This window comes from Mytilus edulis, chromosome 4 (genome assembly GCF_963676685.1).
Source record: "Mytilus edulis chromosome 4, xbMytEdul2.2, whole genome shotgun sequence".
In the NCBI taxonomy this organism is placed as follows: Eukaryota; Metazoa; Mollusca; class Bivalvia; order Mytilida; family Mytilidae; genus Mytilus; species Mytilus edulis.
The window spans coordinates 48,415,657-48,552,106 of record NC_092347.1 but is presented as its reverse complement, the minus strand read 5'-3'; the positions used below and the strand labels follow the sequence as shown (position 1 = coordinate 48,552,106).

The following is a 136,450-nucleotide window of genomic DNA, read 5'->3' as shown; positions in this document are numbered from 1 at the left end:
AATTAGTAACAATATGTGCATCATTTAAGAGTTTGGAAGTGTTTTAAGTTAATGAAATATATTTAATGCATGCCAATTTGATAAAATTCATTATTCTGCAGTAGTCAATGTCCGCACATGCAAACAAAAAATATTGGATTTAGAGCTTGGGTTTATGCATACAGCGAAAGAAGCACGTCACATAAGAATGTAATATAACCTCATTATAAAAACATGTGGTATGACCAAAATTTAACAAACTATGGTTTACTGAACAGCCTTAAACAATGAGTAAAATCCAAACCACCTGCACAACTCAAATTATTTCTGTTACATCTGAATTTTTTTTCAGGACAAACACATCATAGAAACCAAGATTGAAATTTTATATTTGCTCTAGAAGCGTGTTTCGCCTATACAAAAGTCTCATCAGTGACGCTCGAATCAAATGTTAAAAAGGGCAAATATGGTTTTGAATTGAAAAGCATTGAGGACCAAAAATTCCTTAAAGTTTTTCCAAATACAGCTAAGGTAATCTATTCCTGAGATAGAAAAGCCTTAGTATATTAGAAATTCAAAGTTTTGTAAACGGTTAATTTATAATTATGACCATATTGATGATAACTCATGTCAACACAGAAGTGCTCACTTCTTAGCTGGTGATACACTCGTGGAGTAAAAACTCCACCAGCAGTGGCATTGACCCATGCATGCCAGTGGTTGTAAATAAACACATCATAAATACTAGGATTGAAATTTAATAATTGTGCCAGACACGGGATTCTTTATTAAAGACTCATTATTGACGCTCGAAGCAAATGTTTAAAGGCCAAATAAGGTACGAAGCATTGAGCACCAAAAATTCCAAAAACCTTTGCCAAATACAGCTAAGGTAATCTTTTCCTGAGGTAGAAAAGCCGTAGTATTTCCAATTATTCAAAGTTTTGTAAACAGTTAATTTTTTATTATGACCATACCCATGATAAGTCATGTCAACACGGAAGTTCTGACTACTGGGCTGGTGATACCCTCGTGGAATAAAAAATCCATCAGCAGTGGCATCGACCCAGTGGTTATAAATAAACTCATCATAGATACCAGGATTGACATTTTGAATTTGCGCTAGACGCACCTTTCGTTTACAAAAGACTCATCAGTGATGCTCGAAAAAAAGAGAGTAAAGAAGGCAAAATAAAGTACAAAGTTAAAGAGCAAACTAAAATCAACTAAAACACGTCCTATGGATTTTGTATTTTAACGTGACTTGTGTAATGCCAAACATAAAGTATCAACAGGCAGTAGGATAGTTAGGAGTTAACCTCTAGATAGAAACATGAACGTGGTTGTGTATTTATACATCCCGTTTGAAAGAATACAAATTCAATTTTGTTTTAATTTTCCGATTTCAAAATCGATATTTGTGACAATGTTAATTATGTTGAAAGATCTAATTGTTAACATTGGTAAGATAACGTTTATATACTAATAAGTTTGCTTAAAGGTTCGATTAGTTTATACGGATCACAAAGTGATTTTCGCGCTTTTATAACAATATTACCATAACATTTATGATGTGAAATACCGTTTTTTAATCAGTTTTCTACAGGTCGCCTATATCAAAATTTCTAACCAAATCAGTATCTATGAAAGAATTTAGTAAAAGTTTGCAATAATTTATGATAACGAAATTCCTGACTTAATAATTTACCAATGATGCATTGATTATATACGTTCGTTTAAATCTATTTCATCATTACACACACGGACATAACGAACGAGTTGAATATATACACACCGTATGATGGAGCCAAGGAACATCGCCGTCTTTTTACACTGTTTTGTAGTTGAAATCACTTGTTCGTTATTTGGATGATTTATTATTTGGGGCCCTGAGGATACACCCGTATGCCAGATGTTGCTAGACACTTTTTCAGATATTGTTGAAGAATTAGGAGTTCCTATTGCTTCGGAAAAAGCAGTTTTACCTATAACAGCTCTAGAATTATAAGGGTCGGACATAAACACTGTTGAAATGGTTGTTGGAATACCAAAAGACAAACTATAAAAGCACAAGTCATTACTTGAACCAATTTTTTTAATAAAAAGATAAAACACAAGGACTTAAAATCAGTGGTGGGTTTGATGGCTTTCTGTTCAAATGCGATTCCTTCGGCTAGGGGTTTCCTTCGCATGTTTTATGACGGAAAAGGGTAAAAAAAACTCTTTTTATTCAATTGGAATAAATAAAGATCTCAGAGAAGATGCTAAAGTTTGGCTGATTTTTTCTGGAAAATTTTAACGAAGATTGATTCTGATCTATCAGAAACCGCACGGATAACAAATGAAACGTTACTTTTATACACTGACAGCTGTGATAACTCTGCTTTAGGTTGTCTTGCACATTAAAAAAAAAATTGATGGTAAATGGGCACAACATTGATGGCCGTAAGCATGGTCAAATATGCCAATCGTGAAGGACATTACTGTTTAAGCTATGTTGATATGGGCATCAAATTTCAAAAATCGACATTTTATTTCGAATTGACAACATGGCATTATGTAAATAAAGAGTTGGCCCTCACTCTATTGTAGATCTACTAGTCATGTGACAATAGTTATCAAAGGTACCAGGATTATAAACTAATACGTCAGACGCGCGTTTCGTCTAAATAAGACTAAGCCCGTCACTCATCAGTGATGCTAAGATCAAAATAGTTATAAAACCAAACAAATACAAACTTGAAGAGCATTGAGGACCCATAATTCCCAAAAGTTGTGCCAAATACGACTAATGTTATCTATTCCTGGGGTAAGAAATCCTTAGTTTTTTCGAAAAATTGAAAGTTTTGTAACAGGAAATTTATAAAAAATGACCATATAATTGATATTCATGTCAACACCGAAGTGCTGACTACTGGGCTGGTGAGACCCTCGGGGACGAAACGTCCATCAGCAGTGGCATCGACCAAGTGGTGTAAATAGTTATCAAAGGTACCAGGATTATAATTTAATACGTCAGACAAAATATATCTTTTACGTTCCAATTTTACTCAGTGCACACATTTCGACAATACATGTGACTTCATATTAAGCGAAACACCGCGAATCAATAGATCAGCAACCTAACACATTTTTGACTTTGATGACAACGATCTTGGACTAAACTAATCATTATAATAGTCGCAGCTATGATGTATCAATATAAGAGTTAAGCGTTATCAGTTATGCAACCCATGATTAATAAAGGGTCAGTAGATTTAATTAAAACATGCTCAAAACATACACAAAATTGTTTAAGTCATTTCAATTGTATTTTTTGGTATATTCTTGTGATATATTTATGCAATTGTGCAAGCCCTTCATTATCTTTAAACTAGTCGTGAAAAGTCGCATATCTGTTGCATACAAATTATAACTTCACATTTTCGGAAAATTATTACTATACTTTATGCTATCAAAGCGGGATTTTACGAAAAATAAAAAAAATATTTCTCAAACTCTATAGCTATCAATACAATAGTTGGGATTCTAGTTTACATCCCTGGCTTAATATTGCGAAAATGTATGTACCAGGCCTTTGTGCATTCATCGTTCGTGCAAAGTCCATTACTCGTCGTATTCATTACCAGTGTACCACTTATCACTTAAAGATCGACCACCAATCGATCATTCTCCGTATAGTGATGAATTATCATCGTGCGTGCATCGTTTTCAATGCATTCATCGTCCATTATCCGTGCATGTATCGTCCCTATGTGTATTGTGCGTATGGTGATTGTGAATTATAGTTTGTATCGAAATGCTAGCTTCTGTTTTTATACGACCGCAAAAATTGAAAAAATTTTGGTCGTATATTGATTGGTATCACGTTGGCGTCGTTGTCGTCGTCGTCGTTGTCGTCGTCGTGGTCGTGGTCGTCGTCGTCGTCCGAATACTTTTAGTTTTCGCACTTTAACTTTAGTAAAAGTGAATAGAAATCTATGAAATTTTAACACAAGGTTTATGACCACAAAAAGAAGGTTGGGATTGATTTTGGGAGTTTTGGTCCCAACATTTTAGGAATTAGGGGCCAAAAAGGACCCAAATAAGCATTTTCTTGGTTTTCGCACTATAACTTTAGTTTAAGTAAATAGAAATCTATGAAATTTTGACACAAGGTTTATGACCACAAACAGAAGCTTGGGATTGATTTTGGGAGTTTTGGTTCCAACAGTTTAGAAATAAGGGGCCAAAAAAGGGCCCAAATAAGCATTATTCTTGGTTTTCGCACAATAACTTTAGTATAAGTAAATAGAAACCAATAAAATTTAAACACAAGGTATATGACCATAAAAGGAAGGTTGGGATTGATTTTGGGAGTTTTGGTCCAAACAGCAAAATTAAACTTTGTTTGATTTCATCAAAAATTAAATAATTGGGGTTCTTTGATATGCCAAATCTAACTGTGTATGTAGATTCTTAATTTTTGGTCCCGTTTTCAAATTGGTCTACATTAAAGTCCAAAGGGTCCAAAATTAAACTAAGTTTGATTTTAACAAAAATTGAATTCTTGGGCTTTTTTGATATGCTGAATCTAAACATGTACTTAGATTTTTTTATTATGGGACCAGTTTTCAAGTTGGTTCAAATCAGGATCCAAAATTATTATATTAAGTATTGTGCAATAGCAAGAAATTTTCAATTGCACAGTATTCAGCAATAGCAAGAAATCTTCAATTGCACAGTAAAGGCAATAGCAAGAAATTTTCAGTTGCACAGTATTCAGCAATAGCAAGAAATCTTCAATTGCACAGTATTGTGCAATAGCAAGAAATTTTCAATTGCACAGTATTGCGCAATAGCAAGAAATCTTCAATTGCACAGTATTGTGCAATAGCAAATATTTTCAATTGCACAGTATTGCGCAATAGGAAGAAATATCTAATTGCACAATATTGTGCAATGGCAAGAAATTTTCAATTGGAGTTATCTTTCTTTGTCCAGAATAGTAGTTGAATCAACTTAAATCATTGTTTTATACAATATACAATGTATATTCACTTTTACTTCCCACTGAGAAATTAAAACAATCTTTACCATTCAGTGTTTTTTTCCAACTTTTTTGAGAGGATTAATATTCAACAGCATAGTGAATTGTTCAAAGGCAAAAAAAATATTTTAAGTTCATTAGATGCGGAGCATCTGGTTGTGACATATATATCATCTAGAATAGCATCTTATTCCTGCATATCAATTTCATACTAAATATATATATATGTCTAGCGGGACGGCTGAAGTGCAGGCGATTTGGTGTCACGATATCACAGTAGCATGGGTTCGAATCCCGGCTAGGGAAAAACCAAAAATTTGCGAAAGCAAATTTACAGATCTAACATTGTTGGGTTGATGTTTAGACGAGTTGTATATACATTATGTACACAGCCATGTATCACCATCATTGATGGCGATCCGATGGATACATCTGTTGTAGGGTTGTCACTGACTGAGACGTACTTATAAATATAATTATTTTCTGTGACTGTATCTTACATTAATTTGTAGGATCCTTTACTATAGATAATTTAGCTGATCTGTAACAATAACATCTTCATGCCTTATATATCATGTACTGCAGTACGCCGCTAGATTAAAACTGACGTGGAAAGGTAACACACGGCCAGCGAAAGCTCTTTTTTTGAGAGCCCAGGTGGTCGTGTGGTCTAGCGGGACGGCTGCAGTGCAGGCGATTTGGTGTCACGATATCACAGTAGCATGGGTTCGAATCCCGGCGAGGGAAGAACCAAAAATTTGCGAAAGCAAATTTACAGATCTAACATTGTTGGGTTGATGTTTAGACGAGTTGTATATATATATATATATATATAAAATGACTGAATAAATAGCCAACGATAAATCTTATGGGCTGATGGATCATATAAATATGATACAGTACACTATATATATAATATATATATACAATTCAATACAAAACACAATATTAACATAGAATTCAATACAAAACACAAATGAATATATAGTTGAATACAAAACACAAAATTAATGTGTAATTCAAAACAAAACACACAATGAATGCAGAATACACAATTACTGTACTACAGAATGCAGACAAAATTAGTTGTTTTTGTACTGGATTGAATTATTGATTCGTTGATTGTTTCTTGCTTTTAAATATGAGAATAAATTAATATTTGATACAGTAGATAGGTTCTAAAAGTTTGAAGGACATGAAATTAAGATTGCCACTTGGAAAATAATTTTGTTGTTCATAGTACGCAAACAGAAGTGAAAAAATAATAGTCCTATCAAATACTAAGCTGGTATGTATTATAACCAGTGTTCCATTGGGATTTTGTTTGTATGGGCACTGACATTAGATTAGTGGGGATTTTTATTTTAAACTAGGCTATTACTATATAATAAATATAAAATAAGAAGATGTGAAATGCTTACCAATTAGACAACTAAACATTACAATCAAATTTGATGTAGATGTTAAAAATTACAGGTCACCGTAGGGCTTTCAACAATGAACAAAACCCAAACCACATATAGCAAGCTATGATTTAGTTTTCAGAAGGCTAAACCAAAAAGGAACAGTTAAGAATTAATGTCTTACTTTGATAATTTAAATTATATTTTGTGTTTACATATTTTCCTTTAACTATTTTTCTAATCAATAAAGTACATAGAATACATACATTTATGAATCAATAAAAAAAAAAAAAAAAAAAACACCAAAAAACACCATAAATTATATTTTAAGCACACAGAATTTAACACAAAACACAAATAACACTACAAAACATAAAAGCTTACATATTTGTAATTAAATACAAATAATCTAAAAATTCAAAACAAAATACAGAACATACTTCTGGTCTCTTGATAATATCTGTCTGACATCATCTTTGCAAATTTTGGGTGGAAAGTGGAAATAATGGTTCTCTTTGTATTGCATGTAAACTACAACTAGAACACACCCGCGAAATCGCGGCATATACAGCTTGTGAACTGTTGTGGGAGATTTTTTGTAAAAGATATTATGTTTGGAGAATTTCATAAAAGGTATCAAAAGCCCTCTCCTTTTTTCCAAAGTCCGATATTTGTTTCCTTTCTGTTACATTCAATAATTTTCGTGTTTCTGGCTTCAGACCACAATTACTCTTCTCCTTTGTTACAATGCATATTTTGGTAAAATCAAATTAAATTTAAAATTTGCACCGCTTCAAACATGAAATAAATGTAACTACTTATATGAAGACCATAATTAGTCTAATAAAATATGCTTCTAGGACAATCCATTTTCTTTTAAGAGCATTATTAACATGCCAATGGTAGGATATCAATCTATTATAAAAGACCGACTAAGGCTAATTTGAGGGGTGGTCGGAGGGGTCCTGATCCCGAAATCTCGGGCTTAAAAACATGAAACCCGAGATGCAGAATTTAAAAAAAATCATATCCCGAAATCCCGTAAGGATCAATCCCCAAATCCCGAGCTTAAAAACAATCGATCCCGACTTCCCGAAAAGGTCCTGCCTCCCTCTAATCTCTACCCTACTTTCATTTTTGCCAAATCACTAAATTCACTTTCAACAACAAATTTGTATGCCCCATTTATGGGCATTATGTTTTCTAGTCTGTTCATCCGTGCGTTCGTTCGTTCGTTTGTCCATCCGTCTGTCCGGTTCCAGGTGAAAGTTTTTGGTCGAGGCAGTTTTTGATGAAATTGAAGTCAAATCAACTCGAAACTCAGTAAATATAGTGCCGATGTGGCATCCATGTACTTCGGACACATTCTTGTTTCCACATGTTTTACTTATTTCAATTATATGCAACTGGTATGACCCCTTTTAAATAGTAAACATTTCAAAGAAAACAGTAGACAGAATACAGAGAGTCTCTATTTATTAAAGTAGTATAATCGTAGTTTACGTGTAGATAAGGGCGATCTAAGGAGATATATATATATAATAGTTGTGGTTCTTGCGATCTAAACACCATGATATGGAGAACGCTCTGCCGGACTCCTTTTTTGTCGTTTTTCTCCAAATATATCTCAATCTGAATAATCATAAGAATGGATGACAAATGATACTATGTATGTTACCTATAGAACACAGAGGCATGATGATTAATTTATCGTGGAAGGAAGAGAAGCGACACACAAAATGAGGTTTTCTCGTTTAATAGTATAGATATGTCTCCGTTATGTATGTATGATGTTAATGATAAGACTTGTCAGTCCGTTAGTCATTGTAATATGACCTTGACCTCTTTTTCATTTGAATGATTATTTATAAAAATAATACTCAAAAATAACATAAAAATGAAACTTGTGCATTTTTTAAGTCATATTCAGGTTGAAAAAAATAAAAATCATATGGAGCATTAATAATTGTGTCATTACAGTATCAGTAGTAGATATATGGAACATTATTGAAGCTTTTAAAGAGAATGGACCGGGTAGAGTCTGTGTTAAACAGTATATATGTCCACCCTAAACAAGCGATTGCCGTTATCACAACAGGTTGACTCCAATCAATGTGTACAGATGTTATTAAACTGGCTGGTGGGAGCTTTTGACAGGTATGATTATAGAAAGAAGTCTGCTCATTCATATGTATGTTGACAGTCAGATATACAGTGGAAGGGATCACAGAGCCTATGCTGTAAGCAATTGGTTTTAAATTATATTTGGTGTATGGAATTACCTGATTTTCTACCGGATATACTGTTTAGAATTGTGATTTATTTGAGTTGTTTCTAGTAGAATTCATTATTAGATAAAAAATATTCTGCCTAAACCATGGTTTAATGAACTGTAGACTAACTGTGCACTACATGAAAAGTATCATGTATATGTTGTTCATATTCTATTTATAAGATAATTTGAATTTTGCCAAATATGTGCCAGTGTCATCACAAATAAAACCTGCAGACTCATTATGTTTAAAACAAATACACATAGGATCCTTCAGTCCATCCTCTTCACCAATCAGTACTTTACTATTCTGTCCATCTTTTGATATTACTATTATACTATCAGATTGATAGTCTGCTACTATAATGTTACCATAAGTATCTATACAAAGTCCTCTCGGTCCTTCTAAATCCTGTGTATATTGCCAGATCTGTTTACCTGATCCATCATAACATTTTACGGCTTTACCTCTACAGTCACTATAGAGTACTCTGTCATTACAGTAAACAAGGTTCTCCAGGAACGATTTACTCTGAACTGGTATAGACTTCAGTGTATTTCCTTCCAAGTCTATTACATGGATTTCATCATCACTCAAACCAACAGCCAGAGAATTATTGGAGAATGATAATCCCCCGCATGCTTTGTCTAATGCAATAACTTTGGAAACTGTTTCATTCTCCATGTTGATAATCTTAATGGCTTTCTCCTCAGGATAAGTTATGGCTATAGTGTTCTGATTGATCTGTGTTACACTCCAGGCTCCATCAGGTATAGGTAACTGTTTCTGTAGTTTGCCATCAGAAGTAAGTAGGTTAACTTCAACCAACCATTCCACTACTATAACTCTTCCATCCATCAGACAAATCATGTCACTAATCCTCTTCTTCATGTTTATCTCTATCTTTGTCTCTATATTCATTGTCATGTTGTTTATGTTGGATTGGTTTCGAGATTGTACTTGTGCTTTCCTCCTCACGCTGGTTTTTCTATTCAAGTCTAATTTTTGTTTAACAACCATTACTTCTCCCAGGGATTCTAATGATTCTAACTTGCTTAGTATCTTTTCTATTTCATCATTTTGTTTCATTTTGATATCAAATTCTTTAGCCCTGTCATCCTTTTCCAGATTATCAACATATTGTTTACATTGATGTACTTGTTGTTCAATCTGATGTACACCAAGAAATGATTGTAGTTTAGAAGTATTTGGTATGACTGCATGCAAATATTCTTTCATTTTCTTTAACTTTGTTTTCTTCCCATTAACTTCAGAAATGTAATCTCTTGCTGTTGATGTTTCCTTATCCCAGAGATTGTCAGTTTCTTTGCATAACTTTTCCTCCAGACAGTCCAAATATTTATTTATTTCCTTCCTTATTTTAACAATTGATTTTTTTATGCCTTCACATTGTTGTTCTCCAGTTTGAAGGTTGGTCGATTTATTATTTACCATTTTATTCAAGAGATGTAAGATGGAGTTGATATCTTTCTCTACAGATTCTTTAGATTTTTGTATCTTAGTTTTCTCCACAACATTTGCTAAACTTTTTATTCCTGTACATTTCGAATGACTTGTGGAAATACATTCATCACAGCACGGCATTAAATGACTGGGGCAGTACAAGTTGATTTGTTGACCGTGTTTGTCACATTCTGTACTGATAGCTTGGACAGAGGGTTTATAACTTTTGATATCAATAGTTTTATGATCACGTGATGATTTAGATCTTTTGTGATGACCAGAGCATGTTGAACATAATCCTTCATCACAGTTATAACACCAGATGTCAGCTTTAGTGTTTACTTTTCCTTCTTGACAAGGTCCACATGGTAAAGGCTTACTGGATGCCATGACCCTAAACATATACAAGATATAAGTTATTTATCCTTATGGGCTGGTACACATGATATAGGTTTACTGGACGCCATAACCTACACATATATAAAAAATGTAAGTTATTTAGCCTTATGGTTAGGATCGACATGGTTCTTCCTGGTGTTATTGGCTCTTGACCTTGTAATAAAAAATTATATGGTTTGGTCGTCAGGATTAGAATGTTAAATGTTTAATTGATCTATACTATAACCTAAGAATATCTAAATTTATGTGTAAAATGAAACTGATGTGAAAGCACATGAATGTTTGTGCCCCCGCCGTAGGATTCAAGATTTACCCTCATCTGTCTGTACGTTTGTACTTTAGTCAGTCTGTCCCAAAAACAGATCAAGTTTGAATTTTGGTAGTATCACTTGTACTGGTCTAGAGTTACTCCCCTTTACAAATGGAAAAATGGCTAATTTTTTCGAGTCTGTTCTGTAACATTAGTTAGCCTCGACCAAATGTTATGAAACTAATACATAATGCTTATTACATTAAAACTCAGATCAAATTAGAATGTTAGTGGTGTCAGTAATTTGAGGGATATTTGCGAATGTTATCTCAATTTAAATTTCAATGGTTTGAACTAATAAAAAGATAAGAATGACAATATTTATACAATGATATTATACCTTAGTATTGCACGTAGACACTTATTTTTGAGGAATTTTAAAAAGAAAAGTTGACCAGGTTATATTTAGCTCAGATTAAAACCAACGAAAAAAATGTGAAAGTGAATCTCGTGGGGGCACTTCATGCAAGCAAAGTTATAGGAAATGCACCTGGAATAAGTCACCTTTTCAAGCTTGAAAATAGTTGAAAATGTCAGGAAATCTATCAGAATTATATGATTAGGTCAATAGATCATAACTTCTTTGTCTGTCATCTTTCTTGGTGTTCCTGGCTGATTTCATCAACCAATTTTCACTCTTTTGGCACTTGGTACATGTATTCCAATTTTACATTACACCACACCACATGAAACCAAAACAATAGGGTAAAAGATGAAGTCCAATCAACTTGAAACTTAGTACACATGTTCCTTATGATATGATTTTTCTAATTTTAATGCCAAATAGGAGATTTTACACCATTTTCACGGTCCACTGAACATAGAAAATGATAGTGTGGATGGGGTATCCATATACTTTGAACACAATCTTGTTTAAATCTAAATTTATGAAAAAGTGGGTGGGGTAACAGAACCTCAGTGCACCCCCTATTAATTAAGTATTGAAGTGCCGATTCTCAAAATAACTTTGTATATATATAATATGATAAGTATTTTGAATGACATCAAAGTAATATAGCCTCCAACACATTGTAAAAAGTAGAAAGATTAAGTATTTTTCAACCACATACCTTAAAGTAGAGTTAACATATATCTTTTGATTTTGCTTACAGTTACTACATCTGAGAATGTATGTCTTTCATTTCCTAATTATATACCAGAATGTTAATAAGGACATGTTTATACCTGACCAAGATATTCGGTTAATATTTGAATAATACCACTTAAGGTATCATAAGTAAACATGTAAATTACACCAATAAACATTTAGATGACTATATAATAAAAAAAGGATATATAATAAATTGATTTCTTGATATTTTTTTTTATCTAATTGGGACTATTTTAACCATTTCAGTAAAAGTTGAATGTTTTTGAAATTAAACTTTCAATTTTTTGTCTATAAAAATAGGTATAATAATCCTAGGGTTGTGACAGAATTAACTATTTGTGAAAAGCTAGATTTTTCAGAAGGTTAAAGACTTAGATGCTTTACATCTTGTATGCAGACCTAATGTTAGAAATTTTATGTTTGTCATATGTCCTTGACCTCATTTTCATGGTTCAGTGCCTGCTTAAAAAAATACTGATTTTTTGTTGAGCCTGCAACATAGGGATAATGATGCGGCAGTGGCGCTAGTTCACTTCTTCAAAGCTTTGTATTATAGTAGTTGGGAGTCCTGGATGCTTCAGACTTTGTATATAGATGCCTGATGGTACAAAGTTTCCGTCTGTCAGATGTCCATTGTCCTTGACCTCATTTTTATAGCATTACAACTTTTTTCAAGAAGTCACCAACCTATAAAAATGAGGTCAAGGACAACAGCAGAAGGTCACCAACAGGTCTTCAATGTAGTGAGAAATTCCCGCACCCGGAGGCGCCCTTCAGCTGTCTCCTAAACAAATATTTACTAGTAAAGTGATAATGAACGCCATACTTACTTTTTTAAAAGCTTCCAGGAAGTAATTCCCCAGACATATTTTCCGTATGCAAAGTGACCTTACATTGACCCTCCTCATAAACATACAGTGATCGCAATACGCATGGATCTGTCACTGAAATAAGCTATTATCTGATTGTTATGTTTAACACATTCTCAATATCCATGCTTGTTTGTTGATTGTTGACAGATGGTTAACAATCGTTAAACTTCAGCTTCAAACACGAACTTTATTTTTAACTTTAAATTTTAAGATATTTTACACAAACCCTGCCCCATTTAGTATGTTTTTACCAAGTCAAGAACCTAATCAGAAGTTTTCATATGCAATATTTGAACGTTAATCCATCAATTTGAGAACTGAGTTTAAATGGCACGACCTATTGAAAACAAAATTGACGATAATACTTAATTTATACGAAAAAAATCGTGCACAAAAGATTAAGTTAACAATGTATGTATACATTGGTTCAAGAATTAGAATAACATTATTTTTCACCTGTCACTCGTTTCATATAACTAAGTTTTTATACGACCTCAAAAATTGAAAACTTTTTGGTCGTATATTGGTATCACGTTGGCGTCGTCGTCGTCGTCCGGCATCGTCGTCGTCGTCCGAGGACATTTGGTTTTCGCACTCTTAACTTAAGTAAAAGAAATAGAAATCTATGAAATTTAAACACAAGGCTTATGACCATAAAAGGAAGGTTTGGATTGATTTTGGGTGTTTTGGTTCCACCATTTTAGGAATTGGGGGCCAAAAAGGGCCCAAATAAGCATTTTCATTGTTTTTTTCGCACAATAACTTTAGTATGAGTAAACAGAAATATATGAAATTTTAACATAAGGTCTATGACCACAAAAGGAAGGTTGGAATTGATTTTGGGAGTTTAAGTCCCAACAGTTTAGGAATAAGGGGTCAAAAAAGGTCCAAAATAAGCATTTTTCTTGGTTTTTGCACAATAACTTTAGTATAAGTTAATAGAAATCTATGAAATTTGAATACAAGTTTTATGACCACAAAAGGAAGGTTTTGATTGATTTTAAAGTTTTGGTCCCAAAGAATTAGGGGCCAAAAGGGTCCAAAATTAAACTTTGTTTTATTTAATCAAAAAAAGATTTTTTGGGGTTCTTTGATATTACAAATCTAACTATGTACATGTATTCAGATTCTTAATTTTTGTCCTGTTTTCAAATTGGTCTCCCAAAGGGTCCAAAATTAAACTTTTAACAGAAATTAAATTTTTGGGGTTCTTTGATCTGCTGAATCTAAACATGTACTTAGATTTTTGATTATGGGCCCAGTTTTCACGTTGGTTCAAATCGGGGTCCAAAATTATTATATTAAGTATTGTGCAATAGCAAGAAATTTTCAATTGCACAGTATTCAGCAATAGCAAGAAATCTTCAATTGCACAGTATTGTGCAATAGCAAGAAATTTTCGATTGCTCAGTATTGCGCAATAGCAAGAAATCTTCAATTGCACAGTATTGTGCAATAGCAAGAAATCTTCATTTGCACAATTTTGCGCAATAGCAAGAAATATCTAATTGCACAATATTGCGCAATAGCTAGAAGTTTTCAATTTCACAGTTTTGCGCAATAGCAAGAAATATTCAATTGCACAGTATTGTCCTCTTTTCAAATATGTCTACAATAAGGTCCAAAGGGTCAAAAATAAAACTTTGTTTGATTTCAACAAAAAATGAATATAAAGGGTTCTTCAATATGCTGAATCTAACCATATATTTAGATTTTTTATATTCGGGCCCGGTTATCAAATTGGTTCACATTGAGGTCTAAAGGGTCTAAAATAGAACATTTATTTGATGTCATCAAAAATTGAATTCGTGGGGTTCTATGATATGCAAAATCTAACCATGTATTTAGATTTTTGATATTGGACCATAATCGGTAAATGTCCAATTTAAATTTTTTAAGTTTTTATACGACCGCAAAAATTGAAAATTTTTTGGTCTTATATTGGTATCACGTTGGCCTCGTCGTCTGCGTCGTCGTCATCGTCGTTGTCGTAGTCGTCGTTGTCGTAGTCGTCGTCGTCCGAATACTTTTAGTTTTCGCACTCTAACTTTAGTAAAAATGAATAGAAATCTATGAAATTTTAACACAAGGTTTATGACCACAAATGGAAGGTTGGGATTGGTTTTGGGAGTTTTGTGTAACATTTTAGGAATTGGGGGCAAAAAAAGGGTCCAAATAAGCATTGTTCTTGGTTTTCGCACTATGACTTTAGTATAAGTAAATAGAAATCTATGAACTTTTGACACAAGGTTTATGACCACAAAAGGAAGGTTGGGATTGATTTTGGGAGTTTTGGTTCTACCAGTTTAAGAATCAGGGGCCAAAAAAGGGTCCAAATAAGCATTATTCTTGGTTTTCGCACACTAACTGTAGAATAAGTAAATAGAAATCAATGAAATTTAAACACAAGGTTTATGACCACAAAAGGAAGGTTGGGATTGATTTTGGGAGTTTAGGTCCAAATAGTTAAGGAATAAGGGGCCAAAAAGGAGCCCAATTAAGCATTTTTCTTGGTTTTCGCACCATAAATTTAGTTAAAGTTAATAGAAACCTATGAAATTTAAACACAAGGTTTATGACCATAAAAGGAAGGATGGGATTGATTTTGGCAGTTTTTGTCTCAACAGTTTAGGAATGAGGGGCCCAAAGGGTCCAAAATTAAACTTTGTTTGATTTCATCAAAAATTGAATAATTAGGGTTCTTTGATATGCCGAATCTGACTGTGTATGTAGATTCTTAATTTTTTGTCCCGTTTTCAAATTGGTCTACATTAAGGTCCAAAGGGTCCAAAATTAAACTTTGTTTGATTTCATCAAAAATTGAATAATTAGGGTTCTTTGATATGCCGAATCTGACTGTGTATGTAGATTCTTAATTTTTTGTCCCGTTTTCAAATTGGTCTACATTAAGGTCCAAAGGGTCCAAAATTAAACTTTGTTTGATTTCATCAAAAATTGAATAATTGGAGTTCTTTGATATGCCAAATCTAACTGTGTATGTATATTAATAAGTTTTGGTCTCGTTTTCAAATTGGTCTGCATTAAAGTCCAAAGGGTCCAAAATTAAACTAAGTTTGATTTTGACAAAAATTGATTTCTTAGGCTTCTTTGCTATGCTGAATCGAAACATGTACTTAGATTTTTGATTATGGGCCCAGTTTTCAAGTTGGTCCAAATCAGAATCCAAAATTATTATATTAAGTATTGTGCAATAGTAAGAAATTTTCAATTGCACAGTATTCAGCAATAGCAAGAAATCTTCAATTGCACAGTATTGTGCAATAGCAAGAAATATCTAATTGCACAATATAATAAATCTTCAATTGGAGTTATCTTTCTTTGTCCAGAATAGTTGTTGAATCAACTTAAATCATTGTTTATACAATATACAATGTATATTCACTTTTACTACCAACTGATAAATTAAAACAATCTTTACCATTCAGTGATAACAAGCACTTTTTTTTACATTTTAATATTTTATGATGTATCTAAATGAGTAGTTATTGCTAGGGGCCATTAGAAATTTGAATTGAGATCAGTTTTGGAATAAGGGAAAGGGGGATGTGAAAAAATAATTGGGGGGGGGGGGGGGGTTAATTTTTCTCATTTAAGATTTCCTAAATAAAGAAAATTTCAATTGCTCAAAGGCAAAACAAAAATTTTAAGTTCATTAGACCACATTCATTCTTTGTCAGAAACCTATGCTGTGTCAACTATTTAATCACAATCCAAATTTAGAACTGAATCCAGCTTGAATGTTGTGTCCATACTTGCCCCAACCGTTCAGGGTTCAACCTCTGAAGTCGTATAAAGCTGCGCCCTGTGGAGCATCTGGTTTATTATGCAAAATCATGACGTCAACTTTTATATCCTGACTGTGAACTATAACTTTTTCATTATGATGCTACCAATATTCCATATAAGAAGGCAGGCTTAATCGAGGAAGAGCTTGATTAGTCCTAGAGAAATTGTGTTATGATGCATATAATAGGTCATCTAAAACGTTTTAATAAACGTAAACCGGTTAAGGGGGTTGATAGGAAAACTTAAAAACTAAACGCCGTAATAGGAAAATTTGAATGCGTGTGGATCAAAACAGATTCGTAAAAAATATACTTGGAAAAAAATGGGCGCTAAAGTCGGATGTCTGGTTATGGTAATAAATCACACTGATCTCCTGTCATAAAAATATACTCATGTCTATACTTTCTCAAAACATTAGATTATATTTTACTAATTCAAAAGTGTGAAAAAGAAATGAGTAATGTTATTTTTCATATGACGTTATAAATAATGAACGTGAAGAGAGAGCACAGAAAGAAAACTAGATGGAAGAGCAATTAAAAAGGTTACCAGGAGAAAACTGTCATGTATACATAAAAAAGAGAACACAACTATACTTAAATAATAATTGTTTTCATGTTCTCTGTACAAACCAAATATATAGAGACAAAATAAGACCATTTTCTTCAGTGTTCCTCGCACAATTGTTTGTTCTTTCTTAAAAGACTTTCAGAAATTCATCTTATTTCAAATAAATAAGATTTTTTGGGTTTTATCAAAAAAAGAAAAAAAAAATTGCCTTCCGTCGAGATTTCTATATATTCCATTCAGATATGAACATAGTATTGATACAAAAGTATTTACACATTTGACTTTCCTACACTTTACATAAGTATTCTCCATTTCAAACTTAACGTCAAATTGAAAGAGTTGGTATTGCTTTGATAAAAAAAAATGGCCGACGTAGATACAAATATCTTGTCTTCGGGAGGGATAACCCCTGCTTTGTAAAAAATCACTCCGATTCAAACCAAAAAAATAATCTCTGAAACTGACATTATTGTTGAAGGCCGTACGGTGACCTATAGTTGTTAATGTCAGTGTCATTTTGGTCTTTTGTGGAAAGTTGACTCATTGGCAATCATACCACATCTTCTTTTTTATATAATCAAGATGCTTGATTTCTTAACAGAAAACATAATTCGCATGTGTGAATGATGTGTTTTTCAACAAACTATCGGTATTCTAATGGGAACCAACTGTGACCTTTTTGTCGACTTGTTTCTTATTTAATTATTCTTATGAGGCTGACTTCATACAGAAACTTCTTAAGAAGAAAGAAAAGTTTGCAGTATCCTTTAACTTTACTTTCCAATATATAGATGATGTTCTCTCACTAAATAATTAACCACAACAGATAAAATTAAGTTTGTCTCATATCTTGACTTACATCTAGAAACTGACAATGAGGGTCGGTTGAAAACAAAACTTTACGACAAAAAAGATGATTTCAGCTTCTCAGTAGTGAACCTTCCATTTCTATGTAGCAGCATTCCAGCATACGGAGTATATATCTCCCAATTGATACGATACTCCCGGGCATGTATTTCCTATCATGCTTTCCTTGATAGAGGGTTGCTGCTCATAAGTAAGCTATTAAACCAAGAGTTCCAAATGGTAAAGTTGAAAACATTCATTCGTAAATTTTACGGACGCAATCACGAGAGGTTTGACCGTTATGAAATATCTGTTTCACAGATGATAGCGGATATGTTCCTTATGTTTTATTACCAATGTTACTTCAACTGGCCGGGCGGAGCTTATGTTTTAATTTGCATAAGGACAGTCTACTTGAAGATGTTTGTGATAAGGATGATTTCCGTCATAATTATTATTGAATTCTAATCACCAATCAGTATCACCAAACGCATATACAAACAGAGTGTATGATACGGGAAGAATAACTGGACACTTCATTGATGAGTTTATCCCAAAACTCCTGTCTATAGATGGACTGGTCTTAAATAAGAGAACATCTTAAAACCCGCCCTGTCAAGTGAAATAAATATAGTAATAACTACCATCTCGTTTCCTTTTCATAAAAAGAGCCTGTCCCAAGTCAGGAGCCTCTGTCCTTTGTTAGTCTTGTATTATTTTAATTTTAGTTTCTTGTGTACAATTTGGAAATTAGTATGGCGTTCATTATCACTGGACTAGTATATATTTGTTTAGGGGCCAGCTGAGGGACGCCTCCGGGTGCGGGAATTTCTCGCTACATTGAAGACCTGTTGGTGACCCTCTGCTGTTGTTTTTTTATTTGGTCGGGTTGTTGTCTCTTTGACACATTCCCCATTTCCATTCTCAATTTTATTCCATGACTAAAAATAGTGCTTTTGATGTCATCGTTTACTTAGATAGAAATATTTTTGTTTGCTCATATAATGGTTTTTAATTGGTGGTCTGATACCTGGTTGACTGATTTGTTTACCATATATTAGAATATAGTTGGTATTTTGCTCATTATCATAAATAAACAATCAGTTTATAAAAACAATAGTTTTTTCAATGGTTACTGAACCTAAATACCAGAAATAGAGGATTATCCAGTCACATTCTTGGTATAATATGAAGCCTTAATGAAATGCTTCGTCGTCGCCTCTGCATCAAACGGATGAGCATCCTTATGTGTCTCAATTTGTGACTTTCGTCGCAAGACACGTGAAACAAAAAAGTATGGAAATCAAAGTAACAACATATTGACAATGATACTGTAGTATTATAACATAACTACTTGATATTTTTTTCATTTAATTCTATGCATACATTATAACAGTTAAATATGTAAGACTAAGGGTTAATAATAATATTTCTGGCGTAAACGTTAAATTCAAATATATGTATGACAAGTACGGTCGCCACTTCTATAGAAGAAAAGGTTATGTATTCCAATAAATGTTAAGTCAAGATCAACTGAACAAAAATAAATAGTAAGCATACACATCCCCAATGTCATATTTTTATTCATTAGGCAAAGTTCATGAGTGCAGTAGTAGATAAAAAAATCCCTTACATTAAAATAAATTACTAGTATATATATAATGACCATACGACAGAATTTTGTTTTGAAAATGAAATCTTTTAGTTACAAATAAAAAATGCCAACTGCCATGAGTAAAAAAGACGAATACAAAAAAAAAAAATACTGCCATGTGTAAAAATTGCAAAGTCCAGTCTCTTCAACATACGTTTGGTAAAATATTTACATGGACTTAGATTTGAGAACAGGGGATCGATCTGAGACTTGACTGTGGCGGACATAGAAGTGAGTTCATACAATTTCTTGTTGCGCTAATTACTGAAAATATTTTTTTTTCTAAAACCCATTTAATTCATATATATATATATATAGTCCTCCTGCAGTATCAGAATATGAAAATTAAAAAATATATCCATCAGTATTAGACACTTTCCTGGTTAACTAAGTTTTCACAGCCTATCACTAACATAGGCAAGATTTTCTTTTCCAGGCTTGTCATACATCTGAAATAGACGATAGACATAAAATAACTATATACATGACTCATTTATGTTTATTTTTATTCGTTCAGTACTTGACAGTTTAAATTCAAAGATAGCTTATAACAAGTTGTTTTATTTTGTGAGAGATTCACCCTTTAAGCGAAACCGTTTTTAATTTTACAAATGAACTCTATCACAAAGCAACTTAATGGTTTAACGAAACGATCATGTCTTTGAAACGACTCATGCGGAAATCGGAAAGACTCTGGCGTAAACACCGAAAACCGTGTGATTACGAAATTCATAAATCATCCATGAACAAATACCAACATGAACTTAGAAATGAGAAACGTTCCATTCTTAGTCAAAAAGTACTTTCTTTTAAAGGTGATTCTAAAAAGCTATATAAATTCGTAAAAGACTTAACAGGCAGTAAGGCGGAAAATCCGATGCCAGCCGTTGAAAACGAAAACGAACTTCCCGATAAATTTGCGGACTTCTTCATGAACAAAATAAAAACAATTCGTGATTCTCTGAGAGACTTTGACGATTACAAACCATTGTTCAAAGACGTTCCGTTATTTACATCATTTAAAAATCTTTCAGAAGACGAAGTTAAGACCATCATAAATAAATTGCAATGTAAATCATGCGAACTTGACATTTTGCCTACTATACGAAAGTACTTAAATCGTTCCTTAGTGAATTGTTGCCTGTTATCACAAAGTTAGTTAATTTGTCTCTTAGTCAAGGCGTCTTCATATTAAGATGGAAGCAAGCGGTAGTCAGGCCTCTGCTGAAAAAGGCTGGTCTTGAACTAATTAACTCAAATTATAGACCAGTAAGCAACTTGTCTTTCCTGTCTAAATTAATTGAAAAATGTGCGCTATATAGACTGAATGAACACGTGAAAGATCATGATCTCCTTCCTACAAACCAATCTGCGTATCGTCAATTCCATTCGTGCGAATCGGCCCTTCTACGACTCGTTAATGACATACTCGATGGGATGGAACATCAAGAAGTCACCGCTATGATCGCCGTTGATTTAAGTGCAGCATTCGATACTGTAGATAATAGTATTTAGATAAAAGTACTCGAATATCAGTACGATGTAAATGGAACCGCACTTAAATGGATCGATTCCTATTTGAGACCTCGAAGCTGTCGTGTAAATGTCAGCTCTACAACATCATCAGAGTGACAACTTGAGTGTAGCGTACCACAGGGAATTTGCTTAGGTCCCTGGCTTTATTTAGTCTACGCCGGAACTCTATTCGACATTATTCCACCATCTATTACTGTGTACGGATTTGCCGACGACCATACTGCTAATAAACGTTTCGTGCCAACATTAACAAATGAGATGGATGCAATTCGTGACTTACAGGACTGCGCTGTTCATATAAACACCTGGATGAACAATAACAAACTAAAAATGAACAATGCGAAAACAGAATTTATTCTCTTTGGCAGTCGACACCAACTCTCTAAATGTCAGACAAAAGAAATAATCATTTGTGGAGATGTTATAAAATCAAAAACATGTATACGGTACTTAGGAGCTTTTCTGGATGAGACTCTAAACTTCAAAGACCATATTACTAAAAAATGTAAAACAGCAATGATGAACTACTACAAAATAAAGTGCATAATATCCTATCTATCGAAAGAAGCAAATGAAACTTTGGTCTTATCTTTGGTTATATCACATTTAGATTATTGCAATGTTATACTTTTTGGAATTTCACAAACTGATTTATATAAATTGCAACTTATACAGAATATGTGTGCCAAACTTGTGTTAAACCGTTCTAAGTATGATAGTGCCAAGCAGGCATTGTTTGTCTTACACTTGCTTCCGATCAAAGCCAGAATTACATTCAAAATCTTAACATATATGTACAACTGTCATGTAGGTAATGCACCGTCATATTTGATCAATTTGTTAAATCCTCAAGTGTCGAAAAGTTCATTAAGGTCGTCAGAGTCATCTATTGGGTGTTATGCAGTCCCATATAACAAAAAGAAAACTTTTTCAGATAGAAGCTTTAGTACTATTGGGCCAAAATTGTGGAATGAAATAGGTACAAATGTAAGAAACTCTGAATCTTTGGATACTTTTAAATGTCGGTTGAAAACATTGTATTTCGAAAATCATTTTGAACTTTTCTGACTTTTTTCTTGTGTATCACAGTGTATATTTTCAAATTTTCAATTTTTGGTATAGTACATACATATTGTATTTTTGTATAGTATTTTTGTATTTTATATGTCATTTATGTACAACGCCATTGAATACATATTGTATATGTAGAAATAGGCGTTTAATTAAGTTTTCATGTTTCATGTTTCAACTTAATTCATCGGGTGCGTGTTTCCAGTTTTTTTGGTGATGATAACATTATAACAGTGAGAGGCGAAACATAACACAGGTACTTTCAATCTTCTAAGTCGGAAACTCCATGGTAAAAAATGAAAGTCAAAATAGACAACCAACAGTACGCAAAATACAATATAGGAAACTGAACATCAAGCAACAAGAAGGGTAAGCAGATCCCGCTCCACATTTGGCATCCGTCTCGAGTTATTAAAAAAAAAAATGTAACGTGTTACTGTGTATGTTTCAGTTTCAATAGTTATTCTAAATTTTGATTTTACTATCCACAAATTAGAAAACACCTGCCGTGTAAATATTTATATGTATAAATATTCTAGTCTATCGTTTTTGAGAGCGGACTCTTATGGTTCTTTTTGTCGTCAATACTCCTCAATTTGTTAATAATTTTACCTGTTTCTAGTATAATCCTACTTTTCATACAAAAATAAAATACATGCTCAAACTTTCGATTGCATTCATATACCTAACATTTGAATAAAGTTGGTACCAATCACAGCAGAGCTATCACAGGTTTTTGGTGTATTGGGTTACATTTTTTGCTGCGAAGCGTTTTCGTTTTTTATGATTTAATAAAATACAAGTTTTATTTTGAAGCCTCTGTTGTGTGTCTTAAATGTTAACAGAAGTGAAACTAACAATAGGAAATTCAGATTTCTAGTTGGATATAGTTATCAAAGGTACCAGGATCATAATTTAGTACGCCAGACGCGCGTTTCGTCTACACAATACTCATCAGTGACGGTCATATCAAAATATTTATGGAGTCATTCTGATCATTTCTTCAAATCTTTGAGAAATCGCGTGAGGCATGATTGCTCACAAATAAACGACAGGAAGTCTTTTCTCGATTGTATGCCTATTCTTTCTTTCTTGAAGTAAGGAAGATAGCTTGCGTAAGCATTGTAAGGTTATGGAACTCAATTTTTTGAGATACTTGATTTTTTAAAAATGGCCGTAAAAGACTCGGGCTATTACCTTTTATTTAGCATTGGCATTACGTGAGTCCCAAATCGTAATATAAAAATCTAGAATCTGCCTAATGATTTATTTGTGAGTCTTCTATGAAAATAAACGTTGATGATATGGGGTAAAATATATTACCTTTATCTTAGAACAAATCCTTAACCTGACCTGAGTACATACTTAATATCATGAGACATTGAGACACTGTTTTGTAATCAAAAGTAACTGTATGTAATCATTATATCAACTGTGCGTGCGTTGTCAAATTTCAAAACAAAAATAAAAACGTGCGCCAGGTACAATCAGAAAAAGTAAACTGTTGGAGCTTTTTTCCATTTATAAATGCATAAAACACTATATTTTTACCACACATAGCGTTCGGAAAGAACGATATCACTATTCTTACCTCTACGTTTATATCGTTTGGTGATACTTCGTTTTCCAAAGCTTCTTTTCCATGCGGGTCTACTTCAAAGGATGTGTCCCACTTGTCAACGTATTTCTTTGCCTCTCTCCTGTGTTTAACAAGTGCAGGGCCCCACTCATTTGTAGGGGTCGTTAAGTACTTCATACGCTTAAATGAGTAAAAAGCAAGTAGTATATAACATCAAAAACAATAAAAAGAAAACTATTATGAAGTCAATGCTATAGTTTAATTCTCTTAAACATCCAGGTTTCCCGGAGAAAAACATGGGAAACTTTCCACGATTGGTATACATGTTAAGATATTCAAGGTAGATAATTATATATATCGTTGTTTACAAGATAATGTAAGCATTTATGGCATACGTTTTTCGATTGAAATGTGTTTTATTTCTTCAAAATCTTTCAGCATTAATGTAATATAGTTTTTGGTTGTAAATTGTTTTGTTTCTCAAAATTAAACATTCCAATATTAATTATCATTCTCTCATCAGGTCTTTCTTAGAAAAATGTTATTTTATTGAAAACAGTGATTTTGACAATGACAATAACAATAGACCATGTGTTGGAAAAATCCATCAAAACAGTATTTATGAATATATCCCTATAATTAAAAAAGAATAACTAAATATATCGTAAACCTTGAAAAGTTTGATTAGTAAATTGTGTTGTCAAACATGATAATATTTAATGATCAAAAAGTTGCCGATGTCATTTATTCTTTCAAAGTGTTGGAGGAATCCATATGCTTCTAAAGGTGAAACTTACTATTTTATAAAACCACAACTTGGCAACTTTATTATGTAACACAAGTACCGGTTGAAACTTAAGAAAGCATTAGTAATTAGGAAATTAATGGGGGAAATATTCTGTGGTGACAGTTCCAATTAGAACGTTTGTGATGTAAGACAGGTTCTTTGGAACAGATAATATGAACGAACTTGTCACGCCTACAACAAAACCGTTTATGGTTTCAGTCAAGATCATTTTTAGGATCCAGTATTGCTCATCATTCTTATTTTGCTGTTAAAGTCATGTGGATCGAGTTAATTGAAATAAAACTGTTAAAGAAATTATTGAACCATGCACGAACATATTCTAAAGTGAATTTGTACAGTTTCAGTGATTTTGAAATAACCCTTGAAAATATCAGGAATTTTATACAATCACTGAAAATATTTCTAGAAATTTTGTTAAATACCTGATGACAAATTCAAACTTAAAGAACTTATATTAAAAATGTATTTACATTATTTCAAATAAACAAATGATTTTAAAATATATTTTTCAATGAATAATACTTGTTAAAACTATCGTACAATGATTATAAATAATCGGCATATGAACTGATATCAATACTAAAATTTACTTATTTTACATGATTAATTTAGGTGACATCTGGTACACAATTGACCTAGACAGGCACACATATTTTTTTCACATCTATACTTTCCATAACATCCACATTTAAAAAAGACCTTGTCCATCACAAATATAAAACAATTTAACTGAGGCTTTAGATCGTCAAAATATACAGCTGACAAAAATCAGTAATGCAAGTATGGTTCTAGTGTATGACCCTAAAAATGTCATGTTTGGAAACAAGACTATGTTGTACATGTCTCTCATATAGACATAATATTTGATATCTTCATTTTTACCTATACTTAGCTATTGTCGTTTTCTTTACTATTATTTTTTTGTGGATATTAATGTCTTTTAAAGACTGCAAGTTAATAATACAGCATGTATTCACTTTTGATTGATGAATTTTCATGTCACAATAAGATACCCTCGTTCTGATAGGCATGTTATTTGCCACTGGATCACATAGCGTAAACCAATCAGTGTCTTACTCTTACTATATTTGTTTTTCTTCTCTCTCGATAATTGTGATAAATCCCAAATGTGACGCTTAAAAGTCGCATAAATCACCAACAATCAATCAATCACTTCATATTCATATGAATAATGTTGTTGACGCCCTCAAAATTTTGCAATTTTATGCACCTAACTAAATGATATGTCACGTGTTCCTTCAACTAAAACTTGCTTTGACATACCTCTCCAAAACTTCCTGGTGTTCTTATGAAGACACATAATGATGCAACAAATATTGTAACCAGAACAAACATCGTCATCATCCATCCTAACGCATCTGCCCATTCTGGATATTTATCACGTTTATCTGAATACCCTTCATATGTTGCCCAGGAAAATATCAATACAAACTGAAAATTAATAATACAGAAAATATTGCAAGGTTAATTTTCATATATTTTTTTCACCACTAAATAATGTCCAGCGAAAAACAAAAACGGAGGAGGGAAATGACCTATCCAAGAAAAGTAACGCTAGAAAAATTTAAAATATCAAATTGAATAACAGTACAATGAGAGTTATGGCGAGTGGAAGTCATCATATGATCTAATAAATAATGAAGACGCTATCCCATCGATAAGAATTATTTAGGTAGATTCACTGTTTATCGCCATCTTTGATTGTAATATAACAATACACAATCGGCTGGTTGATCAAATTTGCCAATTTACAGATTGTTTATAAATGTATTAGATAATAATTTAAACTAATCATAGATACCAGGACCACAATTTTATATTTACACAAGACGCGCGTTTCGTCTAAAAAGACCCATCAGTGACGCTCGAATCAAAAAATGTATTACTATAAACAAGGAAAAATCAATTCATGGTTGTCGTCGGTTCATGTCTGTCATATATGTTTTTCGTAAACTGTTATAAATGAGGCCGATGGTGTTCTCAATTGAATTGTTTAATATTTTTCATGTCGGGACCTTTTATAGCTGACCACAGGTTATGGGGTTTTCATTGTTGGAAGCCGTTCTTTACATCCACTTCATTTAAATTTTAATGGATAGTTGTTTCATTGGAATTTATACCACATCTTTTTATTTTTATTTTATAATGGTATTATTTTTATACCATTGTATATTATTGTATTATTCAAACTGTTTTAAGATTGTCCGATTGATATCGTAATTTTATCAACATAATCTCTACTCACAGTGACAGCCAAAGGAGTGAGCAAGCACCAGCAAATTGCCCACCACCATTTAGCAACAAACCACGGGAAACCGACTGGTCCACAAAAGCTTTTTCCGATCATTGTCTCAATATCATCCAAAAATCGTCTTACTCCTAAAAACCAGCAAAAATGATCATAATAATAGAAAAAACTTTCCATCATTTACACTATATGTCGAAGTTCATTATGTCATTTTGAAATGTAAAAAACATTTCCCTACTCCTGACAACACAATTTTTATATTCAAATAATAAAAATAAAATTTATAAAATTTGTTCATACTGTGCCAACACGTAGTTTATGTTGTGATAGTTTCAAAAATATAATAAAATTGATAGATCATCGAGCATTTTCTCAAGCTCCTGGTTTTTACAACATCAGTATGTGATTAGAAGCTAAAGTAAATGATGAAATAATAAAATAAATGACGAAAAGATAGCTTTTAGAAATGATTCGAGGATATCAAAAGAAAAGATAGGGTGACCGTACGGTTTTTTCCGACTAATATACAAAATAGCAAAAAATCATGTAGGTTCCTTCAGAAATTGCACCATTTCAGAGTTACATCCCCTTTAATGCAAATTTAAAAGGATTAAAAATCAAGAAGAAAAACTGCACTAGTAAAAATAGAGAGCATTTACACATGATAACTGATTAAGGGTCGAAACCGTAACAGCGTGGATGATCGTAAATCGAATTTTGTTAATAATACCAAATCATTTACTAGTACTTTTAACATGTTTGTCATCGGCTAACTAAAAGAATTTGTTTAAACTATTCTAATCCTCATACCCAACAGTTCTTTTTTAAAGCATAATAAGTGTTCAGAGCTAATACCATTGCATAATTGAAAAATGTACAAACACATAGCAATTTGCCTTGTCAAATATTTATAACATGTGTGTAGTAGATCAACACGTCTCCCTCAACCCGTGCTTGAATGATTTAGTTACAACCCAATCCAATTTCTATCACCATTACTGGAATCCTAAAATGCAATTAAACACCTTTTGCTCTTGAAGACGAATTTAAAAAAAAAGCTTGAGACAAACTGAATGATATCAGATACTTTAACGGTGTTTTGTGTTGAAAGTATTTAAGTCCGGTTTTATTACAGATATTACATAAACTTATTATTATCAATGATTCACGAAAATGAGATCATAGAACTTATAGATTTGTTCACCTTAAATATATTTCTATCCACCAAATATTGCTCATAGTATGTAGGAAACAGATACACTCACAAATATAAACGTTGACCAATAAAGAATGAACGATCCAGGTCAGATCAGCAACACTTGAAAAGTAAACCAAATACGGACAAAAAATCAAAATCTCCTTTCGACAATGGTATAATGAAGTTTTCCTATGATTGGTTCATGGAAAAAATTTGGTTTCAGACAGTAACTTGTGAATACTTATATGGATCTCTATGCAATTGAAGCACAAGTTTCCATACCATAAAGGGAAGGTTGGGATTGATGTTAGGGGTTATTACCCTAACTGTTTAGGAGATATTTGTCAAACTATTACTTTTTGTTTGATTTCTTTAAAAAAAATATCTTTGGGTGGATTGATATGCTGAATCTAACCATGTATTAAGATTTGGAATTTGCCCAATTTCAAATTTTTAATTTCTTAGACATCATTCATTTTTGTGTCCGAGACATAAACTATGCGAAATATTTAATCATAATCCAAATTCAATGCAGTATTGCCCAATTTATAGATATGGCAAGTATATATGCAGCATCAAGTTAGAAAGTATCTCTATATATAGTTTGAATCTAGTGTTCATTCATTATATAATTTAGATATGGTTAAAAATAGTTAAAGGTGAGTTTTATTGTTTTTTTAAAGACATTGTATTAAGGATATTTTGATAAAAAAAAAATCTCATTTTATTTGTTACTTTTTACTTAAAACTTTGTGGTAAGTTTGTTAGTTATTAATAATAATGTTAATTAATTAATTCTAAAGACTTAGATAATAGTGTCCATTTATGCATACATAAATTAGATTATAGGTGAATTTGGATATGCACAATATTACCGTGTATTTAGAATTTGGTTTTTGGACCATAATAAGTCCAATTTAGAATTTTTTCAGTTCTTTGACACCATTTATTCTGCGGCAAAACCTAATTTTATCACACATTTAATCACAATTCAAATTCAGAGATGTACATAACTTGGTTAAAGTGTCCATACTTGCCCAAACAATTCATGTTTGACCACTGTGGTCGTAATTCACACAGTATTTTATTAGGCAATTGTGTACATAAAACCTAGCATAGTGAGCGCTTTTTGAGTTCTTAAGATTAAGTTTTTCGGTACCTTGCTCCCAAATTTTTCTTTATGGATGGTTGTTTCAATCATACTACAAATCATTATTATACTGATATTTTAACTTGAAAAATTAGTATTCGAAATTATTAGCAAGTTATTAAACATGTAAATGTAACCTGTATACAGTCTTCCTTAAGGTATACACATACTAATTTATAGTCCCATTGCTTAAGTTCTGAAATTTCAAGCATTCATGGCTAATTTATCTTCATTTCAAATAAAGTGACATTTATTTCACGTCAAACCAATAACTTATCCTGATTTCTGCTGAAAAATTCAACATACCTTTAATTGAATAAGATAATAATTTAAGATAAGATAAGACATTTATTAATCTTATCAAGAATCCATAAAGGGCATCATTTTACAACACAATATGATTGGAAAAAGCAAAACAGAAAATTAATACCATACTATAACGTTATGGACAGGATCAGAGCCTAACACAACATGTGTCTTATATAACTATTATATTAAATCTTATAACAATAAAATATTATATTATTTCATATATTTTGTATACGTCTGGATCTTATTTCTAATCCTTTAATAATGTAATTTCCTAGGCACATGAGAGTTGGTAAATGCTCATACAACAGCCAGAAATATTTCTTATCATTAGGTAGTTCTTTAAAATTAGTACAAAAAGTGATAACTTTTTCCAAAAACTAACTTCCTCTGTTCATTATATAATGGACAATTTACTGTAAAATGGGTCTCATCTTCAATAGAATTTGAACCATGTGATAAGCAGTGATGACATAGACGTTAAGTTCTCTCTATTTATTTTTTTACTATATCTATCTTTCTCAATTCTAAGATCACGAGCACTTATTCTCATTTTACATATAGCTCTTCTTATACTAAAATCTTTAATTGATAAATAAGCCTCCTTTACAAAGTCAGTCTTGAGGTTGAAATAATTTTCTAATTTTCTATTACCTTGTGATAAGGTTTCAGATCTTTTGACCAACCAAAATGTTTTAAAACGATTACAAAGTTTCCATTTTACAAATTTAATTGATTTATTGAGCTTTGTATCTAAATTTTGTATATCAAGTGATTGAAGTACATATCTCATAGATGAATACCAAAAATTAATTTTTCCTGCATCTAAAATTTAATTACAAACATAAGCATCATAAAGTAACCCTTCGTCCAACTTGGTTAGCCTGTGTACATCTTTTACCATAGATATAATGACAGAGAAATAAAGAGGAAATCTTGCAACCTCTGATAACACTGCTAAATTTGAGGCTTTCTCATTTACACCAAGAATATACTTTAAATATCTGAAATGTGATTTTTCCAAATAATCATTTGTGTAGAATAATTCAAATAGATAATCACTTTTTTTCTTGCAAGCAGCAGAGTTAATTATAAATGAACCCCAAATTTCACTACAATATAATAAAATTGGTTTTATTGTGTGATCATATAAATGAATTGCAGTATCAATACTTGGATTACAAGCTGACATGGATTTTTGTAATTTTAATTTTGCCTTTAAGGATTTTTTGAATAGCTCTCTTTTCCCCTGTTGAAAAAGACCACTAGAAGTAAAGACTATCCCTAAATATTTACATTTATTATCACATTATATAGCCTCTTTATCTAAATAAAGTGATTCCTTCAAAAATTAGAAAAATTAGAAAAATTAATTGCATATTAGAGCATACTGGTTCCCGGAAGTTTGATAACACAAAGATCAGATCAGAACAACATGGAATATGTGCCCTCCAAAATTTCATATACCTCTTTTCTATTCAAAGAAAACTTTCGAAATGGTCCTATAGGGATCTCACGTCCCCAAGCCTTCATTTGATACAAAAACTACCCAAATATTTCACCTATTGACAAAGATACAGCTATGCGGATGAACTATGTTGTTTAAAATAAATTATGTACTTCTTTCTTGTATGTTCTTTCTGACCGGGTCTGAATTAGTGGTTCTATACTTTAAACTAAATTTGTTGAAGCGAGCTTAATTTTTTAGCAATAATACATACCATAAACGTAACCAACCGAAATGCATTCCAACAATGCAATAACTAACACGTTCCAGCCTCCAGAATAATCGTCCATTACTGTCAGCATGTAGTTACCTCCCTATAACGATCAACATACATGAGAGGCAAATTTAATACATTTAAAGCTTTATCAATTTATTTATAATTAATCAAAATAAATGTAAACATGCTAGGTGCTACAGTGATCCATAGTCCTTATTCGTTTAGTTGATATCAAAATATTCGAAATATATATAAAAAAAAACACAAAAAAACAGCCATTCGATGGAACTTTTTGATATAAATATAGGTCCTATTTTCTACAAAATATCTCACAGCCTTAGTGCTTTTCGGCTTCGTACTTAAGTTTTCTTTTTTCAACTTTTTGATTCAAGCGTCACTGGTGAGTCTGTTGTAGACGAAACGCGCGTATGGCGTACACAATTTCAATCCGAGTATATATGATAAGATTGTTTAAGGAGATTGTTAAAAACAAATTACGTACATATCTGCAATAAACAGCAAAGAAAAAAAACACTTCTAAATGGTTTGTATCGAGTGTGTGTTTTATTGACGAAAATGGCAATAAAAGTTAGAACTTACATTAGTTGTCAATGTCAAACCAAGCAGGAAGAACGTAAAACAAATTGTAACAACGGTCACAAATTTGTACTTTCTCAAAGTTGGAAATCTGTCCAAGGCTGAAGTTGTCACGGTCTCTACCAACACAAACTAAAATAATACAGAAAAAACATCTATTGATATCAATTAATAAAGCGAACAACAATTACAAGTGCTTTTGGGAATTTACACAATTATTTTTTGGAAGTGATATAATTATATTATTCCATACAATGATGGGGCTCATCTTCCCTAAGTTTTTTTAGAAGATCAAAATCCGAAAGTTGTTTTATGATAATAGCTAAATGTCAGATTCGAGTTATGATAAACATATTTTTAGAAAACTAAAGATCAGCATTCAACATTTATGTTAAAGGCACAGGTTTTCATTCAGTATAGCAAACTTTACATGCTTTTGTAATATGTTGTATTGGGGAGCATCCTTTTCCAACATGAATTAGTTTTTATTTCAAATACAAAGCATCATTTGCTTTCGATGCATTTTATCTTTCAAATAAGGATACCTTTTTGTATTCCAAACTTACCACAATCTATCATAATGAATGTTTTGAGCAATCTTTAGACATTCGATGAGCACTCTTTAGACATTCGAAAAATGGATACATGTACAGACATACAACGTTATGTTGTCAGAATCTTACATATATGTTTCAATAATTTGTACACAAAAAAAACGCAAAAATTGTTATAATGGATTAGTTGTGGTTTTACTTAATGGGACTATTACGAAATGTGAAATGCTTGCGGCTCCACTAGTTTAATCTGAGCTTTAGGGGATTTTTTGTCTTGCAATCAAGATGTATTGAAATTTGACTGCTAAACGCACAACATTATATATTTAAGTTCGGTCATTAGCTATTATCCAAGCCGTGATATATAAATATATTAAAACCTTCCAATAATCATGCATCTCAAATTGAATTTGAAATCACTTTGTTCTGAATCTATGATTGTCCTAGAGAAGAGGTTATATCTTTCCTTTGAAATTGAAAAAGAAGTAAATTCGGCAACCCTTTCCCATTTATGTTAATTATATTAATGTACTATGATAAAATGACCACGTGCAGAAATGTCAATTGTTATTACACTTTGATGCCGTACACATGTAGAAAGTGACATTTTTGACTTAGACTTAACATTTTAAACATAGTTCTTTGGCACAATTAAATATAAGTTACAGCCTTATTCAAAAAGATATTTAAACAAACATAAACATCTTGTAACAATTAAATAATCGGTTTGGATGGGGTGATCGAACATTTCTAATATCAAATAATAATGACAAGAATTGAGGATACGGCTATAGTTACGTTTTATTAGTTTTTTCGTCATAGGATGCAGGTAAAATACAAAATAAATATTTAAGTCAACACTGCTGTCTGACAGACTAGTGGTGTCTATTCAACAACTAAAGTATGTTATTGGATTGATTTTTAATAGTTACTGATTTTTTTTAATTTTAAAGGCAAAAAACAGTGGATGCATCGTACCTTATCCGTTCATTTTCGTTATCATATTTTTGTAAACAGTTCTGATAAAAATAGGCATACATATACATACCTCACTGTCAACTCCCAGTGTAATCAGCATTAAGAAAAAAATGATGGCCCAGAATGGAGATGGTGGAATTTTTGTTACAGCATAAGGATATACAACAAAAGCTAGTGACGGTCCACTGTCTGCTACCTCACCTACTGGAACATCTAAAGTGGTAGCTAAGTTTCCAAGATAAGAAAAGATTACAAATCCAGCAAAAAAACTCGTCAGACAATTACCAAAGGCAACTGTTATTGCATCCCTGAAAATACGAAGTGATTAATAAAATTAAATCTCTGTCAGGAAAATGATTTGACATTATCATATTATTCTAAACAACTAAAAGAACAGTAAAGAGACTATTAAATCTACTTGCTAGTCTTAAATACATCGATCGATAAGATTGCCAAAGAGAAAACTACCTGACGGACTAAATGATGTAGATATAATAGCTATATGTCCTTCAACAATATGCAAGCAAATACTGAATATTGTAGTAGAATGTTATTTTTTCAGTTTGATCTTGAAGTGGGTTAACTTCTGTTATTTTAGCAGATAGTGTTACAGCACGTTTTTTTATTCATTTATGCCACTGTCCTATCGGTTTATTTCCTATTTCTCACGTTGTTCTACCAATTTAAGGGTTTATATAAAAGATTCTGATTGTCCAGCATTATTTTCTTCTGTTATATGTTATAAAATAACAACACAATAATTTTGTATTTTGTGATATCAAAACTAAATTATTACTAAATGAAATTTCTACGTTAGCGTACAACCAGTCTGGAGTCAAAAGTGTTTCCCTTACCGGATTTCCCTATAATTTTATAAAAAAAACATATTTTTAAATAAAAAGGACTGCAGATATTTCTTCTTCAAGTTGAATGATTTTTCCAAATAAATAGAGAAATGTATTATTGCAAAAATTACGAAATATATTTATAAATATTATTTAAGACAAATTTAAATTTTTGTACGAAAAACGTGTATGGGTATACAGGCAAAAATGACACTTTATTTAAAATTGCTATGCTAATAATGATTTCTTAGTACTAACATGTCACAAATATATTTCATAATAACCATAACAACTGTGCTTATATCTAAAATAAATTCAATATATCATCAAACCAGACCTCAAATTAATTGTAAACAAAGGTTTAAAGAATTGTGTTGAAATAATAGAAGAATTTGGGATAAGTGACACACTTTACCTAATGCTAGTTTGACATATATCTATAACGTTTATACATATAACAAACACTGTACTTTGGTTAATTATTCTACTTTGCATTTTTTAATCAAATGTATACGACTATGTTGTTCTTATACTAGTTTCTATGTGCAATCAGACTGAAAGATTTGGAGAGTGATTTGAAAAATAAGAGTGCATCCGCTGAAATGTCTCACCTGCTTACAAACCATGATTAGTTCTATTTTGATATTGCTTCAAATAAAGCTTTACTACAAGTTTCAAATAAACTTGACATTATAAATGGTTCATGAAAATGAGGTTACGACCAGTTAAACCAAGAGAGACATGTTCACCCTACTATCATAACATAAACCAAATACAGTTGACATATGGCTTATAGATTACACGACACAGAACAAGCCAAGAAAACTTAATATTGATTAATGAATCACGATAATGAGGTAAAGGTGAATTGGCAGACATACACACCTTACAATCATTCCATACATCAAATTTTGTTGACCGTATTGCTTATAGTACCACAGGAACAGACTTAACCAGGAAACAACTTAACATTGATCAATGAAACAATGACAATAAGGTGAAAAAAGACAGATATGTAAACCTTCCCATCATTCCATACATCAAATGTAGTTAACCTATTAATTTTGGTATCTAAGGAAAATGACATTATTACTGAAACTTAACATTGACTAATGAACCATGAAGAATAGGTGAAGGACATATGGAACCAGCCGGAATGACATGTAAACCTAACAACCATTCCATACACCAGACATTTTTTACCTTCTACTTACACGATGAGTTGTAACTTTAACCTTTATCACTGAGGTAAGATGAGAAATTCACATGAATTTGTTTTCAAGCAGTCACCTCGTAACATGAGGCATATGCATATATACGAAGTGCATGTCGTGTGGTAACAGACGATGTCTGACTTGCCAAAACATACTGAAAGCTCATACAATTCCTTACCAGAGGTTTAGCGCTATTAAACCAGGTTCAATCCACCATTTTCTACATTTGAAAATGCCTCTACCAAGTCAGGAATGTGACAGTTGGTGTCCATGCGTTTGATGTGTTTTATCATTTGATTTTGCCATTTGATAAGGGACTTTCCGTTTTGAATTTTCCTCGGAGTGTAATTTTACTATTTGCCACTCCACTGGTTTCGTATACACTATATATTGCAATGTAACTTGCAAAACCCAGAATGTAGTATAGCTTCTTTATTTTTAATTTTGCAGGCAGTTTGTTGGCAAAACAGAACAGCCAAACAAACGCATGAAGTGACTACACCTGCAAGCCCGACCTACCCGTATGTCGGCATTTGAGATCAGCTGGACACGCCAAAACTGATATCTAAAACCTTATCTTACCATCACTATCATAGACCACAAAGAGGGTTGGTCAAGGACCGTCATACTTGCTCGGGAAAGCTGGACAGTTTTTCATGTTTTCCAAGAGGGCATTAAAACATAGAATAAATCCATACCATCACTTATTTCAAGTAACTCCTGCTTCAGCACAGGACTCATACAGTTTTAAGAAATTCATACCTCCTGACAAACAACAATATTGAAACAATTTACCAGCGTATTGATTCGTGATAATTTGCACAACGATCAAGATTGCTATAACAGTGTGGCAACCACATGTCAAGATAAGAATCATTTGACATCTTACAAAAATGTACTCATGAAGACGGATATAATTGTCTCATTGGCACTCATACCACATCTTCCTATATCTACTTATGAATGATATTAGTTATTCAAAGTATTTAACATTTTGTTTATGGGTTTCCTTTTCTGGTGATGTTGTACTCTATTAGACTAAAGGTTAAATGCATATTCAGGATGCGAACATATGAATATTAGATGATTATGAAACCTATATGATTTGAAATACAGACACACTGTACCGGCTTTTTGTGTGCTAGTTCACAAGATACATGTACACATGAAGACATGTCTCGGAATATTTGCGTTTTAAATTGTTATGTTAGACAAGAAATAATTGACGACAATAAGAATACCCGTAACCTGTCCATAAACTTTATTTACGAAACGTACAAAGATGTTGTTTAGGGGAAAATAGGTTTAGCTTGACAGTGTACTTACGCTAAACAGTCATTATGGAAACGATTATAACTTGACAGAGCAATAAGTCCTCCCCACGAAGCAGACAATGAGAAAAATATCTGGACCGCTGCATCCTTCCATACCTATAAATACAAAAGTATGCGTGTTATTATTAAACAGCAATCAGTATCAATCTTATCAGACATATAACTTGGGCTTTACAAACTGTTAGTCCTTGAGGGTATCACATGCCCAGTAGCCAGTAATAGCATGAAATACGGTAATAATGTTAGGGAAATTTGCTAATACAAAAGTTCTTAAATTTTATTGAATTCAGGAAATTATCTCCCTCGTGCAAAGCCATGGTTCCTTGCAGGTTTTTGCTAATACTTTTGAGGTTTCTGGCTTATAAACATTTTTTATCAAGTTTTGGATTTTTTAAAAATACATTGGACAGGAGCATCACAAAAGAGACATTCATTTCCAAAATGCGCAATAAAATTGGTACCGTTATTGATATTTGATATGACTGCTATTACCATTATTGCTTGGGTCTTCAATATCGATTAAAACTGCATCTTTTGAAAAACGACCAAAATATCATCCATAATTGGAAATACATTTGAAATATTATCAGGTTAATAAGGCAAACTTCCCTATCATTTTTCATTTCCTTGAATTTTTTTTTTTTACTTTTAGATCAGATCACTTGACAATTTTTCACAAACATTAAGATTGTTGATGAGATTAAAACAAAAAGACATTGATTCAGTTGATGTGTAAGTTGTGACGATTGAAAAAACATATAACTCATATATATGACAATATTATTTTGATCATAACATTTTGATGACAGCCGTATAAAAGAGGACAAAATATGCTTGTCTCGTCCGTAGATTTACTGAATTGTTGCTGTCACGTGACTCTATTGCTGTTGACAGACGATGAGTTTCGACTTAAAGGTTTAAATGAAGATGTTGTTTGAAAAACAAAGCAACTGAACGTCTGTGACGTCAGAATGCCTTACAAAGGACGGTACACAAAGTAGCGCCCTCGTGACTGACATTACTTATAATCTGTGGTATTTTATATGAAAATGATACATTAATGGACAATTGCTTGCATTTATAAAAAATAAGGACATATGTACCCCTCCAGAAAGGTCGGTGTTGGCAATCTGTCCTACGGTACAAGGGTATTAAATGAGCTAAACAGATTTGGAAAGATCAATTGAGAAAACAAGCGTGAGAATAATTAGAAATTCGCGAATTACATCGATAAGTGTCCAGCAACTCTAGATCTAAAAAAATCCGCAAATTTTGTCGATATAAAAATATGGTTCGCTGAAAAGTCTTGTAGACGAAACGCGCACCTGTCGCAAATACTTAATTTTAATCGTGGTATATATGTGTTCGGTGTGAGCCAAGGCTTCGTGTTGAAGGCCGTACCTTGACCTTGACTTCGATGGAGAGTTGTCTCATTGGCACTCATACCACATCTTGATATATATAATATACATTTTGTGCATATATATATATGATGATATACAAAAAGATGTGGTATGATTGCCAAAAAGGCAACTCTCCACAAGACACCAAATGACAATGTAAATCAATTCAAACGAGAAAACTAATGGCCTAATTTATGAACAAATGAACGAAAAACAAATATTTAACACATGAACAAACGACAACCACTGAAGTACAGGCTCCTGACTTGGGACAGGCACATACATACAGAATGTGGCGGGGTTCGTGAGTTTATGTCTATATGGACAACGGTCAATATTTCAAACAGATCTGCCTGTGAGTTGAGTGTGTTGACGGACAATTATTTACCTGAGAATCACTGAGTTTGCTTAAGTCTGGTGTTATGTAGAATTCAATTCCAGCTGAAGAACCTTCTAGGGTCAGTCCTCTCACAAATAGGATAATCAATACAACATATGGAAAAGTAGCTGTAAAATACACCACCTAAAATATACAGTAGCTTGAGTTATATAATTTGTGCATTTGACCCTTTTTGTACATTATGAATCTGTATACATCACATGACAAAGTGAAATCAACAAGTCGGTGTCGAGGTGTCAAATAAAATAACGCAGTAAAGGATATTGAATACGTTTTGCAACATGCAATTCAGGATCGCACATTGGTGTGAGGTTCCAAATATTTATTACAGACCAGTTATCTTATACTCAAATAAAGCACATATTAGAATGAATCCCACTAAAATATTAGAATTGTGATATTCTTCATACATAAGAGACAGCAGCAGTCCTGCCGACCCGTAAATAGTCTAATTCGGTAGGTTACACTCGTAAAAAGGAGAACTGGATTGTAGTAACGACATAAGGAACATGTTCGATGTCATCTGTGAAACGGATATTCAATAATGGTCAACCAACTCGTGATGGCGACCGTAAAAATCTACGAAGGGATCATTTCAACTTCACCATTTGGAACTCTTGGTTTAATAGCGTCCTTGTGATCAGCAACCCTCTATCAATTAAATTATGGTAGGAAATACAAGCCCGGGAATATCGTATCAATTCGGAGATACACACTCTGTATGCAGGCGCTGCTGGGATGTTGCTGCATAGAAATGGGAGGTTCATAATTTGGAAGCTGAAATCATCTTTTTTGTCGTAAATTTTTCAATTTTCAACCGACCCACATTGACAATGTCAAGATGAAAGTCAAGATATGAGACAGGCTTAACTGTATCTGTTGTATCCTTTAGCTCTAGTGCGATGGGTAGATGCGTTTAACATAGCCATCAAATTTTGAATTATTTAGTGAGAGAAAATCATCTATATAGCGGAAAGTAAAATTAAAGGATATACTAGTAGCTAACCTCTTTCTTTCTTCTTTAGAATTTCTTGTATGAAGTCAGCCTCATAAGGATAAAGGAAAAAGTCGGCAAGAAGAGAGGCGCAATTAGTTTCCATGGGAATGCCGATAGTTTGTTGGAATGGGTAAAAAGGGTTTCCAAAAGTTACTTGAAAATATATCATTTTCATTACTGAGGGCAAGTGTGGATTTTTTTCGAATAAAAAAAAGACTTTTTGTATTGTGTACCTTTTTTAAGAATACATTTGATACTTGGAATTTTAAATCTGCGATACGCAGATGCTGGTGCTGATTATTTCTTGACCGTCTCATTAGTTTTAAGACTGTTTTGATATTAAAATATAACGAGCTTCAACTGCGTAATAATAAATAATCTTCATTTTGTATTCTTAGTCAAATGTTAAGAATGAAAACAAAACAAAAAGAGAAGGGCAACATTCAGCACACGACACCCAGATTTGTTTTATATTCTAATGATTATCAATGGGGTCCAGTGATATAGTTTTTTTTAATTACAAGCAATTCGTGGTGTGAACATTTTCACAAAATTGAAGTTTTGTCATTGTATGAGATCCAAGTGGAAGAAATAAACTGTAATATTATTTGCACTGGAACAATAAAGGAACGAAAGGGTCAAGAATAGAATGAAATTCATAACAGTGTGGCTGAGGCAATTGATTGACACATTAAATTATCCATTGACTGGGACAGATTAGGTGAACGTTTGTCTGTAACGACCACTGCCCACGACGGACTCACGATAGACATTTAAACTGTGAGGATCACCAAAGGTTCTCCACACCTAAATAGAATAATTCGAACAACTAATCAGGAATAACCTTTACGTTTAGATTTATAATATTGAAAACTTTAAAAAAAAATCTTTACTAGTGTTTTTGTTATGTTTTGATAATTAATATTTATGATAGTGCACGTACTTTCAAGAAAAAATGATTTAACTAGCTTTCAAAGTTACAATTCTGGTGTTGATAATTATCTTTTTTCGGACGTGAAAGGGATTTATCAACTGTGTCATCTTTTTAACTGTTATCTGGTCTGAATTTTATTTTAGAACGAATACATGATCAACTTTCAAAAGTTGTGCACAATCAAAACATATAGACAAAATAATAGAAACTATATATATACTTCTGTCAGGACTGGTTTTTTTCGTCCTTGCAAGTTATTGGACAGTAAAAATTCTATTAGGATCAAGTCTTGTGAAATTCGCATTTACGTAATTTTATACATACGCAAAATGTATAATTTGGTGTATACTTGAACAAGTAATTATTTAAATCCCCACTGGAAGGCCTCTGATAGACTGAGTGAGCATAAAATCATCGCCAATGACAAAAAAGTTATAGGTAATTTTTTCACTTCAATTAAAAAGAAACGTTTTACTGTCGACCACACTGTTATGAATTTGATTCTATGTGTTCCAACAGAAGCAGACATTTCTGCAAAATGTCCTTATGCAAAAACAAGAATATTTGTTAAGTTTCTGTATATCTAAGTAAATATAGATCCAAAAATGAATTTTGTTCGCGATCATATTCATTTATAAAACTAAACATAATATCTATTCAGTTAAATCCGAAAATATTTACAGACGACAACAATGGTATATTACCTTTCCTGATGTCTTAATACTTTTACTGAGGGTCAAAACAACAAATATGAATGCTGCCAAATAACATAATACTAGTTTCCAATTCACTGGACCCAAGTCATCAATTCCACCACTGTTTCCTTGACCGATAGCAACATAACTGAATATATAAAGAACGATAATGAGGCAAAATTCCGAAACTACATGTACATTTTGTGTTATACGTCTATACGTGAATTTTGCTTGCTATCACAAATATGTGTCTTACATTATGGTGAACACTAATTATTCCACGATTTTTAGCAGGTTCATATATCTCGGTACAGCACATAATGATAAGGGAGTGCTTTGTGTCAAATATCAGTTACGGTTAAAATACTATTTGTACATCAGAGAGTGTCAGACAATCAGAAATATATAAAAAAAACAGGACAATTTAAAAAGGTTAACGATTTAAATAGAACGAAAATACAAACCATAGTTTCAAACATACTACACAGAAAAATAAAGAAATAAAAGCAAGATGAACCCTACAAACACTGGAAGTAAGTCGAGGTGCTCTGGTTGGGCAGAAAGACACTGCTCCACCAGTTGGACCCGTCAAGATGCTCATGGCAATTACACATTCAGTGATACTTTTTGTAATGTCACAATCTTAAAAAAGAGGACGAAATTGTGGATTCGACAATGGGGACATATTTGTAGTCTATTTTGATATTCCATACGTCAACCGGTTCATATCTTTCGAATTTAAGAGACAATTTCACCTTTATCAATGGGAATATTTGATTTAATTGCGTTTTAAGACAAGTGTTCTTTGTTAGAAGGACACATTAGACCTTAATACTTTTCATCCAAAAAATAATCATTCATTGAAAAATATTATTCATATAAGAATCTAAAATACAAACAAAAAAGTTAACTTTGACAGATTGGGTTATCTACTGAAATGTCACTAGTGTTAAGTGAAATTTTTCATTACGAAAGCATCAATGAAAAATGAACTAATTGAGACATACTGGCGCTATATGTACATGTTAGGGAGCCGTGAATGTAGAGGATGAAACTATTTAAAGCTTTCTCCTATCATTATTTTAAGTGTTCACACTGAACAAGTAGATTCGATTTTGCAATATTTAAAACACAAATCGCGATTATTTTTGATCCGAAGGAAAATTGACAGTAAGTCTAAAAGATGACACGATGTTTAAGTGGAGCGCCATTTCCCATGATGGTTGTAAAAATGTTATAGCTTAGAAAAATTGATGTGATGTCTTTTGCAACGTATCATACTCAATCAGAATGATTTTTCACTTCATGTTAACAGGATTTAGGTGTTCGTATGCTATAATTATTTGAAATGCTGACCTCGGAATGGGTTCCATTTAGTATTATCATAAGGAAGGAGCCGATGGTAAAATACTAAGACTGGGAAACTTAATCATTTTTACTAAATATTGTTTATAACTTAGTTATACGCTAGGATGCTTAAAAATTTGATCACTGCGTAAAGCCGGTTTCCCATGTTAATTGTAAACGGTTAACAACATTCAAGATTCGCTTGGTTTCTTTGTTTTGTTGATTATACAAGGAAATATCATTCTATGGAAGTGACTGTCGAGAAATTTCGATTCGATCAGTTCCTCTTTATCGAGACAGCTACTAAATTTAAACATGTAGAGTCACTCCGGAAGCAAAAGAGGGGCGAAAAATACAAGATTGGCATTCAAGTTCATAGATCGAAAATATACTGACAACTTCATTGCTAAAAAAAAAAAAGACAAACAGACAAATAATAGTACATAATACACAACATAGAATACTTAAGACTCAGCAACACGAACCCCACCAAACACTGGGGAGGGGGTGGTGATCTAAGGTGCTCGAGAAGGGTAAGCAGATCTTTCTCCACGTGGGGCATCCGTCGTGTTGCTCATGTCAGCATAAACTCGTGTACCTTAATTAAGCAAGACTAACACCAATTCATATAATATAATGACAAATGTCAAACAAACATATCAGCCTCGCAAAAAATCTACATACTCTGGATTCATCAATTTTCGTGGATTGAGAGAAAACTTGAATTTTAGTGAATTTTCGATTCTGCCAATCTCTTTATGCAAAGACCACGGGAAATTTGTAACTCGTTGAACATTTGAATTCATGGTTCACCTCCGCACATGAAACCAACAAATAATAATGAATATACAGTATAAATAATTTGTTTACTTGTTATGCATAATGAATTAGCAACAAGATAAACAGAGCTCATATTAATAACTATTCTAATATGACGTTCTTCTTTAGCTTTGGGAACAAAGCCATGTTCTAATTCGAATAGAACATGGGCTGCACGTGATTGACGTCACAATTGAAATTTCAACGTCAGATGAATTTTGAACAACGCCAGAGATCAAAATGGACATTTTTGTTGGTGTTGCTCGCTACGAAATTAAATAAAAACATTCTAAAAGTAAGTTTAAATGTTTCTGTTCTTTTTTTATTGATAAACTGTTGATTTTCTATAACGTTTCTGAATGGCGACATTTCGAGCGTCTACTATAGGTCCGCTTCGAAGTACAAAAGTTCAAAATATTCCTATTAGAATCGAAATAATTCTATCATGCCATGCTCTATGCTCATTTTAACATGGGTAGGCATTATATTTGTAAACATTTAATACCTCGCTAACGCTCGGTATTAAGATATTAACAAATATAATGCCTACCCATGTTAAAATGAGCATAGAGCATTATATTTGTAAACATTTAATACCTCGCTAACGCTCGGTATTAAGATATTAACAAATATAATGCCTACCCATGTTAAAATGAGCATAGAGCATGGCATGAAAGAATTATTTCTTAATCAAAGGTACCAGGCTTATATTGCTAACCTGTTTAGCGTTATGTTGAAATCAAACCAATTCACATACAACATATTGTTGATTTACCAGTAATATTTTTTTTATGTCTATGAAGAAATAACATCAAAAATGCAGTGCACACTGAATAACCCGCATAGTGGTGTTATTTTAAAGTGTCCACCACATTGTTAATGTTATTTCGAATAGGCAGAAAATTTATTACAGTCATTGGAATTTTGGGTCCTCAATGCTCTTCAACTTTGTATTTGTTTGGCTTTTTAACTATTTTGATCTGAGCGTCACTGATGAGTCTTATGTAGACGAAACGCGCGTCTGGCGTATAAAATTATAATCCTGGTACTTTTGATACTATTTACACCACTGGGTCGATGCCACTGCTGGTGGACGTTTCGACCCCGAGGGTATCACCAGCCCAGTAGTCAGCACTTCGGTGTTGACATGAATATCAATTATATGGTCATTTTTATAAATTTTCTGTTTACAAAACTTTGAATTATTCAAAAAACTAAGGATTTTCTTACCCCAGGAGTAGATTACCTTAGCCGTATTTGGCACAACTTTTTGGAATTTTGGGTCCTCAATGCTCTTCAACTTTGTATTTGTTTGGCTTTTTAACTATTTTGATCTGAGCGTCACTGATGAGTCTTATGTAGACGAAACGCGCGTCTGGCGTATAAAATTATAATCCTGGTACTTTTGATACTATTGCTTATAATTTAATTCTTAATTCCATTTCAAACTGTAGAAAATCATGAAAAAAACGTTGATGATGTCACAGTCATATGACAAAAGTATGTCTATAAGCTGATAAACAAAACGACGTCAGCCAATCAGAAGACGCGTTACATCCAAAATTAAATTATTAATGCATAACATTGCCACTGGATGTAAAACACACAGCTATCAATCAATAGTAATGCAATGAACAATGACATATTTCAAACATATACTCCTGACAAACAATCCACATTTAAACATTTTGTACCCTTAATTAAGGAATGACTGTAATATTTTTTCTGTCTATGAAGAAATGACACAAGGATTGTGGTGCACACTGAATAACGCGCGTAGCGGGTTATTTAACAGTGGGTACCACATTTTTTATGTTATTTCGAATAAACTGATAAAATATTACAGTTATTTCTTATAATTTAATTCTAAATTCCATTTTAAACCGGCGAAAATCATGAAAAAACGTTGATGACGTCATGATCACATGACAAAATTGTGTCTATGATATGATAAACAAAACGACGTCAGCCAATCAGAAGACGTGTTACATCTACAATTAAATATTTTTTTAAATAAACAAGCAACGAATACCATGAAAAGTAGACGTTTCAACTAGAGTGTTTTGTTTTTTTATGTTCTTGCACTTTCACATGTTACAATGTAGCAGGTGTATAATCCCCCCTTCCAATCCGTATTCCCAAAAAATACGTTTATCATGAGTCAAAAACGAACCCTGGAAACAACATACATTCATTTCTTAATTTGGCGTATAAACATTCGATTTTCATAATATATATCTAGATTTCGCGCCTTTTCTCTTGTCGAGAAAATTCACTGATCAGATCGACACGTCTTTTTGACTCATGATTTTGAATATCGCATTGGTATCTTTTGCGTGTCCTTTACTAACAGTTAGATTATTAACACATTTATTTGAAAAATATAATAAACGTATTTTTTTGAAATACGGATTGGTTGGTATATTTTGCATTCATGATTTGTTATTGATTAGAGTTATCTCTTTTTCTGATTGAAATTTTTTTATATTTGTAGATTTCCTACCATTATTCGGAGATTCGGAGACCATGATTGACATGACCAGAATTGTCACAATTTATTTATATTAAACTGATCAGTACAATTTCTCATCCCACATGTCTTTTTGTTTCATTTGCGTATTATTAAGACAATCTTTATGTTCGGATGAGTATAGCGAAGAAGAGCATAAGTGTAGAAACTGACTAAAAACACCTGGCGGTACCAAAACCACAGATTCAGTCTAAATACGGGCCTATTGCTACTAAAATGATACCATTTGGAACATGTATCTAGCTGTGCGTAAGTGTATAATTGACGTAATATTCCTTTTAGAATTTTAATCGTTAAATATGACCATCACAAAGAACATTCTTCGTCAAAGCTTATTGATCACATATGCTTCATCCAAACCGCAAATAACCATAGATGACACTATAAATGACAAATATAGAATTCTCTAAATGTATCCTGAAATGCGCCTGCAACTATCATATTTTTTTTCATTACACAATGCCCAGATTATTATTGTAAAACAGAAAAGAAGAATGTGTCTGACCAGGACAGGAATGCCCCCACTCGCGCTGGCTGATAATACATGAAAATACTTTTTGAGAGCTTTCGATGTCGCTACAAGGTTTAAAGAGTTCTATTGTTTTAGTCTAAGATGGTTTAATATGTTGTTTTTTTTTATATTTTTACTGTTGTTGTTTCTTATGTAGTACGTTTTCTGATTGAGTCATGGTAATTTCTCAGTTCCTGAATAATGCTGTGATGCTTTTACTTCAGACCACTTTTTAATTACTTGTGTATTTTATAAAGTATTCATTTATGATCTTAATAGAAGATAATCAAATTATTGTAAAGATCACACTTTTTGTCCTTTTTAATACAATATGACATCATAAAGGTTGTTATTTACCTAATACGTAAAAGCTATATCACTGAAAGGGGCTTGAAACAAAATATTCATCAAATGATCGCCGTATTAAAATACAGCAGTGAACTGTGGTTGTAGTGATACATAGACAATAACTGTTTAGTGTCTTTAAATATCAGCTGTATTTGTACGAGGCTGAGAAACAGGTGTAATGCGAGCTTTAGCGATATATAACTCCTGTTTCGATCCGAGTACAAATACAGTTGATATCTAAAGACACTAAACAGTTATTGTCCTCATCCTGCAATTAATTTTGTTTATTGCTTTTGTTTTAAAAGGCAGAAATCTCACATTTATTGTATTTATTTTTGATTTATTATCCTTTGAGGTCCGTGTAGTAATAAATAAAATCACACATTCAGAACACATTGTCCAATTTCAAACAAAAGTATACGATTTGTCCTACGCTTCGAAATGTTGAACTGAACATGCATGCTGAAATTGACATTCGTTTTAATTTTGTGTTAAACATGCACACACTCAATTGTTCACTCCATGATTTTGCGCTGTAGAAAATGGATTAATTCTGCTGTTCACGTTTATCAATTAGCAGAAAATGTGTATAATTCAAATTGCTTTATTGAAATGTTTGAAACAAACATATCGCAATTTAAGCTATAGTTCACCTAAGGTTAAGCTAAACGTCATTAGAATGCGACTGCAATTCACATTCTGAGGTAACGCAGGTTCATACAAAACTAGTCCGGCAGTGAATGGAGCTTTAAAACGATATCTGTATAGTATACAGATACAGCCTAGCGATATCTGTTTGACTGTATCTGCATAATAAGACATCCAATTGCAGGATAATTCAAGATTTATCATTGTTCCTGATATAGGTGTTGGTTTTTAAATCAACTGTTTATATTTGTAAACACTAAAATTTTGTCACAACTGATAAATGTGTTTTGTTATCTTGATCAATGCGCAAATTACCAGAGACATCTTGCTTTCTGACTGCTGATTGCATAATATTATGAATATTTACTAGGAAGGTTCTCACATTATTTAAAAATGATGTCAATTTTTCATGTAAGATTTTAATAAAAAATATCAAATCTTTAAGTAAGATCTTTATAAAAATGTTGAATCTCTAAAAATAAAGCTGTTCAAATATTTAGCGTCAAGTATCAATGAAGATACATTAATTGTCGACGTGTGCATCTAACACTATAACATGGGTATCTTTTCTACCATTCAGTGAATGCCGATGTAATCACCAAAAGCCCAGTAGGCAGTACTTTGGTACTGGCATGAAAACACGAATATAACTTTATTGAAATTGGCTGTTATAAAATTTATAAAATTATTTTGATTGAAGGAGTCTATCTTCTTCATGCATAGCTCGGATACCTTGTTCTGATTTTGGTTTACTGCCTTTAATAGGCCCATGTTTTTTTCTTTAAACTTTGTATTAGTGTTTTGGTTTTCAAATGTAATGGCCTCGAGCATCACTGAAGAGACATTAACTGTCGAATGCGCATCTGGTGCAATCGAATAAATACCATTTATGTTAACAAATTCCTCAACAGAATAAATATTGTTATTGATAAATCAAATGTGCAATATATTCTTAAATCTGTGTTTGCTAACTTGTTATTTTTCTATCGTAGGTTAGTTACTCTGAGTAGTTTTTAAAAAATATCTTAAACAAAATACTTACTCAAAATATTCTTGAGATGGGAGAATTCTTTTAATATCATTTTCTTTTGCAAGTGTTTCATTGAACATTCCCCGGAGGACATCATTGTCATCATAACAAGTTCCAAGTGTTGTATTTAGACGCCAATTCATACTTTGGCATCCTGCTTCATCTGTCATATTCACATTATCCAAACATACTGTAAAAAGGTACTATGGTAAACAGTACTTAAAAGAGGTGAGTACGAAAAAAAAATCAAACAATAATGTTTATTCTTTCATACAAAATTAACTAAACTTAATTGACATTTTTTGGAAAATTCGTCTACAAAATGTTTGTTCAAAATAATATGTAATTACTCTTAATTCTTCCATTTAAAAGATGTTCAATATTTAGAAGTCATCGGATTCATTTTTGTTGTTTAAAACAATTAACAATTCAGTATGAAGGATGTATGAAACAAAAAAAAAGAAGCTCTAAGGAGCTGGTGTCGCTCACGTAGTTACATGTCCATCTTCCACAATGAATTATCTCCAACATTGTGGACAAGAAAAGAATTCTTTGCAAACCTTTCCTCCGATTTCACTCAAATTCTCATATTTTATTTAAAACATACTAAAAAATGTATCCAAAGTATTCGTGTGTATTTTAGTCTGGATACCATCTAATTAACTATCAAGTTGAACTCCGAACACTGCCGGCGGTAATCTAAGCAATATAATCATAGATAATATACACATAAATACATAGCGAACTGCAACTGATTCCTCTAGGTCTATTTAATTCAATATTATAGGCTTAATATATGTGATTATCCTCATTTTTACCTGTATAAGAATGATAACTGCACACGCATAATTCATGCGTAATACATCTCTAGCTAAAGGGTTAAATTGAAGTGCACATGAATACGGATTCAATGAGTTGGAATTATTCCCTTGCAAAAATAAAAAAATTGACCATTTCGGCCATTAATCTTAATTGTAGGTCTTGTCTGTTTTGCTAATAGTAGTTTTTACCTTTCTATTATAATCATTATATGTTTTCCTATATAAGCCAAAACCAATAGAATTGGGAAAATCGTTTTAAAAGGTCTATAACTCTGATAAAGGCTCGTTAGACGATTTCAACAATGTTTGCCATATTTGTAGATCTTGTCATGATGATTTTTGCGGTTTTCAATTTACCATATCTAGTATAGTATGTTTTATATTGGGCAAACAAAAGAAGTTAGTAAAACTTGTTATTAAAGGGCAATAACTCTAATAAGGAGTTGGTCTGACAATGTCAACAACTTGACATATTTGTAGGAATTATCTTGCTGATCAAGTTTGATATTTAAAATTTCTCTGTGTCTATTGTTTTCAAGATTATTGGAAAAAATGTTAAAAAAAATGATAGAAATTGCCATTCTAGGACAATAGCTCCTTTCAGAAGTCTTTTGACAGTTTTGTTGCAAATAGAAAATAGGTTGATCTGATCTTTCAGAATATTTCTGCCCCTGTTAGATTTTGTCTATTCTTAGCGGTTTTCAAGATAAAAGACACAATTTGCATTGTGCTCCTATGTTCTTACATTATGGTAGCCATGTCGGCCCTCTTGGTTGGATTGCAGGGTTATCAGATACGTTCTATAAACCAAATAACTAGGGATTATTGTGTTCATGTTTCATACTTCATTCAGAGACTTGTTGGTGTTTATTTATTAATTTAAAGCATACATCAACATGTGTTCATTTGTGATACTACGTCTTTTGATTGAGTTAATCAATCCAATTGATATTTTATAGTGCGTATTTCTATGATTTTACACTATTGTTTCAGATAACGGTGAAGGTTTTGTACCATTTAAACGTTTACACCCGCTGCAATTGTTTGCATCTGTCCTAAGTCAGGAATCTGATGTTCAGTAGTTGTCATTTGTTGATGTGTTTCACGTTTCTCGTTTTTGTTATATAAATTATACCGTTGGTTTTCCCGTTTGAATGGTTTTACACTAATAACTTTTTGGGGCCCTATATTTATAGCTGCTGTTTGATGTGAGCCAAGGCTCCGCGTTGAAGACCATACCTTGACCTATAATGTTTAACTTTTATAAATTGTGACGTGGATGGAGAGTTGTCTCATTGGTACTCATACCACATCTTCCTATATCTATGTAAAACACAATTTGACAAGAATCATGTCATCTTTAAATAAAATATACACGGTAACACCCCAACTAGCAAACAAACAATGAAACGCTTAAACAAAATTCAATGTGAAAGCGAACTACATTTTATGTTTCATAACATTGCGTTACAATATAAGAATAGATATAGAATTTGACTTTGATTCCCTCGAGACAAAAAATTAGAGTTTTTAACTCTTGGACGTTAAAGTAAAGAAATAATCGAAATCGAACCTTTAATTTATGTTAATGGAACCTTTGTCATATATTTTATGTAAATTAGAGTTTGATAAGACAGTCTTTACAGAAATTTGATTTGTATTTAATGTTTTAAATTGTAGACGTTTCTATATACTAGTACTAACATGCTGTTGACCAGCTTTTTCCAATACAAGTTTCCCATGGTAACTCTGAGGTGAAAGAGGCAAACAAGTAGTAAATGGCCCATGCTATAATCATGTTGTAATAAATTGCTACCAACGCAGATACAGCAACCATGCCATAACCAATACCTGAAATCAAAACAGTCTTTTTTCAAAAATAATGATAAGGTTGTAAGCAAACATATCATTGCCAAATCTAAAAAATAAATATACTACATAAATTGAATTTCAACATGTATTAATCTAACCCGAATCTGATAAATTAAAACTGTTCGAACACTTTACTACACTTAAACTAAACCCTCTGCCTGCTGTAAACCATTTTCTTTCCCATCTTTCCAATGTTCGCTGTCTGCTGTCTTCGGTACAAATGACAACTTTAACTAACTCATTGAAGTGTTTAACGGCCTTGACTGGTTTTATAGTCCTCGCAGGGTAGGCTTGTTTGGATAGCGTATATATATATGTTCATGCGTGATGATGGAAAGTTGGAAAGGACGGCCATTTTGGTTTTGGTAAGATCTTTTTGGTATGTTGACTACTAGTAATTTGGTGTTGTTTACTGCCTTCAAAACGGCTGCTTTCAGAGCCAGGTTAGTCAGCTTGGCAGCCCGCTAACCAGGTTAATAAAGTACTGGTCGATGAGTCCTGGGTATAGTCATAACGATGACAGGAAGCATTATCAGGACCAAAGTTGTAAGACAGTGAAAATGCGGTCCATAATATAACACCTAGGATATATACCCTCGGACGTCAGTTGGCAACACCCCCCGTCCCCCCAAAAAAAAATCCATAAAGGATTGTTGAGTGTATGCTGACGCGGGTATTTACGTAGAAATTTTAAAAACGTTTGCTGTACAGCGTTGGATTGGTTTCTGTCATCGAAAGAAGTAAGTCGTTGATCCATCTAGATAGTAGGCAAAGAGCAGCTGACCCAGCACGTCCTTTCAGTTGTAATGACCGAGACGTGACTGTTGGAATGACAAAATTAACTAGTACTGAAAATTCATAAAGATATCAGAAAAAACATGTAAGTATAGAAATATCATAACATTCTCAAGCTGTAAATTCGTAACAGTGTTAAGAAGTAATTTGACATAACTATTCTATCTAATAAATTCTTTGGTTTGCAGTAACCGATACTTTTAAGGTTTTTTTTTATGAATAACGTATACATATGTACAAGATTTAATCGCCAAACGATACATTAATTCTACGTTTCAAAGGAAAGACGTCATAGATACCAGTACTAAATTTTGTATATATATACAGCCCGTAACAGAGAAGTGATCGAATTGATGTTTCTTTACCGTCAAAATTAGCTACGTTATCGACAAACTTGATTGAGTAGTGACCGAACTATTAGTACTTTAACGTTAAAATGATTGACAATGCTGACAAACTTTCTTGTGTTGATAATCAAGTTTAATGCCGATAATATTGAAAATAATTCTAATAATATGAAACAAAATATGTCCATGCACCATTTCGATTGGGCGAAAAGTAGTCATTTCTTCAAAGTCAGAACAGAATAAAAAGATTTATGGAAGGACGTCTTGATAGTATTATTTCCTTTACATTTTTACCCAAAACTGAAAGAAATATACTGGTAAACAATTAAAAAGGTGTTTGATAGGAATGAAGTCCTTTATTTTTTCGGACTGCAATGTGTACCGTATGTGTGATGGATTTGAATTCAATCAATAACTTTGAAATGTTTTCTCCGATATGTATACACAAAAGGGAGGACTGATATTTGTACTTCTGTTAGAATATGTCTTCGTCCGTTTCACATGCCAAATTTTTTTTCTAGTACAGTTTAAACGGGAAAATTTTGTTGAGAATTTTTTTTAATATGACAAAATAACGAGCAAAACTATTTCTTGCAATGGCACACACAGAGAATATTTTTTTAAGTAAAAATCAGTAAAAAAAAATTTCTCCAAAATATACAATGGCCAGGACCTGACAGTTTTTAGCAGTGTACAAATGAAAATCGTCCGGAAAACTGCGCTTGCTGTCATTTTGAGGGATCATGCAACATTTCACCTATTACCCATTTTTTTCATATGACAAAATATTGAGGCAGCAGATTTTTTAAGTCAAAATCAGGGTCAGAATATTGATTTCTAAAAACTATCAGGCCCCTTCCTCCATGAAAATTAAATGGTCCGTGGCAAAAATTTAAAATTCCCACATGTTCAACTTCAATATTTGACCAGATTATATTCTTAACTGTCGGATAATATACCAGGATAACATAGAAAATGTCCTGTATGGGGCGATTCTGTACTCATACTTCACGCGTAGTTGGGTACAAGTGTCCTTGTAGTGAACGCACCCGACTACGCGTGCAGTAAAAAGTGTACTCTTACGTCGGATACCGGGCAGTTTCTTTGTTATATCTGTACTTTATCAAATACATATACATGTTAATATTTACTTAATATTAAATAGGTAAAAAATATTGCTGAAAGCCTGTTCAGGGTTTCTTTCTTGTGTATGATTATATAATTTTTCACATGCCTGAACTCATTGACGATAATGTAAGGTGCTCTATTAGCATGATTAGAACTTGTAAAAATGGATTTTTAGTTCGGGTTTGAAAAAGAAATTTCGCCTTTTCTTGAGCCTGTTTTGTACATTTAGTTTAACAAATATGATCCAATGGAAATTTTCACATGGAACCTTCGGTAAATGGGAAAATGAAAAGATATGGGGTAATTTACAGAGAAACCACACTCCATCCATGAGAAAAACGGAGGGAATTTAAAAATCTAGAGGTCTCCACAAGGCTTTCAACAAGAGTGGAATCTCATTCCCTCTGAAAAGCTCTAAATCGCCCCAACGTGTACATACGTTTGGTCATCAAGAGATTCTGGTTTCTCTTTTTGTGTGTCATAAACATTCAATTCGGATTTGAATTTAATTTATCGAAACATTTCCGTACATTAAATCTTAGGACGGTCAGAACATTTTAAGGACGCAACAGATCGAAGTACAATTTTAAGTAGTACATAGATGTGCAATTATTCAGCTTCCTGTACATGTTCATGAAGTTCTAAATTTTGAATGTTGATTTATTTAAAAAAAAAAACACCACTTTTTTACAATAAAAAATCTCATCAACAATGAAAAAGTTTGACCATGAAAAATCACATATCTAAGAAAAGCAGTCGTTTGATTGATTATAAGAAAGTTTCAGTATATCATGTCAAATTTCTTTAATGTCTGATGGTGAAATAAAAATGGATGTCTCAGAAAGTGGTGAATTCGTTTCCATAAATGGCAGATGAATCGGGCCAACCTTAGTAACTTACAGTAAACAGACTACTGTAACATTGACGCACTCGTCGAACTGTTTAAAAGATTTGTGTTTATGACCAAAAATTTATATACAACTTCATTTATAAATTAATCTGAATTTCATAGCGCGTCGTCACAATAATGAAAGTTATGAAAAAAATCTATAACCAGCAGATCTATACTTCTATAAAGAAAGTATTCTTGTACACAAGGGTATTTATTATAAAATGGTCCTAACTATAGAATAGATAGTTTACCACAGATATCTTAAACGAAAGTTTCGACAATTTTAAACAGAAGAGATTTGAAAATAAATTTAACTTTAAATAAAGTTTTTAACACTGAAATAATTGTAATACCTCAAAGGTGTAAAGAATAAACCAACAATCTCAATCTTTAAAAGTGTCTTCATTGCACTAACCGACGAGTTCATGTTTACAGTAGAAACAGTGGATGTGACTCCAATAAATTCATTATCATTGTAGTCATGAATATTTATTATCGACTCCTTTATCAACTCCTAGGAGTCGATATTAAAAAGTGAACGATGGACAGTGAGTGCGTGAATTTTTCTTGCTACCTGATCGGAAGATATTACGAGACGAGACGTGAATAATCAAAGTTTATTGATTGGTTAGGACAATCCAAACCTAGTAAATGTCCTTCAATCCCGTAGAGTATCGGATTTGTCCTCTCTATTTTAGCAATTAGATTTTGCCTGGTCATTAATCATGCATATTCATGATATTGGTACACAGGTAACTTTTATCTATAAATAATCGAATCTTCTGGAGTTTCGTAGACAACGTTAAACGTCAAACGATATATACTACTTCACGTGTGTGGTAAAATTTGTTGATTGATGCACGTGGCTATTCTAGTAAATGAATTAATCGACTAGCCCTTTTTGAAAGGCTAATGCTTGTCGCTTATATTAAATTGATAAAGATTTTATCGAGGTCGCACCAACTGTTTCTACAGCTAAGATCAGTTACATGTAACATGATCTCGTCGATTAGCACGACGAAGCCATTGTTTATGACAGAACACACATTCTAGTCGATTATGTATTTTTGTTTCCGTCAGTTCGAAAGTATTTGATTATTTCAACTCCTTTGTATTTCATAATATGTGTCATAAACAAAGACATATGTTCGATTGAATAATGATTTCCTCGTAACAAATGATAGAAATTTCGGAGATCCCGTATTTGATCCTTTACCGTTAAAATGAAAATGCCAATGACAGAGGTTGATTATAAAAAATGTTTTACTGTGTTAAAAAAACTTCGACTTAAACAATGAAAACTTACACGTTGGACATGAAATATTTTGTCGATGAAGAAAATTAAATTATATCACTTCTGAAATAAGTTTGTCGATAACGTAACTTATTCTGACGGTAAAGAAATGCGAATTCGATCACTACTCTGTTACGGGCTGTATCATTCACTGTAAGGTATTCAAGATTGAAGGAGAGATTCTTTAAAACAAAAGTTCGCCGATTAGTTGAAAGATTTTATAATAAAAACAATACTCAAATATCTTTCTTGTTTGGATGACTTAAAAACATCACCAATTGACCTACCTGTAAACAGTGGAGCAAATTTCCAACATGTCACTGGCCCACAGCTACTGTACTGTCCAAGTGATAATTCCATAAAAAAGATTGGTATACCAACAATACCCAAGCATATGCAATATGGAATGAAAAAAGCTCCTGAAAAAGTGTAATAATATTCATTTAATTAACTTTTTTCACGTTTTTATTTTATAAACTCTTCCCTTTGTATGCTGTACTTATTTATTCACATTATGTAGTTATCAATACGACTCGATAAAAAAGTAGGGTAACTTTAAGTAAAAGTGGTGGCAGTTGGGTTTTCTATTGTAACTTAACACAAAACTGAGTGGTAGCTGAGTTGCCACCATTTATGTTGTTCGGTTTCATGCAGAGTGTAAGAGTGCACACAAACCAGTGTCAATTGGGTTGCAACCGTTTATGATAATAATGTAAGGTGTTCCCAAGTTAAGTAGTAATCTTACAACAAATCTTCAAATATTAAATTGTAGCACAAATTGGTTTTTTATGGGTACCTTACAAAACAAAGGTTTCACCAAATTTGAACTCGGTTAACGTTAAAAATTGTCTATCAGTTTTTTTTCCAATTTCTACAGATCAACTATTGTGAAATATAATTTAAAGAATATGAGAAGTAAAAAAAAATAAACCGTATCTCACAGTTGAAAGAAACTATTTCAAATATAACGTTAATTAAGTACCCCCTTATGAAACCAAGTTTGAACTATATTCCTTAAGTAGCCAGGGCTTTTAACATTTTGCCAGACAATTTTTATATTTGCAATCGACTTTGATTGTTCGTTGATTTCTGCTAGTTAAGGACGAACCACAGTTTTTCTAAAGATTAATATATATGTGAATAGTTATCAAAGGTACCAGGATTATAATTTAATAAGCCAGACGCGCGTTTCGTCTACAAAAGACTCATCAGTGACGCTCACACTTGCTTTTTCTATTAAAAAGTAATGGTTACTCTGGTAATGGGTATCACTTGCGCAGAAATATTCATATGTATCCAAACAGATGCATTTACGAAATCTTCGAAAAAAAACTTTAAAAATCGATATCTTTCACAAAAACTATGAAAAGTTTTCATATTATCGTAGGACAGCCGTAAAACTAAATATAATATTGATTTTTTTACATATGATTTAATACTGTAGTTACCTCCTCCATTTTTATATGCTAGATATGGAAATCTCCACACATTGCCTAAACCCACTGCATAGCCAAGACATGACAGAAAGAAATCAAATCGTCCAGACCAGTTCCCTCTTTCTTTGTTTTCTTCAACCAGGGAAAAGAACTATAAAAAAGGGCATACCATTATAAGATATCACTTAAAATATAATATTTAATTTAGTATATAATGAATTTTACTGCTATTCCAAACCTCCCGATTGCTTTGGCGCAGCGTTCAAACAAAACATAGTCAAGTCGGTTGTTCGTGTTACAACTGGGGACATTGCTATTGAGAACAATGCACAACTTAGAGCGTTGTCTATAAAGTCCCCAATTAATCAAAGTCTCCTATTCATTATCAGGAAACATAATTTCATATTAAGGGAAAGGGCTGTTTGAATTTTTCCAGAAAACAAGTATAGCTAGAGGAACTTGTACATAAACTGTAAACCTTATGTGAATTATATCAACTGTTCTCTAATACATTCAAAAATGCATTTAAAACTCTACTTTTCACCTTTTCAAGAAGCCTATGGCTATGGAAGCTTTATTATCTTTACACGACCACATTTTTTTCCAGCAGACAGAGCCCCTTTCTGCATTATTTTTGCCCTGCTCATTTCGTTGTACTGCATAATGATAATATTTATAATTCAGAATCAAACTTAGAATCCGACTTATATATACACCTTCAGCATTCACGACATAGCAAACTTTAGAAAATCCCAAATACGTGTTTCCATAGGTACATGTAAGTTTAGTATTGCATGTAGCATCAAAATACAATACCAATCTCCTTTCTTTATAATGTCTGAGGAATATTTAAACTTTAGTTTAGTTTAAACATATTTATTCATCATCAATACAAATATATCATCATACAAAATACACAATAATTTAAACTTTAATGATTGTACACATAGGCAGCTACTCTCTAAATTTATAATTACATACCACTCCCTGGCCTTTAAAATCGATAAATACAGAAATATTCCAAGAGCATACAGATTATGTAAAAGAATATGCGGAGTCCTTCAGATGAGGAATTTCATATCTTTTTTGTATTGTGACATTAACCTATATATATCACTGCTTTCAATTTCTTTGCTTATCTATAAGGCTATGTACCATTATTTCAACACATTAATGATTTTAATAAATTTAAACACATGCGTAACACCATCCCCTTAACGTCTTTGTCATATTGCATGGGGTCTTCATTAATCAGAACTGAGTGAGTCAGACAAGTTTATAATCATGTTTTTTTTTACATAAATTTGTACATTAAACTCTTTCTTAAAATATGTTGCTTGTATTGTATTGTATTGTATCATTGTTTCTCTTTTGCCTTATGTGTGTAATTTCGCAATAACGATATGTTATAGTTATTGACCAAGCAAGTCGGTATATTGGATTTAATCTGCACAGCTCGTGTGAGGGTCACACAAAAAAAGAAATGAGAAACCTTTCGTGTTTCCTATTTTGAAACTACGATGTTTGTACAAGTCGTAATTTTAAGGCAGATGGCGGATTCGGGGTGGGGGGCGAATAGATCGTTCACCCTTGGATTGGACAAAGTATCGAGTTTTAGCATAAAATCGTCAATATTGTTTTTAGTCTCGCTACACCCGGTGATATATTTTTTTTAATTTTGTAGAATAACGCTCCTTTCAAAATTCATGAACCGCCGCTAAAGTTAAAAATAGATTTAAACTGTGCAGTATATCTGAGGTAGTTAATGCACACCTTTGCTGTGCATTATCAAGATTATAGCACAGTAAGAACAAAGAGATTTTACCCATGCCATGTGTTCAAACTTCTCAAACCTCCGGATAAAGAATAACACGGCGTAATGCATAATTAGCCTGGTATCTGATTACTTTTTTTTAATACCTGGTATCTGATTACTTTTTTTAATACCTGGTATCTGATTACTTTTTTTTAATACAACTGGTTTGTCTAGACGATTAACAAAACATCTTTCTAGATTTCATTCTAACATTGTTCTACAGTAATATAATGCCTAAAGATTACCAAGTTATACAGGTTTAAACAAAATGTTAGTATTTATCCAAAATATATGAGATGGGAATTGTTGACCTATAGCAATACCATGTAAGAAGGAAAGCTTTTTTATGTATTTTGGTTACAAATGATTACGAAAAAAACAACCTCGCCAATTGTCAGTAAAAAAAAAGATATATAATCTTGCGGGTATACTTGAAGGTATTTTTAAACTCCTGTTTTCTTATCGTAGGTCATATAGGTTTTAAGAATGATTCTGATAACAAACATGTAATCATTTTTTTTGTCGAAAATTCAAAAAGAAAAATACTTGTTTCTAAAGAAAAACGAAAGGTTATTTGTTCAGTAAAATGATTAAATAATCAATCAAAATCGAAAATAACAGCACAGCAATATTGACAATGCTCGAGGCAATTCAGAATATAGTTTGTCAATTTGGGATTACAAACGAAATTGAATATACTTACACTATCCTGATCTTTTTTCTGAAAGAATAAAACATATTAAATTAACAATGATAGGCTTAATGCGAAGATCTTTTGTTGAGCCTGGAAATTAACTTAAGAAAAAAACAGTTACATATTTCATGACGAGACAATACATCAATTTCAAATCTTTTATTAGAGTTGATATTCGAACATGCATCGTCACCTGATTCCAGCTGGTAGGCACTCTAAGCAGCCAATCAGACTAGCAACCAATTATCCCTCAGCAGTCAATCAAATTAGCAACCCATTCCCCTAAAAGCCAATCAAACTAGCAACCAATTCCCCACAGTAGCCAATCAAACTAGCAACCAATTCCCCACAGTAGCCAATCAAACTAGCAACCAATTCCCCACAGTAGCCAATCAAACAAGCAACCAATTCCCCCAGCAGCCAATCAAACAAGCAACCAATTCCCCACAGCAGCCAATCAAACTAGTACCAATTCCCCACAGCAGCCAATCAAACAAGCAACCAATTCCCCACAGTAGCCAATCAAACTAGCAATCAATTCCCCCCAGCAGTTGTCCATTGATAACGAAATTCGACATTTTCACGTATTGTCATGATTCTCATAAGCCCATGAAAATACGTTTTATATACAAAACTATATAACATAATACCTTATGATGAACCTATATTCACTTATTCTTGTTAACACAAGAATCCATGCTAGTCGCTCACATCGTTGCCTTACTCAAGTTAAAAGTTAAATATTAATGAAATTTATTAATTTTTGAAAGAAAATATAGGTAGTGATTAATTTCCTGCTTATAATCATATTTTTTCTGTTAATAGTATGTGAAGATACGGATTTTTGTTATCGTATCAAGATGAACCTTATTTTCATATTTGGTTTTGACAATGCGGAAGGCAATTTAAAGCCATGTCAAATTTTCATTGAAATATTTGGGTGGAGTTTGTGACAAGGAAATGCGAATTCAAATATACCCAACATATATTTTCGTTTTTTTCTAGCTAGTTATATAATAAATGAAAGGATTTCGCTATCCTATTGAATTGTTCATACAATCAATCATGTATAAAAAGTAACCATGCGCACCTGGCGGCAACTCCTATGATTTAATATCTTACCTTCATAACACATTTCAAAATTTGTTCATTCTGTTTTTCTACCCTAGACAATCGTTGATCCAATGCTTGGACGTCTGGATTCGCCATTTATATCCTACTACTGTTAAAAGCAATATCACAGAGTTGGCAATACGGACGCGAAGTCACTTCATTACAATTTGGGTAAAAAGAAACATGCATCAACTTAAACAGCCTTTCTTTATTAATATCAAAACAAAAAATCGCATGACTTGATACCAACAAAGCATAACAAAATCTTTTTTAAACCAGTCTTTTTTAAAAATTTACCTTTTAATACCCACCATATAGTATCACTTAACGACATAAGATACATATATATGGAAAAAGTAGGACATAAATATTAAATCTCCGCCAATGTAAACAGAAGTAGTTATACAAAATATTACTTTCAAAATAGGTTGTATGATTTAATTCCTCCATGTCATGCTCTATGCACATTTAATTTAATTTTATCGGGAAAGGGTTTACGCCATTATGCTTTACTTAAATGATTGTTTTATCAGCTACAACAAGTTTAAGCTGCCGTCTTTGTTTGGTTTCACTATGAGTATATTTAATTTAGTTATGGCCACGTTGACTAGTTATAAAAGTTTTGGTTGCACACCTAATTTGCACGCCTGCATGGTAAACCATCTAATCTCAACCAGAGTGAGGCGGCGGCGGATTTGCAAATGAGTGTTTTGCAAATTAAAAGTGTCCAGTGTTAGATGGTTAAGCGACAAAAACAAAATTGTTCCAGAATATCACCAATAGTAACCGTTATACCAGAAAATCTCAAACTGACATACGTTATAACATATTAAGCTTAATTAAACAAGTGTGGACACATATCAGTGTGGCTAATATGTTTAGATGTTTGACCGGGTTTTCAGACATTAAAAAGTTCTCTTGTTTTCCCCCATAGGGTTCTAAGTTGTGCACAGTGACAGCCAACCTGTATCAAACACTAAAAATAGCAGCGTCTTTTATATAATATTGAGTTAGGGTTAGGGTTAGGGTTAGACTGACTGTCATAGAGGAGACACTACTTTAAATAGTGCTGACCGTTCATAGATTGAATTAAGTTAGCCATTGCTTTTAATATCAAATCTACATTTTGTACATATTGGCCAACGTACTATAAGTGCTTGATGTACATGTGTATACGATATGAACATTCATGTTACTAAATTTTGTGAATGTGCAAAGTTACATTGGAGGATTTCCTTTAAACATTTTAACTTTGAAATAAATTCTACTTGAATACATTCACATTCTGAATAAAACAGCTTAAAATTGAAAGGCCAAATCTCAGAAAATAACAGAAAAACTACAATAAACATCATCTGAAAAAGTTACATGTATATGTACATGAACATGCATATTGTTATTTTACAGTGGTGAAAGAAGTTCTCCTTCGATCTTCTTTGTCATATTCCTTTCATATTCATTTAAATATATATGCCATGTTGATATATACATGTCCAACACAAATGCCCAAGGTACTTAAAAGACGTTTCGGACGGACGGACGTACGCATTCACGAACAGACTAGGAAACATAATGCCTAAAAATAGGGCATAAAAATACATATTGCAGGTGGTTTTAAAACTCTTTTTTAAACATCTGTGTTGTCTGCTGTAAAAGACTTAATTTGTATGATCATTGACTTGAACATATATTTTTACACAGACATTTTACACAATATATTACTATGTCCTTTAAGCACCTGCCCTTGGTGGCTCCTGTATTTGGATAACTACATATTTATCTTATTTATGTGCTTCAGCCACAAGGAGGACTATAATATAGTAATTCTTTTTTAAGTATTAGTTTATGCTTGTGTTGTAACATGTTTAAATTTTTCAGATTTCTGTGAAGAGGCTTGAGTGTCCTTTAAGCACCAGTCCTTGGTGACTCCAGCATATGAACAACGATACTATTTGCTCATATGCATCAGCCACGAGTAAGGACTTACCTCAACGTTGTTTTTATAATGGATGTGATGCTGCTTCTGGTGCATCTGCATAATCAAATAATCAAATAATCAGATCCAATGACATTGAACAATCAAAGCCGGTAATCAACAGTAGAGCAAAAGAAGTCATGGAAATCTAATCTAGATGTGGTTATTGCTTTGTGTGAGCTTGGTGGTGAATGTGGATGTTAGATGTGTACATTTAACGGTGGGTGTTTGTTGATTGCATTTCTGTATTTCCGGAGAGATCAATCTTTCTTTATTACTTAATGCAGAAAAAAATACATAAAGACAACAAACGTTTCATACTGATGTTAAAATCTCAGAAATATGGATAACTGATTAACAAACAAAAAAGGCGGGAATCGATTGATCTGCAAAAAGAACGAGACGAGTTGCGTCGACAAGTTAACTGTCACATGGTATGCATGTATCATGTCAGGCGAATCAACTATCAGTTAACTGTCACATGCTATGCATAAATCATGTCAGGCGAATCAACTCTCAATCAAGTTAACTGTCACATAACAAATAATTTCAACAGTAAAAACAAATAACAAAACATTGTCCAATTTGCAACAGGAGTGTACGAGTTGTCCTACGCTTCAGACTTGACTGCATGCTGAAATTGACATGGTTGTTTTTGTTACAAAATCATACACATTCAAGTTGAAATCGATAGTTGTCATCGTAGAAATAAACTCATCATAGATACCAGGACTAAATTTTGTATATATACGCCAGACGCGCGTTTCGTCTACAAAAGACTCATCAGTGACTCTCGAGTCCAAAAAAGTTAAAAGGCCAAATAAAGTATGAAGTTGAAGAGCATTGAGGACCAAAATTCCTAAAAGTTTTGCCAAATTCAGCTAAGGTAATCTATGCCTGAGTTAGAAAAGCCTTTGTATTTCAACGACTGCTGTTAATGTGTGTATGTTATCAGAAAATTGGTGTGATTCTTATTGCTCTATAAAAATGTTTGAAAACAAACAGAACGTATAAAAGTAATTGTTAATTCGTAATTGATACGTTATTGGAATGCGAATGCGATACACATTCTGAGGTCATGCAGGTTCATACAATACTCAGTCCGGCAGTGGGCGGATCTTTTAAGCAATAGAACACCCAATTGCAGGATAAATAAAAATAAGAAGCTGTAGTTTGATTTCCAATGAGACAACTGTCTGCCAGAGAGCAAAAGATGTAGAAGTATAGTATAATAGTCTCAGAGTATGCGATTCTTTCGATAAAATATTTTCGATACAAAAAAAAAAATACAAAAAATAAAAGTAGTACTTCTATTGGTTTTTGTTTCATAAAGCAATTTTTTTCAGTCATGTAGCCAAAACCTGTCAATTTTAGTTGATTATAATAATGATAATTCATTTCCTTTATTCAACAGGATACCACATTTAATCCAGACTAGTTACTTTATAAAAGCGGAATCATAAGGACTTGCATGATATTACAACATAGAGTAAATAAATCGATAATATAAATAATAATTCAAGTAATAAACAATTATACTGTTATACTGCTATAAGAATTGAACAAAACTATTTTCAGTCTACAATTTTAAAATGTTCAATTGGGTAAACATATTTTTCAATACATTATTACCAGATATCAACAAGAAGCATTTATAGAATTCAATTCCTGGTTTTGAACAAAAAGCATATTACCAGTACTTTGTCTGCCGATCTGGGTTTGGGCCATCTTCAGGTTTTTATAAGTTGGCGATCTGTATAGAAATTATCCTTTATTAAATTGTTATACCTAAAGTACCAACGTACACACGAAGGTGTGGTTTTGTTTACACAAGTATTCCACATTCCAAACTAAAAGACAAATTGAAAGAGTTGGTATTGCTTTGTTTCATTAAAAAAGAATGGCCAACGTAGATCAAGTATCTTGTCTTAGGGAAGGATAAATCCAACTTTGTAAAGGATCACTTTGTTTCAAACAAAAAAATTCTCTGAAACTGACATTATCAAGATGCTTGATTTCTTGATTGACAACATATGTGTTACGTTCGGAGGACGTGTTTTTCAACAGACTGTCGGCACTCCAATGGGAACAAATTATGCCCCTCTTCTTGCAGACTTGTTTCTTTATTATTATGAGGCTGACTTCATACAGGAGAACTTCTTAGGAAGTAAGATAAGAAGTTAGCAATATATATCCTTTAACTCTACTTTCCTCTATATAGATGATGATCTTTCACTAAATAATTCAAAATTTGGTGACGATGTTGAACGCATCTATCCCATCGAACTTGAGATAAATGATACAACAGATACAGTTAAGTCGGCCTCATATCTTGACTTACCTCTAGAAATTGACAATTACGGTCGATTGAAAACAAGACTTTACGCGACAAAAGAGATGATTTCAACTTTCCAATTGTGAACTTAAGTAGCAACATTCCAGCAGCACCTGCATACGGGGAATAAATATCTCCCAATTGAAGTGATATTCCCGTGCTTGCATTTACTATCATGATTTTCTTGATAGCGGGTTGCTGCTCACAAGGAAGCTTTTTTTTAAACCAAGAGTTCCAAATGGTAAAGTTGAAATCATCCCTGCGTAAAATTTACGGATGCCATCACGAGTTGGTTGACCGTTATGGAATAACAGTTTCACAAATGATATCGGATATGTTCCTTACGTCGTAACTACAATCCCCTTCCCTTCATAAATGTGACCTACCGAATTAGACTATTCACCGGATTTGTTCTAACATGAGCAACACGACGGGTGCCACACGTGGGCCAGGATCTGCTTACCCTTCCGGAGCACCTTAGATCACCCCTGGTTCTTGGTGGGGTTCGTGTTGCTTATTCTTTGGTTTTCTAAGTTGTCAGGTGTTTATTGTTTGTCTGTTTGTCTTTTTCATTTTTAGCCACGGGGTTGTCAGTTTATTTCGATTATGAGTTTGACTGTCCCTTTGGTATCTTTCGTCCCTCTGTTAGTTGATTGAAGTGAAGACTGACAAACTGTGATAATTGCCCTTGTTCAGGTGATCAATATTTTATTTTATTGAGATCAATATTTTAATACTGAATATGTTTTACGACAAGAGCTATATCAACTTTATTGTGAACAAGAAATGAATAGAAGTTTGATTAATTTCCAGACTTAATGGTGTCTGGTTTCCATGTTGCGGTTAAGATTTCTTTGTCTGTTTTTCTCGGAGTTGAGGGATAAGTGATTATAGGTGTTTCTTTCGGATTTTCACCTCTTGGAGTATGAGCCGACGCAGGAGTTTGTGGAAGATCTATTGATGGAGAAGGTGCGTTTGGATCATTGTTGAATTCTTGTGATCCCCATGGAGTTCCTTTCAAAGCAGGGTTGTTACTGTCAACCCGTTTCACTGGAACGTTTCTTGTTGTCGTGACCGGTGTTTTCAGACTTCTCAGTGACAAAGGAGAAATAGCACTATCTAATGGTTGAGCCACACCTTTCACAACAACTGGGCCGTTCTCGTGAAGTACTAACGGAGGCCACACTAAAAAGTCATATTTATCGCCTGATTTTGTATATGGACGGAATAAATCTGAATCAAAGTCCGCTTTTCTGATAATTTTTGACAATAGGAACATGGGAGGATCTTGTAACGTCATATACCACGTGACAGCTATACATCTTTCAGCATACCTTACCACATGCTCGTTTCTATATTCTTTGCCTTCGAAGAAAGTTGGTAAAATGACATCTGAAAAAGACTAATAATACTCAACTACTTAAATAAATATCAAAAACGACAATGAAACTAACAACGCACATAATTGTATTCAAATGTGTTTAGTATCCTTTTAATAATGCCTCAATTTAAATCTTTTTGTACGTCTTACAGGTAGCAGGGCTTAAAAATCATCTTTACGTGGTCAATTTTTATTATTCCTTACGTTTGTATACGAAACGCAATGAATAACTAAAAGAATCTCAATGAACTGTTCAACATGGCTTAACTCACAGGATCTTTGGTCATTGTTAAATCCTCTTTTTTATAAATTAAAATTTCTTATACATTATTTATTCGATCTTAAAAGAAAATTAGCATGAACAAGAGAAAGGGCAAACTAATTCAATGAAAATACATTGAAAACAGTTTTGTTTCTTCTTTCTGAATTGATGATTTTAACACTTATAAAACAAAGGTCCATTTAAAAAAATACCTGTTGTTTTTCTTGCGGGCGAAAAGATAAAACGCTTCAAACCGATTCTAACGAAGGCATGCCAAGATCACAGATATACTAAGATTCAATGAATATGTAAAGATAAGATTTGGGTTTAGAATATGAGCTGTGTGTTGATGCAAAAAAAAGGGGGGGTTATAACCTTTATGGTCCTATCCGCTTATATCTAAAGGAGGGGCGATATATACCAAAGGTACAGTAAAGCACATAGATCGAAAATAAATTGACAACGCCATGGCTAAAAAAGAAAAAGACACACCGAGACAAAAAATAATACACAAGACACAACATAGAAAACTTCAGACTAAGCAACGAGTATAATACTCATATGGTCGGACCATTTGGGAAAAGTCATGACCACGCAAACACGTACGTATGCTCTGAGTTCACATATATGATCCAGAACATGAATGAAATAGTCTTATTTTGAATCTGCAGATGTGTGCATCCTCAGTCTGATTATACAAGGCATAGGGGCAAGGTAACAAACTAAAATCTATAAAGTATAGGTAGTATCCATGGCTACCTATTACCTCAGTCACACCACATAATATAGACGTTACGTTAAAATCTGCAATCAGCCTTATATTGTACAAATAACAGGGTTGAGTTCAATATCGTAGCAGCTACGTAGCGGCTACGTATCGGCTACGTAGCTGCTATCAATTTCTAATAACTAGTCTATAGCTACTCGTTCAATAGTCAAAATCTACGCAGCACTACGTCACCAGCTATGATATTGAACACGATCCAGTTATACAAATAAATGTTTGCTTTAATTTTTGGTAAGTGCGTTTGTATAGCTGTATGAAAGTTGTGTCTTGATATTGTTTCAGTTTCGTTTCAAACGCATCCCATGCAAGTTTCAAATTTTTCACCCAAACAAAATGGATAATTATAAAGAATCTGTTCATCTTTTGTTCAACGTATAATGACAGTAATACGAGTAGGTGTGCAGTTAAATACTTAAAAGTGAACAGTTTTCTCAGCCCGAGTTTTCAACAACAAACCAGTGAACTATATTTTTCGCCTTTGGCACTACTAATTTGAAGTAGTATCTTTAAGAACATTAAATCCATTAATACCTAAAACTATTTAAACACCATTTGTTGAATAATAATATTTATTATTATAACAAGTATTATTTAGTAGACATGAATGAATTAAGCAACAAAACTATAAAGAAGATTTAAGTTTAATAAATCTAGCGTACATTGCTGTTTTTCATGTAACAATAACGCAATGTAACCGTAGCCTCAATAATTATTGTTACACTCGTAATTAATCGGTTCCTTACCCAACTTTGCATTCCGGCAATTAGTCTCCAATGTAACAATAATATTTTAATATATTAAAGTCTCCTGTTACCCGCTTTGACGTTGAGCGGTAAGACGGATATTTCTTTCCGTGGTTAAATAGGGCCGTGTTCAAACGTAGATTTTGACTATTGAACGTGTAGCTATATACTAGTTGCTACATAGATATTTATAGCAGCTACATAGCCGCTACGATATTGAACTCAACCCTTATTCATTTTGGGGTCCTCTTCGCGGTCCGCGTTTCAACTATATTTCTTTGAAAAATCAAAAGAAATGATTTCGATTTGAACAGATAACCTCAAGTACCGGGTGTAAATTGTAGGATAAAACAGTATATGTACAATGTCGGAAAATATAAAATTTATTTGTATTCGCTACGAAACAGAAGAAAAGTTCGGCACAGCCTCGCTTTTCATCATGTTTCTAAAAACTCGTACAAATAAATTTCATATTTTCCGACAATGTACATATATTGTATATTTATAAGGTCAAATAGGCGTGATAAGTTAAAGTACATGTATACGCAAAGACTAAATCTCAGCCAGTTTGTGCATTGATACCGGAACGAAAACTCCCCAAATGTGAATTCGAGCTTATGCTGAGCTTTAGTCTATACCAATAGAAATCATTAATCAGAAACCGAAATACATATAATTTGAAACATTCGTACGATTTCAACCTTGTCATTTCGCTTTGAGATGACGATATAATTTAATCTACACGGATGGCCTGCTTCAAATGATCCCGACAGCATCAATTTGCGTGTTATACACCATTTTATGAAATTTATATATAACACAAGTTTCAACGTGAAAGACAATCGCGGAATCGAAATAAAACGGAATTTCGGAAACAATTGTAATTTTTCAAAAATGTTTCATATTAAGGTACATCGGTAATTAATTTTTTTTTAGAAAAAAAAGAGCCTGTGGTTTGAAAGGATGTGATGATTGACCCTTAATATAGATTAAAGCAGAAATGGTTAAACTAATGATTTGATTTGAACAAAAATCAGAAAATTGAATAGCGGTTAGACAACTACAGGCCATGCAGAAGAATTGTGAAAGCCTGTTTGAATTTTGTTAATTCAACCGTTAGTTACGGATTAATAATGTGACTTTCACCACGCAGACGACAAAATGATCCTCTAAGACGCTACAGCTGGGCGCTGTCTTGCGACACATAAGTTATATATTATGAATCGTCCTTCGGTGAACACAAATACGAGAAACATTTACCTTCTGCAAATTAGGAACACATTCTGTTGAAGAAGATTTTCTGTAAGTTTTTGTTAGTTCTGCCAATTTACCGGAAACATCTACTCCATTTTCAAGCATTTGAACCCGTTTGTTCTCAGTCCACTGATGAAATAAATAAAATTTATATAAATGGTAATCATAAAAATGGTAACATATGGAATAACGTTACAGTTACCAAAAAAACCGGCTCTAACTTTTATGTTTTTATGATATATGTATATTTTGTCGAATGAGCTGTAAGTTACCCGAAGTACCTTACTTTGGATTTGTTTCTCAGTTGACAACTCGTCAACCTTAACCTGGTCTGACCAAGCCCGGTTAGTAAAAAAAGGAGCAAATAAAGATGATCAATTTAATCAATCAGTTGCAAGTTCTAAAGTGGAATATTTGTATTACAATATTGGTTTACCGTTATCTCTTTTAGATAATAATTTGTCCATTCATTTGAGTACTTATGTCTAGAAGAATAATTTCGTTTGGTACTGTACGTATTTATCGTTTTGTTACTGTACGTTTTCTTCTGGTTACTCTACGCATTTATCGTTTTGTTACTGTATTTTTGTTACTGTACGTTTTTATCGTTTGGTTACTGTACGTATTTATCGTTTGGTTACTGTACGTACTTATCGGTTTGTTACTTTACGTATACATTTATCGTTTTGTTACTGTACGTATTTATCATTTTGTTACTGTACTTTGTTACTGTACGTTTTTATCGTTTGGTTACTGTATGTATTTATCGTTTGGTTACTGTACTTATTTATCGTTTTGTTACTGTACGTTTTTGTCGTTTGGTTACTGTACGTATTCATCGTTTTGTTACTGTACGTATTTATCGTTTTGTTACTGTACGTATTTATCGTTTTGTAACTGTACGTATTTATCGTTTTGTTACTGTACGTATTTATCGTTTTGTTACTGTACGTATTTATCGTTCTGTTACTGTACTGTACGTATTTATCGTTTTGTTACTGTTCTTATTTATCAACATGAATATTATCTTACCGTTGAAAGCGGGCAGCTTATTTCCCCACCAAGGTTCAACAACTGAGTTTTGGCTATATCTTCACAAAACACATAGGCTCCCTTTAAAAGAAAAGGCAAAACACGCAATGATACCACATCTAGATTGAAAAACACCTTTTCGGGTCAAACAGTCAACGGAGTGAAGACGACTCAAGGTAAAAATTTTACGTGCTCGTTAACCAAGAGGTTTAGTGGAATAATTAAGCATTTGCAGGTACAATACTGATATCGGTAACAGGATAGACTTTTACATATGATATATCAGAAACGTACGTTCCTGTTACCAATGAAATAAAGAGAAAAGTAAACTAACTTATGATGGATTTACTTAATGTTGGGTTTATTTGAAAGGGTGAAAAAATTCCGAACAATATAAATTGCTATCTTAGACTTGCATTACTGGTGGTAATTTTTACGACTTTTGAAAACCAATTTTTCAGAACAACCTGGAAAATTGGAAAACAATCTATTATTTAAGGTAGATGGGGTGTCTAAATTATAATCCATAGAATCTTTTAATAATTTGCCAAAATGTAGTTCATATCCTGCTTGTTTAAAAACATTAATAAAAAAATGGGTCACCGGACTTATTTCCACGCTACAGGTTGTTCAAAATTGTCAAGATTTTGTATAGATTATGCATGGAAAACCCATTTTTCCGCCATAAAGCGCAAATCACACCATAGAATTTTGAGATAAAATATGAGAAGATAGCTTCAATATTATGCTTTCAGATAAGAAAAAGAAGAAATGGGGTCACCGTACTCGTTTTCTTGCTACATGTAAAAATGGGTAAATTCCTAACACATTCTATTGTAAAAGTAACACTATCTGGATTATCTGCCCTTGTATTTGAGTTGCATCCCCTTAATTGACAAAGTTGGAAAAAAATGAATCAAACAAAAGAATTCTTATTTTTGTAAAATACAATCATAAATATGATCAAACATGGCATTTGCTATATTATAATGAAAATTCTTACACATGAATTACCTACTACTATAAAAATTTGCACATTTCATCAAAGATCTAGACCTTGTTTTCTAGTATTTCAACATCCAAGATGGAGGAAGACACCCTATCTACCTTAACAGAATGAATATCTATAGAAGTTTATTCTCTTGAAAACCATCTAATTGGCTACGTAAAACAAGCTTAACATTTAATCTAAAACTTTTTTTAATACCCCAAAATTTCTTTTGAAAATGGTAACAGGAAAGACAAAATATTGTACCACCGATCAAAAAAGGTTTCAAGATATTCTTGTATGACATCATTAAGATTGCATCTTTTAATATGTTGTTCTTAAAGTACTGTTTGTTTTGATTTGCTCATGTAGAGGGTTGTTTGAATGAGTAACTTTTAATAATTTTTTCAATTTCAAAATTCGACATTTTTTGAGAATGACCCATATGACGTGATATTTCGCTATTATATATATAAATTATAAACGAATGGATTAATGTCATAGTAGGTTCTGGTAGTGTTAGATGTGAATCTAAACAGCATTTAACCTAACTAAAACATTTCCACAAATTTTCCAGGGCTATTTGTTCATTGGCGTTTGAAAATATCTCAAAACACTTCTACGACAACGAAATTTCTATGCTATTTGAATCAACCTATCTCATGTCAGTCAAAATTGATTATTTCAAAGAAAGACTAAATGCACGCATTACTTCTTCATTATAATCAGTAGAGGTCAATTGATTGATTGTTGGTATTTTAACCCATTCTAAACAATATCAACAATATTTAGGGAGGCGGGGCAGCCGGGTTTCGTTGATGGAGGAAACCAGATTCCCACGAGAAAACCACCGCTTATAAATTTTAAAATTATGAAGAAACCCAGGTTTCAGCTTCCTCATGCAAAGTTGACTGTATATGAGTTAGGTCCTTTCTTGGTCATTTATCTCTCCGACTGTTTCCCCATTTTTATATAAACAAGTCGTTGGTTTGACTAGTTGAGTGTTTGTCATTTTCGGAATCGGTGTTGTTAGTAGATTTTTTATTGTCTCTGTTAGATTTATTGACAAGTTTTCGCTAGTCTCGGGGCGGTTTGGAGCCTGATATTTTGTGTAGGCAAATGAATTATCTACTTTCAAAAAGATATAAGAAGATGTGGTATGAGTGCCAAATGAGACAACTCTCCATCCAAGACCGTATGCAAGCCTCTAGCCGTTTTTGGTTTTATTTCGATAGGTCGATGTCTCATTGATGTATTGCGAAGAATTTCTTTCATATCACATTGTTATCATGTGAAGTCAGTTCAATTCAGTGCATTTTTAATACTATTAATTTCGATCGTAACATGTAAGATTGTTTTTTGAACAAGCCGCTGGTCACTGAAATTTAATCTCAATAAACTGTTAAAACAAAAACATGTTTCGCCTGTGTAACTTGAAAACTATATGCAAAAATTTCAAATTCAATAACTGATAATGGTACTTATACAAATGCCAACATGCCAGGAGTTGAACTAGTCTTATCACGAACTTTATCAATTGAAGACAGAAGAAAAAGCGCGTCTAGCCTTACCTCCGAGCATTCATCGCAGCGAGACAATCATATACTTTTGAGAATATTAAAAAGTTGGCATATACCCTGATTATTCTCTGTAGTATTTCCAATATCTTGTCTTCTCGTAGGTTCATTATGTTATCTAAGTATTGATAAGCCTCCATCCATTGGTTGTCATACAACTGCGAGTACATTTCTCCAACTTTTAATGCTCGATTTGGGTCATTCAAATCGGCAAATTTAGATTGTTCACTGAAAAACAAAATCACAAATATAGACATTGGAAATCATATCATATCATCTTATTTTCCGATTCATATTGAAAAAGCTTGTTTACAGAAACAGTTTCAATTATCTTGTCAAAAGTAAGGCATACTATACATATATATTTGTAGAACAAAAATTGGTTGTCATTGTTTCAAAATTAATTTGATTAGAGTCCGTTGATATCTATTTGATTTTTTTTATGTAAAGACAGTAATAGATCGGCATACTTCGTCATAGACTAAAATATCTTGAATGAAACACTACTAGGGAAAACTAACAAACCTGTGTATGTTTTGCTCAATTTGACGACGTCTAATTTGCTCTTGTAAATCAACACACATTTGTGACTTAAGATTCAGTTCTGTCTGAAGCTGTCTTATTTCTGATAAAAGATCATGGTGTGATGTTATAGGCTCCTGACAGTTGGGACACGCGTTTTGCCCATCTGTTATTTTCAGAGATTTTGCCGACGAACCATGTTTTAGCCTTTCGCCGTTTTGTGCTGAAAGCTATGAAAAAAAGAAATATAAAAGAAAAAATTTACTTTATCCTTGTTGTATGGTATAGAGCAGGTCAAAATGTGAGTATGTTCTAAGAACTTGGAAAGCCTTACCAATATTTAATACAATGCAGTCAAGAAAAGAACATGATACTGCATCCATTGTCTGACAATACTTTTGATGACTTACAGTCCATATTCAGTAATTTTGGTATAGATTTATCGAAACAAGCTCACTGTTAAAAACTTCTCCTTTGTTCTCCTCATTATGGAGGAATTTCGTGTTGAAAAGTCTAAAAATTTAAAACAAAAAGTGTACGAATATTACTATTAAATTTAATGAAAATATTTAATGCGTATACATATGTGCAAAAAATTTCCGAATAATATGAAAACCTAAAATCTGATCTGTTCTATATATCACAAAAATCTCACCCTTAATTTTGTGTATTCCTGTTTGGCCTCTGCAATTAAATCCTTTGTTATCGGGGCATTTTCTGTCAGTGCTTTAAACAAATGGTCGAGTTTATTGGTCATCAAGCCGGACATAGTGGTTTTTCAATACACTGTGAGAGAAAAAGCAGCAAAGTCATGTAAAATTTTCAGGGATAATAGAGATTGAAGTTACTACCGCCACCATGAAAATGAGTACTAGTAAATATGTTTAATTGCCTGATAATCGAGATAAGGTTTAAAATAATAAACCTTAATTCAAACTTGAAAATAACAGACAAAACAGACACTACATTTGCACTTATAAATGCCCCACATAAAATTTAACAAATTCAATAAGTAAAAAAATCAAAGAAAAACCTTCCTGGATATTGTTATACATGTGGATGCAGCCAATGCATTACATCGATATAGAAAACAACAATTGCACATACGATACAAATTATAAAATACAGTGATGAGAGAGGCAAATTTAAACAAATAATTACATTAGATGTATGTTTCATTATAATATTTTATTCTGATTGGCTAACTGCACATCACGTGTTATTCCGTAAGTAGTTGCATTGCTCAATACAACTTTTCATTCATGATAACACGTGCTCCAACAATAAAGTGCACAGGTGAATTAAATAATAAAATATGTAAAATTCGTGTTTTCATGATCATAGCTAAAAAATGTAATTATAAGTATTGAATGCTTCTTTTTGTAACTTTATGGGGTTGTAAAAGCGTTGACCGTGCGTACATTTGTAGAATGAAGCGCTTCCGCGCTTCATACAAAATGTACTTCGGTCAACGCTTTTACACCCCAATAAATTTACAAAAAGAAGCATTCAATTCTTAAATAACATAAGAAAAAAACATTTGATAATCATACATAGTGTTTTAAGAACATTTACGTTCAGTCTGTTTTGATTTATTCTATTCGTTCTTTTGGAATACTTGGTAATAGGTCCGAGAACACAATTATTTCGTAGTGCATTTCTTTTAGAACATAAATGAAAATAAAAAAAATCCCACCTGCGCTTTCTCAAAGAAACTTTTACAGTGTGTTGTACTACTTTTGGGACAAATCATATCAAAATTATAGAAAACTTCATCGGCTCTAACTCAAAATATGGACAATTTTATGTTTAGGGCGTCTTGAAATCTTTTGACAGCTTCCGAAGTGCTAATTTTCAACCTTTTTCAGCTGGACCAAATCACTACTTTCCTTTAAAATTCTGGACCCAAATTTTTTTACAGTGTAATTTCACCCCCCTACTTGCAATTTGAGGCATTAAACATGGAGAAATAAATTTGGAAGGGGTATAAATTAATGGCAAGTAACCCACTGTCAACACTAGGGACTATATTTGTGGTCTCGGACCAATACTCATCAACTTGTCTATCAGTCCTTACGCGTATACTTACAATGTAAGTAGTAGTTCCCTTCCTATATGTTGGCCTCTAATATTATATGAGAAGTGACCTGTATTTATTGTGTAAATTAAAAAATCTAACACTTATAAATCAAAGATGTTAAAGTATTTTTTTAATACTAAGTTCGTTCGAAAGATATTATAATTGATTTGCTTTTCTAAATGTTTCAATATCGTCAAACCATTTATGGATAAACTAGTTTAAAAGTCTCTATCTGGTATTGGCTTTGTTTTTTGGGCGTGTGGAGCATTAAATATATAAGTTCGTATAAAATCGAAAAAGAAAAAAGAAAACGACATCAACCTCTATTGCTTTTTGTATTTTATTAATTCAATTGTAAAGTAATATTTTTTTTCAACAGAATATGTGAAGTAGCATTTTTTTTATATGACATTGTTCTGAAAAAATAAATTTGCATTGATCAGCAGTAGGAAATGAAAAAATAAACATGATTTTACTTACATATGAAACAGGTTTATGATCCAACATCAATAAATATATTCACATTTTGATCGTTGAAAGTTAACGCTTGTGAACTTTTTAAATCCAATTTATCTGTTTCTGTTGTGTTCGAATTTATATATGTATGAATAAAATTTGTTTAAATATTCTCCGTAACATCGAGCAAGCACAATAGCCGAAATATTATCGTTTTTGAAACGGTGTAATATTTTGAATGGCACTTTGAAATTTTTTAAATTTTGATTAAAAGTTAAAGTATTTCAATTCAAATATATAATATAAAGCAGTATTTACCAATGTATACAAAATTTTCCTACCTACAAGTATACGATGATAAGTCATTGCACTTTATTATAAAGTTGAGAGATTTATTTCATTGTGATATGCCTTCTTCGCATGTAAACAAGATCTGTGGCCTGCATTGTCGTGCTACTTATTGCACCCAAATTGTCGTCACACCGAAATGTTCTGCATATGCTTTTCTTCTTTCTTCTTTTTCATAACTATTTACAATTCAGGCGCGGATCCAGAGGGGGGGTTCAGGGGGTTGGAACCCCCCCCTTTTTTTTGGACGATCAATGCATTTGAATGGGGACATGTAATTGGAACCCCCCCTTTGTCCTGGGTTAGGAACCCCCCCCCTTTTTAAAATGGCTGGATCCGCCCCTGCAATTTTACCCCGTGAACATATGTATATTTCGTTATTGATTTTGACGTTGGTGAAATAAGAACAGACCAAAAGGAGAACCGTTGAGGGGCGTAGCTGACCTAAAATAAAGTGCAAGCATAAGTCTTGACCTTTTTTGGCAGAAAATGATAATTTTTCGGTCATTTCAAGGTATGCCGTGCTTTATGAGATTCACAATACTCCTCATTAACATGTTTATTTTCAAATATAAAATGAATTTTATAAAACGGGAAGATCAGTCGACAAGTCAACCGAAGCGTTTATCAATAGAAGGACAACCAATGGACACATGACCAACCCCGAGAACAGATAAGACATACAAGAACAAACCAAAACATTCAATATTGTAAACTAAATACAGATAAAAAAAAAGACCCCTAAAAAAATGCGGCAACCTCCAGTGCTCCAGAAGGGTAAGCAGGTCCTGCATCTTGCTGCAAGTCACCTGACCGTAGCGTTTCTCACTAACATCATTTTTGAATCAAAAGAGAGGTTTCTATGACACAGCAGAAGGTCATTTGGGACTTGGGTAAATTAATAGTCTTTTGAACGAACGGACAATGGGAATACGAAATCAAAAGGCGACTTTTAAGTATTATTATAAATCTAAGTTGTTTTGAAGGTTATTGTATTGAGCCTGCTTAATTAATGTTAATACATTTTTGTACTGTATGTAAGACTTAAAGTAGTAAATATCCAAAGTTCATATATCTATGTTTTGCCAAGGAAAATGATCGCAGAACTCTCGGTGTCGATAAGAACTCTCTCGGTGTCGATATTCATTTCCCTGTGAACATGTATTAGCTCCAACGAAGATAGCCTGTCCTGTACCATGGTTGAACGGAGATAAGTTTTCAGTCTACCAATGATTTTGATTATTTCATTTTAGATATCAGGAGATGTGTATTTGCCTTTGCATTGGTCGGTTGTGTAAGATGTTTTGACAGAACCTCATTATCTGAGGCAGCATAATTTAATATGACCATAATATTACTAAGTTCCTCTGTGTGACCTCTAACAGCTATATTTTGCCTGCCACATAAGATAAGGTTCTCAATTATTCTTCTCATAATATGCCTATGGTTTCTGAAGATCTCTACTGGAAGTGAGAGTATCACTGATTGGTGGGTTTTCCTTACGTATTACCCTAAGGACATCGTCCGCCATTTCGATAAACCTAAAATGACTAGCATAGCTCCTTTCATGATGTTAAAATTATCCTGAAATATTGCTCCAATCGGTGACAGGTTTGATATAGATTTTTTCCTTAGAATCATGTCTTCCAAATAAAACACAAGGAGAACAATATAGAGAATCTTCAGATACCGAATATCTCAGGCAATGGTGCTCTTCGAACCATACATTCTGTACCTTCCTCTTCACTCCGATTTCATAACTCTTACAAAATTTACGAGATTTGAAAATATAAAGTAACATTTGTGGGCCCAAATATTCGTTTGTTTATAAAAAAAAACACAAGAAAAAGTAATGTTATTCAGATACTACTTTACTAGGGATAACATAAACGACCGTGTATGCAAATACAGGCATTGGCATTACACAATCGGCGCGCGGGGTTTTCGTGTTAGAGGAAGCCCGTTGTAATTGTATTTCGATACTTATACGAAAGTGTATTCTTATGTTTCATTAAACAATTTGGATTTGGAAATTCTGAAATTTTCTGTGACTACTAGTACATGTAGTTGTTATACAAACTTCAAATACAGTGGATAATGTTACTAAAAGATATCCCTTCACACATTATACAAAAAACAAAAAAGGAGGTTCACAATGGAATTATATGGCTAATATTCTGATTCGGCGTTTAGTAAGAGTCGTGGATACAAAAGTGTGACGGAAGAACGAACGGACAGACAAACTAACGAACAATTCGAACGAACGAACGAATAGATGGATGGACTTCCCAATCACAATATAACTCCCGAAAAGTGGTTGGTATAAACATGTTTGAATCACCATTGATCCAAATAAGACAAAAACACTTATGGTGGTGGACACTGGTAAAGTTTTTATTTCCAACGTCCGTTTTATATGTTCTGTTGTGCAAGACTTATATTTTGTAAAAAAAGGTTTCCCGTTCATTTCGTGATGGTATTTTTCCATGTATCGTTCGTCCGATCGTGCATGTCAGCCCTCACCCCCCCCCCCCCCCCCGCTTCCCCACCCAATAAATTGTATCACCCTATTGTATTTATATGTTTGTATTCCACATTTCCTATACAATTATATGATTATACTGCACGGGTGCACCAGATTTTCTTTTTTAAATCGACCTGTGAAAATGAAGACCTTTGTGTTCATGTTGAAAAGGGTGAATTTTTGGTATATACAATGTATATGTAAACCACAAGCTAACTAAGTTACTACAATAAGGGGGTCGGGCTATTGACCAGTTAATAAATCTCAGGCAACATCTTTAAGCCAAATATTTTGTAACTTTCATATTCTAATATACCAAGAAAGTGTAGTTTCCGTACGACGGTTTGGCTCCCATTCATGTTGCAGTAGGTTGACGTTCGTTTCATGTTTTAACAACTCATTATTTGTCAGGTTATACATATCAGGATAAGGGGGGGGGGGGGGCAAACAATGTTGCTTTATTTGCAGTTATACGTCTTGTTAAGTCGACATACATGGCTCATCATGTTAACTGAAAAAATCATATGTAACTTGTCATGATAAAATCATATACTAGTCAACAAATCAATATCGTCAAGCACGACAAAACAAGTGTGCAAAACTGATTTTATGGGTGATTTTTTTAAGTTCATAGACCATAACTTTGCACAAAAGAAAGAGAAGTGAACAAAATTCGGACTTGATCTTAACTTGTCATGAATACACAATACACCAAATATTAAATCAATATCTTCAAGCTCGAAATTGGGTTTTTTCAAACTGATTTGCCGGACAGACGGGTGGGCATGAGACTACTATAACGTTATAGTAGTCTCAGGGTGGACAGACAGACGGTCAGTGTGCAATCCTAAAGTTCCCTTTCACCTTGCTAGTAGGGGACTAACAATGATGGACTATAATATGCTTGTTATAGTTCGGCATATTTTATTATACATGATAGATCTTTGTTAAAAAAATGTAGACTTTTTTCCACCGGATTTACAAAAATATATTTCAAGTACAATATCATATTTAAAATCAATGTTAAAGGTCAATCATTTTTTTGGATACAAATTACAATGATCTTATCTTATTGACATCACATTTTTCAAACTTATAATAAATCGAGTGTTGCTAAACGGCGGAAACGGAAAACGGAAAAAAGAAAGAATTAGCATATTTTCTTTTTGGTTATTTTATCTGCATAGGCATATTGTCTTTTTTTAGGGTCCCGCAACAAAGTTGTCAGGGCCATATATAGTTTTACCCTTGTCCGCCATTCCGTCTCTCCGCAACAAACCATTATACGGACTTTTTTTCTGAACGCCTTCCGATATGTGGCTGATTTTTCGTATGTGAGTTAACCATGGGGAGTTACAGATCAAGTTAATATTTTAATTAGTTCCGCTACGTTAATTTTTGCCGAACTGATTACGGGCTTTGGACATTGATATCACAGTGATGTGGATTCTTTTAAAGCCTTACGATTTTCCGCAAATTTTCGAAATGTGAGTATACCATCATGTTTTTGTCCACTTGTGTTGTTGGAATTGTAGATTTTTCCACTTTTTGAGACGGGGCAATTCGTGTCGTTTCGACTGACTAGTTTTTTTTTTTTATTATTATAGTATACCATATGTTTACAAAGAAAAATAAATAGATGAATGTATTTGAAATAAAATATTTTAAACCATACAGTATTGAAATAATCAGCAAGAGATGATGAGACCATGTTTTTTTTTGTTTTTGTTTTTAATATTTGATAGTCTTGCCGCAGTGACGGTAAATCGTTCATGCAGTTCAATATAGTCAGTGGACTGGTTATCGTTTGTAACGTTGGTGTTGTTCATAATTGTTCAAAATTAGGTCTTTCCGCTAAGGGGGGGGGGGGGGGGGGGGGGCGCACTCCAGTCATGCATCAGTGATTCCCCATATAATCAACCAATTTTTTCCCACGAAAGGGGGGGCCCGGGCCCCCAGGACCCACTGGATCCGCCTCTTGAAGAAATTTCATCCAATAATTACAAAGTTATTGCAATTTGCATAATTTTATTCGTGTATTTTCAGGTCTTTTCAGGTCCACTTTCAGGTCCTTAGTGTAACCCTACTATTGGCGGGAATTTGAGTTCACAACACGAATGGCTAGCTGTTCACGCATATTGTTTTAAAAGTTTCGTCTAGAAGGTAGGTTTTTTATTCTTTCTTTAAATTTATAAATAAAATATGGCATAGATTTGCTACGCAATATAAGATATAAATATCATGGTTTTTTAAAAAATCAGTTATATATCGGAATGCCGATTTCAGTTTGGTGACTGACTCAGTGACTGCCGAAAACTTGTTGTAATCACTTTATAAAAATGCATTTGTGAAAAAAGATAAGAAGAGAATATTCCATCATGTGCATGATGCTATATTTTATTTAGTCGCTGATCCAACCAAGGAATTGACTGAACTCTGGATTCTCGAATCGAGCAGGGACTTTCTATATACTAGTATAGAAAGTTCGAGTAGACCGGTATGCACGTGTGAATCAATTTTGAAATAACATGCCATTAAAAGAAAATTGTTTTGTATAATAGGGTTGATTTGAGTTTTATGCTATGAAATAGCAATTTTTGTAGTCATTGTAGTAGAAAGTGTCAGTTTATTATTGCAATGTCTTAAAAAAACGATGACTGGGGAATAGAAATATGGTCAATACAGGGCTTTTCCCACTTGGCTGTAAAACACTTGCTAAAGTGGGGTATCAGTTTGGCTGTCCAAGATATACAAGTACCCAACCATTCCGTTCCGTATTAGAGGACATTTCAGGCATTTCCTCTGCACTTCTTGTATTATTATAACTTCATCAAGGTGACATGAATAACAACTTATAGAGTACCATTAATTCATAGAACAAAAAAACAAATCGCTGAAGTCATGTTTACAAAATGTCAAAACAAGTCAAAGACCAAAAAATAACAAGGACAGTTAAGTGTCTTTTATGGAGACAAAAACTATATTCCTAAAAAGTCTTTGGGGTTCTTCAAAATCATTTAATTTTGGCCCTTGAGATCACTCAGCATACAAACGGAATTTTGAGTTCCTGCCTGAGCAAGTCAGCTTGCAACCTTCAGTGTAAGGGGAAGAACCTGCCTGCCTGACAATGCGCCAGCCGGGGAATATGAAGTGAGGGTTCTCCACTTAGGTGATGAGACTAGGCGTTGACGTAAAACCGCGAAGCAAAGAATTCAACTTTATTTATAACTTATATAAGACAATGCTGTTGATTAAAAAAATACTCCATTCCAGGACCTTTTGTTTTCCAAATAATTAATATTATTGTTTCAGTTCGACGGGTTCAAACAGAAAGACTTGAAAGCAGAGAAAAACTGTGGATCTTATAATCGGCATGACTTTATCAGATGACAATACTAATACTAAAATAAGGCTTGCGCATAGTTATATACTTTAATTCAGTCACGGACCCGTGATATCACAGGTGTGTTCTAGTGTTTATAATGTATTAAGGGGAGAATCCAAATAACTTCATAGAGGGTGAACAAAAAGATTGTTTTATTCTGTAATGTTTGAGGTAATGGTAGGTTATACTTTGTGTATAATGTATTAAGGGGAGATAATCAATCGAAATGACTTAAAAGGGGTGAACAGTAAAGATTTGTTTTATACTGTTATGTTTGAGGTAACCATAGGTTATAATTTGTGTATAATGTATTAAGGGGAGATAATCAATCGAAATGACTTCATAGGTGGTGAACAATAAAGATTTATTTGATACTGTCAGGTTTGAGGTAACGGTAGGTTATACTTTGTGTATAATGTATTAAGGGGAGATAATCAATCCAATTGACTTCTTAGGGGGTGAACAAAAAGATTTGTTTTATACTGTAATGTTTGAGGTTATGGTAGGTTATACTTTGTATATAATGTATTAAGGGGAGATAATGAATTCAAATGACTTGATAGGGGTGAACTAAAAAATTGTATTATGCTGTTAGGTTTGAGGTAACGGAAGGTTATACTTTGTGTATTATATATGAAAGCGAGATAATCAGTCGAAATGACTTCTTCGATGGTCAACAATAAAGATATGTTTGATGCTGTCAGGTTTGAGGTAATGGTAGGTTATACTTTGTGTATAATGTATTAAGGGGAGATAATCAATCCAATTGACTTCTTGGGGGGTGAATAAAAAGATTTGTTTTATACTGTAATGTGTGAGATTATGGTAGGTTATACTTTGAATATAATGTATTAAGGGGAGATAATCAATCTATATGACTTCATACTTTTCATAGCTGGTGTACGATAAAGATTTGATTTATACTGTCAGGTTTGAGGTAACAGTAGGCTATATATACTTTGTTTATAATGTATTAAGGGGAGATGATTAATCCAAATGACTTCATAGGTGGTGAACAATAAAGATTTGTTTTATACTGTCAGCTTGGAGGTAACAGTAGGTTACATATACTTTGTGTATTATATATTAAGGGGAGATAATCAATTCAAATGACTTGATAGGGGTGAACTAAAAAATTGTATTATGCTGTTAGGTTTGAGGTAACGGAAGGTTACACATTGTGTATTATGTATGAAAGGGAGATAATCAGTCGAAATGACTTCTTTGATGGTCAACAATAAAGATTTGTTTGATGCTGTCAGGTTTGAGGTAATGGTAGGTTATACTTTGTGTATAATGTATTAAGGGGAGATAATCAATCCAATTGACTTCTTAGGTGGTTTACGATAAAGATTTGATTTATACTGTCAGGTTTGAGGTAACAGTAGGTTATATATACTTTGTGTATAATGTATTTAGGGGAGATAATCAATTCAAATTACTTGATAGGGGTGAACTAAAAAATTGTATGATGCTGTTAAGTTTGAGGTAACGGAAGGTTATACTTTGTGTATTATGTATAAAGGGGAGATAATCAGTCGAAATGACTTCATAGGTGGTGAACAATAAAAAATTGTTTTATACTGCCAGATTTGAGGTAACAGTATGTTATACTTTGTTTATAATGTATTAAGGGGAGATAATTAATCCAAATGACTTCATAGGTGGTGAACAATAAAGATTTGTTTTATACTGTCAGCTTGTAGGTAACAGTAGGTTACATATACTTTGTATTATGTATTAAAGGGAGATAATCAATTCAAATGACTTTATAGGGGGTGAACTAAAAAATTGTATTATGCTATAAGGATTTAGTAACGGAAGGTTATACTTAGTGTATATGTATGAAAGGGAGATAATCAGTCGAAATGACTTCATAGGTGGTGAACAATAAAAATTTGTTTTATACTGCCAGGTTTAAGGTAACAGTAGGTTATACTTTATTTATAATGTATTAAGGGGAGATAATTAATCCAAATGACTTGATAGGTGGTGAACAATACAGATTTGTTATATAGTGTAAGCTTGGAGGTAACAGTAGGTTACATATACTTTGTGCATTATGTATTAAAGGGAGATAATCAATTCAAATGACTTTATAGGGGTGAACTAAAAAATTGTATTATGCTGTTAGGTTTGAGGTAACGGAAGGTTATACTTTGTGTATTATGTATGAAAGGGAGATATTCAGTCGAAATGACTTCTTTGATGGTCAACAATAAAGATATGTTTGATGCTGTCAGGTTTGAGGTAATGGTAGGTTATACTTTGTGTATAATGTATTAAGGGGAGATAATCAATCCAATTGACTTCTTAGGGGGTGAACAAAAAGATTTGTTTTACACTGTAATGTTTGAGGTAATGGTAGGTTATACTTTGTGTATTATGTATGAAAGGGGAGATAATCAGTGGAAATGACTTCTTTGATGGTCAAGAATAAAGATATGTTTGATGCTGTCAGGTTTGAGGTAACAGTAGGTTACATATACTTTGTGTATTAAGTATTAAGGGGAGATAATCAATTCAGATGACTTTATAGGGGTGAACTAAAAAATTGTATTATGCTGTTAGGTTTGAGGTAACGGAAGGTTATACTTTGTGTATTATGTATGAAAGGGAGATAATCAGTCGAAATGACTTCTTTGATGGTCAACAATAAAGATATGTTTGATGCTGTCAGGTTTGAGGTAATGGTAGGTTATACTTTGTGTATAATGTATTAAGGGGAGATAATCAATTCAAATGACTTTATAGGGGTGAACAAAAAGATTTGTTTTATACTGTAATGTTTGAGGTTATGGTAGGTTATACTTTGTATATAATGTATTAAGGGGAGATAATCTATATGACTTCATAGGTGGTGTACCATAAAGATTTGATTGATACTGTCAGGTTTGAGGTAACAGTAGGTTATATATACTTTGAATATAATGTATTAAGGGGAGAAAATCAATTCAAATGACTTGATAAGGGTGAACTAAAAAATTGTATTATGCTGTTAGGTTTGAGGTAACGGAAGGTTATACTTTGTGTATTATGTATGAAAGGGAGATAATCAGTGGAAATGACTTTTTTGATGGTGAACAATAAAAATTTGTTTTATACTGCCAGGTTTGAGGTAACAGTAGGTTACATAGACTTTGTGTATTAAGTATTAAGGGGAGATAATCAATTCAAATGACTTTATAGGGGTGAACTAAAAAATTGTATTATGCTGTAAGGTTTGAGGTAACGGAAGGTTATACTTTGTGTATTATGTATGAAAGGGAGATAATCAGTCGAAATGACTTCTTTGATGGTCAACAATAAAGATATGTTTGATGCTGTCAGGTTTGAGGTAATGGTAGGTTATACTTTGTGTATAATGTATTAAGGGGAGATAATAAATCCAATTGACTTCTTAGGGGGTGAACAAAAAGATTTGTTTTATACTGTAATGTTTGAGGTTATGGTAGGTTATACTTTGTATATAATGTATTAAACCCCAAGGGTGACTGGGGTATAGAAATATGATCACTTGGTCTTCTCCCGACCGGCAGTAAAACGCTTGCCGAAGTGGGGCGTCCGTTTGGCTGTGCGGGATGTATCAAGTTCGCAGTCACGTCCGTCAGAAGGGGACGTTAAATCCGATGCCTCGTGTAAAGAGAGTGCCACGCTCTTTGCACGTTAAGAACCCTTGCAACAACTCTTTGAGGGGTCCGTAGGTGGCCTGTTGCAAGGCAAAATTTCTGTCCCTATCCAATATACCCTCATTTTCTAGTGGCAGTCCAAATTTCCCAGACCATCATCCTAGATGGCCTCTATTACAACAACCTACCTATTGTATTTATTGTGAACTTGTTCTCGTCCTGAATATGCATGAAATATTTGCCACTGGATGTTAAGCAACCAACAATCAATCATTATAATGTATTAAGGGGAGATAATCTATATGACTTCATAGGTGGTGTACGATAACGATTTGATTTATACTGTCAGGTTTGAGGTAACAGTAGGTTATATATACTTTGTGTATAATGTATTAAGGGGAGATAATCAATTCAAATGACTTTATAGGGGTGAACTAAAAAATTGTATTATACTGTTAGGTTTGAGGTAACCGAAGGTTATACTTTGTGTATTATGTATGAAAGGGGAGATAATCAGTGGAAATGACTTCATAGGTGGTGAACAATAAAAATTTGTTTTATACTGCCAGGTTTGAGGTAACAGTAGGTTATATATACTTTGTGTATTAAGTATTAAGGGGAGATAATCAATTCAAATGACTTTATAGGGGTGAACTAAAAAATTGTATTATGCTGTTAGGTTTGAGGTAACCGAAGGTTATACTTTGTGTATTATGTATGAAAGGGGAGATAATCAGTGGAAATGACTTCATAGGTGGTGAACAATAAAAATTTGTTTTATACTGCCAGGTTTGAGGTAACAGTAGGTTATATATACTTTGTGTAATAAGTATTAAGGGGAGATAATCAATTCAAATGACTTTATAGGGGTGAACTAAAAAATTGTATTATGCTGTTAGGTTTGAGGTTATGGCAGGTTATACTTTGTGTATAATGTATTAAGGGGAGATAATCAATCTTTATTAATTAACTGGAGCTTATTTGACTAAATACGAGTAAAACTGCCAAATCGATAATTTTGTCCTATAAGGCCAATACGGATTTTTCCGTATTGGCCCGGGTTTAGCAAGGCCAATATTAGCATATTCGATTAGCTCTAGACTAATCGGTTGAAATCCCGATAACTCTAGAGAACTACGGCTAGTGTCGTCTGACAGGAGAAAATGACAACAAAACGATGGAGCAATAGCTCTATAAAAAATATAGATGATGCGATGGATGCGTTAGTTTAAGACTATTTTCACTACGACGATTTATCTAATAGGGAGGCAGAGTACATCAAGAGAAATCTCGCGGATGTCAATGGGGAAGGAAATTTGATTCTGGAAGAAGTTGATTCAGCGAATTTCAACTTCCCAAATGAAATTCTGCAGGACATTGAAAATGCACAGAATCATGAGATTGACGAATCAGACAAAGAAAATAGCTCGAGTAGCAAGAGGTTTCGCTCTGTCACTGATGAAGACACTGACTCTTTTCTAGCTTTAAGTGTTAACAAGAACACAAAAACTAAAACAAAGAGTGACTTGAAAGTGATGCTGGATTTTTTCATATCTGTTGGAGAAATGCGTGATTCAGTGGAAATACCTGCCAAAGACTTGGACAGTCTGTTATCAAGATTTTTTCTTGGAGTCCTGAAGAAAAATGGTGACGAATATGAGCCTGACTCTTTATCCTCTATGTTCAACAGCTTGGATAGACATTTGAAGGACTCAAAAAGTAGTATAAGGTACGATTATTTTCATGTAGATTATTTGATATCTGTGAGACATGTAACTCCCTTGTCTTGATATAGCATGATAGCCTTTGCATTATTCTGTCAAGCATTATGACTCGAATATTCAGTGCCAATATTTTAATTTTAGCCTTGTGTCATTTTTTTTGGTAAAAACTATATATATCATCTGGGTCAATGTGGTTTTGATGATCTTAAGCTTGTGTACAATGAATATTCCTTGGTTTCTCTTTGCTATAAGTATAAAACATGTACATACAAAAATTACATGTCAGATATTATGCATATCTTTTCTTTAATGTTTCAGTATTAAAAAGGATCCTGAGTTCAACCACACAAGACGGGTATTAGAAGCGAAGCGAAAGGCATTAAAGTCATTGGGCAAGGGCAGTAAGCCAAACAGAGCTGAACCTTTGACGACTGAGGAAATCCAAATCTTGAGGGAGAAAGGCGTTATTGGAACACGTAAGTTTAAAAAAAATGTTGTATTCCAGCGTGTCAGTCAGTAACTTTTAATTAAACATTTTTCTAACCTTGTGGCAAACAAATTATTTTATTTCCTTGTCGCCCTCTATCCATCCCTGATTATTAAATGGTTGTTCTAATAAAAAATGTTTAAAATACACATAAGGTCTTGAACAATGAGAGTGTCTCCAGAGGTCTTTTGCATTTTGATACAGTATTTGTCCTTTAAATACTATTTTAAGTTGGATATTTACATTAAGATACATGTATTTTAGTTAAGTTCTTTTTTTTTTCTTTTTCCAGAAAACCCTGATGCATTACTGAATGCTGTGTTTTTAAATAATGCAACATACTTTGGTCTACGAGGTCGACAAGACCATGTTAACATGACATGGGGAGATGTCAAGTTAAAAGCTACATCTGATGGAAAGGAGTATTTGGAATTTAATGGTGAGATTATGTTATGATTTCCATCATTTAAATAGTTGATATTTTAAATCTTTTAGAAATCACAGAATATATACTTCTGTGGATAATGGATGTACATGTACAACAGTCCTGACAAAAGTTGGTAATTTGTGCTTTTAAGGATATTAACCATTGTTTTATATTTATCAAAACAAATCTTATTTACTATGCAATACATGTTTTTTGTTATATAAAAGTGAAAGTTTTGTACAGACAGGAAGGATAATTCTTCTTTAAATATTGACATAAGCATACTTTTTTCAGAAAGAAGCACCAAACCCGTAGTGGAGCAAAAAGCAGAGATTTCCGGGATATTACACCAAAGATTTTCGGGGAAGGAGGAAGTAATTGCCCTATTCATGTTTACAAGGAATACAAACGGCATAGACCTCAAGACACATTAACTGATGAACATAGATTTTATTTGAGGCCTTTAGATAATAAACATGAGGAAATATGGTACACTCGCCAAACCATAGGCAAAGATAAATTAGGTAAAATGGTAAAAAATATGGCAGAAAAAGGAGATCTTCAAGGAAGAAAGGTTAATCATTCGGGACGTAAAACTTTTGCTACCACACTACTTCAAAATGGTAGACCTGCCAATGAAGTTGCTCAATTAGGAGGCTGGAAAGGCATTAGTACCTTAACTCATTATTCAGTACCGTCTATTGAACAACAGCAACAAGCTTCTCACACAATATCTAAGGTCATGTTGCCGAACTCAGATTTACAGACGACATCAGATTCAGAGGAACCTTGTGAACTTTCAAACTCAAATACATTAGTTCATAATAATTTAAATGCAAATGTATCAAATACAAATAATCAAACTGCTAACAAACATGACAACCCAATGGCCATGTTTGCAGGTGCAACTATAACAGGTGGTGTTTTCAATATTAACATATACTCAGGGGAAAGAAAGAATACTATAAACTGCAGCCAAGAGCTTTAATCTGAAAACTAGATAAAAACATGTTTTTTACTTGTTGTGTTTATTTACTGTTGATTATTTAATAAAATTGTTACTATTTTATTGTTTTGATTAAAATCCTCAATTTTCATTGATACATATTCAAATCACTACTATTGAAGTCCTGAATGTCAGATTTTCACACTATTTTCAATCTTCATATTGGCCCGGCTAGAGTTCATATTGGACTGGTTAATTAATAAAGGTATCATTGCGTAACAATTTTCATATTGGCTTAGTTATAGGTCCTCGGGCAGCCATATTGGCCTTCGGCTTCGCCTCAGGCCAATATGGTACCCTCGGACCTATAACTAAGCCAATATGAAAATTGTTACGCAATAATACCATAATATGACTTCATACTTTTCATAGGTGGTGAACAATAAAAATTTGTTTTATACTGCCAGGTTTGAGGTAACAGTAGGTTACATATACTTTGTGTATTATGTATTAAGGGGAGATAATCAATTCAAATGACTTTATAGGGGTGAACTAAAAAATTGTATTAAACTGTTAGGTTTGAGGTAACGGAAGGTTATACTTTGTGTATTATGTATGAAAGGGGAGATAATCAGTGGAAATGACTTTATAGGTGGTGAACAGTAAAAATTTGTTTTTTACTGCCAGGTTTGAGGTAACAGTAGGTTACATATACTTTGTGTATTAAGTATTAAGGGAAGATAATCAATCCAAATGACTTGATAGGGGTGAACTAAAAAATTGTATTATGCTGTTAGGTTTGAGGTAACGGAAGGTTATACTTTGTGTATTATGTATGAAATGGGAGATAATCAGTGGAAATGACTTCATAGGTGGTGAACAATAAAAATTTGTTTTATACTGCCAGGTTTGAGGTAACAGTAGGTTATATATACTTTGTGTATAATGTATTAAGGGGAGATAATCATTTCAAATGACTTTATAGGGGTGAACTAAAAATTTGTATTATGCTGTTAGGTTTGAGGTAATGGTAGGTTATACTTTGTGTATAATGTATTAAGGGGAGATAATCAATCTATATGACTTCATACTTTTCATAGGTGGTGAACAATAAAAATTTGTTTTATACTGCCAGGTTTGAGGTAACAGTAGGTGACATATACTTTGTGTATTAAGTATTAAGGGGAGATAATCAATTCAAATGACTTGATAGGGGTGAACTAAAAAATTGTATTATGCTGTTAGGTTTGAGGTAAGGGAAGGTTATACTTTGTGTATTATGTATGAAATGGGAGATAATCAGTGGAAATGACTTCATAGGTGGTGAACAATAAAAATTTGTTTTATACTGCCAGGTTTGATGTAACAGTAGGTTATATATACTTTGTGTATAATGTATTAAGGGGAGATAATCAATTCAAATGACTTGATAGGGGTGAACTAAAAATTTGTATTATGCTGTTAGGTTTGAGGTAATGGTAGGTTATACTTTGTGTATAATGTATTAAGGGGAGATAATCAATCTATATGACTTCATACTTTTCATAGGTGGTGAACAATAAAAATTTGTTTTATACTGCCAGGTTTGAGGTAACAGTAGGTTACATATACTTTGTGTATTAAGTATTAAGGGGAGATAATCAATTCAAATGACTTGATAGGGGTGAACTAAAAAATTGTATTATGCTGTTAGGTTTGAGGTAACGGAAGGTTATACTTTGTGTATTATGTATGAAAGAGAGACATTAATCGAAATCACTTCTTCGATGGTGAACAATAAAAATTTGTTTTATACTGCCAGGTTTGAGGTAATTGTAGGTTATACTTTGTGTATAATGTTTTAAGGGGAGATAATCAATCCAATTGACTTCTCAGGGGGTTAACAAAAAGATCTGTTTTATACTGTAATGTTTAAGGTTATGGTAGGTTATACTTTGTATATAATATATTAAGGGGAGATAATCAATCTATATGACTTCATACTTTTCATAGGTGGTGTACGATAAACATTTGATTTATACTGTCAGGTTGTGGTAACAGTAGGTTATATATACTTTGTGTATAATGTATTAAGGGGAGATAATCAATCTATATGATTTCATACTTTTCATAGGTGGTGAACAATAAAAATTTGTTTTATACTGCCAGGTTTGAGGTAACAGTAGGTTACATATACTTTGTGTATTAAGTATTAAGGGGAGATAATCAATTCAAATGACTTTATAGGGGTGAACTAAAAAAATTGTATTATGCTGTTAGGTTTGAGGTAATGGTAGGTTATACTTTGTGTATAATGTATTAAGGGGAGATAATCAATCCAATTGATTTCTTAGGGGGTGAACAAAAAGATTTGTTTTATACTGTAATGTTTGAGGTTAATATGGTAGGTTATACTTTGTATATAATGTATTAAGGGGAGATAATCTATATGACTTCATAGGTGGTGTACGATAAAGATTTGATTTATACTGTCAGGTTCGAGGTAACAGTAGGTTATATATGCTTTGTGTATTAAGTATTAAGGGGAGATAATCAATTCAAATGACTTTATAGGGTGAACTAAAAAATTGTATTATGCTGTTAGGTTTGAGGTAACGGAAGGTTATACTTTGTGTATTATGTATGAAAGGGGAGATAATCAGTGGAAATGACTTTATAGGTGGTGAACAGTAAAAATTTGTTTTATACTGCCAGGTTTGAGGTCACAATAGGTTACATATACTTTGTGTATTAAGTATTAAGGGGAGATGATCAATTCAAATGACTTGATAGGGGTGAACTAAAAAATTATATTATGCTGTTAGGTTTGAGGTAATGGTAGGTTATACTTTGTGTATAATGTATTAAGGGAAGATAATCAATCTATATGACTTCATACTTTTCATAGGTGGTGAACAATAAAAATTTGTTTTATACTGCCAGGTTTGAGGTAACAGTAGGTTACATATACTTTGTGTATTAAGTATTAAGGGGAGATAATCAATTCAAATGACTTTATAGGGGTGAACTAAAAAATTGTATTATGCTGTTAGGTTTGAGGTAACGGAAGGTTATACTTTGTGTATTATTTATGAAAGGGAGATAATCAGTCGAAATGACTTCTTCGATGGTCAACAATAAAGATATGTTTGATGCTGTCAGGTTTGAGGTAATGGTAGGTTATACTTTGTGTATAATGTATTAAGGGGAGATAATCAATCTAATTGACTTCTTAGGGGTGAACAAAAAGATTTGTTTTATACTGTAATGTTTGAGGTTATGGTAGGTTATACTTTGTATATAATGTATTAATGGGAGATAATCAATCTATGTGACTTCATACTTTTAATAGGTGGTGTACGATAAAGATTTGATTTATACTGTCAGGTTTGAGGTAACAGTAGGTTATATGTACTTTGTGTATAATGTATTAAGGGGAGATAATCAATTCAAATGACTTTATAGGGGTGAACTAAAAAATTGTATTATGCTGTTAGGTTTGAGGTAACAGAAGGTTATACTTTGTGTATTATGTATAAAGGGGAGATAATCAGTCGAAATGACTTCATAGGTGGTGAACAATAAAAATTTGTTTTATACTGTCAGGTTTGAGGTAACAGTAGGTTACATATACTTTGTGTATTAAGTATTAAGGGGAAATAATCAATTCAAATGACTTTATAGGGGTGAACTATAAAATTGTATTATGCTGTTAGGTTTGAGGTAACGGAAGGTTATACTTTGTGTATTATGTATGAAAGGGAGATAATCAGTCGAAATGACTTCTTCGATGGTCAACAATAAAGATATGTTTAATGCTGTCAGGTTTGAGGTAATGGTAGGTTATACTTTGTGTATAATGTATTAAGGGGAGATAATCAATCCAATTGACTTCTTAGGGGGTGAACAAAAAGATTTGTTTTATACTGTTATGTTTGAGGTTATGGTAGGTTATACTTTGTATATAATGTATTAAGGGGAGATAATCAATCTATATGACTTCAGACTTTTCATAGGTGGTGTACGATAAAGATTTGATTTATACTGTCAGGTACTGTCAGGTTTGAGGTAACAGTAGGTTATATATACTTTGTGTATAATGTATCAAGGGGAGATAATCAATTCAAATGACTTGATAGGGGTGAACTAAAAAATTGTATTATGCTGTCAGGTTTGAGGTAACGGAAGGTTATACTTTGTATATTATGTATAAAGGGGAGATAATCAGTGGAAATGACTTCATAGGTGGTGAACAATAAAAAATTGTTTTATACTGCCAGGTTTGAGGTAACAGTAGGTTATACTTTATTTATAATGTATTAAGGAAAGATAATTAATCAAAATGACTTCATAGGTGGTGTACGATAAACATTTGATTTATACTGTCAGGTTTGAGGTAACAGTAGGTTATATATACTTTGTGTATAATGTATTAAGGGGAGATAATCAATTCAAATGACTTGATAGGGGTGAACTAAAAAATTGTATTATGCTGTTAGGTTTGAGGTAACGGAAGGTTGTACTTTGTGTATTATGTATAAAGGGGAGATAAGAAGTGGAAATGACTTCAAAGGTGGTGAACAATAAAAATTTGTTTTATTCTGCTAGGTTTGAGGTAACAGTAGGTTATATATACTTTGTGTATTAAGTATTAAGGGGAGATAATCAATTCAAATGACTTTATAGGGGTGAACTAAAAAATTGTATTATGCTGTTAGGTTTGAGGTAACTGAAGGTTATACTTTGTGTATTATGTATAAAGGGGAGATAATCAGTCGAAATGACTTCTTTGATGGTCAAGAATAAAGATATGCTTGATGCTGTCAGGTTTGAGGTAGTGGTAGGTTATACTTTGTGTATAATGTATTAAGGGGAGATGATCAATCCAATTGACTTCTTAGGGGGTGAACAAAAAGATTTGTTTTATACTGTAATGTTTGAGGTTATGGTAGGTTATACTTTGTATATAATGTATTAAGGGGAGATAATCAATCTATATGACTTCATACTTTTCATAGGTGGTGTACGATAAAGATTTGATTTATACTGTCAGGTTTGAGGTAACAGTAGGTTATATATACTTTGTGTATAATGTATCAAGGGGAGATAATCAATTCAAATGACTTGATAGGGGTGAACTAAAAAATTGTATTATGCTGTCAGTTTTGAGGTAACGGAAGGTTATACTTTGTGTATTATGTATAAAGGGGAGATGATCAGTGGAAATGACTTCATAGGTGGTGAACAATAAAAATTTGTTTTATACTGCCAGGTTTGAGGTAACAGTAGGTTATACTTTATTTATAATGTATTAAGGAAAGATAATTAATCAAAATGACTTCATAGGTGGTGAACAATAAAGATTTGTTTTATACTGTCAGCTTGGAGGTAACAGTAGGTCACATATACTTTGTGTATTATGTATTAAGGGGAGATAATCAATTCAAATGACTTTATAGGGGTGAACTAAAAAATTGTATTATGCTGTTAGGTTTGAGGTAGCGGAAGGTTATACTTTGTGTATTATGTATGAAAGGGAGATAATCAGTCGAAATGACTTATTCGATGGTCAAGAATAAAGATATGTTTGATGCTGTCAGGTTTGAGGTAATGGTAGGTTATACTTTGTGTATAATGTATTAAGGGGAGATAATCAATCCAATTGACTTCTTAGGGGGTGAACAAAAAGATTTGTTTTATACTGTAATGTTTGAGGTTATGGTAGGTTATACTTTGTATATTAATGTATTAAGGGGAGATAATCAATCTATATTACTTCATACTTTTCATAGGTGGTGTACGATAAACATTTGATTGATACTGTCAGGTTTGAGGTAACAGTAGGTTATATATACTTTGTGTATAATGTATTAAGGGGAGATAATCAATTCAAATGACTTGATAGGGGTGAACTAAAAAATTGTATTATGCTGTTAGGTTTGAGGTAACCAAAGGTTATACTTTGTGTATTATGTATAAAGGGGAGATATTGAATCCAAATAATGTCACAGGGGGTGAACAATAAAGATTGTTTTATATTGTCAGGTTTGAGGTAACAGTAGGTTACATATACTTTGTGTATAAGGTGATAACGGGAGATAATCAATTCAAATGACTTTAGAGGGTGAACTAAAAAATAGTTTTATGCTGTCAGGTTTGCGGTAATGGAAGGTTTTACTTTGCGTATATTGTATAAAGGGGAGATAATGAATCCAAATAACTTCACAGGGGGTGAACAATAAAGATTGTTTTATACTGTCAGGTTTGAGGTAACAGTAGGTTATATATACTTTATGTATAATGTATTAAGGGGAGATAATCAAATCAAATGACAATAATAAGGGGAGATAATTAATCCAATTGACTTAGGGGGTGAACAAAAAGATTTGTTTTATACTGTAATGTTTGAGGTAATGGTAGGTTACACTTTGTGTATAATGTATTAAGGGGAGATAATTAATCCAAATGACTTCATAGGTGGTGAACAATAAAGATTTGTTTGATACTGTCAGATTTTAGGTAATGGTAGGGCCAACATGAAAAATATCTTTGTTTCCCCTCTCACAACTGAGGTTGTTAGGGTATTGGTAGCTAGGTAGGCAAATCATTTTATTTTATTCCTCGATATGGTTTTCTTTATTGAATTTGTACAAAATTCAACAGGTAAGGCTCAAGTCTAGCAAAGTGGGGTATTTCCTGTATTCCAATTCAGTGTACAGCACTGTTTTCTGGTGTTAAAAATAAACAGTTCACAGGGACCTCCTTTTTTTATACGACCACAAAAATTGAAAAATTTTTGGTCGTATATTGGTATCACGTTGGCGTCGTCGTCGTCCGATTACTTTTAGTTTTCGCACTCTAACTTTAGTAAAAGTGAATAGAAATCTATGAAATTTTAACACAAGGTTTATGACCACAAAAGGAAGGTTGGGATTGATTTTGGGAGTTTTGGTCCCAACATTTTAGGAATTAGGGGCCAAAAAGGGCCCAAATAAGCATTTTCTTGGTTTTCGCACTATAACTTTAGTTTAAGTAAATAGAAATCAATGATATTTTGACACAAAGTTTATGACCACAAAAGGAAGGTTGGGATTGATTTTGGGTGTTTTGGTTCTAACTGTTTAGGAATTAGGGTCCAAAAAAGGGCCCAAATAAGCATTATTTTTGGTTTTTGCACAATAACTTTAGTATAAGTAAATAGAAATCATTGAAATTTAAACACAAGGTTTATCAATACAAAAGGAAGGTTGGGATTGATTTTCGGAGTTGAGGTCCCAACAGTTTAGGAATTGGGGGCCAAAAAGGGGCCCAAATAAGCATTATTCTTGGTTTCTGCACCATAACTTTAGTATAAGTAAATAGAAATCTATGAAATTTAAACACAAGGCTTATGACCATAAAAGGAAGGTTGGGTTTGATTTTGGGAGTTTTGGTCCCAACAGTTTAGGAATAGGGGACCCAAAGGGTCCCATAATTGAACTTTGTTTGATTTCATCAAAAATTGAAAAATTGGGGTTCTTTGATATGCCGAATCTAACTGTGTATGTAGATTCTTAATTTTTGGTCCTGTTTTCAAATTGGTCTACATTAAGGTCCAAAGGGTCCAAAATTAAGCTTAGTTTGATTTTAACAAAAAATGAATTCTTGGGGTTCTTTGATATGCTGAATCTAAAAATGTACTTAGATTTTTGATTATTGGCCCAGTTTTCAAGTTGGTCCAAATAGGGGTCCAAAATTAAACTTTGTTTGATTTCATCAAAAATTTAATAATTGGGGTTCTTTGATATGCCAAATCTATAAACTGTGTATGTAGATTCTTAATTTTTGGTCCCGTTTTCAAATTGGTCTACATTAAGTCCAAAGGGGACAAAATTAAACTAAGTTTGATTTTAACAAAAATTGAATTCTTGGGCTTTTTTGATATGCTGAATCTAAACATGTACTTAGATTTTTGATTATGGGCCCAGTTTTCAAGTTGGTACAAATCAGGATCCAAAATTATTATATTAAGTATTGAATTTTCAATTGCACAGTATTCAGCAATAGCAAGAAATCATCAATTGCACAGTATTGTTCAATAGCAAGTATTTTCAATAACACAGTATTGCACAATAGCAAGAAATATCTAATTGCACAATATTAAGAAATTTTCAATTGGAGTTATCTTTCTTTGTCCAGATTAGTTGTTGAATCAACTTAAATCATTGTTTTATACATTATACAATGTATATTCACTTTTACTACCAACTGATAAATTTAATAACAATCTTTACCATTCAGTGATAACAAGCACTTTTTTTTACATTTTAATATTTTATGATGTATTTAAATGAGTAGTTATTGTTGCAAACTCCATTAGAAATTTGAATTGAGATCAGTTTTGGAATAAGGGAAAGGGGGATGTGAAAAAAAAAATGGGGGGAAGGGGGAGGGGTTCAATTTTTCTCATTTCAGATTTCATAAATAAAAAGAAAATTTCTTCAAACATTTTTTTGAGAGGATTAATATCCAACAGCATAGTGAATTGCTCAAAGGCAAAAAAAAAATTTTAAGTTCATTAGACCACATTCATTCTGTGTCAGAAACCTATGCTGTGTCAACTCTTTAATTTTAAATTTAAATAAGTTTGAAGGAGAAATCTTTAATTGATTTGTAAAATCTTGACATTTTTTTGTGTGTAAAAAACCCATATAATGTCAAAAATTTGATCACAATCCAAATTCAGAGCTGAATCAAGCAAGCTTGAATGTTTTGTCCATTCTTGCCCCAACTGTTCAAGGTAGATTTGTAGAGAGACCAAAGAAATTTTTCTTATGAAAGTGGATAAGAGAGATAAAGATACTCTAATTCCAATCATAGAACAATATGTTGAAAAGGGAAGTACAATAATAACTGATTGTTGGGCTTCTTATAAATGTTTAGGAAAACTAGGGTGTCAACACCAAACCGTCAATCATTCTGAAAACTTTGTAGATCCAACTAGTGGTGCATGCACCAACCTTATTGAGAATAGGTGGTGGTGCATCAAACGACAATTGCCAACCACACATACAAGATCAAAAACGTTTGATAAACATTTGATGGAATATATGTGGAGAACACTATACACAGATAACAGTTCACTATTTGACAGTTTCATTCAGGACATGTGCAAAGTATATCCCCTTTGTTGATTTGAAATTAGTTATTGCACAACAAAAATGGAATAATTATACATTATAAATCTAATTTTGTTTCACTTTCTTTTATATTAAATTTTATGGCACATATACCTGTTCAAAGAAGTGACACCCCTTATTTCTGTCTGACACCCCCATTTTCCTTAAATCTTTATTAATAACTTGTAACATAAATTTATTATCATTGTACATTAAATATATATCAATTGCATATATTTTTTCAACTTTTTGGGTGGGGATGCCATATGGAACTCTTACCGTGATAACAATGCTTAATGATAGCAAGTGTGTTTTTAGTTAAAAAATCAAGCTTATTTCAAATCTAATTTCATGCATAACTCACAACAAAACAATTCCTTTGTTCACCAATTCATGATCATACCTTGACCATCATTCAATTGTGAGATTACAAAAAGATACATGTATGTGTTCCAGACCGTATGAGTATTTGGACCGTACGCGTACGGTCTGGACCGTATGCGTACTTTTTCAAAATACGCATACGGTCGGACCGTACGCGTACGGTCTGACTGATATTAAGAAGTTGATCAAGCTTATTAGATACAAATGTATATAACAGATCAATATGACTTATATCTCCAATTAATATAAAAAGTTCAACAGCATTTGACATAAAAACTTAATATTTTAACTATTTAAAAAGATCACGCTTTTTTAATCTGTTAATCTCCTGTATTTTGCAGGCCGGTAATTCATTAATTGCAGCTCAGTATGCTCATTGAAATTGAAGTTATCGGAAGTAAACATAATGTGGGAGGACAATTGTTTTAGAATATTTATGAACTTTACAAAAGAAATGCATACGCAAAGGAACATGCATTAACAAAACATGTAAATGTAAAAAATACGACGTTCTTATTAGAAGCAAGTGTCACCTTCCGCCAGAGTAACAAAATAAAATTCACGGATATACAATTAAGCAAATATTTAATTTCAATTGTTCGCTTATTCACTTTATCATCGGCGATATACCAATCTGTATAACTAAAAATAAACATTTTGATAAATGTTTGTTTAAATTTAACCCATATGATCCCAAAACGTATGATCAGCTGGACCGTACGCGTATACTCATACGGTCCGACCGTACGCGTATGGTCGGACCGTATGAGTATACGTATACGGTCCGGACCGTACGCGTACGGTCCAAATACTCATATGGTCTGGAACATATGTTAATCACTTGGGAATTAAAATTTAATGAATAAAAATTTTCAATAGAAGTGAACATAATTCAGTTATGTTCAGTTACACCTGGATCATGCAGCTTGGTCAATTGATTCCTAAACAAAGATTTGTATGGTTTTTTTTCGAGTTCTAGAAGAAACAAGGCTTCACTATATAAATGTTTTGTATTTCCTAAAAATAAGATTTTACGAATTCTACTGATGCAGTTATAACGTGCCCTTTTGTAGTTTTCATGCCATATATTAAAAAAAGAAACCCCCATTTTACTGGGTTTGTTTTACACCAGAAAACAGGGAAGTTCCCTGGAAGCAGGGAATACATGACATACATGTATCCCACATTTCCTGACTTGTGCCTAACCTGTTCAAAGACAAAGTAGATAGATTTGAAAGCACAAGTTGGACCATTTTTATACAACCGCAAAAATTGAAAAATATTTTGGTCGTATATAATAGACTAATATTTTTAGTATCACATTGGCATTGTCGGTGGCGTCCAAAGACTTGGTTTTCGCACCATAACTTAAGTATAAGTAAATAGAAATCTATGAAATTTAAACACAAGGTTTATGACCATATAAGGAAGGTTGGGATTGATTTTGGGCGTATTGGTCGTCGTCGTCGTCGTCGTCGTTTTTCTTCTAGAGAACCATTAAATGGATTGAAACCAAACATGGCATGAATGTTCCTTTTGAGGTGCTGACCAAGTGTTACTTTGTAGCCGATCCATCATCCAAGATGGCCACCAGCGGGGGACTTAGTTTAACATAGGACTCTATGGGAAATGCATACAAAAGCCTTCTTCTAGCTATATATATAGAGAGAACCAAGGAATTGAATGAAATCAAACATAGCATGAATAGTCCTTTCCTTATGATTTGGTGTCCAAGTGTTGTTACTTTGTAGTCAAATTTTATCTGTTTTTATATGATTTCAAAAACCCAAGTAGAGTCAGGTGAGCGATACAGGCTCTTGAGAGCCTCTAGTTAATAATATTTCTAACTCTTATTTGCTACAGATAAATGTAATACTATTAAAAAAAAAACCTATTCAACAGTGCTCATTCCCACAAAAAAACAAGCTCAAAATTTGGTGGTTAGACAAGATTTTTCCACAGTGATGGATGCGCATATATTGGTGAAGGGTTACGTTAGAGAGAAAAGAAATTGGATGTTCTGCTGCAGTGCATATGACTGCAAGAGATATTTTTAAAGTTTTCCCGAACCCCAGATTAAAAATTGAACTGCAACATTGCAAAAGGCTAGTGTATTATTTCATTTTATCAAAATGTTAAATGTTCGAAATGTTTAAATTTTTATACGCCCGTCAAAATTTTGACGGGACGTATTATGGTATACAAATGTCCGGTGTCCGTCCGTCCGTCCGTCTGTCCGTCCGTCCGTCTGTCCGTCCGTCCGTCTGTCCGTCCGTCTGTCTGTCCGGTGTAAACATGTCGCACCGTAACTTGAGAACGACTTATCTAAATTTCATGAAACTTAATATAGTTGTTTTTTATGATGGTCAAATGATCTGTATACTTTTTGGTGAAAATAAGATTTAAACTTTTTGAGTTACGGCACTTTGTAACTAAAACAGGGGTGTTTTTTTTTTCACATGTCGCACCGTATCTCAAAAACGATTCTTGATTATTGCTTAAAACTTTACACACTTCTTAGTTATATTAATCTTAATATCTGTATACTTTTTGGTGATGATTCAAAATTTAATTTTTGAGTTATTGAGTATTTTGTAAAAAAGGGGGAGGGTTTTTTACATGTCGCGCCGTATCTCAAAAATGATTTATGATTATTGCTTAAAACTTTACACACTTCTTTGTTATATTAATCTTAAGATCTGTATACTTTTTGGTGATGATTCAAAATTTCATTTTTGAGTTATTGAGTATTTTGTAAAAAAGGGGGAGGGGTTTTTTACATGTCGTGCCGTATCTCAAAAACGATTTATGATTATTGCTTAAAACTTTACACACTTCTTTGTTATATTATTCTAAAGATCTGTATACTTTTTGGTGATGACTCGAAATTTTATTTTTGAGTTATTGAGTATTTTGTAAAAAAGGGGAGGTTTTTTTTTACATGTCACGCCGTATCTCAAAAACAATTTATGATTATTGCTTGAAACTGTACACACTTCTTTGTTATATTAATCTAATGATCTGTATACTTTTTGGTTTGATTCAAAATTTTATTTTAGTGATATTTGTAATAAGAAAACAGGGTGGGGGGGGGGGGGGGGGTGTTCACATGTCCCGCCGTGTCGCAAAAGCAATAAATGGTAATTGCTTAAAACTTTCTCAGAAACTATTTATGATCATTGCATAAAACTTCCACACAAGACGTCGGGCGTATCATGCGCTCATGGCGCAGCTGTTTATTATTGTTAATTTATTATTCTGTGGAAATTTGAATCTGAAGAATCTTTCTGTGAGTTTGGATGAATAATTCCATGTTTTAATTTGTATCAGAAGACCAAATCACACATTAGTTTACAACTTAACAGTGATTAAAAATGTCCACAATTATAATCACATGTACATGTACATGTATATTCTAGATAATTTAAACAAAATGTTCAGCTACATTTAAAGGAACCTATCTATTTTTAATACCCAAACATAATTGTTATTACTTAAGCAACCTTGTTAACAGTTTAGATTTATATCAAATCATTTTGGGTAAAACTGTATAAAAAAGGACTATGCATTTACCATACATGAAGCTTCTTGAAAAGGGCGTGCCTTCAGCTCCCTCCTCCCTCCAAAAATCTGCCTCAGCAATTTTAAACCCTTTTACGCTGTATATTCATATAGCTGTACAGTGGAGCATATGGAACTACAATCTAAGTAGACATCTTAATCACCGAAAATCAACCTATATTTTCATGTATAATTTGATAATTGAATTTTAACACATTTATACATTTTTGTTGAGCCTTCCACTTTAGTCGAAAAAGCGAGACTAAGCGATCCTACATTTCGTAGTCATCTGCGGCGGCGACCACAAATATTCACTTTGTGGTTAAAGTTTATGAAATTTTAATAACTTTCTTAAACTATACTGGATTTCTACCAAACTTGGACAGAAGCTTGTTTAGGATCATAAGATAGTATCCAGAAGTAAATTTTGTAAAAATAAAATTCCATTTTTTCTGTATTTTATATATAAATAGACTTAGTTTTTCTGCGGGAAAATATTACATTCACTCTGTGGTTAAAGTTTTTAAAATTTGAATAACTTTCTTAAACTATACTGGATTTCTACCAAACTTGGACAGAAGCTTGTTAATGATCATAAGATTTGCAAAAATAAAATTCCTTTTTTCTGTATTTTACTTATAATTGGACTTAGTTTTTCTGCGGGGAAACATTACATTCACTCTGGAGTTAAAGTTTTTAAAATTTTAATAACTTTTTCAAACTATCTTGGGTTTGCACCAAACTTGCACAGAAGCTTGTTTATGATCATAAGATAGTATCCAGAAGTAAAAATTTTGTAAAAAAATAAATCCATATTTTCCGTATTTTACTTTTAAATGGACTTAGATTTTCTGCCAGAAAACAACACATTCATGCACTCTGTGGTTAAATTTAAAAAAAATTAACTTGGACAGAAGCTTCTCACAATCAAAAGATAGTATCAAGAGGAATACTTTTATTGATTTTTTTCCTCATTTTTGTTAAGCCTGCGATTTACAGCAAAAGTAGGAGACACACTTACAATTTTTTTTTAATTTGTTCTTGACAATTTTTTGTTCATTTAAAAATATAGGGACAACAGAGTTGGTGTATGTGGGTTCGATTCCCACCCTAGGCATTTATTTATATTGGCTGGTGCAAAGCGGGCAGTTTAGCTTAGTGGCCCCACACTGACTCTGTTGTTCATATGTCACTTAAAAAAATCAGGCGGCCTCATTCAGGTCTTGCCATCTTTATTTTTCTTTTCGAAAATCATACACAACAAAACAATTGAATAATTGTGAAAATTATACCACAGATAACTATGGTAAAACTTTAATTGTTTTGGGCATAATTAACCTTGGCTGCCATCCAAGATCCAAAAAGTTTTTATATTGATGAATTATATATATCAGATTTGGATTCTTTTGGTTACAAAACATTTTGGATGGTAGGTGGCGGCCAAATCTTTATTCCTAAAGGCTTAAAAGCTTAAAATTTGGTGGTTAGACAAGATTTTTCCACAGTGATGGATGCGCATATATTGGTGAAGGGTTACGTTAGAGAGAAAAGAAATTGGATGTTCTGCTGCAGTGCATATGACTGCAAGAGATATTTTTAAAGTTTTCCCGAACCCCAGATTAAAAATTGAACTGCAACATTGCAAAAGGCTAGTGTATTATTTCATTTTATCAAAATGTTAAATGTTCGAAATGTTTAAATTTTTATACGCCCGTCAAAATTTTGACGGGACGTATTATGGTATACAAATGTCCGGTGTCCGTCCGTCCGTCCGTCTGTCCATCCGTCTGTCCGTCTGTCTGTCCGGCGTAAACATGTCGCACCGTAACTTGAGAACGACTTATCTAAATTTCATGAAACTTAATATAGTTGTTTTTTATGATGGTCAAATGATCTGTATACTTTTTGGTGAAAATAAGATTTAAACTTTTTGAGTTACGGCACTTTGTAACTAAAACAGGGGTGTTTTTTTTTTCACATGTCGCACCGTATCTCAAAAACGATTCTTGATTATTGCTTAAAACTTTACACACTTCTTAGTTATATTAATCTTAATATCTGTATACTTTTTGGTGATGATTCAAAATTTCATTTTTGAGTTATTGAGTATTTTGTAAAAAAGGGGGAGGGTTTTTTACATGTCGCACCGTATCTCAAAAATGATTTATGATTATTGCTTAAAACTGTACACACTTCTTTGTTATATTAATCTAAAGATCTGTATACTTTTTGGTTTGATTCAAAATTTTATTTTAGTGATATTTGTAATAAGAAAACAGGGTGGGGGGGGGGGGGGGGGGGTTCACATGTCCCGCCGTGTCTCAAAAGCAATAAATGGTAATTGCTTAAAACTTTCTCAGAAACTATTTATGATCATTGCATAAAACTTCCACACAAGACGTCGGGCGTATCATGCGCTCATGGCGCAGCTGTTTATTATTGTTAATTTATTATTCTGTGGAAATTTGAATCTGAAGAATCTTTCTGTGAGTTTGGATGAATAATTCCATGTTTTAATTTGTATCAGAAGACCAAGTCACACATTAGTTTACAACTTAACAGTGATTAAAAATGTCCACAATTATAATCACATGTACATGTACATGTATATTCTAGATAATTTAAACAAAATGTTCAGCTACATTTAAAGGAACCTATCTATTTTTAATACCCAAACATAATTGTTATTACTTAAGCAACCTTGTTAACAGTTTAGATTTATATCAAATTGGATGAGAATCCAGGAATTTTAAAGGGGGAGGGGTCTAGCAAGTCAACATTTTGGGTAAAACTATATAAAAAAGGACTATGCATTTACCATACATGAAGCTTCTTGAAAAGGGCGTGCCTTCAGCTCCCTCCTCCCCCTAAAAATCTGCCTCAGCAATTTTAAACCCTTTTACACTATATATTCATAAAGCTGTACAGTGGAGCATATGGAACTACAATCTAAGTAGACATCTGAATCACCGAAAATCAACCTATATTTTCATGTATAATTTGATAATTGAATTTTAACACATTTATACATTTTTGTTGAGCCTTCCACTTTAGTCGAAAAAGCGAGACTAAGCGATCCTACATTTCGTAGTCATCTGCGGCGGCGGCCACAAATATTCACTTTGTGGTTAAAGTTTATGAAATTTTAATAACTTTCTTAAACTATACTGGATTTCTACCAAACTTGGACAGAAGCTTGTTTAGAATCATAAGATAGTATCCAGAAGTAAATTTTGTAAAAATAAAATTCCATTTTTTCTGTATTTTATATATAAATAGACTTAGTTTTTCTGCGGGAAAATATTACATTCACTCTGTGGTTAAAGTTTTTAAAATTTGAATAACTTTCTTAAACTATACTGGATTTCTACCAAACTTGGACAGAAGCTTGTTAATGATCATAAGATTTGCAAAAATAAAATTCCTTTTTTCTGTATTTTACTTATAATTGGACTTAGTTTTTCTGCGGGGAAACATTACATTCACTCTGGAGTTAAAGTTTTTAAAATTTTAATAACTTTTTCAAACTATCTTGGGTTTGCACCAAACTTGCACAGAAGCTTGTTTATGATCATAAGATAGTATCCAGAAGTAAAAATTTTGTAAAAAAATAAATCCATATTTTCCGTATTTTACTTTTAAATGGACTTAGATTTTCTGCCAGAAAACAACACATTCATGCACTCTGTGGTTAAATTTAAAAAAAAATAACTTGGACAGAAGCTTCTCACAATCAAAAGATAGTATCAAGAGGAATACTTTTATTGATTTTTTTCCTCATTTTTGTTAAGCCTGCGATTTACAGCAAAAGTAGGAGACACACTTACAATTTTTTTTTAATTTGTTCTTGACAATTTTTTGTTCATTTAAAAATATAGGGACAACAGAGTTGGTGTATGTGGGTTCGATTCCCACCCTAGGCATTTATTTATATTGGCTGGTGCAAAGCGGGCAGTTTAGCTTAGTGGCCCCACACTGACTCTGTTGTTCATATGTCACTTAAAAAAATCAGGCGGCCTCATTCAGGTCTTGCCATCTTTATTTTTCTTTTCGAAAATCATACACAACAAAACAATTGAATAATTGTGAAAATTATACCACAGATAACTATGGTAAAACTTTAATTGTTTTGGGCATAATTAACCTTGGCTGCCATCCAAGATCCAAAAAGTTTTTATATTGATGAATTATATATATCAGATTTGGATTCTTTTGGTTACAAAACATTTTGGATGGTAGGTGGCGGCCAAATCTTTATTCCTAAAGGCTTAAAAGCTTAAAATTTGGTGGTTAGACAAGATTTTTCCACAGTGATGGATGCGCATATATTGGTGAAGGGTTACGTTAGAGAGAAAAGAAATTGGATGTTCTGCTGCAGTGCATATGACTGCAAGAGATATTTTTAAAGTTTTCCCGAACCCCAGATTAAAAATTGAACTGCAACATTGCAAAAGGCTAGTGTATTATTTCATTTTATCAAAATGTTAAATGTTCGAAATGTTTAAATTTTTATACGCCCGTCAAAATTTTGACGGGACGTATTATGGTATACAAATGTCCGGTGTCCGTCCGTCCGTCCGTCTGTCCGTCCGTCCGTCCGTCTGTCCGTCCGTCTGTCCGTCTGTCTGTCCGGCGTAAACATGTCGCACCGTAACTTGAGAACGACTTATCTAAATTTCATGAAACTTAATATAGTTGTTTTTTATGATGGTCAAATGATCTGTATACTTTTTGGTGAAAATAAGATTTAAACTTTTTGAGTTACGGCACTTTGTAACTAAAACAGGGGTGGTTTTTTTTTCACATGTCGCACCGTATCTCAAAAACGATTCTTGATTATTGCTTAAAACTTTACACACTTCTTAGTTATATTAATCTTAATATCTGTATACTTTTTGGTGATGATTCAAAATTTCATTTTTGAGTTATTGAGTATTTTGTAAAAAAGGGGGAGGGTTTTTTACATGTCGCACCGTATCTCAAAAATGATTTATGATTATTGCTTAAAACTGTACACACTTCTTTGTTATATTAATCTAAAGATCTGTATACTTTTTGGTTTGATTCAAAATTTTATTTTAGTGATATTTGTAATAAGAAAACAGGGTGGGGGGGGGGGGGGGGGGGGGTTCACATGTCCCGCCGTGTCTCAAAAGCAATAAATGGTAATTGCTTAAAACTTTCTCAGAAACTATTTATGATCATTGCATAAAACTTCCACACAAGACGTCGGGCGTATCATGCGCTCATGGCGCAGCTGTTTATTATTGTTAATTTATTATTCTGTGGAAATTTGAATCTGAAGAATCTTTCTGTGAGTTTGGATGAATAATTCCATGTTTTAATTTGTATCAGAAGACCAAGTCACACATTAGTTTACAACTTAACAGTGATTAAAAATGTCCACAATTATAATCACATGTACATGTACATGTATATTCTAGATAATTTAAACAAAATGTTCAGCTACATTTAAAGGAACCTATCTATTTTTAATACCCAAACATAATTGTTATTACTTAAGCAACCTTGTTAACAGTTTAGATTTATATCAAATTGGATGAGAATCCAGGAATTTTAAAGGGGGAGGGGTCTAGCAAGTCAACATTTTGGGTAAAACTATATAAAAAAGGACTATGCATTTACCATACATGAAGCTTCTTGAAAAGGGCGTGCCTTCAGCTCCCTCCTCCCCCTAAAAATCTGCCTCAGCAATTTTAAACCCTTTTACACTATATATTCATAAAGCTGTACAGTGGAGCATATGGAACTACAATCTAAGTAGACATCTGAATCACCGAAAATCAACCTATATTTTCATGTATAATTTGATAATTGAATTTTAACACATTTATACATTTTTGTTGAGCCTTCCACTTTAGTCGAAAAAGCGAGACTAAGCGATCCTACATTTCGTAGTCATCTGCGGCGGCGGCCACAAATATTCACTTTGTGGTTAAAGTTTATGAAATTTTAATAACTTTCTTAAACTATACTGGATTTCTACCAAACTTGGACAGAAGCTTGTTTAGAATCATAAGATAGTATCCAGAAGTAAATTTTGTAAAAATAAAATTCCATTTTTTCTGTATTTTATATATAAATAGACTTAGTTTTTCTGCGGGAAAATATTACATTCACTCTGTGGTTAAAGTTTTTAAAATTTGAATAACTTTCTTAAACTATACTGGATTTCTACCAAACTTGGACAGAAGCTTGTTAATGATCATAAGATTTGCAAAAATAAAATTCCTTTTTTCTGTATTTTACTTATAATTGGACTTAGTTTTTCTGCGGGGAAACATTACATTCACTCTGGAGTTAAAGTTTTTAAAATTTTAATAACTTTTTCAAACTATCTTGGGTTTGCACCAAACTTGCACAGAAGCTTGTTTATGATCATAAGATAGTATCCAGAAGTAAAAATTTTGTAAAAAAATAAATCCATATTTTCCGTATTTTACTTTTAAATGGACTTAGATTTTCTGCCAGAAAACAACACATTCATGCACTCTGTGGTTAAATTTAAAAAAAAATAACTTGGACAGAAGCTTCTCACAATCAAAAGATAGTATCAAGAGGAATACTTTTATTGATTTTTTTCCTCATTTTTGTTAAGCCTGCGATTTACAGCAAAAGTAGGAGACACACTTACAATTTTTTTTTGATTTGTTCTTGACAATTTTTTGTTCATTTAAAAATATAGGGACAACAGAGTTGGTGTATGTGGGTTCGATTCCCACCCTAGGCATTTATTTATATTGGCTGGTGCAGAGCGGGCAGTTTAGCTTAGTGGCCCCACACTGACTCTGTTGTTCATATGTCACTTAAAAAAATCAGGCGGCCTCATTCAGGTCTTGCCATCTTTATTTTTCTTTTCGAAAATCATACACAACAAAACAATTGAATAATTGTGAAAATTATACCACAGATAACTATGGTAAAACTTTAATTGTTTTGGGCATAATTAACCTTGGCTGCCATCCAAGATCCAAAAAGTTTTTATATTGATGAATTATATATATCAGATTTGGATTCTTTTGGTTACAAAACATTTTGGATGGTAGGTGGCGGCCAAATCTTTATTCCTAAAGGCTTAAAGCTTTCAGGTCTGAAAATTGCCCAAAATCATCACATTTTGACAAATTTGGATCATAAAACATACTTTAGAACTGATTTATTGAGCGTTGAGACTTTTGAAATAGACCCATTTACGAACCAATTTGTGAACCTTTTGGAGTTTTATGGTAAAGTTTATATGTTAGGCCATTTTGGGCAATAAGTGAAACTTGTCCTTTGAATCAGTGGTTTCATAATAACCATAATACGAAGTATCTGTTTAAAAGAAGATAGCTCTTTCACAGTACCTTGTTAAACTTAGAGATAAATATATACCAACAATGACCAATATTAATGATGGAATGAGATTATACATGTATTTATACTGTTTTATATTGTTACATGTACAGTATATACATAAATGAAAATTAACACCAAACTGTTGTCATTATTCATAAAAAAAGAAACGAAAAGGGAGGTATGATTGGTAATCAGACACCAGCTCTATACAAAATGATGAAAAAGAAATAAAGCTTACCATACAACACTTTTACAATCAGAAATAAACTATATATAAATCAGTTAGAAAAAGCCATGAAATTACAAATGTTAAACAATATATACGAAAACAATATATACAAGAAAACTATTTCCAACATCAATGTACAAATGGAAAATCAAGATATACACCAAAAAGTTACAAGCCCTGTTTTACAGGCTTCTTACTAAGAACCGACACATTCATATGGTAGTTGTGTTCTATATGTATGGTACAAATTTTTCTCATTGCTAAAACCAGTGGTATCCTAAGTATTTAATCCAGAACAAAGTAAAACTAGAGGCTCACCTGACTCGACTTGGGTTTTTGAATTCATATCAAAAAAGATAAAATTTGGCTACAAAGTAACAACACTTGGTCAGCACCAGATAAGAAACATTCATGCTATGTTTGGTTTCATTCCATTCAGTGGTTCTCTAAAAGAAGACATTTGTATGTATTTCCCAAAGGGTCCCATGTTAACTAAGTCCTCCGCTAGCGGCCATCTTGGATGATGGATCGGCTACAAAGTAACAACACTTGGTCAGAACCTCATAAGGAATATTTATGCCATGTTTGGTTGCATTCAAGTTGTAGGTTCTCTAAAAGAAATAATTTGTATGCATTTCCAAAGGGTCCTATGTTAAACTAAGTCCCCCGCTGACGGCCATCTTGGGTGATGGATAGGCTATAAAGTAACAACACTTGGTCAGCACCTCATAAGGAATATTCATGCAATGTTTGGTTTCATCCCATTCATTGGTTCTCTAAAAGAAGTCATTTGTATGCATTTCCTTTAGGGTCCTATATTAAACTAAGTCCCCCGCTGGTGGCCATCTTGGAAGATGGATCCGCTACAAAGTAACAACACTTGGTCAGCACCTCATAAGGAACATGCATGCCATGTTTCGTTTCATTCCATTCAGTGGTTCTCTAGAAGTTCAAAATGTAAAATGTTAACGATGACGACGGACGATGACGGAGGACGAAAGCCAAGTGATGAGAAAAGCTAACGAGCTAAAAAGACTAACAGTTGAAAAACTATCCAGATGTGAAATTCAATTAACAAAAATACCATCATTAGCGAAAGGCTATCTACATATAATACATTGTAATATTTACAATGAACCATTTAATGATTAGAAAACAGAACCTATAATGTACATGTATAGCTGCTGATTTAAAAAAAATATATAATGGATGAATGATTGACTGTGTTACAATAAAACCAAGATAACTCAGTGAAGCTTTTTATGAACATTTCAAAAGTTTGTGTTGACTGCAACAAAAATCTAGAATAAGGGATAGTAATCTTGCTGTGTTAACATCCATTTAATTAGCAATTGATCCAAAAGCTAAATGTTTCAGAAAATAGAAGACCTGGATACTACATGCACAAACATTGTTAATAAATGCCATTTGTAGAGCAGGATCTGCTTACTCATCCAGGATCATCCGGAGCACCTGAGATCACCCCCAAGTTTTGGTGGGGTTCGTGTTGCTCAGTCTTTAGTTTTCTATGTTGTTTCTAGTGTACTTTTATTTGTTTGCATGTCTTTTTCAGTTTTAGTCATGGAATTGTAAGTTTATTTTCGATTTATGAGTTTGCTGTTTATCTGGTATATTTAGCCCAATATTACAATTTATCTGTTTAAATATGATTATCTTGAACCTCTTTTTCATAGTTCAGTGAGTGACTATATAGCTCCTCGAAGAATTGTTTGCTATGTTGATTCTCTATTATAAGTTATATGCTAACGATTTTTGTATGTCTGTAACTATATTGTCACAATGCCAATCTAACAGTTGAGTTCTCATTTGACCACGTAATCATTGATAATTCACAAAGTTAAGTTTCTTAGCTCAAGTCAGTATCTCAGATATGATAGCAAATTATATTTTTGTACTATATTGTAAGGTGAACATATCTGTCTGGCAGGTATAATATAAACACCTGTCATTTATCAATAATTCAACATAACTTGAGGTCCTCTGATGTTCAGTACTTCAGTACTTTGATTTATTCTTGCAATCAGTGACGATTAATACTTTGACATATTGTATTTTCAAATCGGTTTTATGGAGTAAAGATAAATTGCATTTCTTTTCTTAATGATATGCTTAGAGAAGGATGAAACAAGGAAGAGTTTGGGACATAAATTTAAAATGTTTGATAAACAGAAACAACGATTCACTATCCAATCTTTAAACCCCACCCCCCACCGACCCCAAATTTAAGTTTGATACCCAAATAGTCCCGTTAAAGGAATAAATATGCCAAAAATCGTATTGAAATTCATTGAGTCTAAAACTTATTCAAATCAGATTTCATTTATTTGAATATTCTTAAGTACATGATTTCTTTTTTGGCAGAAACTACAAAAAAATCGTTATTATCTGTTCTGACAATGATTTAAGATTTACACTGAATACACAAAATAAAATAAAATATTTCATGTCCCAGTTTAGATAATAAAAAAGGAAAGAGAAACCTTTCTTTTTTCATCAGGGGCCTCGTTTGCCAAGAAGTCTAAGTAGTTCTTCTACAGTAATCACTAGACAGTCAACACTGAGGGTTTCAGGGCAAACTTGGCCCGTGCTGGGGTTTTCGACTCCAATATTAATTGATTAGGACTGTCAGTTTTCCTATCAAATGTGTGTGGTTTTCTCCAGGCACTCCAGCTCCCTCTACTAATAAAAACTGGGCGCCTTGAAATAGCCGAAATGTGGCGCTTAAAAGTGACATTAAAACATCAACAATCAATCCATCATTTTTTCTTAGTGAAACTACGATGTTTGTACAAAGTGTTTCATTTATCAACTTTTTTGTAACTTCAAGTCAGATGGCGGATTCGTCTGTTTTTTTGTTTGTTTTATGTTTGTTTTTGTTTTGTTTTTTTTGGGGGGGTGGGGGGGAGTCACCAGAAAGTGTGCTAGCTGACCCTGTGCTAGAGCGTTATCAAGTGTATAACATTTAGATAGGCAAGTGTGTTAGCTGACCCTGTGCTAGAGCTTATGCCTAAGATCTAAAGGTTATAAGCTCCAGTATGTGAGAAATTAACATGAGACAATTTTTTCTACTATTTTCCAACACTGAAAAGAAACAAGGATTTGTATAGTATAAATCCTTGATGGAAATGAGGTCAAGGACAATGGACATATGACAAACAGTTAACACAGTTATTCCAACACTTGGACTTGATCAGAGTATTTTAGCGATAAGCATTATGCAGAAGTTTCATATCATTTGCTTGACACAAACTTAAGTTAAAGAATGAAACGAAAAATACAGCATTTTTCCATTTGTAAATGTGCACAACTCTAGAACGGTAAAAGTGAGGCCACCAAAATGCACACATGGTTTGTGTTTTGTGGTAATCAGTATTGTGCATAAGTTCCATAACATTTAGTTAGGCAGACAAAAATAAGAGAACAGAAACAAAATATTCAGCAATTTTCTCATTTGTAAAGGTCCATTACTATAGATTGGTAAAAGTGACACCACCATGACCAACATTCAATCTTGATCTGTTTTTATATGTGGTACATTGAAACAGCTTAATATTGAAAACATATGCAAATTAGTTGACTCTTGATGCTACAACTAATATTTGATATTTGGTTTGAACCCACCCCTACTAAAAAATGGTAATTTCCTGAATAAGTTTTCGAAATTTATTACAAACTTGAGAGGGGAACATTGATCAAACTGATTCAATTATTATATTAACAGTAGTCCATCCATACTGACTGGAAGTAAATGTGATTCAAATGCCTTGCTGGGGAATTATTATTGGCAAGACAGGTCTGCCTAAATGTATGTTTCTATCATTTTCTGACAAAACGGTGTCCAAGATTTTACAGACTAGATTTCTTTTGACCAAATTATATCTTGTACCACCAATACATGTATTTATGATAATAATTAACCCTTACCATGCTGAATTGTTTTTAAGATATCATTTACTGTATGCTGAATTGTCTATTTGGAAATGGGGATTCCCGATTCATTCGTATGAAACCCTGCAAGGTAATTCCCACCCACATTCTATCGTTTCTTTTATTTATTTGTCAACACAAATTCAAAATTTGTATCGTGATGAAAGATTTAACTCTTTTCTACAAAAGACAGTATTTGAAATTGGAGTAATTTGTTTTCATACTTGTTAATTCTGACACCAAAAATGTGAAGCGCCATTTTTCATTGAGGCCGTAATATTACGGCCACCGCACGAGACCGGAGAAGTTTCAAGGTCGTAATATTACGGCCCCCGCATGACAAGGGTTAATAACTACAGCCCATATAAGTAACATAGAGACCATCAAAAGACTCCCATCCCAACCTGATCCTGGTTGGTTTTCAAGTTTTTACGATTTTAAACTGTAAAAAGGCCATTACAGTAGTCAGTTGTCATATTTTCATAAACACAAATCTTACAATAGTCTTCATACCATGCATAACATGTTTGAACTCCTTGTTGTCAATATAGCTCAGCTGGGACAGTTTCTAAAATGTATGGAGGGTCATATGGGGCTTCAAAGATTCATGGTTGCAATCCAACTACATATGTATAAATATATCTTTAATCAGGCAATCTCCATAATTCATATTCATATAAACCATGATAACAAACAAGTTCCTGTATTAATTTCTCTTTTGATATCTATATTTCTCTTAAAAACATTACACAACTCTTAAATAACTCAGTATATCAAGACATTTAGGTCAAACATACACATCTAACAAACAAAAGTTAGGACTACATCTCAAGTACAGACACCTTGGCAGAATTGGTATTGTCCATCTATAAAGCTCCAATTGTAGTCCATCTATAAAGCTCCAATTGTAGTCCATCACAAAGCTCCAATTGAAATCCATTATAAAGCTCCAATTGTAGTCCATCAATAAAAATAATTTTATGGCACAGTGTATCAATTAACAATTTCTCTAGACTATAGTTTTGGCATCTCATCAGTTTCGCACAAAAGAACATTTCAATATCTGTGATGATCTCTAACGAGTCGTCCTCGCTTATCTTGTAACTTTTGTATATGTTCATTATCAGGTCGACTATTGAGAATTGTATCACAAAGTTTGTCAAATATTGAAACATCATTTATAAGTTGAGCTTTTTCCAAGTCCATTTTTGTATCAGTAAATGTTTGTTTTATTTGTGAGTCATCGCTTCTGTCAACCATTTCACTTAAAGCTTCTATCTGAAATGGAAGAAAAAACTTTTGAAGGATTTGAATTTTCCCCCAAAAAAGCAGAATTTTTGATACAGCTATATGAATTTGTGTTTCATACATCTCTTTTTTAGTCCCCCAACGAAGTCGAAGGGGACTTTAGGTTTACACTCCATCCTTCTGCTGGTCTAATTGTCCACCATCAGCCCAGCAAATCAGTTTCCACACTTTTTTTCTTTATGCTTGAAGATATTCATTTGATATTTGTTTTGTTTTATTATGACAAGTTTCAGATCAAGTTTGAATTTTGTTCCTGTCTGATGGTCCTCTGACTTAGAAAACTCACTCAAATAATCATTTTTCAGCACTTTTGTTGGTCACATGCTTTAAAATAAGGATTTAAAAATTGGTATAAATTTTTATCCTGACAAGATACAGATCAAGTTTTGGTCTGATGTCTGATGATTTTGTGCAGAGTCATGGTCCTTTGACTAAGAGAAAAAATGATCGATAAAGTGGGGTGAAGATCTCCATCTCCAATGTATTTTCAAACATCTAAAAAAGTTTGAATGCTCTGGATTCACCACTGCTGGAGGTGTTGATTACACTAAACAGACATTCTTTTCCCCAGATTGACTGACATTCCCTATACTATAAGCTTAATATGCATCTTGTGCAACCAGACAAGTCAGGAACTTGATGTTAAGGGGTTGTTGATGTGTGAAGTTTTTATCATTTCATATTTTTTATATAGATTAGACCGTTGGCGTTGGTATTCTGTTTGAATGGGTTTACACAAGTAAATTTGGGGGTTCATGTTGAAGGCAATACTTTGACCTATAAAGGTTAACTTTTACAAATTGTGACTTTAAAGGAGAGTTGTCTCATTGGCACTTATACCAAATCTTCTTATTTCTTATAACACATTCATTAAATCTTACACAATCTGGAAATATTTTTGATGGCTTGTCATAGCTGATTGATGTCTGGACATGATATTTATCAAGCAACTCCATTGCAGCATCTACTTGGTCAAGTCTGGACAATGCAATTATCTGGAAAAAATATCATAGAGTGATAATTTGTGTTGGTTTCAATAAAATAACTGCACAAAAAGAAATTTGTAAGGGTTCTATAGAACACAGTGTCTGGCCTACTTTATGATTCTAATTATTGTTTTACGAACTCTAACTGCAAACTTGTATGTAATATTAACTGTAAGTTCATATATAAGTAAAATACGAAGAAACATGATTTTTTTTTACAATATTTACTTCTAGATACATGTACTAGCTTTTGATTATACAAAAGCTTCTATCCAAGTTTGGTAGAAATCCAGGACAGTTTAAGAAAGTTTTTAAAATTATAAAAAAATTAACTACAGAGTGAATATTAATGTAATGTTATTACTTGATTTATTTCACTTGACTGGGCGGAGTTTAACCGGTTCGCTCATAATAAACCAGTCCATCTATAGATAGGTGTTTCAGGATAAACTCATCAATGCAGTGTCTACATGTAGTCATTGTTTTGTAAATTCCTTTGATGACACTGATAGGTGATTAGAAATAATTAATATCTATAACGGCAATCATCCTTATCACACGCATCTTCAAATAGACTGTCCCTATGCAAATTAAAACGTAAGCTCCACCCAATCAGTTGAAATAACATTGGTAATAACTGGCAATAAAACTAAGTCAATTAATAAGTATAATATGAAAATAAAAAAAAAAAATTTTTTTAAACAAAATTTACTTCTGGATATACCATCTTTTTATCATAAACAAGCTTTCATCCCATTTTGGTGGATATCCAGGATAATTAAAGAAATCTATTAAAATGTTAAAAACTTAAACCAGAGTGAATGTAATGTTAACTGTCAGAAAAACTAAGTCCATTTATGAGTATAATACAGATAAACAGATTTAAAAAAAAATCTATATCTGGATACTATTTTATGATCATAAACAAGCTTCTGTCCAAGTTAAGTAGAAATCAAGGATAGTTTAAGAAAGTTGTTTAAATTTCAAAAACGTTAACCACAGAGTAAATATTTGTGGATGCTGATGACGGAATGATGGATCGCTATGTCTCGCTTTTTCGACAAAAGTCAAAGGCTCAACAAAAAGCAGATTGTTTGGTTATGTCAGCATTATAACACTTACACAGAACACGAATCTTTGTGCACCCATACTAAAGAATCATGCAAGAATCCAATTTGTGGAGTAGAATATAACTTAATGTCTTCAAAACTTTATATTTTAACAAGATTGTAACACATTGTAATTTAAAACCTTTGTTTTGTAGACTTTTGACATGTACAGTTAGATATTATTGAGAGGTCAGACATACACTTGACCCTGTTCCAGGAAGTTGTCTCCTTATCTTTGAAGTTTTAAGAGCAATTAACTATTATTAAACAAGTGAAACTGCGAGCTACTGCTCACTGATGATACCCCCGCCGCAAGTGGATAATATTAATAGTGTAAAAATATGCAAGTGTTCGGTAAACAGGAAGTTGTCAAGTGATAAATCTGAAAACGCATCACACGGTATAGCTGACTTATATAAATCCTGAAACCAAATTTCAGAAATCCTTGTATTGTAGTTCCTGAGAAAAATGTGACGAAAATTTTCAATTTGGCTATCATGTGTAAAATCATACAAGTGTTCGGTAAACAGGAAGTTGTCGAGTGATGAATCTGAAAACGCATCACACGGTATAGCTGACTTATATAAATCCTGAAACCAAATTTCAGAAATCCTTGTATTGTAGTTGCTGAGAAAAATGTGACGAAAATTTTCAACTTGGCTATCATGTGTAAAATCATACAAGTGTTCGGTAAACAGGAAGTTGTCAAGTGATGAATCTGAAAACGCATCACACGGTATGGCTAACATATATAAATGTTGATACCAAATTACAGAAAGGGTGGATGTGTAGTTCCTGAGAAAAATGTGACGAAAATTTTCAACTTGGCTATTATGTGTAAAATCATACAAGTGTTCGGTAAACAGGAAGTTGTCAAGTGATGAATCTGAAAACGCATCACACGGTATGGCTAACATATATAAATGTTGATACCAAATTACAGAAAGGGTGGATGTGTAGTTCCTGAGAAAAATGTGACGAAAATTTTCAACTTGGCTATTATGTGTAAAATCATACAAGTGTTCGGTAAACAGGAAGTTGTCAAGTGATGAATCTGAAAACGCATCACACGGTATGGCTAACATATATAAATGTTGATACCAAATTTACAGAAAGGGTGGATGTGTAGTTCCTGAGAAAAATGTGACGAAAGTTTCATGGGACGGACTGACTGACGGACGGACGGACTGACGGACTGACGGACGGACTGACGGACAGACAGAGGTAAAACAGTATACCCCCCCTTTTTTAAAGCGGGGGTATAATGATTTATTATTTTTGAAATGATTACCTGTTATGTATAGGTGTAAAATGTTACAGCTTCAAAAAATATAATATGCATCTAAATATTTAATCGGAAAAAGGTATTTTAGTAAACATTATTTCATATCACAAAACAGTGGCGGATCCACGGGGTTCTGTGGGTTGGACCCCCCCCTTATTTTTTTAACGATCAATGCATTTGAATGGGGACATGTAGTTGGAACCCCCTCCTTTGTCCTTGGTTAGGAACTGGATCCGCCCCTGCAATGAAAGTTATAAAAGTCCAGGACTGACAAAACAGAACAATTTAATATCAAAAACAACAGCCTGGTTTCTGATAACACCTTTTTTATTTTGTATCTAAATTTGTAATATATGTATGAACAAGAATGTGTCTAAAGCATGTATAGTTCACAGATGTCCCACTCACACTATAATTTTCGATGTTCAGTGGACTGTGAAATAGGAGTTAAAACTCTAATTTGGCATTCAAAATTAGAAAGATCAAATCAGAGGAAACTTGTGTACTAAATTTCAAGTTGATTGGATTTCAATTGAATAAATTTAAACCTGAAAGCTGGACAGACGAACAAATGGACTGATGAACAGAAGGACAGAGGAACTGACGAACAAAAAAACATGAATTAAAAACAATTGTTCTTATAGCTAGATGGGGCGTAAAAAGTATTTTAGTCAATATTATGATGGCCTTCCCAAATGACTACCATTCATATCACATAAAAAGTTTTTGAAGTCCAAGTCTGACAAAACAAAACAATTCAAAAGCAAAAAAAAAGCCTTAATTATGTTCAACCCTTCTTTTATTTTGAATAATTACTTCTAGTAGTGCATTTTCTGCGCTAATATCATATACCCGTACTTACTTTTAATGCTGTATTCAAACTCTGGACAAATTCACTTTCAACTGACAGCTTTAGTATTTCTAATGCTAAATCTGGATTATTCTGAAAGAATCAAAATTATTTCATATTAGTTTTGTAACATGGCTTTTAAATTGGCTTCAAAGAAGTCTCAAAAATGTTTTTCTCATTTATTAGAGATTAATGAAATTTTTTACACCTCATAGCGCCCAGTATGTCTTAAAAACACTCAGTAATCTTTGTGTACACTCAGGCCACTAAAGTGCACCCAGGACTGTAATAGATGTTTTAGTGAGTGTTAAGGGTATGCTTTCTTTAGATAATTTATTTTTTTATCTTATATTTATTATTTGAGAAATAACTTAAGTTTTAATCAGCACACACTGAAGGCTTTGTTATGCACGACCTATGATCATATTCAATACAGTTATATTACAAGATGTGGTGTCATTCGGGAGAAAATAGTTATCAAAGGTACAAGGATCATATTTTAGTAGGCCAGACGCACGTTCTGTCTACATAAGACTCATCAGTGACGCTCATATCAAAATATTTATAAAGCCAAACAAGTACAAAGCTGAAGAGCATTGAGGGTCCAAAATTTGCAAAAGGTTGTGCCAAATACTGCTAAGGTAATCTATGCCTGAGATAAGAAAATCCTTAGTTTTTTGAAAAATTAAAAGTTTTGTAAACAGGAAATTTTATAAAAATGACCACATTATTGATATTCATGTCAACACTTCGGACTACTTGGCTGGTGATACCCTCGGGGATGAAACGTCCACCAGTAGTGGCATCGACCCAATGGTGTAAATAGTTATCAAAGGTACCAGGATTATATTTTAGTACACCAGATGCGTAAAAACAACATTTAAACAACAATTGTCTACTTTGCCTATTGTGTTTTATAATGAAACTCGTCCTCAATATCACCAGAATTACATAAAGTATTAATAAAATGTTCTCCCTGATTACTTTGCCATCTACCAATTTTAATAGATTTTTTTTGTGTTCAAATTTCTAAATTTACAAAAAGAATCACTATTTTTGTGATATATATATTTGCTTCGCAAGTGAGACTGTTTTCGCATAGTATTTAATTTTTTTTCCCACAATTTTCTTAAAACTCCAGATAGGAATGTTATTAATAGATAGCTAGCTTATATATGCAAATTGTATTTACACAAATATATATTTTAGCCATTTAAACTCAATCTTGTACAGTAATGCATTTCTTGAACAAGTGAAACTCTTAAATTATTATTTTATAAAGCTTTCATCTTAATTGTAAAAGCCTATTTGTGAAAAAATATGATATAATTCCAAAGGAGTAAGTTTGATAAGGGCCATAAAAGTTCAATGTTTATACAAGATCAAAAATGTCTTAAAAGTTGACTTGAAGACATGTGAGAAAGTTAGGCGGATATTGACTATTTCTGTAAAATTTTTCTAAAGTGTTCATTTTTACATTCCAATTAGATCAAAATAAGGGATTTTGGTCGAAATTTTAATAAACCAGACAGATTTCAGCCAAATTTAGGACCAGGAAACATAGAGTGCAGGAGTCAATAAACTACATATTCCAATTAGACATGTAAAAAGTCATTACAAATGTTATTTTCAAAGACCTTTTTTGACGACGAATGCACTCCATGTTTCATGTCCAATCTTCAATGGAAATTTAGCCATTTACATTGATTATTTTTGGAAAATCAAAACAAGTACCATTTGTGATGTCATGAATAATACAAATGAATGTAAATTTTCAACAAATAGTCTAACTTCCTATCTAATCACTGTATTAGCTATGATTCATTGTAAAATTGGTCAATAAATCCTAATATTAGATTTATGCCTAGTTAGGGGACCATTTTAGGGCCTTATTTAACCTACTAATTTAATTAAGTAAGATTTATTCCCCCATTTAAAATTAACATGTTTTTGTCCAGTTATAAATTCTTCAAATGAGTTTTGAAAACAAAAATTATATTTCTCATCAACATTTTTCCTTAATTTTCATAAAGCAAGGACATGTAGAAAAATTTGTTCATTTGGAATAAATCCTAGCTAAAGTAGCTTGATTCATATGGGCCAAGAATTACAAGCCATGGCGGAATTGACATATTTAATGAATTCGATCCATCTCCATTTTCCTCTCAGTTTCTGTCATTCTTTATATTTGTTTTTCAAAATAAAGATTTTGGTAAAACGGGATAAACATGCAAGAAATATATAGCATGTAAAGATCATAAGAAAAACTTTCAAAATGCATTGAAAGTAAGTTTTTTGTTTAAAGTTTTCTTCATAATCGTAAAAATGCACAACGCATAAAGAATTTTCTAACATGAAACAATTACAAAACAACTTTAAAATATAGCACATATATTGAATATAATCTAGTTTCATTCATAACACTGTTTTAATGTCATGATATTCACTAAATTTGTTGCCCAAAACTAAATCCATGAATTTAAAAACCAACAAACATTTAACTTTTGCTGAAACCATAAAAATTGATTTTATAACCATGAATAAAAGTACTTTCACAGTAATAATTTAATTAAGGTGGCACCAATTTTTTTTGCTACTACCAAACACCTTGACTAATGTTTTGAATTTTTATTAAGTTTTGACCAAAAAAATTACTTTGAGTTATATCCCTGAAGTATTATGGTCCTAGTACACAGTTATTGTCCTTTGATTTTTGTTGTCCACGAATAAAGTCCCTAGTGTAGACAGTGTGTTACTTGCCAATTTTTGTTAAAACCTCTTCCATGTATTTCTTCATGTTTTATGCCTCAAATAGCTAATAAGGGGATGAAATTACACTGAAAAATAATTTGGGTCATAAATTTTAAATTAAAGTAGTGATTTGGTCCAGCTGGAAAAGATTAAAAATTAGCACTTCGAAAGCTGTCAAAAGATTTCAAAACTCCCTTATCAAAAAATTGTCCATATTTTGAGTTAGAGCCTATGAAGTTTTCTATGATTTTGAAATAATTTGTCCCAAAAGTAGTACTACACACTGAAAAATATTGTAGTGGAAGCGCAAATGAGATTTTTTTTATTTTCATTTATTGTCTAAAAGAAATGCACTACAAAATAACTGTGTACTCAGACATTACATACCATTTTTAATGTACCTGATTTAAGGCTAAAGCTGCAGCATATGCTCTTGTTCTTGGTGATGTTATTCTCTCACTGTTGTGATATGTAGCTTGAACTAACTCTGTAGCTTTTTCTAATGCTTGTTGACTGTTCTGAAAAATATATTTAAGCAAATTCATACCCCATTGACAAAATTAAAGACAATGATTTAAAAAAATGGCTTGACCATTTTCTAGATTTTTCATTTTTAGTGAGTAAAAGTGGCAGTTTTCACAAATATAATAAAAACTAGATGTGTCAAAGCGACACGAATGGCCCATCCCAAAAAGTTGAAAAACTGCAATTTCAATAACACATGTGGATGCAAACATGATGGTAGTCTCACATACATGTATCAAAAATCAGCTCAAAATCTGGAGGTGTATAGAAAAAAAGTTGTATAACTGTGATTTCCAACAATTTATCATTTTAACAAGTCCAAAGCCTGTAATTTCGGCAAAAAGTAGCGGAGCGGAACAAAACTGAAACTTGATCAGTAACTCATCATGGTTAAACCAAATATCAGAGTTCCTTGTCAAGTAGTTCCTGAGAAAAATGTGACGAAAATTTTCAATCTGGCCATTATATGTAAAAGGATACAAGTGTTCGGTAAACAGGAAGTTGTTGAGTGATAAATCTGAAAACACATCACACGGTATAACTGACTTATATAAACCCTGAAACTAAATTTCAGAGTTCCTTGTCAAGTAGTTCCTGAGAAAAATGTGACGAAAATTTTGAATCTGGCCATTATGTGTAAAATGATACAAGTGTTCGGTAAACAGGAAGTTGTTGAGTGATGAATCTGAAAACACATCACACGGTATAACTGACCTATATAAACCCTGAAACCAAATTTCAGAAATCCTTGTTAGTAGTTACTAAGATGAATGCGACGAAAATATTCATGGGACAGAAGGACTGATGGACTGATGGATGGAAGGACAGACGGACTGACGGACTGATGAACTGATGGATGGAAGGACAGATAGAGGTAAAACAGTATACCCCCCTTTTTTGAAAGCGGGGGTATAATTATGCAAAAAAGCAGAATATTCATATATCAGAAATGACAAATAACGGAGAAAATAAGTTAAAAGAATCATTGTTTGGGTCAATAACTTCTTCCAGGAGTCATCTGATAATTTTGGTTAAAATATTAAGTAGATAGATCTTTATATCATTTTAGTCTCAGACAAATTTTTTCTAATGAATTCAGCTATATAATGTCAGCAGTCTTACTCTAAAATCAAAATTACTAGACAGTGCTGGGGATTATAGACATATGTAATCCAGAAATAAAAGATAAACAACTTTTCATGTTTGTTTATGTTCCCAAATGTTTGTTTTTGAAATTACAAGCAGAATACACCCATGCTTTTTTTCAAATACTTTAATATATTCTTCTTATAAACATCCATATTAATATGCAATTTAAAGTAAAATTAAAAAAAATTACTGATAAATATCAAAATCAAATGCTTACTTAAAAATTTTCCCTTCTTTTCATAGCATTGCATAACAATGTGAAAAAAACCCTCAAACATAAATAGTCATGAGTTCTGATTAATAAAATCATTGACATAGAGGAGGACGCTGAAAAATTATCATGTATATCTCGCTTTCATCAGGGAAGACAAAAATAAATCTACACTTTGGTGACAATTTTAAGGTGATTCATATTCCTAAACTCTAAGGATATCATTACTGTTAGGTTGCTGTCTAATTTTTCTGCATTGCATTCCCTTATTGAATCCATGTTAGTCACACACAAAAAAAAGCAGGAAAACTTGAAGCTATAAATCATGGCAAAGTTACCATTTGATATAGTGCATATCTATCATACTCTTAGCAATAAAGTTTGATATTAAAATGAATTACATAGATTATTACAAAACTTTAAAAAACAAATATTACCATTTTATACAAAGCTGCCATTGCCAAAGTCATGTGATTTCTCAGTGGTAGGTGCTTATACTTCTGAGATCTATCAAGTTCCTCATAACATTTGACAACTTGTTCATACTTTTCTCCCTCATACAACAAATCCATATAGATCACAATTCCAGTCAGGTGGAAAAGCAGATTTCTCATTCCTTTCTGAAGTGATAATAAAAAAGATCAATTAAGAAATAATTCATGGGGGCTTGAATTTACTCTGATTTTACAACGGGTTGGCCTCTTGTGCAGAATTTTTACCATGAGTGACAGAAAGGGGTAAAATATCGACATAAAGGGCCAACCTGTGGTAAAATTGGTATAAATTCAAGATTTCATGAATTATTTCTATTCTAATACATGTAATAGAACACATACAACTATTTTTTCTTATCAAATTGTTTGAGGGGAAGGCAAATATTTGCTTTCAGTGAATAAACACACTATTACATTGATTTAAAAAGATAGAACAAACTGAACAAGTGACATGCTTAAACTATTTACAATAAGTATTTAGATAGGATTAGATGAATTTAAATGAAAATTTTATTCATATGTAAAAAAAAAAATGGCTAATACATGTAACACATTTTATCATTGTTTGTTTACGATTCCATTTTGTGAAGATTTTCGGTTTCACAATCTTGCATTTTCCCATAAAAGGTTTATAATATTTTAATGTCATCATACAGTGACGTCGGGTAACTCATTCATAAAAAACCATATGACGTTGGAGTATGATTGGAACAGCCCTAACAATATATTCATAATTTACCACAGACGTGTACTCAAAGCGATCAAAGAAAGTCATATTAGAACTGAAGATAAAATGTTTGATCTCAATATATCCTTGCTTCTATAAAAACATTTTATATTTTTCATTCTGCAATTATACTCATTGGCTTTCCTACATTTTAAAACATTTTGCCTTTATTTTCATTCCTTTTCACTGATTACCAACCTTATTTTTTTCATTGAATTTGAGCCTGTCTTTGGTTTTTCCTAATCTGTGTTTTCTTTTTAGCCAAAGTGTATATACAGACATCTAATTAATTTAACACTTACTATCATTGTTATCTGTTACAATGTTAATATTGTTTGTAAGGTTTCTGGGAATAATGATATAGAGTTCATCCTAACTGTATACCAGGTGGTCCCTTAAACTTCTGCTTACTATTATTTCACAGGTTCCCTCTTTATTACCTTTCTTTTCTTGCCTCAATATTGTAGCTAGGGCCCATACAACCTAAGATTGGGAGGATTAATCAATCTCTTTTTCCAACCTGACAGAATGTCAACACTGGCAATCGCCACCATTTGCATCAGCAACTTTATTGATGACAGATAACCCCATAATAATTCTCAACCATCCCTTTAAGTTTAATTCAGAAAATTTCTAAATTATTTATGAAATATAATTATAGCTGATTGATTTGAGTGTGTAGGCAAATGTATGTAATACCTTTGGTAAGCTGGCTTGCTAGCTGAACCGTGAAGTCATTACTAGGTTAGGTAATCTACCCTCTATTAAGAATAGACTGGTCTGGACATATAAACATTTTATCTGTCTGTAAGACTAGGTTACTTCGAAAGGAGGGTAGTATACCTTACCTAGTATGACTTCACAGTTCAGCTAGCAAGCAAGCTAACCAAAGATAGTTGCTTTGCCTACACACTAAATGTAATCGGCTGTAAAACTTCCTGTATAGTTACCCTATCTTCCATCAACTTAAATGCAACATCTGCTTTCTTATAATGATGTAACATCCTCATAAACACAGGACCAAAGAAAAAATCATATCGCTGTTGAAGCTGATATTTTACTTTCTGGTACCTGAAAAAAATGCAAGCAACAATCAAATACATGTATTGTCTCTTCAACTTTAAAATAGCATCTTTTAACTATCAAGAGTGTAGGAACAAGAGTGCACATGTTAAAATGTCTTCCTTTCTTTACACCATTGATATTATGTTGATAGTCCAAAATATAAAGCTTTACTACAACTATCACATAACTTATTGCAAACCCTATCATAGTTTTTCACAGATTCACCTGCAAGTTACCTGTCCATTTAAACTTTTGTAAGTTCTATTGTCCCATCTAACAAATACAATAGCTATTGTTCTCTGTTCAGTTTATTCAATGGGACCTTTAAATTTCTTGCAAGAGAAATCTATCACTCACTGATTAATTTACATGATCAAAAAATTGAGCTGTCAATGATGGAAATACATGTACAAATAAGTGATTATAAAACTGCATGTGATCTGGGAACAGTGATAATATATATGTTCCTGATGTGATGTTGTATTTATTCAATAACACATTTTTAATTTGTTTGATATAAACACTGATTTACAAATTTCAGCATTTTACCTATTTAAATTTGCTTTCTTTAGCCTGTTCACAAATAAAAACTTGAAATGATAATGCTTATATAACATGTATAAAGGGTTTCATAAATGTATTCTTTATAACTGAACAACCACAAAAAAAATGCAAATTCTTTGAAACATAAATGCATGCAGTAGTAAAAAAAAAATCAGAAATAAATTTTTTATAATTAAATCAGTGCTGATATTGAACTGATTGAAAATATATTATTGATATTGAATAAATACTGTATCACATGCAGTTTATGTGATTTTATACATGTATTTCAATCAACAAAGAAGATATTTTTTTGGTCAGGCAAATTGATCAATGAGAGATAGATTTCTCCTATAAAAAAATTAAATGTCCAAGTGAATAAACTACACAGAGAACAATATCTATTGTATTGATTCAATGATACAGGTAAACTTGCAAAAGTTTAAATACCTTGGTCAAGAGCAGATTTAACAAAGAAACTACTGTAAACATTGATCCAAGAAAATGAGGTAAAGGTCAGATGAACCATGTCAGGCAGACATGTACACCTTACAATCAATCTATGCATTAAATATACTTGATCTGTTGCTTATTGTATCTAAGAAACAAACTCAACCATGAAAATTAACTTTGATCAATGGACCATGAAAATGAGGTCAAGGTCAGATGACACCAGCCAGTTGGACATTTTACAATCATTCAATACACCATCAATACTAGCCTTAATGCACACATTACAAGAAACACAGACCAAAACACAAATACCTTACTATTACAAATGTACCAATGAACTATGAAAATGAGTGCAAGGTCAGATGACACCTGCCAGTTGGACATGTACACCTAAAAATCCTTCGATACACCAAGAATAGTAGACATATTGTTTTTGTATCTGAGATATGGACTTGGCCACCAAAACTTAACATTGTTCACTGATCAATGAATTGAGGTCAAGGTCATATGAAAACTGTATGATGGGACGAGGAACTTGCAAGGGAAGCACATACCAAATATCGTTATCCTATAAATTATTATAAGTGAGAAATTAAAATTTCAAAAATCTTGGTTTTTTTTCAAGTTGTCACTGAACCATGAAAATGAGGTCAAGGACAATGAACATGTGACAGATGAAAACTTTGTAACATAAGCATCTATATACAAAGTATGAAGCATCCAGGTCTTCCACCTTCTAAAATATAAAGTTTTTGAAAAGTTAAGTTAGCGCCGTAGCCTCCCTTGCCGCCAGCAAATCACTATCCCATTGTCGAGCATTCTGCAACTAAGTCGCAGGCTCAACAAAAACAAAGACAAATTAAATCAATATATGATTTATCAAAATTAAATAAACTTGTCAGAACCATTTTATTTTGCATAGTAAATACAGAAAGCTATTTTTTAAAGGCACTACGGTGACCTTTATTTACTTAGTCCATGTCATTTGGACACTGGTCAGTGGTGAATAGTTGTACCATTGGGCATCATACCACATCTACTTCAATATTACCTGCATTTGCAACAGCAAAAGTAGGTTTACTAACCACTCAACCCTTTTTTTATATTTAATCTGCCGTTTGATAATGTTGAGGTGAAGCTTAAATGCAATTTTTAGCTTCTTCCTGTTTGCAGATAGTTTGAAATTTCATTTAATTGTACATAGAAATGTAGATCCAGACCCCATATTGGTCTTGTTTTACATAGAACTATTTCTAGTGAAATTTATTTCCTAAATGTATGCTTTCCTTTAGAATATATTATCAACATTTTTATTGGCCATTCATTGCCTGACAAAAATATTAATTGTTAATCATTTGAGATCAGAAAATCACCATTTCATCCTATAGCATTTGAGAATTTTTGGATGCTGTGTTAGTACATTAATCTGAAGACAACAGTTTTCATATTTTATAGAGTTTAGCTGAAAATTTTCAACCATCATTGATGATTAACTGTTGTCAATTTTGAGGGCAAAGGAAAGCTATCGTACCTGTATCTTATTCTAATATATCTAAAATGCTTAAATGTAAGCTATAGTGACCATACTATCATCACTTACTGGTTAGCCATTTTTATACACATATCTACATCTTCATCTGTCTTTACAAGATGGATCATTGTTTTCAGTTCGTCTCCTAAAATAACATCTCCTGTTGATATTTTATCTTTCATTTCAGCCCTAAAAGTCTCTATAAAAAATAATATATTCTTATTAATCCTAGTCCTGTGAAATACAATTGTAGTCAATATGTACTGCACAGTGGCGAATCCAGAAGAGGGGGCCCACAGGCTTCCTAAAATAGGGCTCGTTTATACTTTAGGGATTCCCTATGTAATCAAACAAATTTTTCCCAGAAAAAGAGGCCCCCCCCTTTAAATCTGCCTCTGCTGTAGACAATTTATAACTGGTCTTGTGCTTCAGAAGGCTCAATTTTACAATTCCTCCAATAGATAGGTTTTGATTGATATACATTTGTACTTAAAGTTTGAGTAATTTTCCTAAAGTCTAGTGTTCAGTATATTATGGCTGATATATGAGAAAATGTATCCACTTTAACATTAAGAAAAGCTAATTGTGGCTATTGATTTCCTGTTTTTTGAAACCGCAAATTATTTTTAACTTGCAGTAGCTCGGCTGTTAATATCTCTTCTCGTAGATGATACACTGATTTATTAATGATTGTTTCACAATGTGTCTGTGTGAATAAAGCTATATTATGATTCCTTCTATATGTGCATGTAGCCATAGAGTTGTCTCATTGGCACTCATACCACGTCTTTTATGATTTATGTACTCCTATATGTGCATGCATGTAGCTATGTACTCCTATTATATGTGCACGCATGTAGCCATGTACTCCTATATGTGCATGCATCTAGCCATGTACTCCATGTACTCTTATATGTGCATGCATGTAGCTATGTACTCCTATATGTGCATGCATGTAGCCATATACTCCTATATGTGCATGCATGTAGCCATGTACTCCTATATGTGCATGTACATTGTAGCTATGTACTTCTTTATGTGCATACATGTAGCCATGTAATTCATGTACTCCTCCTATATGTGCATGCATGTAGCCATGTACTCCTATATGAGCATGCATATAGCCATGTACTCCTATCCTGTTGCTTCAAAATTGTCTTGTGCAAGTTCTCTAAATTGTATTGTGCAAGTTCTCTTGGTTCGTATTATATATATATACATGTATATCAGAAATTACAGATATTGAATATATATATATATCTGTAATTTCTGATGTACCTTTTCTGGCATCATCATAGTTGCTCTGATAATCCTGACAATGGTTTAAATAGCTTTGTATTCTTAATGCTCCATCACCTAGTAAATATCTTCTATCTGCAAAGAATAAAAATAGAATTAAATACATTTGATTTCGGTTACATTTACAGAACAAGAGGTTAATACTAGATGTTTTGGTATAACTGTCAATAAAAGCTGAAGAAGGGCGTCCTTCAAATAGATCACTATTTATTCTTTTGGTGAAAGCATTTTTTTTATTAGATTCACTGGCGGATCTAGAAATTTTCATAAGTGGGGGCCCACTGACTGCCTAAGAGGGGGCCCGCTCCAGTCAGGCTTCAGTGATTCCTTAAATAGGGGAAAATCAATGGTGGTATTACACCTAATTTAAAGCTACATGCACCACCAAGACCACCCAACAATAAACTTAGTTTCATATCTCTGATATACGATGCTAGAAGTTATTTGTGTATTTCACAGTACATTGTTGCTAAATAATTATTATTAGTTGTTAATATAAAATCTGAATAATAGCCATTTACGATGACAAAAAAATATAAGATTTTGAAAGGATGATGAATTATTAAACTTAGACGTATCGTTTTGAAGAACATCCCAGTTGTGTAAAATGGTTTAAATATCAAACAAGATGGCAGCTACTTAAAATTCAATGAACAAATACCTCAAAGTTCAGAGAATAATATTTATAAAAAATGATCTGAGAAATCTTTTGAAAAACAACTTTTTGCAATGACAAAATGTATAAAATTTCATAAAAACGATTTTTTGTTAAACTTGAACATATAGTTATGAAGCAAACGTTGTGAATGTGAAATGATTTGCTATAAAGTCATGTGACATCAGCTCAACAGAGATCAGTCTGATAATTTGTATAGACATTGTTATAAGTGACCAGTCCTGTTAGTATAGAAGTTGAACATGTAGAAAGTCCCTGATTTCATATAATAGATAATTTTTCAATAATAACTTTGAAGGCATTTATGGTTGGATTTTAACAGGTATGGGTTAAGTCAGTACTTTATTCATATTCGAACTATTGAATTGTCATGAAATACTAACCTTAATAATTTTAAAATAATTATCAATATCTATAATAATAATAATAATTCTTTATTTAAAGAGGGTAACTCAATTAGAAATAGTCTAATTTTCATTACTATCATGCCCAATATCTCTTTCTTCTTAATTAATAAACCATAGATTTTTTTTTAGATAAGTGTAATGTGTAACCAGGTGTTTATATCTTAAATGTCCATTCCAGTAAATACTTGGATCCAAGTTGTCCACAAACAATACGGTAAAACTAAAAACTGCAACTATCTATATATTATGCACAATGAACTAAAATATATACACTGACTCTTTGCCGATATAAAGTAACAACGGACAATTATATATATACAAATATGATACAATAAAACAGCCTGTCCTCAAGATGGGACGATGTGTCACTAAAAGACAGTATGGCTGGTACAGTCTGTCTGTATCAGACAGTGTTTGCTCGTACAGCCAGTCCTCCGAATGGGACAGTCTGTCACTTCCAGACAGTGCGGATTGTACAACTTGTCCTCCGAGTGGGACAGTCTGTCACTACCAGAAAGTGCGGGCTGGTACAAGTTGTCCTCCAAGTGGGACAGTCTGCCTTGTCAATGCTTTCAACTTGTACGTTTACTTTGTACCCCATACAAAGTGTCCTCTAAATATTAAAGCTTTTCCAGCACTTAATATTACCGACGTACGCTCTGTTGACTTATGACGGCTCATCGTCAGCCAACTGACAGCCTCAAGTGCCGTTTCTCACTCTCTTATATACCCATGGTCGTTACCACTATTTACTTGACAAAGGTGTACCCTTACAGAGCATAGAGAGTCCCTTACGATCACCCTTATAACTTTCGACCCGGCCACTTATTATCCCGCCATACGTCTAAATCTGCCTAACACTTTGTCTAGCGTAAACCATGCATTTCTACATTAAGATTCTACTCAACTGTAACCTTAACGACCAATAAACATTACATAAGTTTTTATATAAATTTTATCATTTATGTAAGTACAGCATTTGAAATTAATATAATAATGCCTATTCTATTCTATTCTACCATATAGTGACCGCCTTCAACAAATTGAAGATTATGTCACAGGAGGAAACTTACAACAAGACATAGATTGGAAAAATGTACAATTTTTAAAAAATAGGAAAAATTAAAAATTTAAAATGTTTTGTATAATAAAGTAAGATGTTGTAATTGAGTTAATATTGATGCTTTGAAATTGAAGATTTGAAAGAGTCGACTGAAGTGCAATTTACAATGTTGTCCGGTAGTTTGTTCCAGTCGGTGATAGTTCTTGGAAAATATGACTCTTTTCTGTACTGTGTTTTGCAGGATGGAATTTGGAAGCTGTTCGAATTTGTATGTCTTGTTTGTCTTTTTTGTGGAATTAATTTATTTTGTTTAGGGATTGCAACCTTTTCGTGTTCAATTTTGTAGAGCATTACCAATCTGGAGTCTTTTCTTCTGTCAGAGAGACTGCGCCATTCAAGATGTTGTAACATGTTACCAACGCTTGAGGTGTTTCTGTATTTGTTGGTAACAAAACGCGCAGCCCTCCTTTGAACTTTTTCAATGCTATCTATGTCTTGTTGTAAGTATGGATCCCAAACAGAGCAAGCATACTCTAGTGATGGTCTTACTAGGGACTTATATGCTTGCTCTTTAATGGATGTTGAACTTATGTTCAGGTTCCTCTTTAGAAAGCCTAGTGTGCTATTAGCTTTCTTGCATATGTTGTTAATATGCACATCCCATTTAAGGTTTGAACTGATGGTGACCCCCAGATATTTTGCTGTTGTTACATGTTCTAAAGAATGATTGTGTAATGTGTAGTTAAATGTGATTGGTTTTTTATTTCTGGTGACTGAAATTACATTACACTTATCTGGGTGGAATGCCATTTTCCAGGTAGTTTCCCACGATGCCAGTTTGTCAAGATCTTTTTGTAGTGTTAATGCATCGGAGTTTGATTTGATTGCCAAATAAACTATTGTGTCGTCTGCAAATAAACGTACTGTAGATGTTAGACCAGATGGAATGTCATTAATATAGAACAAGAAAAGACTTGGTCCAAGAACTGACCCCTGTGGAACCCCTGACTCAACTGCAACATACTCAGATTTTTCCCCCTCTAGAACTACTGCCTGTTTGCGATTGCTAAGAAAATTTTGTATCCAGTAATTTAATTCCCCCTGTATCCCGTAATGATGAAGCTTATTAGTTAAAAAAGAATGTGAAACTTTATCGAATGCTTTAGAAAAATCCATGACCAAAATATCTGTTTGTTTACCAGTTTCCATGTTTAGTGAGACATCGTCTATAAATTCTAATAGTTGTGTTTCGCAGGATCGATTTCTGCGAAATCCATGCTGTAGGGGATATAAAATGTTGTGATTATCTGCATGTTTCATGATGTGTTTTACTACGATGTGTTCTAAAAGTTTGCAACAAATACATGTGAGTGATATAGGACGGTAGTTTTCAGGGTTATATTTTTGGCCTTTTTTGTATACAGGAGAGACATGGGCAGTTTTCCAGTCATCTGGAACAACGCCTGTTTTGATTGACTTCTCAAAGATAATAGTGAGTATGGGTGCAATTTCATGTGAAAGTTCTTTTAAAAATCTTGGTTTAATTTCATCTGGTCCTGCTGCTTTGTTTGGATTTAAGTTATGTAAGAGTTTTTGTATACCTTCTGTTTTTATTATTAATTTTGATATGGGTGGAAAAGAAGTATTCTGTGGCATGTTACACTGTTTGACAAATTCTGTATGAGAAATATTAGATGCTGGTGTAAATACAGACTGGAATTGTGCGTTAAGTGCCCCAGCTTTTTGTAGTGGATCAGTTAGAAGTTTGCCATCTTGTTTGATTTCAGTAATACCACTATAATCAGTTTTTTTATGTTTAATGTAGGTCCAAAATTTTTTCATAGTGCCAAAATTTGTTTCATCTTGTGGTGGTAGTATGATGCTTTCAATGTATTCCCAGTATGATTTTCGTATACTTTTCTGCACCTGGTGTTTAACCTCTTTGTATTTTTTAGCAAGTGATGCATTCCCAGATTTTTTTGATTTTTTATAAAGTCTATCTCTTTTTCTAATGAGTCTTTTTGTTTCTATTGTGACCCATGGGTGACCGTCCTTTGTTTTTGCTGTTTTATGTGGGATGTGATCTTTCACTGCTTTTGTTATTGTTGTTTTAAAACAGTTCCACATTTCATTTACACAAAGATGTTGCTGATTTTCACAGAGATGTTTATATAAGGTGTTAATTTCTTGTTTAATTGTGCTCCAGTTTGCTTTTTTGTATAATGGAATTATTCTTGGCTTTTGTTTAAGTTTTGATGAAGCTATTGCAAATTCTGCGAACACAATATCATGATCAGATAGGCCAGGGATAACTTCAACACGCTGTACTTGGTTTGGTAAGTTTGTAATTATCAGATCAAGAATATTGTCTTTACGTGTAGGGACATCAACAATTTGTGTGAGACATGTGTCGTCAAGTGAGTTGCCAAAGAAGTAATGAAGGTGTGGGTAAGTAGTGTTTGCCTATTGAAAGGATCATATTGTTTAATACCGTTTTGAAACGTTAGAAACGTTGAAAGTTGGAACAAACTGACCAAGCAACTTAGGACGAACTTGTTGGTACGAATCGGAGTTGGAACGAATCATCCATATATACCTCTTGGGTACCGAATTAAGCAAATCCCGATTTGACTATACCGGGTGCCGATTTGACCAGGTGCCGAAGGCGAAGGGTCTAACTGGTCCTTAACAAAAGTATTTTTGAAATTTGCATCCTTAAAAGACCACTTATATCTAATACAGCTTTTCGTAGTACATATTATATGCATCAAAATCAAATTATGTATCAATACTTTGGATCAAGGTATTATGATGGAAAGTCTTGAAAAGTTTTAGAACTATCCGCATGATGTAAGGAACTTTATGGTATGGGGAAAGAAACAAGAAAAGTCGTCTCGATAAAAAATATCTCGTATAAACGGTAAACCTCCTTTATTTTTGGAGGCATTGCATACCTTGTTATGGTATTTACTCTGTCATCTAATTGTTTCGTTGCTAAAATCCTTTACAGTAAATACCTGCATGTTTTCTGATTTTTATATTTGCTACTTTAAAACTTTCCACTCAGTTTTTCAAGGCATTATTGCACTCAGCAGCATGCCGGTGTATAATTATATACTCATTTGCAGATAAAATTTTTAAAGATATGAAAATAATCATAGAAAATTACTCTTATATTAATGTTCCTTTTAAACAATCAAAAAAAGTGTAAAAATGTAATATAAAAAAGTGTGTGTCAGAGGAATATGAAAAAAACTACTTCTTTTAAATAAACTTTCAACAAGAATGTGTCCAAACTGAAAGTACACGGATGCCCCACTCGAACTATTATTTTCCATGTTCAATGGACCATGAAATTTGATAAAAAATATAATAAGGCATTGAAATTAGAAAGATAACATCATAGAGAACATGTGTACTAAGTTTCAAGTTGATTGGACTTCAACTTCATCAAAAACTACCTTGACCAAAAACTTTAACCTGAAACATGCACTGTCATTTTCTATGTTCAGTGGACCATGAAATTGGGGTCAAAAGTTTAATTTGGCTTTAAAATTAGAAAGATCATATCATAAGGAACATGTGTACTAAGTTTCAAGTTGATTGGACTTCAACTTCATCAAAAACTACCTTGACCAAAAACTTTAACCTGAAGCGGGACAGACGGACGAACAGACAGACAGACAGACGGACGAACGGACGCACAGACCAGAAAACATAATGCCCCTCTACTATCGTAGGTGGGGCATAAAAATGGATTCCTCATCCAAACTTTGTCTTTTTGG

General features: G+C 32.7%; 5 protein-coding genes across 9 annotated transcripts; 1 reads left to right on the top strand and 4 right to left on the bottom strand.

The window, feature by feature from the left end:
* Positions 1-8,855: 8,855 nt before the first annotated feature.
* LOC139521419 (uncharacterized) lies at positions 8,856-10,538 on the bottom strand. Its single transcript, XM_071314895.1, has one exon. The coding sequence runs from the start codon at positions 10,536-10,538 to the stop codon at positions 8,856-8,858; it is 1,683 nt and encodes a 560-aa protein (XP_071170996.1).
* An 8,883-nt stretch (positions 10,539-19,421) lies between these two features.
* On the bottom strand, positions 19,422-61,091 carry LOC139519863 (sodium- and chloride-dependent neutral and basic amino acid transporter B(0+)-like). Of its 2 annotated transcripts, XR_011663700.1 has the most exons (17): positions 60,763-60,987; positions 59,650-59,667; positions 57,143-57,281; positions 55,982-56,113; positions 51,071-51,217; positions 48,558-48,735; positions 41,322-41,460; positions 38,675-38,809; positions 36,876-36,979; positions 33,561-33,798; positions 31,962-32,090; positions 31,359-31,458; positions 26,978-27,111; positions 25,996-26,163; positions 23,916-24,083; positions 19,830-20,166; positions 19,422-19,788 (listed from the first exon to the last, which is right to left on the bottom strand). XR_011663700.1 is itself a non-coding variant. In XM_071312137.1 (16 exons), exons 1-16 carry the CDS (start codon positions 60,847-60,849, stop codon positions 20,113-20,115), a joined length of 2,070 nt encoding a protein of 689 aa, XP_071168238.1. In that variant the 5' UTR covers positions 60,850-61,091; the 3' UTR covers positions 19,422-20,112. The 2 variants fall into 2 exon arrangements, 1 of the variants encoding a protein (XP_071168238.1); XM_071312137.1 differs by having other exon boundaries at positions 19,422-20,166; positions 60,763-61,091.
* Positions 61,092-65,808: 4,717 nt separating this feature from the next.
* Positions 65,809-76,605, bottom strand: LOC139519864 (uncharacterized). Of its 3 annotated transcripts, none has more exons than XM_071312139.1 (7): positions 76,487-76,605; positions 74,265-74,395; positions 73,613-73,839; positions 73,147-73,315; positions 70,523-70,603; positions 69,497-69,619; positions 65,809-66,465 (listed from the first exon to the last, which is right to left on the bottom strand). In XM_071312139.1, exons 2-7 carry the CDS (start codon positions 74,376-74,378, stop codon positions 65,866-65,868), a joined length of 1,314 nt encoding a protein of 437 aa, XP_071168240.1. In that variant the 5' UTR covers positions 74,379-74,395; positions 76,487-76,605; the 3' UTR covers positions 65,809-65,865. The 3 variants fall into 3 exon arrangements, with proteins under 3 accessions (XP_071168240.1, XP_071168241.1, XP_071168239.1); XM_071312140.1 differs by having other exon boundaries at positions 76,491-76,600; XM_071312138.1 differs by having other exon boundaries at positions 76,170-76,496.
* A 10,662-nt stretch (positions 76,606-87,267) lies between these two features.
* Positions 87,268-88,957, top strand: LOC139519862 (uncharacterized protein KIAA1958-like). Its single transcript, XM_071312136.1, has 3 exons — positions 87,268-87,760; positions 88,074-88,231; positions 88,535-88,957. Exons 1-3 carry the CDS (start codon positions 87,567-87,569, stop codon positions 88,696-88,698), a joined length of 516 nt encoding a protein of 171 aa, XP_071168237.1. The 5' UTR covers positions 87,268-87,566; the 3' UTR covers positions 88,699-88,957.
* A 25,905-nt stretch (positions 88,958-114,862) lies between these two features.
* Positions 114,863-135,562, bottom strand: LOC139519861 (pentatricopeptide repeat-containing protein 2, mitochondrial-like). Of its 2 annotated transcripts, none has more exons than XM_071312134.1 (9): positions 135,458-135,562; positions 130,499-130,594; positions 129,290-129,419; positions 126,579-126,699; positions 124,845-125,027; positions 122,924-123,040; positions 119,784-119,864; positions 116,423-116,536; positions 114,863-115,511 (listed from the first exon to the last, which is right to left on the bottom strand). In XM_071312134.1, the coding sequence occupies exons 1-9, from the start codon at positions 135,510-135,512 to the stop codon at positions 115,290-115,292; spliced, it is 1,119 nt and encodes a 372-aa protein (XP_071168235.1). In that variant the 5' UTR covers positions 135,513-135,562; the 3' UTR covers positions 114,863-115,289. The 2 variants fall into 2 exon arrangements, with proteins under 2 accessions (XP_071168235.1, XP_071168234.1); XM_071312133.1 differs by having other exon boundaries at positions 135,262-135,534.
* Between the last annotated feature and the right edge of the window lie 888 nt (positions 135,563-136,450).

Excerpts from the sequence above, each read along its gene's own strand:
- LOC139521419 (XM_071314895.1), bottom strand. The coding sequence starts at position 10,538 with ATGGCATCCAGTAAGCCTTTACCATGTGGACCTTGTCAAGAAGGAAAA.
- LOC139519863 (XM_071312137.1), bottom strand. The coding sequence starts at position 60,849 with ATGGCGAATCCAGACGTCCAAGCATTGGATCAACGATTGTCTAGGGTA. Across the intron at positions 27,112-31,358 it reads TTCGGTTGGTTACGTTTATG|GAGTAAGACGATTTTTGGAT; the intron begins GTATGTATTATT and ends GCTGGTTTTTAG. Across the intron at positions 24,084-25,995 it reads CACCAGGAAGTTTTGGAGAG|CGTATGAAGTACTTAACGAC; the intron begins GTATGTCAAAGC and ends TACTCATTTAAG.
- LOC139519864 (XM_071312139.1), bottom strand. The coding sequence starts at position 74,378 with ATGTCCGGCTTGATGACCAATAAACTCGACCATTTGTTTAAAGCACTG. Across the intron at positions 73,316-73,612 it reads ATTGAGCAAAACATACACAG|TGAACAATCTAAATTTGCCG; the intron begins GTTTGTTAGTTT and ends TTTGTTTTTCAG. Across the intron at positions 69,620-70,522 it reads TAAGCTGCCCGCTTTCAACG|TGGACTGAGAACAAACGGGT; the intron begins GTAAGATAATAT and ends TTATTTCATCAG.
- LOC139519862 (XM_071312136.1), top strand. The coding sequence starts at position 87,567 with ATGCTGGATTTTTTCATATCTGTTGGAGAAATGCGTGATTCAGTGGAA. Across the intron at positions 87,761-88,073 it reads GACTCAAAAAGTAGTATAAG|TATTAAAAAGGATCCTGAGT; the intron begins GTACGATTATTT and ends TTAATGTTTCAG. Across the intron at positions 88,232-88,534 it reads GAAAGGCGTTATTGGAACAC|AAAACCCTGATGCATTACTG; the intron begins GTAAGTTTAAAA and ends TTCTTTTTCCAG.
- LOC139519861 (XM_071312133.1), bottom strand. The coding sequence starts at position 135,433 with ATGCATATAATATGTACTACGAAAAGCTGTATTAGATATAAGTGGTCT. Across the intron at positions 119,865-122,923 it reads CAGCTTTAGCCTTAAATCAG|AATAATCCAGATTTAGCATT; the intron begins GTACATTAAAAA and ends TGATTCTTTCAG. Across the intron at positions 115,512-116,422 it reads CAAAAATATTTCCAGATTGT|ATAGAAGCTTTAAGTGAAAT; the intron begins GTAAGATTTAAT and ends CTTCCATTTCAG.